This window comes from Crocodylus siamensis, chromosome 5, assembly GCF_052110815.1.
Source record: "Crocodylus siamensis isolate JL-2025a chromosome 5, ASM5211081v1, whole genome shotgun sequence".
In the NCBI taxonomy this organism is placed as follows: domain Eukaryota; kingdom Metazoa; phylum Chordata; order Crocodylia; family Crocodylidae; genus Crocodylus; species Crocodylus siamensis.
In genome coordinates, this window is record NC_143399.1 from 8,169,290 (window position 1) to 8,291,185 (window position 121,896).

The 121,896-nt window shown below is 42.9% G+C and overlaps 2 protein-coding genes across 4 annotated transcripts in view; both read left to right on the forward strand.

Annotated features, from left to right (window-relative positions):
• Nucleotides 1–48,943, forward strand: part of C5H1orf185 (chromosome 5 C1orf185 homolog) — a 77,238-nt gene extending 28,295 nt beyond the window's left edge. Inside the window, exons 1-6 of one of the 2 annotated variants that reach the window (XM_090049135.1) lie at nt 23,465–23,761; nt 26,566–28,437; nt 32,359–32,464; nt 37,962–38,088; nt 42,569–42,602; nt 48,225–48,943. In XM_090049135.1, the coding sequence (XP_089905261.1) occupies nt 23,659–23,761; nt 26,566–28,437; nt 32,359–32,464; nt 37,962–38,088; nt 42,569–42,602; nt 48,225–48,820 (2,838 nt within the window). In that variant the 5' untranslated portion in view covers nt 23,465–23,658 and the 3' untranslated portion in view covers nt 48,821–48,943. Of the gene's footprint in view, nt 1–23,464; nt 23,762–26,565; nt 28,438–32,358; nt 32,465–37,961; nt 38,089–42,568; nt 42,603–48,224 lie in introns of those variants that run through there. The other variant, XM_090049134.1, reaches the window with a different exon arrangement.
• An 11,761-nt stretch (nt 48,944–60,704) lies between these two features.
• Nucleotides 60,705–121,535, forward strand: RNF11 (ring finger protein 11). 2 transcript variants are annotated; one of them, XM_090048640.1, is made up of 3 exons: nt 60,705–61,022; nt 110,071–110,240; nt 113,788–121,535. In XM_090048640.1, exons 1-3 carry the CDS (start codon nt 60,900–60,902, stop codon nt 113,957–113,959), a joined length of 465 nt encoding a protein of 154 aa, XP_089904766.1. In that variant the 5' UTR covers nt 60,705–60,899; the 3' UTR covers nt 113,960–121,535. The 2 variants fall into 2 exon arrangements, with proteins under 2 accessions (XP_089904766.1, XP_089904767.1); XM_090048641.1 differs by having other exon boundaries at nt 114,737–121,535.
• Nucleotides 121,536–121,896: the final 361 nt, after the last annotated feature.

Consider the following 121,896-nt stretch of genomic DNA (forward strand, 5'->3'; position numbering starts at 1 on the left):
GGTTAGGATACAGAGGAGCCTTCTCGTCACTCTCTCCAAGATCCCTAGGGTAAAGACCAGATGTGAAGGGGAAAGAAAGATCCTGTTCTACTTCACTGAAGGAAACCACATTTTTGTCACTGATTGCAACAGGAGCAATGTTGGTCCCATCGTCAAACAATTAATTAGAATTTCCTTTAAAAATATCTCTGACAAATTCATTAAAAGCTGCCTGCCATGTTCAGTTTGGAATTTTCATTTATTTTGTAATTCCCTTCATATAAAGGGAGATGATTGAGAAATAAACAATTACACTGAGTTAAAGAAAAAACAATGATGAAGATGATGAAGGAGAAGCCAAGGGGATTAGATTTCAAACTTCATCTCCTCTTTAGTCATGTAATATTTATGCTGACAGAACACATTATTGTTTAATAAAACATTTTTGTAACTCTTATATATAAGCAAATGTAGTATAGTATAGAACAACTCATGTATGGTATAGAACAGCCATGGACACATGTTAAGTTTACTTCTTAACACATATTCTATTACTATTTTTTTCCTATTATGACTCATACAGATACAGACATGGTTAAGTATAATTACATTTAAAAACCTTACTCTTATACTCATTATTTTAGCTATTGGTTATTTAAGTAGATTTTAGTCCAGTGGTTTTTAACTTTTTGAGATTCAAGGTATATCTCCAAAACTTCTCAATTTAGCTGCTTCCCAGTTGGAAAACCCCTATTGTGCTGCCTCACTTTCCCTCAGTGGTTCTCTATCAGAGTGCTGCCACTGTCACCATGGCCAAGTGAAAGTGCCCTGGCTGCCTGGTATGGAATGTGACAAGAGTTTACCTGATAAGCCTAACGCAGGCAGGAGCACTTGCTCCTGGTACAGCCCTTCCTTGCCCACCCCTGCATGCTCCTCATGGAAATGGAGGCATGTGGGATAGTTCCACTTCCACCTGGTGGCCATGGCACTGCAGCAGCCCAGAGACACACAGGATATACATAGATAAATCTCCAGGATATCTCACTGCCACCACGTGAAACCTGGAATTGCGCAGTGCTACGTGGGAAGGGCTGCAGCAGGAGCAAGCACTCCTGCCTTCATTAGGCTCCTGATGCAGCCCGTCCTCGGCCTGCTTCACACGAGGCACATGAGATGTTTGCACCCAGTTACAGAAGCAGTGGGAACAGCAGTGAAGGGTCTTGCACCGCCTCGGCTAAGAACCACAGTCCTATGGTGTTCTTGGTAGAGATGAATATCTGTTCAGACTTTGAACCACAAAAACCATAAACATATGCATAATATCAGATACCATTAGTAGCACTGAAATAGTGAGAGTGAGGTAAACAGGACTACTTGTATGCTTCAACCAAGTTAGAATATCTCTCTGCTATCAGACTGGGTTGTGGTAAACATCTCCAACAAAGACCAAAGTATACATATATAGCTATTCTGGAAGCATGAAAATGAATCACTTTATCCATATTTTGCTGATATAAATGGCAGTTATGAATTTACAAAACTTTCAAAAATACACTCAATTTTTGTTTGACTGCTGGCAAGAAAATTTTAGCCCAAAGAGTAGTTTTCATAAAGCAGGAACTTCTGATAAATGTATTCTTAATCTAATTTATACAGAGAGAAATATTTTATAACACTATCACACAATTCTGGAGCTCTAACCCAGCCCTTAGGCTACTCCCTCCAAACCCATCTATACAATATTCAGTCTGAAACAATGTCAGAGGTCTCAAGACTCTAACCCAGAAAAATAATAAAAACTGACCTAGGTGACCTCATGAGGCCCCTTCTAACTACAGTATCAATGCAGCAGTACAAAACAAGAAAACTAATTAGAGAAATCTAGAACCCTTGGATACAGTTATAGTATTTAAGGGTTAAAAGTTAACCTTAAGTTTAAACTTTCTGTTCTTGTTAATTTGTTCTGGAGCTCTAAAATTCAAAACAAATTTATTTTATTTTGTATCTTAATAAAAAACTCTTATGGAAGTGTAAAAAATGTTTTGTTTAGCTGGAAGATATTGTGAAAAGATACCATAAACTACTCCCTATTTCATAGAAATCCAGAGAATTAAAGTTTGCTTTGGCTGTTTTCCCCCTTGCCTCTCCCAAACTTTCAGGACCAAGATTTGTTCTGTGTACTTGAGAAAGGGTACCAAGAAGCTGAGTAGCACCTGGTGCTTATAAGGAATTCTAATTAATTCATGGAAACTGGGTCCCTTACTGAATTGTGGGGGGAGGGGAGGGCAACCTAGTGAGAGATGTTGTGGCAAAGGCTGAATTACTTGTTGCCTTTTTTACTTGTCTTTACAGGCAAGGTCAGCTCCCAGACTAGTGCACCTGGCAGCACAATTTGCGGCGGGAGGGGTATGTGAGTAGTCAACAGTTGCAAAAGAACAGGTTAAGGACTATTTCAGGGGTGGGCAATTATTTCTGGTGGAGGGCCACTTATTGAGTTTTGGCAAGCCATCAAGGGCTGCATGATGGGCAGCCAGGGGCAAATAAATATTAATTTTTTAAATTTTTCAGGGGCCCCACAGGCCAGATAGAATGGCTTGGTGGGTTGCATTTTGCCCACCCCTGGACTATTTAGAAAAGCTGGATGTGTACAACTCCACGGGGTCGGATTCAATGCACCTGGGGGTGCTGAAGGAGTTGGCCAATGTGATCGTAGAGCCGCTGGCTACTATCTGTGAAAACTCATGGTGATTGGCAGAGGTTCTGGACATTTGAAAATGTTCCTCAAGGAATCCATTTCTAAGCACTTGGAGGAGAAGGTGGTGACTAGGAGCAGTCAGCGTGGAATCACCAAAAGCAAGTCATACCTGCCCAACCTGATTGCCTTCTATGATGAGCAGGGATCCAGGTTTTCCATTTGCTGATGGAAAATGTGAATTTTTCTCCTTTGAAGGAAAAAAACATGGATTTTCCTCTTTAAAGGAGAAAACTGAGGGATAACACAAGTTTCCCCTTGCAGGCTGGTAGCCTTCCAGTCTGCAAGGAGCTGCTTGGGGCTGGGGGGAGTCAGGGGAGGGTGACTGGAGGCAGGGGGCACCATATGTGTATGTGCGTGCATGCACACATGGCCAGCCCTCCACCAGGGCTGCAGGTTGGGAGTGAGGGGCAGTGGCAGGGCCGGGGGGGCAGAGGACTGTGGGTCAGGACTGAGGGGCACCAGTAAGGCTGGGGGGGCTGGGGCTTGGGAGTGAGGGGAAGAGCACTGGCATATCAGGGGTGCTCAGCACCACAAAGCAGTGTGGGACAGCCAGAGCTGGACTTGTGTGTGAAAGGGGCAGAGGGAAGCTCTGATTTTCCATGATAAAAAAACCAAATTCAAACGCCAAAATATATAGGTACTTAGAATAATAACTGAGGCACTGGTAGGCTTCCCAATTGCTTTAAAATTGTAACTGTATCAATAAAATGTTGTGTTAAATGGAGTAACAAAAGAAAGTGTTGTTTCATTTAAAATCACAGAAAAGCATGAATTTGGGGTTTTTAAAATCAGAGAATTTGAGATTTTTATCAGAGAATTTGCAATTTTAAACAGAGAAAACCAGGATCCTGGATAAGCTGACTGTCTCTGTGGACATGTGGAGATCAATGGATATGATATACCTGGATTTTAGCAAGGATTTTGATACGCTCTCTCTCCCACAACATTCTCGCAAGCAAGCTCAGGAAGTACGAGTTGGATGAATGGACTATAAAGTGGATAGAAAGCTGGCTGGATCATCAGACACAAAGGGCAGTAATCAATGGCTCAATGTCTAGTTGGCAGCCAGTCTCAAATGGAATGACCCAGGGGTCAATCCTGGGGCCAGTTTTGTTCAATATCTTCATCAGTTATCTAGAAGATGGGATGGAGTGCACCCTCAGCAAGCTTGCAGATGACACCAAGCTGGGGGACGAGGGAAGGAGTAGATATGCTGGAGGGTAGGGCAAGGATTCACACAAATTGGAGAATTGGACCAAGAGAAATCTCATGAAATTCAATAAGGACAAATGCAAAGTCCCATATCTGGGACAGAACAAATCCATACACTAGTACAGGGTGGGGACTGACTGGATAAACAGCAGCTCTGCAGAAAAGGACCTGGGGGTTACAGTGGACAATAAGCTGAATATGAGTCAACAGCACGCCCTTGTTGTGACTACATTGCAAAAGTGCTGCCAGCAGATTGAAGGAAGTGATTATCCCCCTCTGTTTGGCACTGGTAAGACCCGTTCTGAAGTCCTGTGTTCAGTTTTGGGCCCCCACTTCAGAAAGGATGTGGACAAATTGGAGAGCGTCCAGCAGAGGGCAACAAAAATGGTTAAAGGGCTGAGGCACATGACTTCTGAGGCGAGGCTGAGGGACCTGGGTTTATTTAGTGTGGATAAAAGATGACTGGGTTGGGAGGGGGGGATTTAACAGCAGCCTTTAATTACCTGAAGGGTGGTTACAAAGAGGATGGAGCTGGACTGTTCTCATTGGTGGCAGATAGCAGAAGAAGGAGCAATGGTCTCAAGTTGCAGCAAGAGAAGTTTGAGGTTAGCTATTAGGAAAATCTTTCTTAGTAGGAGGGTAGTAAAGCACTGGAACAGGCTACCCAGAGAGGCTGTGAAATCTCCATTCTTGGAGGTTTTTAAGATCTAGGCAGAAAAACCCTTTGCTGAGATGAAGTTTTTGGGTATGGTCCTGCTTTGATTAAGGGGTTGGACGAGATGACCTCCTGAGGTCCCTTCCAACCCTAATTTTCTATGAGTCTATGTCTCCTGCTATGGGTTCAAGAATTCACACTGGAAAGGTTGTTCTGCTATTCTTAGAATATGCAGAAGATGTTCACCCCCTGCCCACCTAGTCCCAGACACAATTATGATGGAGGGTCATGGAACACTCCACGGAAAAATTAAAATAGAAGACAGGCTACTCTGACAATGAGTATCTTTTGTAGAAGCAACTTTATTACTAGATGATAAAAAACCTCATATGTAAAATTTCTTGCTCTGATAGAAGATATGATTTAAATTTGTAAAAGTTAGAGGAGCTGTTGGCTCTTCCTGAAATGTCAAGATTTGTGTGCAGATGATCTAAAAGCCTTGTCTGGAGACAAAGCAGCTTTAAGCCAGACTGGCAGCACAAAACAGTCCCAAAGGCTGTAAAATGTGATAATTTGCCCACCCAGGGCAATCTTCTGGGGCATAGAGCGATAATAGTAGTCCAAGTACAAGTAACAGTAGCTCCTAGATAAACTATTATAGTGGTTAAGGTGAGGAACATCATCAGGAGACAGGGGGAATAGCTTGGGTATCCCTACGTATCTCTGGCTTCTGAAATAGCCTTGGGAACAATGTTCAGCATCAAAGACAAATTACAGCAATGGATGGCCTTTGCAACAGGAGAACATAAATTTGGCTTAAAGATACTTTTGTACACATACTGTACTACTTAAGTTGCATTGAGGGTTTGTCAGTCACAGCTCAGGATCTTGGATTTTGTCTTAAGTGAAAAATCACAAATAGTTTCATACAAGTGAATGTATGGGTGTGAGGGGAAAAGAGTGAGGCCAGACAAAAGCCCTGGGAAAGCCCAACAAGGGACACTCAGCTTAGGTGCAGCAAGAAGCCTGACCGGAGCAGGCAGCATGCTTCCACGTTTCCGCAGCATGTGCTCCCTGCAGGTAGGTGGAAGGAGCACACAAAAGGGTATTTCTGGCCCTGAAGAGGGGGAGTCAAGACAGGAGCACAGTTGGGAGACAAGAGAGATGCTGGAACCCTCCCCTGCTGATCATAAGAGAGGTGTAGAGGGGTATGAGGGGGCACATGCCCCCCCCCCCCCGAGATTGGCCACTGCTGATGCTGCCACCAGCATTTGCGGGCAGTCACAGTTCACCCCCACCCCCCACCACTCGACCTGCCCTCACCACTGACATCACCATGGGTGCCTGCAGGCAGTCCCCACTTGGCTCGTCCCCACCACTGACATCACAGTGGCTGCCTGCGGGTGGTTCCCACTCACAGCTGACTGTGGGCAGTTGCTGTGCCCCCCATGCCCTCAGGAGGTATGAGTTGTTCAAGCTGCCAATAGTGGGCAGTCACCAGCAGAGGAAGAGGAAAGAGAGAGTGTCCAGAGGCGGCCAGTCAAAAGAGCCCCATATTGCACCCTGGGGGCTCCCAGAGCAGGGACCAGACTGAAAGAAAAAAAAAAACATACAAGAGGAACACTTACCCACAACAAGGCCCATTGCGCCATGAGAGAGAGGAGAGGAACCCACGGGAGTTGTAAGCTGCACCTTTATACCGCTGAGGCTGGCCAGTGACGTCATCAGTAATCACTGGCCAGCAGGAACAAAAAGGATTGCCGGTGAAGGCAGGGGGAGGCAGGAAGAGAGAGAGCTGGCAGAAGCTCTCTATACCAGCAACGACTGGTGTGCCTGGGAGGAGGGAGAGCCAGCAGAGGCTTTCTACACCAGCAGAGACTGGTGGGTGCAGAAGAAAGGAAAGCCTGGCAGGGCAGCAGCAGACGTGGTTCAGCGCAGGCAGCAGGCAGCCAGAGCAGGAAGGACTGTGGAATGCTGGAAACGGAACGCCGCAGATAACGTTGGGGGACAGCGGCTTCACAAACCACATTCAGCGACATGAGGGGAGCAGTGGCCCAGAAAGAGGAGCCTTAACCGTCCCTGGCCAGATGACGGGTCATCGTCCAGAATGTTCTCAGGTACCAGGTGCAGAGTACTGATTGACAGGAAAGAGGGCGAAGATATTTAGAGGAGAGTGACAAGAAGGCAACAGTGTGTCCTAACAGTAGGGCCAGGGAGGGACCCAAGCAGATCCACCGCAACTTGTAGTTTCGTTTTGTTCCTTTTTTCCCCCCCTTTTGGAGGGGTTGTGGTCACGGTGTAGCCAAAACCAGGAACTAAGCCTTGAGGGAGGAAGACGTCTCAGTTAAGGGGAAGAAGTGCCAGCAGGGCAGCTTCCTTCCATCCCCCTTTTTTTTCTCTTTTTCTTGTTGTTGATTTTTCTGTTTTCGGTTCAAGGTAGCCTAAGGGCAGGTACAGGCCCAGCTTAGGCCAGATAGGGAATCAGTTGGATTGCTGTAAGTGAGAGTGTTCTGGACACAAGGCCCCAAAAAGCATCAGGGTCACAAGAATGACTGCATCGGAGGAATGGCCAACTCAAGATATGGTGACCTGTCGAAGGTTGGCGTGAGGCTGGGGTGTAGGGGAGGTGAAGCCACACGGACGGCCGCCTAGCGGACTACCTACTGCTGAGGAACCCCTGGTGGTTTGCCACCCCACTGAAATTACATTCAAAGTCGTGGCAGGGAAGTCTGGGGGCAGCCACCTAGGTGATAGGTATCTGCCTCAGGGTTTACAAGAAACCTCAGTATGCCCGCTACCGACTGGCCGGGCCAAGGCAGCACGCGAACAGCTGTTCAGGCCCAGGCGGTCACAGAGAGGAAAGCGGATTCTCTAGGCAGAGTGATCGGAGGACCACGAACAAACTTTTGAACATGCTGCGCCAGGAATCACTTGAAGATGGCTGGGTGAGGCTTAAAGTGGCAGTCTCCAAGCATTGGACCATGAGTTTTCAGGGGCACAGCTCTGTTGTTTCTTTTATGTTTTTTTCCTCTTCTGTTGTGCTTTGTGAGGATTGTCCTTCCCTTCCCCAGTGTCAGGTAAAGCAGCTGGAGGGAGAGCTCTCCTCACATAAAAGTGCCTAGAGGTCCTAGCCCTGAAGAGTCAAGCCAGGGAAAGGACCTGGTGGATCTTTTTATTTTGTTTTTGTTTCAGGGACAGAGTCACTCTTAAAGGAGACTGAGCTGAATTGATTGACCCAAGAACCTGGGAGGCATTTGACTTCATTTGTTTTGGATTACCTATTTTAATATTTGATCAGGACCTTTAAAGCACTAAGCTGAGCTGATTAACCCTGGAAATGGGAGATTCTTTGAGTTCCTTTTTTTTGTTACTCATCTGATTATTTGATTGGGGCCTTAAAGGACTAACCTGGACTAGTTGGCCCTGGAGTGTGGGAGGAACTGATAAGAAGTCATTTGGCCTGGTAGACTTTAGATGGACGGGTCTTAATTGATGGACCTATAAATCCAGAAGTGATTGATTAAATAAGAAAAAGGGCCTCTGGTGGGTTCGAGTGAATGAATCTAAACTCTTAGGTATTTCTCGGGTCGGCCAGCACTGAGCTGCCAGTGGTATTGGGCAATATAAGATTTGGGCCCAGCATGTGTCATCCAGGAAGCGTTGGGGTGGTAAGGTATGTGAGGGGAGGTGGAACCCCAAAAAGAAACCCTTCCAAGGGGACCCACCAGGATCCCCACAGACCTACACATCCAGCTCCCAAGAGTTACAGAACACCAAGACGTGACAGACAAGAAAAGAACAGTGGAGATTGCTGGTGGTAGTACGGGCCTGTGCCCTGATGGTATACATTGGTAAGATGTCAGGTTAGCACAGGCCACAGCCATACCATTTATCAATGACAATGGCATCCCTCTAACCTCCTGGCAGATTAAATTGCTAGAAGAAAAGTATTTTGATTGATAGGATTCAGAAGAAAATGCTCCTTTGGAAAGTTCCATCAGAGCAGTTAGGACCAGGCTAAAGTCACATGGATGACTGGTGGTCTAATTTTTGGCTTCAACTTCAGCTTCTCCATAGCTTTAAGGAATATGAACATAACTGGATGATAGCCAAGAGAAAAAAAATCCATATTTCCACAGCATGCAGTGACAGCTGCCAAATGCATATTAAGAGAACTGGCAGTTAGGCCCAAATCCAGGTCAACTTGTAAGAATTAAATGATATATGTAAGAGAGGAATGGAAGAATCTATATTTAGTTGTTCTCCTACATTAGAATGAAAATGTTTTTCATTCTGGAGTATGCCAATCAAGTAATTTATTCTCAAGAATGAAACAGAATGGATACTATTTTGCTAAACAATCCCATCTGTTTCAGAAATGCATACTCAGAAGCCAGAATGTAAGCTTGAACTGAGCCAGGTCCTCATGAAAAGAGGGGGGGTTTCTAATCAATTCCTCAATGACTGACAACTTCACAAACTTTTTTCATAAACATTATCTAATTTCAGATACTACAGTCTTTTTGACCAGTCATGGGTTATGAGACTGAACATTCTTGAAGACAGAATTCTCTTAGGAATCTTCATGGGGCATGGTGGTATTATGTACACACGATCACAGGTCCAAATATTGCTAGTACATCTCTACCACTTCCTTCTGGTTTCTTGAACATGAAGTATAATTCCATTTGCAGATCTGCTTGAATGTTCTGACGTCATTTGTGTCCTACCCTACTACTGAATTTGAAGGCATCAGCAATTCAGGGATATCAACTTCTGAAAGACTGTAGAAACTATACTTTTGGCATAACACTAAACACATGCCACTCTGTGAAGTTATGTATATTTACCTTGTTTTCACATTGAATTATATGGCCTCCTTTTGTACCTTGGTTCTGAAACTTGCACATTGAAACAAAGTTTCTGAGAAGTGCTTTGGGATAAAAGGTACTATATACATATCTGTGTGTGAAATTATTGTTAAATTATTTGTTACAAATTAGTGATTTACATTTTTATATTAATATTTCACTGTTTTCTAAACTAGTGCCAATCACTAATTAAAAGCTAATGTATTAATTTCTGAAAATTCCATCTTGTATAAAAATAGGTTTAAAAAGCAACATTAAAAACTGCTTTTTAAACTGGAAAGAATGTTTGTATTTCAAATATGCTTACACTTGTTTCCTGTGCTTAGATTTAGCACAGTAATAATAGTGACAGAATTGCCAAAATGTATACTGTAAAATACAGTTCTCTATAAATCAACATCTAGCTCAATGACTTACACACATCCTACAGGATACCACAACAGTTCTAAATTGTTTCCTGTTAACACTGTGCACATATACTATAAGTTTTTAAACTGTGCTCAGCCTTTAATGTGGCACCTAACTAAGAATTCTGAAAAACTATATCACTGTGCAACTATAAAATAGGGTATAAAGGTATAAATCATAAGTAAGTTTATTCAAAGAGTGCACAATGGGAATACTAGAACATTTCTATTGAAGATAAATATTTTAAACATGTTTATAGACTTCCAAAAAGAAATTTTTTTTTTTGCAAATGCATAAATGCTCATATATGTATACTAAGTCACTGAAAGAATCCATGATGGGCTTATAAATATGTGGAAATTGTATATACAATGTGAGATGAACTGTTCTGTTTAGTATCGGATATTGTGTTTTGTTTTTACATACACAATATGAATACTATCTGGTAAACACCTAATGACAGTGTTTTCAAAACTTATATTTGCATATAAATTTAAAAAGGAAGAGGAGTGTGAATCTCCTTTATATGAACAATACATCACTTAAAAAAGGTGCACGGTTAGACTAGACCACTTAAAAAAGGAAGAATTTAAGGAATCTCTTGATTAAATATAATTGCCATCTGAATATTTGAGTTAAAATTTACCTTCAATTCACCAAGTTCACCTATTCATTGAATATGCACATGCAAAGAATGCTTTATAGTTTTGAAAGTGGTTTTTTAGACTGTTAATATTTGCACTAATTTTGTATCATACTGTAAAGTACTTTAAAACATCCTCCTGAAAGAATGAAGGGAAAATGTTTTTACCTAATAATATGTTTTTCTGTGTTCATCAGCCCTCTAAATAGATCTCATTTAGCTTTCTAGTTGGAAGGCTGGTCCATATGGTCAATCATGGATATGTTTCAGGTCCACCTATTGAAGAAAACCATCATGATGATTATTTTCTGGACTGAAACATGTTTTCAAATAACAACATGCTGATTCTCTTTGTAAGGAAGCCAGACGCCTCCTATTTCACGGCCATCTCCACCAAAAAAGTCATGAGGTCTGCTAATCACCTGGATGCACCTTGAGCTCTCAGTCAACTACCCATTCAATAACTTTTCCCAAAAAGGGGAGGTTGAAGACAGTGCACTACGTGGCTGAGAACTCAAGAGATGTGTTTTAAATAAGGGCCAGACAATTGCAGACTTAAAAACATCTGGCACTCTACCCTCCCAAAGGGAAGCATTGATCAACCCTTGCCAGCAATGCCCCAATCTACCCCAGCTGGCTTTGGCATGGATCCAGTTCACAACTGGTTGCTTGCAGTCCCCCAAGCATATTCTCGGCATTGGTGAGTGACAACAGCTAAAACCAGTCCACGTAAATCAGACAAGGCTGAGCTTCCCCAACCTTGAACTCACACTTTGTAACTCAATTGGTGGTCCCCAAGTGGTGCAACTTTGTCTGCAAAGTAGGTGGCATATTCATCTCGGACTACGGATGACTGAATTTCTGGGTGGAGATAACCCGGATTTACCAGGCTATTTCAGCATCTGGAACAATTCTGTAGGACAACACTTTGCAGATGGAATGGCAGCAGAAAAGAAAAGCATGTTCACTACTGCCACTACCACACCAGAGTCCTTTAAAAGCTATCTATGATATAACTGTTCACTTCAGCATGGATCAAGAGCCACATGTGCTCTAACAGCCTGCCCTCTTGCTTCAGCCATCTCATCTCCCCTATATACCAGGAGATCTGTGTCACCACAGCAGTGGGAAAGGATGCCTTGGTATCACTCTGTCTATGGCAGGGGGCCATGTGCTATTCCACAGTTTGACCAGGTTATTGACAGAGTAGCTGTCAAGATCAGCAAGATCTAGTTTTTCAGGTAGTTTGAAATCCCACCAGCTCCACGAGTCTCTAGGGATGGACCAACCTGACTGATCCACCACCATAATAAGAGCGTTGGGAGGCAGCAACCTGCACCTTTAGTTGTTCAACATGACAAGCATCTCAGCACATCACATAATCAAAATCTCTGTTACCAGGAAGGTTCAAAACATTAAGCCTGATGCATGTCCCACCTCATGTTAGGCCAGTTATCTGAAATAGTCCAATCATTGTCATGGCCTCCCTTAAGTCCTATTCCATCCCTTATGAGCCAGGCTCAGCATGCATACTGAAGTCACTCAAAACATTAAGTCTAGATGTTCTCAACACCACTTCCAAGGCCAGCTCAGAGATGTAGAGGAGCGCTAAGCTATAAAAATTTGTTTGAAGGGGTTCTCCATATCAAGATGGGAAACATTTCTGGAAGGCATGCTTCAGTCAAACAAGTTACTAATCTGGAGTACTGTGTCCAGTTCTGGATACTGCACTTCAAGAAAGATGTAGATAAGCTCGAGAGGGTACAAAGAAGGGCCACGTGCATGATTAGGGGCATGAATGATAGGCCCTGTGAGAAGAGGCTCCGGGAACTGGGCTTGCTCAGTCTGAGTAAGAGAAGCCTGAGAGGTGACTTGATAGCCACCTACAAGTACGTCGGGGTGAGCATCAAGATCTAGGGGAGCAACTCTTCAGGAAGGGACTTCAAGGGAGGACGTGGACCAATAGGCACAAACTAATGGCGGGTAAATTCAGGCTGGACATAAACAAAAAACTTCTTCTCTGTAAGAGTCACCAGAATCTGGAACACACTCCCAGCAGCGGTGGTGCAGTCACCATCCTTGGAGGTATTCAAAAAGAGGCTGGACAAGCACCTTGTTGAGCTCGTCTGAAACCAATAACTTCCTGCCCATGGCAGGAGACCAGACTTGATGATCTTGTAGGTCCCTTCTGGTCCTTCGATTCTATGCTTTTATTTTGATATATGGAGACCACGGGGGGGGGGGGGGACTTTAGGACCAGATCCAATTCTACCAGTTATTGTAAGTGCCTATGTGGACTTAGCTGTCTAAGTCTGATTCAGTTCCAAGTCCCTAAAAGCTATGGACATTTATACATGTGCTCCAAGAGAGGTGGAGCTTTAATTAGAATGGCTCTGAGATCCACTTTAATTAAAGCGCCTGGAAGATTTCATGTATCAGCATCCCTGTGCTTAAAAATGGTAGTGGGGGTGCTTTATCTAAAGCTCAAATAAGCTTTAGTTAAAGTGCTCCAACTGCCATTTTTAAGTGTGAGGACGCTGATATACAAAATCCTGGAGTCTGCTGGAGTGCAGTAATTATGGATTAATCAAGTCTGCTCCAGCATGCTGTAATTACAGCACATCGGAGTAGCCTCACTGCTCAAGTATAGACACCCGATGGTATTTATTTGGCTTCCTTTGTAACTTGCCATTTTTTTAGGTTTAGAGAGATTCTCAAAAATGCACCAAAGAAGATGAGGATACATCCATCTTTTACATCAACAGTTTTTCAGGGATTTGAGTACAGGGTGGAATAGGATTATACTTAAAATAAGTTTACTTAGATGCTGAATAGTTGGAATAGGAGCTGGCCCACAATGTTTTGTATTTGATGATTTAACAGTTTCTTCTGGCCGTAAACTCTATGACTTTACTTTCTCCACAACCAACTCTTTGCTTTGTCCACAACTTCCACATGCAGAGAAGCATCTCCCAATTCCAGTCTAGCAAGCTGTTATCCTCATATCATTCAAAATTGTCCTCAGAAAAATTGATTTTGAGATGCCCCAAAGCAGCAAGCTAATTATAAGAAGTCAGCCACATAAAAGCATATGCATTTCAGCCAAATACAGTCTACTGTTGGAATAAATTTTAACTTATTTATATGTTGTTCCTAATATTTTATACCAAGGAAACTTGAAAACAAAATGAAATGTGGAGCCAAGTATTGGTATATAGTAGTTTTAAAATAACTATATTGCACAATAAGAAGGGTGTTGATAGCCCATTCTATTCCCATGTACTTAGCTATCACTTTAAGATGTGCTGAAATATCCATTATTATATGGTAATTCCAATGATTAAAATTAATGTAAATACGGTGTTTGCAGTTCAGAGATGAAACATACAATTATACTGAGGAAAAGAATAATTATTCATCTTCTAATGACATACATATATTTCTCAGTTATAATAAGCAGATATTATGGACCAAATGTATTCTTCTGATTTACCATTTTGGGTATTAACTTGTTAGCTGTGGCACCACCATGTGGACATTTACTAAAACATCTAAACAATGATATAATACCAGTAAAAGGTATCATAATTGTACAGCTATCGTCTTCGAAGAAACGTTCTAAGATTCAGACATATCTTGTTCAATTTGAGTACAACATTTAAGGAAAGTTGAATAAAATATCCATTTGTGAAAATAAAATAAATAAAATAAAAGAATTAAAATATAATAGCATTTCTCTATTCAGTGTTCTTTTGACTTTTTTTTTTATTATTTATTTACTTTTTTTTCCTGTCATATGGAAGATGAAGACAAACCTGGAAATCATCTTCTATGGATATGAACTCACCAAAAAAAGGCATTATCCAAACTAAATAATCCAAAGCTAATAAAAATTAGAAAAATATTAACGGACTGAAAACTTTGATAGTTAATTATGCTGCATGCTAAATCTATATCAAAGGAACATTGAAGTCACTAAACTGAGCACTCAAATTTTTAAAATGCCACAGTTAAGTTTAGCCTGGCATCTCTGCTGAATCTCTTTTAAGCCAGGGGTAGGCAAAATGCGGCCCACGGGCCAGATGAGGCCCGCCAAGCCATTCTATTTGGCCCGCGAAAAATGTAGAAAATTAATATATATCTGCCCCTAACTGCCTGTCATGTGGCCCTCGATGGCCTACCAAAACTCAGTAAGCTGCCTTCCACCCCAAATAATTGCCTGCTCCATTTAAACACACTCATTGCCCTATTGAACAGCACAAAAAACCCTGTAAAATAGTCAAAAACAGGCTGCGCAATTTTTAAGCCCTATATAAAGCTGTTTAGTAAAAAGACTTAATTTCCTCCAAAAAATTGCAACATTTTGAAATTGCTTTCATTCCAAAAAGTTGATCTTGCAAAGAAATGAATAAATAAATAAATAACATTTGCAAGCACTGAAGCATTTTGTTTAGGCAATTTTTAAATAGTTTTGTTCCTAAAATTATGGTAAAAAACACTTGACTTCAATAAAGTCAAAACACTTTATATTAAATAATTACTGTTGAAAATGTATCGTATATAAAAATATTTAAATTATAAAAATTGCAACAAGGCAAAATGTTTAAACAAAACATTTGATATTACTAAAATTAAGTACAGAGGTTGAAATGAATCATTCTGATTTTTTCCCATGGAATGTGTTGTTCAGGTCAACATGCTCATTTTGATTTTAACAGAACTTCATTTGCTATGGGAAAAATGTTTCATCATTTTTGTTCAAACAGCTCATCAGAGGTTTAAATAAAAGATCCTTTATTTAAAAAAACCCAAAAGCAAACAACTTTGCTTCATTTACTATCTATGTACCAAATGAGGCCAAAGTTCTGTATAACAGATGTATGCATCCATGTAATGCAGTGGTTGTCAACCAGAGGTATGCGTACCCCTCGGGGTGCTTAAAAAGGTCATAGGGGATACACAGAATGAATGAGAAAAAATTCCTGTTTTATAGAGGCGCACCAATGCATTGGTTCCATATTGGATCGGCACTGATATAAGGAAAATTAACTGTATCAACAATTGGGGTTTTTTTGGCTGATGTGCCCGATAAATGCCCTGTGCATGCACATAGCCGCAGCGCTGCATGCAGGTGGCCAGGATCACAACCTGGCAGTGTGAAGAGCAGTCAGTTCTGGCTGGTAAGCTGTTGTGAGGAAAAGGTCATGGGGGGGCCGACTGAGGCCCCAGTGGTGAGGGAGGGAGTAGGGCTGGGGCAGAGGCAGAAGCTGCACAGCTGGGATGGGGTGCGGGATGGAGCTACAGCTCATCCGGGGGGTGCAGGGAGGGGGGGATGGCTCCTGCTGCTGCATGTACCCCAGGAGGGACTGGGGGTATGTACCCCCATATCTGCACATGGGGAGACGGTGGGCTACCGCTGGGATCGGGGTGGTGCCGGGCTCTTCCCAGCAGGGGGGCTGAACCAGGGTTGTGCTCAGAGCAAGCAGCAGTGGCAGCGCTGGGAGTGGGGGCTATGGTGAATTTTGAGGTGGCTGCAGCCCTCCCCCCGTACACCCCTGTTACAGCGCTGCTGCCAGCCACCCCAAGTGCAGCCCAGCCCAGCCCCACACTGGGAAGAGCCCAGTGTTGCCCCGGCCCCAGCCCACAGTGCCAGCCCACCTTGCTCCACGCACAGATCCAGATGTCCCCCATACTGTCCCAGTGTGCGTGCAGCAGTGGGAGCCTCCCCCCCTGCGCCCACCAGACAAGTCACTCGCAGCTCCGTCCTGCGCCCCGTGCCAGCTGTGCAGCACCTATCCCTGCCCCAGGCCCAGCCCCACTCCCTCCCTCCCTGCTGGGGACTCGATCTGCCCTCCCTCCTGTTAATGGTAACATTAAAAACAAAAAAATATATAAAGGAGTACATGAGCTGCAACTCTGAGACTGAAGGGGGACACTTGTTAAAAAAAAGTTGAAAAACCCTGATGTAATGGAAAACTTTCACCATACAGACACACAGTATGACGGGAATGAGGATGCATGGATAATCTTAATTCTGGCATTTTCTAACTTTTGAATGCTTGACTTTACCACTTTAATGTTCTTTCTATTTTAGTTCTTTGTATCTATTTTAGTTCTTTTTAAAAGCAATCTCAACTAACAGGCTCCTTCACATGGAGTTATACTAATCTATAAAGATTCGATCTGCAGCACAGACCTCTACCACTCAGCGGCAATCCAACCAGTTGTTGCCGAGGGCAAACTGTGCAGGGGAAAGCCGGGTGTGAGAGCAGGGGAAGGGGCCCTGCAGGCTCTGGGAGCCGGGAGGCGGGGGCAGAGGTTCTGGGGGTGGGGAGAGGGACTGCGCAAGTTCTAAGAATGGGGGATGGGGGTCCTGAGAGATGGAGTTGGGGGGAGGCAGCACCCTTACCCATGCTGGGAACTTCTAAACAGTAGCAGCTAAGCTGCTGCCACCAAAAGTGCTCTGCCCACCTGGCTGTTGCTCTTAAAGCAACAGAACCTGGGAACTGCTTTGGAGTTCCTGGCACAGCAATGCTGCAGGAGCACAGACTCCCGGGGGGAGAAGGGGGGCAATCCAGCAGGTGCCCCTCTCGCCCACCCCTAGTTACACTACTGCTACCACTTGACCTAAAGAAATAACTAATATTTGTAGTTATGCGAGCAGGCCAATAGAGGGAACCCACACACTTTTTAGGTGGCTACACAAATCTTTTGCTAGACAGCAGAGGATAGTCAGCGGTCAGGCAACCTATGTTCAGCTTTGACTGGAGGGGAATGTAGTCTGTTACTTGTTCACAGCACAGTCAATCATGTATCTAATACATTCATCTAGAAAGGCTGCACTCTGAAATGGATGAGACTGGATCTGTTAAAACTTGGATTATATCCTATATCCTTCCAGCTGCCAGAAGGGACCTTTCTGGCAATCTACTAGTTATGCTACTGCAATATGAAGGAAAAAGGTTACAGCCTTGGCTGTTTTCATAAACTGCTATATTGGGCAGTCTTTGGATCCCATATGCATAAAGCTTGCTGGAATTGGACAGCATCCAGTCACTGTCTCAGGCACATTTTTGGAATCACATATATCTGGTTCCACATCAGAGAAAGCTGGACCAGTGATCCAACTGCTGCAAGACAAGTACTGAATCTCCATATCTCCCCAGTGGCTTATGCACACTATCCCAAGAACTCCACCCTCAGGGGCTCTCCAGTTTAAATTACCACTTTGGGGGTATGGTGTGACTGTTGAAGAAAAGACATTCAAATTTTGCAACAGAATTCCTGAGACATAAATAGCTTAAAAAACAGCTCAATTCATGCAATTGTCTTACCACTCTTGGGAATCTTTGGGGATTTCAGTATTCTAGGTGGTCCAGCCCCCTCGCTCCTGCTCAAAGCTTGCATTTTGGCAATAGTCTCTCTCCCCTTTGCTAGAAAACATCTCTTTTTAAAAACAGTTTACAACACCTTTCCCCTTTCTGTTAGGGTTTTTCCATTCTCTACATGAGTCATTCCAGTAATAAGAGTCATCAGCAAATCAATATTTTTTGCCCTGTGCTTCCTACTGTCCTATAAGGAAAGGGCTATTCAGATGCTCATGGCCCTCATTGCCCTGTTTCAGTTTCTTTGATACTGTGTTCCTGCCCATAAAATGGAGGATTTAGAGTAAAGAGAGACAATTCATGAACTCCAATGGAACTCTTAAGTTTACATCAGCAGATTCCCCAAACCTTCACAGAGGAAAATGACACTTACCTGCTGCGTAAAGTAGGAATATAAGGCCCAGATCAGTAATAAGGTTAACGAAGTGCAAAGAATTATCAGCATCTAACCATGAAAGAGCTGAGGCTTGACTTAAGTGCATGATTGAATTCACCCGGTTCTCCACCCACCTTTTTCCCTGCTAAAAGGCAAGTTACCCTTATCCACAATTATACCTTTGTGCATACCCCATAGGAGGTTTAGATCACAGTAAGATCGCTGTGGGGCAGGTGCACACCCAGTGTAGACTGAGTGTTAAGAAACTTTAGCAGTAACAGTTTTTACTTTAGCAAAATAGCTATTTTCAGGGACTTAAAAATCTGCAAAACTTGGCTATATCATGAATAAAGGTACACCCTAATAACAATAATTCTCAGAAACAGCTGACCTACTTTTGCTATAACTTGCAAAAACCATTAAGTCTGAGGAAGAAAACAAGAATGGAAATTTCAGACGAATTAAAATTGGAAGCTATATGCATATAAATTAATGATCTTATAACTGATAGCATTTGGTACACTTTATTGATCATTATTAATTTCAAGTAACATAAACTGTTAGGTCTGTTCTGGTCCACAAAAGTCTATAGATACAAATATCCCATCATAAGGAATCACTGAGAACAATGATAGAATTTATTTTTCCAACACTTGATCACAAGTGTAAGTCTACTACAAGTTAGAGGGCCTTGTCTCTCTGATTGGCACGTTCGGGATAACCAAGGAATTTGACTCCCTGGTCAAACTGGTATGGACAGTGAGGGGTTTTGCCTTCCTCTGTAGCAGGGCATGAGGGGATAGTCTTCTTCCTTGGATCTCTCAAATGAATTGTTAACAGACTTTACAACAGCAGGATACCGCTGCCATTTCCCCTTTATTTTACCTGCAGCAGGTTGTGGTGCTTTTGGTGTCTTTGTGCAATATGCTTTAAGGTTTGTAACTGGCTTGATTGTACAGTTTGAGGAATGGGTTAAATGAGCACTTGGATGGGATAACTGGAACAGGGATGATTTTGTCTTGAGCATGGGGTTGGACTCGACTACAAGGCTGCATCCAGACACACATGGATGTTTGGTTCCCTGGGGACAACCTGAAGCAACACATCTTGTGCCTCTGCTAGTTGTCCCGAGGGGACGCCTGTGCCACGTGTGCTTTGGTGCACAACAGTTTACCCCAGGTGGGGTAAGGGAGGCTGGGGCCAGCATTGGGCTGGCCCCAGCAGCCTTACCTGGGGCCCTCCCAGGGCTGCTGCAGTGGTGATCCTGCTGCACCGAGCCTGGCCGGCAGGAGAGTGCCGCTCCAGCTGGCAAGGCTCCAGCTTCAGGCAGTGCATGCTGCTGCCGCATGTGCCATTTCACTTTTTTTTCCATGGGTTTTTTGACCCCTGGATATCCAGGGATCAAAAAAACCCTCCCTTGCAGCATGGAGAACAACTGACTATGTGGTATGTGGCACCGCAGACATATCTGCGGCACCACATACCACACGACCACGCTTGTCTGGACACGGCCCAAGTGACTAGAGGGATGACACCTATGACTGTTTGCAGGATTGTGAACTTATTGTGTATATATTTACTTAATTATTAAAGCAAAGTCATGTTGCATCTGTATTAAAAAGGGGGATTTACTTGAGTTTATTACATTGGCTTATAAGTTGTCTAACTGTCTATTAATGAGGAAAACACTAATTATTACTAATTACTCTTTTGTATTTGGATGCAAAGTAAATGTAAAAAAATCAAGATATTGGTTTATTAAGTGAAAAAAATAGATTGCTATAATGTTAAGATTTGTGTTTTATGCTTCAAAGCGCCAGGGAACTCAGAGCTAAGGTTCCCATAGCAACCTTTATTGCCCTCTTGCCTGCATGCGCCAGCACTAGCATAGGTTTTGGAAAATTAGTAGATCACAGCTTTTGGAACATCAGATCATAACATGCCTGGCTGCCTCCATGTTCTCTGAATCCTAACAGTATCAAATTAATACCTATATGTGGACTAACCCAATTTTTAGAGTAGGAAGTATAACTTGCAACACAAATCAAACTGAGAAGTGCTGTAATAGCTGTTTTATCTCATAAAGAATGGCTGAAATTATTTCAAATAAAACAATGAAGTTTGTATAGGCACTCTAAAGAACTCTTGCCAAATTTTGGCCCGATGCCACTTAATACAGTCATATGAAAGAATTCCCTTAAAAATAATTTTTAACAAAGAAATGCTGACATTTATTGGATTCTAGAATCATAGAAAAGTAGGGCTGGAAGGGAGCTCCAGAGGTCGAGTCCAACCCCATGCTCAAGACAAAATCATCCCTATCCCAATTGTCCCATCCAAGTGCTCGTTTAACCCATTCCTCAAACTATACAATCAAGCCGGTTACAAAACTTAAAATATATTGCACAAAGACACCAAAGTACCACAACCTGCTGCCCGTAAAATAAGGGGGGGGAATGGCAGCAGTATTCTGCTGCTGTAAAGTCTGTTAACAATTCATCTGATAGATCCAAGGAAGAAGACTATCCCCTCATGCCCTGCTACAGAGGAAGGCAAAACCCCTCACTGTCCATACCAGTTTGACCAGGGGGTCAAATTCCTTTATTATCCCAAACGTGCCAATCAGAGAGACAAGGCCCTCTAACGAGGAACCTCCCAGTTTTAGTCACAGCAGGAACAGTGGCATACCTCAGTCAAAATCCCCAGCCTTGGCTGCAGCTAACATCCAATGCTTCCAAGGAACGCAAAAATCCCCAAGCACCTGTAGCAACAGGAAGGGGGAAAAATCCTTCTTGGTTCCATGTGGCAGCCAGCAAAGCCCAGAAGCATGGGAAAAACCAAACACACTCAATTCTGCTCTGCAACCCGGAGACAACAAGCATAATTCCAACACTGTACCCTCTTTCTGGACAGCCAGCACTCTCCTTTCTGTATCCCCTCCAAAAACGTATCCCAGCTCCTTTAACCTTCTTTCATAAACCAGTTGTGGAGCTCTGCTTCATTCTCCTGCTGCTGAATACGGTGCTCTCCACACCAGGAACAGATCATCCCTGACCAATGTTTATCCAACATTTTCTTGAAAACCTCCAATATAGGAGATTCTACAACTTTTCTAGGCAGTTTATTCCACTGCCTCGCTGTTCTAGCAGTGGAGAAGGGTTTTTTCCCCCCCCTAATATCCAATTTATACCTACAAATTGAACAGGACCTAATTCAACAAGCTACAGTATGCTAGATTTTGGTTTTTTTCTGAGTACAGTACAGCTCCCTTCACTAATTTTCTAAAGCCACATTCTGATCATCAGGAAAAATGGAAAAGCTTTCTAACTATGAGGACAGTTAAGTATTGGCACAAGCGACCTAGAGAAGTTGTGGAATCTCTATCCCTGGAAATTTTCAAGAGTAGATTTGACAGACACTTGGCTGGGATGTTAGTCAGGGCTGATCCTGTCTTGAGCACAGGCCTGGATTACGTGACCTAATGCGCTCCCATCCAGCCCTACGTTCCTATGAACCTACAAACAGGGAAAATTTGCAGGAGACAATTGCAAAGAAAGGTAGCCAAGGAATAGGAGAAATATGATATTTTAACATTTCCTTTTATTTTAGCAACATGTTCTGGATTTCAAGACACTTTTAATCATAATTATATTGTAAACCAAGGGGAAAACCTTCCTTTCTTTCCTCTCAGCGGAGGGGAGAACCAAAACAGTGGAACTTATCCAGGACATAGTAGGAGTGCTAGTTTCAGAACATGCTTTCCTTTCACTTGTCAAATCTTTTCTCCAGTTCATGTTAATTGCACATTACATTTTTTGAAACAGGGTCCAGGAGCCGTGCTGGTGCAAATTAATGACAACTGGATTAGTATGATAGTTCACTGCTTTCTCCACTACTCATGGATAATCCACCCCAGCAGACACAGGGGACCACCCATGCAGATTCAGCTACAGGATTTAGGCCTGAATGTTTATATAAATGAACTAAAATGGCTGGTAAGCCAAAACCAGTGGTCAAAAGAACAGCTGGGGCTCTGGAAATAGGAAAGGGAAGAAAGAGTGCAAAATCCAGGAAATTCACACATGAGTAACTAAGTTCAAGGGCATTAGGTCCACATTAATGAAACAACCTATATATTATCTGCTAATATGCGCCAGTCCTTCATGAATAATATCAAGCAAAGTTAAACACATGCTTCTTTATTCAGCCCAGAGGTGTTTCTGCTACTGGGGCTGTACCAGGTTGTAATTCAAATGTGGGACTCATTGCCACCAGATGTTGTGGACGCTGATAGTTTGGTCAGGTTCAGAAAGGGACTGGACTGGAGGAAAGGGGCATCCGAGCAGGGGGGTCGCAGTACGGCCTCTGAATCAGAGCTTCCAAGACCCTAAATCAGCGGTTCCCAATCTGTCTTACACGTACCACCAGTGGTACACAGACAACCTCCCAGTGGTATGTTAACAGTTGGATTATAATTACTTTATATGACAACAGTTGGCTGGTGGTACTTAAGGTCATGAACAACATGTGCCCCTGGAGGCTGGGGCGGCACGGCGACCACCCCCAGGGGTGGGCTGAGTGGCTAGCTGCCGCAGGCGGCCCTGGCGGTGTCAGCAGCAGGGACGTGGTGGTGGCGGCAAGCGGGAAGCTCCGGCAGGCAGTTGCGGCGGTGCTGGCGGCGGGCTGAGCAGGGAGTTCCCACAGGCGGTGGTGGCGGTGTCAGCGGTGGGGACACGGCAGTGGCGAGCGGGGAGCTCCCACAGGCCACGCTGGCCATGGCCGGGGGGGTGAGCGGACCACCTGCAGTGTTGGCAGTGTCCAGTGGCAATCAGCACCTGCCTGCAGACGCCGCCAGTGGCAAACAGTGACCACCTGTACTTTGCTGGGGGGGCACCGCCATCTCAGGGGACCCCCTACAGGTGGCCAACGATCCCTGTCACACGTCCCACCCGTGGCACGCAGACAACATGCCAGCATTAGAATACCAGACGTGTTCTAATTACTGTATCCGACAAATGTTTGGCCAGCGGTACTTAAGGGGCTGTCGTTTTCAATCCGCGGCGCGCAACGCGCCGTGCAGGGGTCCTGTTGCCTTCCCGCCGCGCCGGGCGAAAGGCACAGTGGCAGGACAGGTGAGTGCTCAGCCCAGGCCAAAGCCTGCCCAAGGCTCTTACCTGCCGCGGGGGAGCGCAGCCCCTTGCCTGCCGCCGCGCGGGTGTCTCCTCAGACACTGCGGGCACTGTGCGCGGGGGGCGCTCGCGGCCGGGCCCGAACCTCAAGCCCGTTGGGGGCGGGGGAGTCCGGACCTGGCCGGGCGGCAAGGGGCCCGGCCTCGTTCCCCCGGCGGCGGTTGGAGCCGGGCCGGCGCGGGGCCATGTCGAGGGCCGGGGAGCTGCTGCCCGCCCTCCTGGGCCTGCTGCTGGTGGCGAGGCCGCCCGCGCTGGGCCGCCCGCCCCGCCTGAGGGAGCCGGGGGCGGGTGAGGCCCGGGACTGGGCCGGGGATCCGGTGCGCGGTTCCCGGGTCCACTCTCCAGCCTCGCCGTGCAGTTCAAGGCAGGGTGGGGAGTTCAACTGCCATAAAAAAACAAACAAACCCCGGATATGACAAAGGAAAAATGGGAAAGAAGTCACAGAGAATATATCTGTATTATAGATTCATGGATATGGGAGATGTCTATCTGTATTTATAGGTGCACAGATAATATATGATGTATTACTACAGATATGGGAGATGTCTATATGTATTCATAGGTGCACAGATAATATATGTATTATTATAGATATGGGAGATGTCTATATGTATTCATAGATGCACAGATAATAGATGATGTATTATTATAGATATGGGAGATGTCTATATGTATTCATAGATGCACAGATAATAGATGATGTATTATTGTATCAGGTACAGGGTCTTCCTTAAGTCCTTGTGCACTTTTAAACTTTAACCACATAGATTGTAGGTACAATAGAAACAATCTGTTAACGGCATTTAAAAGCAAGTTTATTAAAGCTTTAGGACAGATAGACTTCAACATAACTGACATCCATCGTGGTACAGTCCTCAATGTGATCTTCCAGCTCCTTGAAAACATTTCCCAGTTGCTTTTGAGTTACTGCACTAATTGCAGTGGTGATATTGGCCCTAAGCTCCACCAAAGAACGTGGTTGTGACAAGTAAACTGCATGTCCCCATAAAAAGAAGTCCAGCAACGACAGGTCAGATGAACAAGGTGGCCAAGCAATTGGTCCACCTCCGCCTACCCATGTCTCTGAGAAAATGTCATTTAGGAACTGTTGTACATTCAGAGCATAGTGGCACGGAGCTCCATCTTATTTAAGAATAAATTAATTATTACTTGTGAAATTTAGCATTGTGTACTCCAGTTGTCCTAAAACTTTAATAAATTTGCTGTTAAATGCTGTTTACTGATTGTTTCTATCACACCTACAACCTAAGTTATTAAAGTTTAAAAGTGCACAAGTATTTTATGAAGACCCTGTATAATATCTTATATAGGATCGCTGATAATATCACACATCGAGTTCACACAGCGTTGTCCGCCCTCCAGGAGTCTCCAGGAATTGGAGGCTACTTAAGATAAATGAGATTCAAATAAACTTGGTCTGAGCCTTCAAGAGGCCAAGGAGTAATGGATCGTTGAATCCAATTTATACAATACTCCCGTGGGTGTTTTTTTTTAATGTAGTAGCCACGTGCATTTGCCTTCAGGAGATAAAGCCTGTGCACCATCATGAATGTTGTTGCATCGTGATGAAACCTCCCAGAATAGAGCTGGCAACCCAAAGTCCACAGCCTTGGATAAGGAGCTAAATGAGGTGGGACTGACAGAGCAGGACCCTGGAAGTGGAGAGAAGCTGGAATCAGACCATGTGCTGGGCCATTGAGCCACACAGTGGTCACTGAGACTGCTGTGTGCGTGGCAGACATGTAGGATGGCCATTCGTCTGGTTTTATAGAGGACAGTCCAGTTTTCTGCTAGTCTGTCCTCTATTGATACGAAACCAGATGCCTTTATGTCCTCTGTTTTTCTCTTGAGACACCAAACCTTTCAACCCACAATTGAACTTTAAATTGTTTGTCCTCATTGGTTAACATATTTGTCATTTAATTAATCCCATGTTTGTACTGGTCCCGTGAATGCCAACAAAGGTCCTATTTGTCATGATTCCTAATTATATCCTTCTATTATGGCTGTTGCTTGCCACCCTTAAACGTTTGTCTTCAAAATCAGTTTGACATCACCCTTAATTCAAAATGCCCAAACAAAAGACATCCTTCAACTCAGAATGGTCAAAAGAACATGATCACTATACACTAAATGCAGCTATCCTCTACTGAGGTACCTCGATGGCCACCCTACAGACATGCAAGGAGAAGTTTGCTATTGCAGGGTGTATTTTGGAAAGATAGCTGGATGTTAAAGCAAGTTAAACATATGGCTCGGAACAAAAGCTATGGGAGTTCCTACATCAACTGGAGAATCTTATACATACTCTAAATCAGCGGTTCTCAACTTTTTACACCTTATGTCCCACCAACCATTTTGTCAAAAAACCCTGGTCCCACCATGATAAAAACAAAAAGCCACAAAATTGCACTGTTCAAGATACCTGTTGATTCATTTATTTGAAGTGCAAATAACCAATTTTTTCCATTGGGCAGTGAGTTGAAGTCCCACCTACACAACCTTCGAGTCCCACCAGTGGGACATGTGCCACTGGTTGAGAAACACTGCACTAAATTACCTGGCAAGGGAAAATCCTGACATAGTGTATGTTTTTGAAGTATGAAATGGCAAAAACTAGTGAGATTCTGCAGTATTTTTCTGCTTATTGGGATTCTTCACTGTTTTTCTGCTTGCTGGGATTCTGGGATCCTGCAGTATTTCTTTGCTTGCTGGGATTCAGGGATACTGCAGTACTGGGATCAATGGGATCCTGCGGTATTTCTACACTTACTGGGATTTGGGGCTCCTGCAATATTGGGATCAGTAGGACCATATAGTGTTTCTTTGTTTGCTGGGATTTGGGGATACTGCAGTATTTCTCTGCTTACTGGGGTTCAGGGATCCTGCAGCACTGGGGTTAGTGGGATCCTACAGTATTTCTCCGCTTCCTGAGATTTGGGAATACTGCAGTATTTCTGCACCTATTTACTCAAGTCGAAGCCAATGTTCAATGGAAGTAAAAGTTCTGTTTTTCACAAGCATATTTTAGGAGCCATTTAAAAAAATATATTTTATTGTATGTTTTGCAGATCATGTAAAAGAACATCAACTAGGAACATTAGCAATAGCAAACAATTCTTCAAATAAGACATCACTACTTTTGAATTCAGCACAGTCAGCATGGAAAAAAACTTGTGAAAATCTTCATGGTGGTAAGCAGAACAATTCTATAATTGGTAGAAATTACAAAAATGTTAAAACTAAATCAAAAGCACCTAAACAAAAAGTTGGCAAGTACAAGCACCAACAAAAGCTGCTCAGTGATATTTTAAATGTTTTGATGAATCAACACAAACCATGTCTGATTGGCAATGAAAGCATGAAAGCACAGGTTTCCAGAAAATGGACAGGAAATGGAAAACTAACTGAAACAAACATGAAGCTAACAAAAAAACCAAGAAAAATCTTCACGCTTGGGAAGTTTGAAGACACTAAGACACTGAGTCAACATAAAATGAATTCAAATCTACTGAAAGAGTTCCAGATTATTGAAAAAGGGCCTACAAATAACATAAGAATGAAATTTCAAAGAGAACTGTTTGACAGTCTTGATACATGTATTAAATACTTAGGGACTAAACCATCATTAGTTATTGCAGCATTATCAAAGGCAGATTTATTGCCAACAGTTGAAAGAGCACTTTCCAGAACAAATATGAACAACTTAGAAAGCATTTTGGCATCAACTATAATAAAAAATCAGATGGTTCTTGAAAGAAAACACTATCATATTAAAACTCTGAAAAAGGAAAAAAATAAGCACACTAATGACAGATTTTTAACTTCTGCCAAACAAAAGGAATTAGCTGAAATGAGTTCTGGAACTTGGGCCCAGCAAAAAACAAATGCAATTAGAAGAAATCAGCATAAAAGACTAACAGATGCAAGAAAAATTTTAATAAGTGCAAACAAGAAAAGTCAACATATAGAACTTCAGAAATATGGACACTTCCTTAAAGGGTTTCAGGAAATCTCAGGCTCTCTAAACAGTAAACCAAGTGGAATAAGCTCTTGGGAAAGAAAATCAGGAAAAGCATCTGTGAGGCCTAATACTAAATTTCCTAACTTTTTAAACCTGAAACAAAGAGCCATAGTATTACAAAAAGGTCAACCAACTAAGAAAGAGATGGAAGATGCATACATAACAGGGAGTTCACAACACAGACCTAATGACAGTAAATATATATGGTATAAAAGCTTCCGTGAAGTGAGGAGCAAAGTAATGGTTCAGGTTAAAGATAAAAAAGCTAAAGCAATAGCTGCGATATCTGTTGAAGAAAATCAGAACTGTTTTACACAAGTGATGATCCCCCACAAAAGAAAAGACACTGTGCAGAAAAATTGGCTAGTATATAAAACCAAATCTGCCATTCATGAAAGAAAACAAGATGAGCCTTTTAAAATTAAAGCTTCCAGAAAACATAAATGGAGAGGAAATGCAGATGATGGTCATATATCTGAAAAAGAAAGAACAGCATTTGGAGTAGAAAGACTGGCATATTCCTCCAGAAATGATTGTACGAAGTCTGCAAAGTTTAATTTTCTCCTTCCAAGTACAGACTCTGTTGAAAATGTTAAACATACATTATTCACACCACTGATGGCACAAACAACGTTTCCAAATCAAGTGGAAAAAATTAAGAACCATAGCATACTACCTTTATGGAACATAAAACAGAAAAAAATCAGTTATGCTCAAGAGGATTTAAAAGTTAGAGACAGAAGAGCAGCTGTATCTCAAAGGCAAACTGTGAATACTGGTAGTAAGCATAAAAACCTTAAGAGAGGAGAGAATTCATCAACATCTGTGATACATCCTCCAAAACCCTCTACTCCAAGTGCATTAAATAGAGAAAGAAGGAAGCGGTCAGCAAATGGTGAAAGTGTAAAGGTACCTGTAGGTAAGCTGATTGATCTATATTTCATTTTACGATTATAAATTGTAAATTAAGCCAGTTAAGTTTGTTAGGAAGACTTTCAAAGATCTACTTTACATTTTAAAAAACATTTTCTCAGCCCTCTCAATATGATTATATAATACAAACAAAATGATGAATGGCTCTCCTGCAGCTAAGAAAGGATATTCTGTGTGAAGTATTTGGGCCTCCCATAATAGCACTGTTTGGGGTGTAAAGGGAATGCTTAATCCTTCTTTTCCCTCAGTGGTAATTATACATTTTCCATGTGTTCAGAGAAGTCTAGAAGGGATTGTGCCTTAGTCAGAATCTCCATAATCTTCTTGTAAGAGACTTGGGGCTGCACACCATCTTTTGCTTCTGTATACTTGTAATTATGACAGCTACATAAATAGCTATGTCATTAATTATATAGCTAATTCTAAGCATGGTAAATTATGCATATGCAAAGCTTGTGATGCATGACAAACACTCATATATAAAATATACTTATTATATTAATTATTTTATTAGGTGAAAAGAAACTCCTTTCATAGTATGAAAACCACCTCAGTGGAAAAGCCTATTTAAGAACCATTATGCCTTAACAGATTCATAATCATTAGACCCTTCTATGGGACCTGTTGCTGGCATGAAATTTCACCCGTATGTATAAAATACAAAATGTACTTCTAAAATAAAGTTTTAAAATTAAAGTTTTAAATTTAGCATTTGCCTGCTGAAACATGATCACCAATCCTCATTATACATTTTGTTCACAAGTTTCTATTTGTAAGCTGTTTTATAAATCACCTAATAGATATCTAAGAGCAAATATACATTTAAAAATCAGTATCAGTGGTAGAACTTATTGCCACAGAAACATTATTTCCCCACATCCCATCAATCTTTAGCTGTCTATACTAATTTACTTTCAGTGAAAAACCCAGCTTGAACACAGGAACCAAAATTTATTTTTAATTGTAAAGGCTGTTTAACTTGGGCTTTGGTAGACTGAGTGGAGGGTTCCCTCAGACAAAAATCATTACTATGTCTCTTGCCATCTGGAGTGCAACCCTAAGATCAGGTTATAGGAGGATTTGAGCTGTAGGGAGAGGAAGCAATCTCAGAGAGAGCTGGGTTCAGTGCCCTTTTGTTCTTTACAATTAATTGTCAACATGAATTGCACACATAAACTAACAGGAAACCAGTGAAAAATGTGGATAACTGCTTTTATGTATTTATCGTGTCCTGTCCCATTTAAGCAGTAAGTATATTGCATTCAGATTTGGAAACAAGGAATATAGGAATTTCCTGCCTGAACTGTCTAGTCCATGTCATCAAATCACAGAAAAGTAAGGCTGGAAGGGACCTCAGGATGTAATCTAGTCAACTCCCTGGTCAAGGCAAGATCATCCCTGGCTAAATCATCCAGTTCAAGTGTCTGTTTGGCCTTCTCTTATCCACCTTACAGTACTTTCATTTAGTCTGTATTTCCTTAGCTAATACTAAGAATTATCGTGGGAGACAGTGTCAGAAGCTGATGTCTTTCTGTCCTGTTACTGATGATGGACAGTGCCAAATGCTTCAAAGAAAGGGACAATGAGATTTTAATAAATAGTCTTTGAACAGCCTTCTCATAAGGGAAGAGTCTCCCTAAACCCCATTGCAGTAGCATAAACTTTTTAATAGGATATTTTATATCCTTTTCCACCCCCCTTGTAATATAATGGTTGGTGGTCTCAATCTCCGCATCTAAGTTTTAATGCCAACCATGCTTTTGGCCTCAATAGAAAATATTAACTGATGAAGAGCCCCATCATCAGATTTGCCATCAGCCAAAATGGAAGATGCTCTTTGAAGATGTTAAGGGCCTTGAAGGATTGATAAAGCAGTGGTGTTTAACCTTTTGGCCACACAGGCCAAATGAGTGGTGCAGGGCTCATCTGCAGGCCGGATTGAGCCATGAAATCCAGTACTGCCCTTTTGGTCCTCCTCCTACTGGGAGTGGGTTCCAGGGGCTTGGCAGTGCCCCCTCAGTGCCCCATGTGCTAGGATTGGGCCCTGGGGGCCTGGCACTGCCCCTTTCTGCCCCTATATACCAGGATTTGGCCCTGCTGGCCTGGCACCACCCCCTCCAGCCCCCTGTGCTCTAGGATTGGGTCCCAGAGATCCAATAACGCTGCCTCTTGCCCCTGCACCCTGGGCTTGGGTTCTGGGGGGCCAGGCCCCACCCCCTCCTACCACCTGTGCAACAGAATTGGGCCCCAGTAGTCTGGCAGTACTCCCTCCAACCATCTGCACGCTGTGATTCAGTCTTGGGGGCCCAGCACTCTTCCAGGTCCCCCACACCTGGATTGGGCCCTGGGGCCAGCACTGTCTCCACCCAGCCCTGTGTGCTCAGATTGGGCAATGGAATCAGTGCACAGGGCCTGGGGCTTCCCATGGGTCCAGAGATTTGGCAGTAGGGGAAGTGGTGGCACTGCTCCACTGCCACCAAATTTCTGGACCTGTGGGGAGCTGCAGGAGCTGGATGACACAGCGCTGTAGGACAGATCTGGCCTGTGGGCCAGAGTTTGACCCCCCCAGGACAGAGGAGAGATTTCAACTTTTTACCAAAGTATGAGCAAGGATATGTCCTGCTAGAGCTGAGCCATTTCAGTTCAGTAGCATCTGTTTTTACTCTTAATGCAGTGATGCCACAATACTTTATATTGCATGCTCAACGTCATGCCAACGTGGCTACCCTACTTTCAGTCTGGAGTTTGGATGATCAAGTGCATTGAGCAGTGGCATTGGTAACTTCATAAAAAAATGATATCAGATTAGTTTGACAGGTTCTAATTTCCGAAAGTGTCTGTTAATTGGCATTTTATTTCTGTAATTTAATTGTGCATTAATCAAGTCCTAGGAACATTATTTTTGCCCAGGATCAATGTCAGGCTGACAGATCTGGTTTTCCCACCTACCTTTTATAAGTAGTGGCTCAGCATTAGTTTTAATCTTTTGAAATTTATGAAGTGCTCCAAGAGTTATTTAAAATCAGCATTAAAGAGAGTTCCTAGGCTAGCGACTTTAAAACTGTTGCATACAAGTTATCTGTCTGTGAACAACAATGCTCAAAGAACCACAGTTTCTCTAAGGCAGGGTCAGCAACCTATGGCCCATGAGCCAGATCCAACCTACCACAGCTCAGGAAATCAACAGTATTTTGCAGCTGGAGCAGCAAAAGAGGCATCCCTAAGGTCCTACATCTGCTGATTACCAGGGGATGCAGAGATTTGCAGCCCACAGTGCAGGCTGAGTTGCAAGCAGTTGCCCATAGCAGCCAAAGGTTGCCAACACCTGCTCTAAGATAAAATATGCATTCTTTTTATATAACTATTAGATTATTAGAAGTTAACTGAAGAGTTGAAGTGCATGAGCAGGGGTAGAGGCAAAATATTACAGGGCTGAAACTACCATTGTTACAGTTGTGATTAGGAGTAAGGGGCAGTTTCCAGAACATAATGGTTGGTACTCAAGCTGTATATGAGATGAGACCAAAATATTCTTTGGCATATTTTAGAATATTTGCTTATAAAATCCTTCAGCATTGTTATAGATAGCATGTTATAGTGTTAACAATAGAAAAAGCTGTTTTAATTCAAATAAGGGGTTACTGAAAATTTTGTGCCGTGCAGATGATAATAATTAACCAGGGAAAATTAGAGCAGAAAAAACCACCACAAACATTTTAATATAACTGCTTATGATGTGATATGATATTATAGTTTGAAAACGCTAACTTTTTATGCCCTCTGAAATTTTAGATAAAAATTCCTTTGTAGTAAACCAATACACTAAATCCTAATCTGAAACATACAGGTTACTTTGTTACATAAAAATAATGCTATTTTGACAATGAATTTGTTTTTATTTATGTAGAGTTTTTGAGCCATTTATCATCCGTTTTAGTAGCAGGTGCTACTGTTGTTGGACTTGTCATCTTTGCTCTGGGATTAGCAGTGTTTTGCCTGTTTTACAAAAGGAGGTAGGGCATTAATCTTTTACTTTAAGCAATCAGCAAAATAAGTGTGTTTTTTTAAGCATGGCTGGGTTATAAAATAGCATAACACACAGTAAAAATTAGATCTAAAGATCAATAATGCAATAAATGATAAATAATAATACCAAAACATCTATCTATATACCTTATTGAAGATTTTCTTCTCTTTTTTTTAAGTATTAAAACAGACTCTTTGTTATTCCCTCTGTTCTTTACCTAAGCAAATAGTTTTTAAAGCTCAAATAAAATTTAACAACTTGTGAGGATGAAACTTGTTCTTTAGTACCCTCTGATAGTCAATATATTTACACTGCTGTTTTAACGATCAACAGTTTCCTAGTATAAGTTAATTATTTATAAAGTGATTCTTCTGAAATTAGTAAACTTGTGTTATGCTGAAAATCTATTTTAGAGAAAGAGTAAGGGGCAGGTTGCTATGCCTTATTCTTAATAGGTGCAGTGTGCACCTATTTTGAGAGCATATTAAAGGGAAGTGTAGTATCCAGCCATCTGCTTTCACTGGGCACTTGTACATGTGACGAAAATTGCCCTTTTTTCAATTTAACTGCATTACAGTTTTCACATACAAGTTTTTTGGCAATTTAAGTGTCTTCTTTGCAGTTAACTAAAACACATCCCAATGTATTTTAGTTGGGATCGCCACAAACTAAGCGGACACATCCATGGATCCACCACATGAAAACAAAAATTCATTCATTGACGTATAGTGAGCCCCTTTGTCCACCAGGTGGCACTGCAACTTTTTTGTAGCCACCCCCTTTGTCCACCAGATATCTCTTTGAATTGCAGATAGGAGAGGAAGAGGGTACCTGCAATTTTTAGGTACTTGGGTGTAATGTGTTTTTTCGGACGCCAGGTGTTACACGCCAGGTGTTGCAGTTCGCCCAGGCTGGCATGAATCAATTTTCTGTTCACCTGCATTGACACCTGCAGCCCTCCCCCCCAGCCATGTCCTGGCCAGGGTGACACTGGCACCATCACCCCATAATCTCCCCTTGCTTTCATACAGGAATGAAGAATCGCTTGGCCATCTAAAGCGGGGAGTGCTTTCATTTGCTTTCAAATAGTTTTAGAGATGCAAATCAATATAATATATTCAATTTGAGCAGTTTAATTAAAGCCTTTTATATACAACATCTTCCCCTAAAATCATGATACAAAATTGTGCTGATTTAATAATTTTTCTGGTTTTTTTAATGTTATTTCTTTTTCCTTTACACTTTATGACTAATCCCCCCAAACAGGACTCTAGCAGATACAATGCTTAGGAAACAGTGAAACTAACTGCACAAACAGCTATCAGTTTTTTTTCTCCAGCTTTCATATATCATGAGTAATAAATATTTTGCAATCGAAACTTAGATAATGATTCCATTTAGACTGTAAGCTTTTCAGAATGGAAATAATTTCTTATACATGTTTGCACAATGTCCAGCACTATTGGGTCCCACTCTAGTTCTGACCTGTAGGTAGTACCATAATTAAATAATTATATTGATGCATCATGGAAAAAATTGTGCTTATTCCTCCATAACTATACTGGGAAAAGTATAGGTTTCTTTGAATTAGCAAAATAAATAGATATGATTCTGAATAAACATCTGCTGAGTAAGAAAATGCAGTTTTTTAATAAACATATAGCTAGACTTTATTTTTGTGTCAACCTGAGCCATAAAAGTTAACTTTTTAAGTTAAAGATGAGTTTTATCAAATCCTGGGCCTCATTAGCTGAGTGAAGCAACTCTGACACCAAACTTCACAGGATTTCCGTTTGTCTGAAACATGATAGGTAACTTGTGATATCACCTCTTCTGATCAGTTCCAATTTTCTGAGAGTGTTTCAGTCACATATAGCCAGATCTCTTTTGATTTGGGTAAAAATAGAAAGAAAATCTGAACGTAGGATATAGGAGGCATACAGGACACCCCATGTCTCTTTAGCAGCAACAATTTTCTCATCCACCTCTGTAGATATCTATAAATCAAGAAACAAATTGATGACAGCCAATGAAACATTCCATCATAACATAATTTCCACACACCCCCAACTCTTACTTCTGCCCATATTCCCCAATACAGTTAACAATGTTGAAATCATGGTAGAAAGGCAAGAAATGAGATTAGCAGATGGGAATGGAAAAATCACACAGAGTGTGTGATATACACAGAAGAGGAGATGAGAGACAGAGGGGATACACAGAATTCTGGCAGAGAGAGACTGAGGGACAGTGGTATGAGCATCAGGGGCATACACAGCCCTTGTTAAGCAACAGAAGGCAAAATGGTGGAGGGAGGAGATAGAGAGAACACCTGCTATGATGAAGGAGCAGGAGGCACATAGAACTGGCAGAAGGGAGACTGGGGGGCACACAAGTTCCTTGGAGGCGGAGAAAATTAATGGAGAGGTATGTGGGATAAGAGACACGGGGTTTGGGGGCACATAACGGAGAAGTGAATGGCAGGACATACAGTCTCTGGTAGGGTGAAGGAAATAACAAGGGGTTGGAGATTCAGAGCACCTGGGATGCTAGCAGAATAGGGGACACCAAGAACCCCTGACATCTATTGGTAAGATTGCAAGGGATTCCTAGGAGCCCTGAGAGGTGGAACTATAAAAAGTGATGGAGGACTGCAAGGAGCCCCTTCTATATCCAAAACCCTCGGGCTGCAAAAGTAGCCAAGTACACAGCTCCTTAGTTATTGAAAGACAAAGTATATTATGAAATTATTCAATGTTTTGAAGCAAGTCATAAGATTCCTTAGGCTCTTAGGGTAATTAGGAAATCTAATTTTATTATTTTCTCTATTTATGAAGAACTGGGTGAAGGACAGCAAAATTTAGACAGGTACAAGGTAAACTGTGATAGATGCTGGTAAATGACAGCTGTCAGAGGAGCTAATTTAATAAAAAGAAAAGAAAGGCATAACCATTGGGAAGGTTATGATCAAAGTACATGCACTGTAGGAGAAATATGGCAGCGGAAATTGTGATGTTAAGATAGGCACTTAAGATAAAAAGGCAACAGAAGTTTTGGTGTACTTGAATTCATACAGTGAGAATCCAGAAAGAAGGCAGCAATGGGATGGGCAGAGCTAGAAAAAACAGTGTAGAGGAAGCACCAAGCAGAGTAGAGTATCCATAACTGTTGTTTTAAAAGGGAGAGAAAGAAAGAGGTCAGCAAAGATACACAGTGTTTCTCCTGGTTTTCTCTGATTTAAAAAAATCCCCAATTTTCGGTTAAAAAAAGTAACCCTAAATCCATATTTTTCCATGATTAAAATGAAACACAACTATGTATGTATCTATATATTAGTAGTGTTTCATTTAAGTCATAGAAAAATGTGGATTTGGTGTTACTGTTTATAAACTGAAAATTGGGGATTTTTTTAAATCAGAGAAAACCAGGATCCCTGATAACCAGGAATGCAAGTAAAAGAGGAAATTCCTTTATTGAAAAAGTTATATAAATGGTTATTCCCAGATAATTCAAATAATCATGAAGATGTTTCAGAATGCGTATCTGAGTTTCCACATAATTTAAGTTTGAGGACTTCATTTTTCAAACTCCAGTATCACTGTTTTTTAGTAGGTTTCTTAACAGTGATAAAATTGTGGTCACTGTATGTGATAAAATTCTATGTGATAGAAAATAATCTTTATTAATACAAATGGGGTCATTTAGATGACTCAAAATATGTATATTTGAGTTCCTATATATATAGTTTTAGCTTGAAACATTACTGCTTGTGAGTAGGTTCCTTATTAGAGATTAAATTCAGAATATTGCAGCTGTTGACACGGACCTCTGATTAAAGTGTTAATTGTGTTCATCAGAGTGCTGGAAAAGTGTGGGGGGGAATAGATTATTGGTTAGCCAAGATAAAACCAGTGTCTGGCTTGCTTCAGTCAGTGTATTGAATAACTAGTATGACAGGAACGGCAAGGAAGAAATGGAACAAGGACAACAATAATAACAAACAAACAGAATAGGGAGTCCGGATACAAAACGTACAACGCAGGGCGATACGTCACACCAGGGTCTGAAGCCACTAATGGAACGATCCAGCTGGCTCTGGGGAGGCATATGACTAGCCAATCACAGGTCAGCAGTGCCTGCCAATCACTCAGTTTGCAACAACCTTTCACTCATCTCTCACTTTTGGCCTCAGGCATGTCACCCCCTCGCCTGTCAGCCACTCTTGTTTTTCCTGCCACGGCTCACGTATCAAGCATGCATGCTCGCTAACAAATTGCTCAGGAGGTTGACAGTTTACTCCTTCCAGGCTTTTCCAAGCCTTGCCTCGACGGTGCATGCTTAACAGACCATCAAAACAGAACAGAAACCTGGGGTTTACATGGACAAGCATTATAGCTATCATTCTTGCTTGTTATTCACATCTGGTTTCTAAATGACTGTGCACCTTTCTATGTTAAAATGGCAATAGTATAAAAACAAACTTTTATTTTAGGTATCATTTCTTCTTTGAGTAATTATCCACCTAAATATGTTCACTTGTGGCTGCATTTCTTGCCCTAAGCTTCAACTAGAGGATTTATTCGTTTATCAGTATCCATAAAGTGAGCTTTGGTGAGGCCTAAAGAAACCTCTACCTCTCTTTGTTCTTCCACATGAATGGTTAAAGGGTGGTGCACCATTCCTGTCCTTAGGTCCTCTCAGCTGCCTGCCTAGAAACAGAGCACTGGTGGAGTTCTGACAGCGTTTAAGCTTCAGAGACAATCCTAAACTCTTGCATTTTGACAGCTTCCTCCCAGAAAATACCTTAGGAACTGTGCTAAGAGTTATTTTCTCTACTTTTTTTTTGTTTAAGGTAAGCTTACAACCCTTAAAAGTTTGATTCTGTGCCAGCCAGTGCCTGACTTTCTCTCCCTACACCCTTCAAATATGCAGCTCCATAAGGCAGAAGTGCTCAACCTCCGGCCTGCGAGCCAGATATGGCCAGTGAAGCCATAGCATTCGGCCCAAGGACTGCTCACAGGTCAGGAAATTTGGTGGTGGCAGTTAATACCACTATCCTCACCTGCTGCCAAATTCCCATGCCCCACAGTGGGTTGTGGCTGGGCCCTGCCCCCTCTCTCACACAGGCTGGGCCCACGAGCCAGATCTGGCCCATGGACAGACCAGGCATGGCCCATCTGGCTCACTGGGCAAATGAGCTGCAATGTATATCTTTCATGTATTATCCTTGAAGCACTGAAGATTAACACATACTCTGCTGATACTGCTAAGAAAAAAGTCTCCAATCAAAACACAAGGTAAGAAACACCTACAAGTAAACCTTGGAAACCCACAAGTGTATATGGGAACAATACTTCTTGAAGAACTTCAGTTACTGATAAGTATCTTTGCTATTTATTAGTTTACTGTGAATTCAGAAATTTCCATAAACCTGCATACTATATAATGTCATATGTAATCTAACTCTGTCATGTATCTTTCAGAAAAATTTGTCAGTTTCTTGGAAGCATTGCAAAAGATGAGGAGCTCCCAAACGGATTTGTATCAACAGATGCTCAATATTATAAACCTGTTTCTCTTTCTCAGTATTTTCATGCTGGAAAATCGCAGGTAAAACTTAACACATCTATTTTAAAGGTAAAATGTAACCCTAACAGTCCTTGAATACTTTTCTTGTTTTCGTATAGGTGGTATTGTGAGAATAATTAAAAGCTAAATGTTACCTCTTGTATGCAATAAAGTGTTTAGACTTTATCCTTCCCAAACTGTGAGTAAAGCACCTTCCAGTTCTTTGGATGCAGTATGCCTAGAATGGAGCATTATGGCAAATAATTCTGTAACAAGTTAGTAGGGATACTGCTCAGAAATTAGACATATGTAACAAACCAACTAATTCAGCAATGTGAGGTATTTAATTCAAAAGGAAAGTATTTTATATCTTAAAATAAGATTATGCCCATCACCTAATTAGAGGATGTAAACAAGGAAGGGAGAGTGCCAGGTTGAATGCAAGTAGTGTCCCAGTTGGAGTCAATAGGTGTGGTGGATAGGCAGTGTTTCTAAAGATTAGACCCCAAGTTACTTGCATCTTTATTTGTTAGATCAAAGTTATATTTCTGATGATGAAAGTGAGGCAGCCAAAATATTTAAAGTAGTCCTTATGGGGCCTTGACCACTTGGTTTTATTTCTAGTTAAAGCTCTTGCTTTGTTTAGGGCTCCCACAAAGTCAGACTCCATTTAACATGCTGATGAGAGCCTTTCTGTGTACCAGCAAGCTGTTTCCAATATTCCAGTATAAATATTTCCAGGTGTATTAGTGCTATCAGAGAACTTTTCAGTGTTATATTTAATAGGCATATCACATATCAGGGAAGTACAGACTGCACTGAACTAGTATCTTCTTTAAGTTAATAGCAAGAAGTGCCTTGATGGTCTTGAGTAGATATATCTCCCAAACAAATGGTCCTGTAATAATAGTAATCTGAATCTAATATACAGTGTCCTGTAAATCCATCCCTAAAAGTTATGGTTCTGAAGATAGCATTGAAAACATGAATGAAGTATAAATCTGTATATTGTTATCTTCACAAGAACACATACCTCTTGGACATGCCTGGAAAGATAAACAACCCTAATTCATTTTAAGCTATTGTGTGAAAGCTAAAAAGGACAGTTTAAATGCCAGCATGCTTAACTATTTCACAAGTAATTTAGCAGTAATTTGCACCTCGTATGATTTTCCACAATTTAATAAAAAAGCCCTCCTTACTGCCTCAGGGGCCAAAAGCCCAACTATCTCTTTACCTCTGAGGGCAGGGCAGTGGGAGGGGTGGCTACAAGGAATTTAGGGGTGGCTATAGCCCACCCTGTAGCCGCCCCTCCCAGTGGTGCCCGATTCTGCAGCAGGCAGCTTGCCTTCACCCCACACAAAAATCTAGGGGCCCACATGCCCCCCATCACTTCCCTGGAAGTGCATGCAGCAGCTGGGAGCCACTGCCCCCCCCAACTCGCCTGCACCTCTCGGACATGCTACCCCTGTCCCTGCCCCACTCCCTCCCTCCCTCACCTTGGGGGGCCTCAATCTGCTCTCCTCCTTTATCCCTTCCCCCCCATAGACTTACCAGTTGGACACATGTTACAATGCCCTGGACAAATCTCTGTACCCTTAATATCGTTGGAAAATCAGGAGTGGAAAAGGCCAACAAAGGAACCAAAACAACCAAGACAGTGCTGACAGCTTTCTCCTTTACTTGAGAATAGAATAATTGCTGCCTGGACCATTTTCCTACCCTGATTTTTACTGCTTCTTAACCTCAGAGCTGGTGGAGACCAGATATTTAACTGAATTCCATTGTGGCAAGGAAGGCTCCAAAGGGGTATTGCTTATATGCAAGGGTCTATACAAGAACTAGAAGGCTCCAAAGGGGTATTGCTTATATGCAAGGGTCTATAAAAGAACTAGAAGGCTCCAAAAGGGTATTGCTTATATGCAAGGGTCTATAAAAGAACTAGAAAAACATCCAAACTCTGGATGTTTTCTCTGCTTTCCAAACCAATGGTAAAGAAGGAAAAGCATGCATGTGGGGGACAGTATTTCTTCTTAGAAAACCTGAGTCAGTGCATGCGTCTACATGAGACTGTGCAGCGGTTACTTCGCATTTATTTAGTACTTGTATAATCAAGTACTTGTACTTGAGTACTAAATAAACAAGTACTAAATAAATGCACAGTAGTTGGAATTACTGTGCAGTAGCACCAGTGAACACCTTTTTAGTGATGCTACTGTGCAGTAGTCTAATAATACTGTGCAGTAGTGTATTAGCACTGTTTGTGTTACAAGTTAGCATCTTGTGTAGATGCGCCCACTTAGTCTCAGATTTTATCTCTGCAGTCCAAAGATAAAGCTTGTGTATCAGGAAATCACCTTTTAAAGGAACAAGCAGTTCCTCCACCCTCTAGTTCTTCCCTTTCTCTACTTCTAAGTTCATAGATGGTAGCCAACCTGATCTCATGGCATACAGAATAAGAGGACTACAAGTAGATTTTGACAAATCCTTTCCTTTAAAATGCTCTTTCTCCTCTTTTGCCAGTCCAATCCAAGTTAGTCTGAATTTGCTGAATTACATGCACACTTCAAAGCTATTTCTATTTGATGAGATACTGATGGAGAGGTAGGGCAGTTGAGGGTCTTGTGGAAATGTGTGTGGCTCAAACCTTAATGTAAAAACCTGCTAACATATTTGAACAACAGAACTGGTTTCATGTTAAGAAGAACAGGCAGGTGTACTAATTATATAGCCAAACAACAACTGCTGACAAAGAATAAATTTCAAAGTTGTAGTTTGCCTTCACGTTCAAGGAAAATAAAAACCATTGTGCCTCAACACTATATTTGAAGCACCCTCTTCCAAAATGTATTTCATTCTCTTGTCCATTTGAATTTAGTACAAATACATTTCATTATAGAGGATTTGTCCTGGCCAGTTTAAACATGTAGGACAGACTCTTGAAACCCTAAAATAATATAAGGTAAGGGGAAAAGAATAAACAATTTCACCTGGTCTGTGGCAAAAAAGTGGAAGTCCTTTTATGAGGATAAAGCAGTCAGCATTCTAAGCTCTCCATGTTTCTTGGTCAGGTCTTGGTTTACAAGTCTCTTGGCTTCATCTCCTATATTAGGAAGAGAAGGAAAAGTAAAGTACACTGATACAATTAATTTTCTAGGCTCTTCAAGACTTCCACACTTCCTTTGAGAGCCTGTAAGATGTACCTTATTTTTAAATACCCTTCTTGATAAACCTAAGTCAGGGGTGGCCAATCTGTAGCACACGTGCCATGAGTGCCACGGGCAGCTGTTATGCAGAACACATAAACCCTGGGTATTCAGTAAAGGTGGGCACTGGGATGGAGGCAGTGGGTAGGAAAGGAGAAGGGGCTTGTGCCCCTGGCTGTGTTGAGTGGAGCAGGGGCAGGATGTGGCTGTAAGAGGTGGTGTCACATCATCACCAAGAGCTAGGTTAACTCTCCCCTGGTCCTCCAGCCACCAACACGATAAGTGGTTTAGAACTTTCCTTACCGTCTAAAACTGCAGCAGTTGTTGCTCCAGGGAAGACAGAACCTGGCTCTTGGCAGTGACATCTCATCTCGCAGCAGCATGCTGCACCCATGCTGCTCTGCTCCGGACAGGTGAGGACCCAAGTTCCACTTGCCTCTATACTGGAACCTAAGGGCACAAACTCTAGTCAGGTATGCCTCTAGACTAGAGGACAGGAAACAGGGGCACTTGAGTAGAGGCCAGGGTTTAATTTGTGGTATGCCTGCCAGAAAGGTTGGCCACCGCTGACATAAGTGGAAATCCTGTCTGAAATGACACATTGTAAACCTGGTTCTCTTTGAATAAAATTTAAACTTTCTCTGCCTAACAGTGGGATAGGTATGCTTTATCGCAACCCCATTAACCAAGCTAATTTAATTAAAAGAGATGTCACCTAAAATTAACTTGAAGTGTAACATATTGTGAGTATCCCTTCTTGCATCTCTGCGATAGTAGTGTAGGGAATTGTAGGCTTGGGCTTGACTGTATGTTGTACAATAATGAACACTGGTCTGTTTATTAACTCTAACAAAATTAAGCATAAACTGGAATTAATTATTTTAATTTCAGCACTTAATCATTTCATTGGTTCACTTTTTTTTATTAATTACTATGACATTTTATCCTGTCAATCTGGAGATCTGTTAAGTGAAAATCTATTCTGTGTAGTCTTGTATACAAACCAGAACTTTGAAGAAGCAAATTCAGCCGACCCAAACTACTATTCCTGCTTTTTAAGAATGGTTTGTGCCTTGTTCAAAAATGTTTAAATCCAAATGTTCCATTTAAATCATGTAACTAAAAGTCTGTTTGTAAGTAGTGACTGAGTCCTGGAATACATCTAAAAAGAAATCACTTTTAGGAAAGCATTAAAGGTGGCTTTGTTAATCATATTTTTCTGTATGGTAATTTTACATAATTAGCAAATCAAATAAAATAAAACTTACTTTTTAACATGCTAATGATTTGGTAACATTCTGTTTTATGTATGACAGGAAGCAAGCAAAAATCAAGCAGCAGCAGCAACAGGTACTATAACTTCTAAAGAGTCCAGGCTGCAATAGTCTATGCTGTTGAAAGCTAAAATAAAATAAAGAAAAATAAAATCTCCAAAGTAAATACCAAACCTGGTTAGAAAACACCATTGCAAAGTCATAGAAAATGAAATAGTAACAGAAGGCCTTCAAATGTTATTACTAAACAATTTAAAAGTCCAAGGAAAATATATTCTCAGCCATGTAGTAACTTTATACATCAAGCTTTATCCTCAGCTAGCATACTTTGCCATAAATTTATTACAGATCTGACCCTTTATATTTTGTTGTCGAACTTCTTTATATAAAATTACTATTAGGTCTCATAAGATTGTAGTGGCAGTAAGAATATTACATGAAAAATTGTGATTTTAAAACAATAAAAAGAACAGAGGCTAGTAAAGAAAACTGCATTTTACTGAAATGTTTCCACCAAAGTAAAGAGATGAAGATGAAGATTTATTTTCTTTAACATGACCTTCTTGTTGATTCTCTACATTTTTAATTTTGGCCCATCCTTAAATACTAGTGGTTTGCCTATAAGCCTCATTCTTAACTTCCCCATAGTTACATAATTTACATATTACATAACTTTTTTTACCCATGTAATATTGTTTCTTCAGTGGAGTTAGTTCATCTTTACACAGCCGTTAGCTTTCTGGTTTTACAAAACAAGGCTGGCGCAACTACATATTATTTTGCAGCATTAATAACTAAACACCTGTATACTTTATAATTCAGCTTTGGAGATGATGTGCTATTGCAGATTACTGAAGTATACATATTGACAAAAGAGCATACAATAAGTGAATTTAAAGTTAATCTAAAGCATTCCTTTAAGGGCAGTTTACGCTCTGGTGTCCTGATGCAGCCACTTTCTCAGTTTCTTTTATGGGTTTGGTGTAAGTGTGTACAAATAATTATAGTTTAAAATATAAAACTATATGTCTTCTCTCTTTCTGGGTCTGGTATGGTGACATTAAAACTATGTCCTAACAACTGTACAAGAAACCACTGACACAGCATGCATTCCTTTCCAGAGCACTCTTTCTAGATCAATAAACAGTCTTGTTCCTCAACCTGAAGTTCACAAATCCTAGCCCTAGTAGGCTACTGTGGATTCACCCGTTACTTTAGAGTTCTAGACAATCATTATCTCTTCCCCCTTCCCCAGCCAGTGCCTTCCCTGATTTTAGAGCCCTCTGATTAGAAGCTTAACATAATCATTCACAGCTTCCTTTCTAGGTCCCACAGCTTTCTTACTAACATTTATATCAACTCTTCCCATGATATTAGGATTTGGAAACCTTACCTAAAGGTTACATGGCTTCATCTCCTGGCATATAGATTTCCAGGGAGTTTTTATCTCTTCCTGGGCTCTTCTCTTAAGAGACCAACCAGCCTGTGCTATTAAGAACATAAGAAGTGCCATACTGGGGGAAGCCCAATGATCCATCTAACCCAGTATCTTCCTCCTACAGTGGCAATAATACATGCTTTAGAGAGCATATGACCGGGACATATCAAAAGTGATCCATCCCATTATACCCTCCATGGCATCCACCATCATTGATTTAGGGACATCAGAGGAGAATCTCTGACTGTTCTGTTTAATAGCTATGAATGGGTCTATCATCCATGAATTTGTCTTATCCCTTTTTAAAACTGGCTATAATATCTTCCTCTACATCATCCTGTGGCAACAAGTTCTGTAACTTAACTATGTGCTGCCTGCAAAAATACTTCTTATTGTTTGTTTTAAACTTGTCTACTGCCAATTTCAGTGGGTGTCCCCTAGTTCTAGTATTCTGGGATGTAGTCAATAACTGTTCACTTTCTCTACAACCTTCATGATTTTATAGACATCTGTGATATCTCGCCTTTCCAAACGGGAGTCCTGGCATTTTTAGTCTCTCCTGGTATGGCATCTGCTTCATAGCCCTGATCATCTTGACTGCCTTTCTCTGTACCCTTTCTGATTCTACTATATACTTCTTGAGATGGAAAGACCAGAACCATAGGCGACGTGTAGGAGGGCCACGGGGAGGCATGTGCCCCCCCACAAGATTGGCCGCCACCAGAGTCACAGTTGGCTTCAGTCGATGCTCGCCCCCCCAGTCCCAGGAGGCACCAGTCATTCATGACCAGAACTGCCGTTCTCTTTCACTCTTTTAATGATGAGGTAGCATGCATTCCATAGAGGTATCTTCCTACATCAAGAAATATATTTTTTTAATTGCAAACCTTCCAGCCTCAGGTGGCCTTCCTCTCAGCCTACCATTCTTACCTTGGATGATTGACAACCTCAAAATCTCCTTCATCTGGGTCTTTGTTGGAATTGTGAATCTGAACCCTTCTTAGAACTTCTGTTACTTTCTCTGACCCCTTGAAGATATTCCATCTCTTAAATCAAGGGTTGTCAACTGGAGGTACATGTACCCCTGGGGGTACTTTGAAAGGTCCCAGGGGTATGTGGGGATGGCGCACTGTCACTCCGCACTGCTGCCTCACAGGAACTGGGCTGGGGCAGGGTGAGAGCGCTTGCCTCCCCACCAGCCCTGCATGCCACATCCAGCCGCTTGCCACTCCTCCTCTCCCTCCGTTCCATGTCCAGCTGCTCGCCACCCCCTGCCCCCCAGAGTACACTTAAACCCCTGCCTTAAATGATACAGGAGTCTAGTTGGGTGAGGCTTCCGCTTCAAGTAGGAAATAAAAGAGCGAGTTAGGTGGCACATCAACAGATATGTTTAAGATTAAAATCAGATATCTCTAATTTATCTCTTTATAGTGTGTCTATGTCATTAAAATAACTCTTAGTTTTAGCCAATGTTCTCATTATTTGATTGAGAATGTTATCTTTAAGTGCGACTATTTTTGTCTATTTATGTTATCAACTAGTGGTCTGGAGGAAATGCCTGAATGGAGTACTGAGGGATGAAAATCTTACTTTAGCCATGGTTAGAAAACAATAAAATATAACTTCAGAATTTATAAGAAATTGCCTCAAATTAATTTCTAAAATGACAGGAAGTAACATTTATTTGTAAAATACAGTTTAGACCTATAATAGATATAGAATCTAACATAAATATATAAAAGTCAAATTTTGCTCATAGCCCCCTCAGTTCGAACTACTGGGTTGTTCCTGTGGCTTGTGATCGCCGTCAAACAAATCCAGTCAAACTGTTGTAATATATAGAGCATTTTACTAGATTCCTGTGAGCCTCTTTTACTTCTCAGACAGCTTAGTCACACAGTCCCCTGCTAGCATGGCAACATCTGTTCTCCTTTGCTGACTTAAGAGGATTTACTGGTACATGATGCCTAGCTCAAGCTTTTTTCCTCCCTCGTATGCTTGTCCCACCATTTCCAGGGATGCAAGCAGCCTCCACTGGCAAACTTTCCTTTCTTAGGAAATAAAGAAGATCCTGGCTATATGCACAGAGGAGAAAGAGTAACATATAAAAAAAAAATGGAGGTAAAAGTGGCTTTTCTGGAACCTAGGGTTGTATCCATAAATTCTGATGAAGCACAGTGCTTCTTTGAAAAGTAAATTGTGCACTTACATTTGAGATAATTCAGACATTTTAATTTGGGGAACTCAAATGGTATTTCTGCTTTGGACCTCTGCAAACAGATTTGGAAATAAAAGGTTCAAGAAAAGGCCTTTTCAAATCCCAATAAAAGCTATAAATCCACTTCCCTTTCAAAGGACATTCTGGGAATGAGCAAGAATTCTGTGATAATGTCCTGTCCTAAGGCAGTTGTCCACAAGATGGGGCTTCTACAACAGAGAGCTTAGTATCCAAAACTGCAGTGGTCTGATTCAAGAACTAACTGATGATGTCACGGTTCATAAAAGCAATTTATTAGTCTGCATTTCTAAAATATAATTCGCAACACAAACTACAATTATATTTTTTATCAAGCAAAAGCCATATTTCTTCATTACATCACAGACCACAAAAATGATTTTACTGTGCTATTAATGCCTACATTGTGCTGATGCACACTTTGTAATTTTGTTAGATCCCCTACCTGGTGGGTCTTCAAGAGGAGGTTGGATAGATATCTGGCTGGGGTATTATGATCCCAGCACTCATTCCTGCCCAGGGCAGGGGGTCGGACTTGATGATCTGTTCAGGTCCCTTCCGACCCTAGAAACTATGAAATACCAAGTATTATGTATAACATAAAAATCTGGAAAGGTAAGCATATATCATAGTTTAAATGCTGTTTAAACTCACTTTCTTTTCAGTAGTAACTGATATATAACCATTCTGTCCAATTTAATTACTTTTGTGGGTTTGCCCCTTTATATCATTTCAAGGAAGAATTGTGGCCTTTAATTTCCTTTATTTTGGTGGAGGCATTTAACAGTACAGTAGTAATTTTTACTGAATTTTCAGTAGTAACAGACACTCTCTCTCTCTCTCTCTCTCTATATATATATATATAGTTTTGGAAGTCCCATTGATAACATAATTCAATAACATAATGAATCACAAATGTTAGGGGAAGCAAAAGTACTTCTATTCTGCCAGTTTGAGAATTAAGTTGGTAACAGCTCCAAAATGATTCTATGCTAATAATATGCACCGAGTTATGAATTCCATTCTAAGAAGATTTGGTAAACCAATCTATGACTTAATAAGGATTTCAAGAAAAAGTATACTGCCCCAGGTCTGTAAAGCCGTATATTTTGTGTTGTGTCTTCTAAATCAATCAACCATCTTCTGTACGACTCTTTAAAACACTCTTCAGACTGGTCTTATTTCTGTGAAGGAGGCCACCATTGCCAAAGAGGCAAAACAAAATGGCTTTCAGAATTGGAGGATGGAAATTTTATCCCTATATAAGACTTTATGAAGCAATGAATCAACCTGCGTCATAGTTTATCATACACTCAAAATCTGTTGCACAATGTATAAGCCTTATGAAGAGTTCTTAGGCTGCAAAGGTACTCAGGTAGTTTATTTTCAGTGGGAGTTGTGTAATATTTCTTCATCTTCTTCCTGGCACCCAGTACTGCTTTGATTCTCTTATAATGCATTTATGCCTCTCCAAATACATGTTAACTCTCCAGATTCTTATTCTCAGTCCCCCAAAATTACATTTTTGGAGACATTACATTCTGTAGGTTGTTGCTAAAAACTTGAATGAAGAATCTGGTAATATACTGGACTTATATGTTCTAATACCAAAATATAGTTTTGATAAAATACACTAAAATGTATTTTCATTTTTTGTTGTTAATATGCCACATTTCAGTATGATACATGGTAAAGCCAGGATATTAGACTTCATTCCACTCCCATTTATAAAAAAATTGTAACAGAATGCAGACAATTTTATAATCTTGTGAATTATGGGGGAAGTTCTCAAAAGCATCAATGGTATTGAAAGTTCCTGGAAATTATGTTATTTTGAAACTTACCTCCTTAACAACTACATAATTAGTACAACTAGAACATAGCAAGAAGTAAAAGTGAACAGACAGATATGATAATTTTCGAATATTATTACTATACTTCAAAATCTTGCACTGAAAATAATAAATATAATTTAATTCACAACAAAATAATGAATGACAATATAAAATACATTTTTGTTACAGCTCCTGATGTTTGTACTACTGGTGAATTTAGTCCTGTTATAAAAACAGTCATGTGTGACAGCTCAGATTCAGAAAGCAGCCTGAATATGCCAAACAGCAGTTTGACTGCAAGTTCCAGGTCATCTTCATTTACATCGTGGCACAGCAGTACAGAAGCAACTTGTGACTGTTTATCGGACGATTCCTCCTCCCATGTTTCCTTATCAAAAAAAAGTTTAATGGAAAATCAGAATTCGCACTTACCAAACACTAACAAAACAGAAAAAAATACAGCTCCTGCTTTATTTATCTCAAATGACTTATCCAGTGATGATCAAGATGATGAAAATACTACTAAAAAATCATTCTCAGAAGTAGAAAAAGCAAGGATTCCTAAGTCAAGAATTGAAAACAATACTGCCATATTATCTCCCTTTAATGAAACATTGAGTTCTCTACAGTCAAGTAAAGACATAATCCATTTACCCAATTCTAAATCAGCACAAAGATCCATGAGTAATATTTGCATGTCTCATCCATTAGATTGCACTAGTCTCACTAAATTTGATGACTGTAATTTCCCAGAACCCATTAATGATTTGAATAAGTTTATGTAAAATAAGAAGATTGACAAGCTTGCTAGAATAATAGAAGTCAATAATAGAAATATATCTCAATAGAAAATTCTTTTTAAAAATATACTTTTAAATTCTGAAGTTTAAAAAAAATAAAGTTGACTAACATTATCTTTTTCTGTCATGTTTTAATTCTGGGGGAGGGTAATTATTTCACGAATCTCTGACTGGTTCTGATCAAATAGGCTCCTTCCCTCTTCCTTTTACAGAAAAGCAAGATAAATGAACAATCAAGATTTTCATATGCTCTAACAATCTTCACTATGTTTGTGGTCTGCTTTCCACCTGAAAGAAGTTCAGAAGCAAGGTGACCTGTGACTGAGCAGCCAGCAACTTGGACCCCTTCTAATGAATTCTGAGCCAGAAAAAACTTGGGCAAGGATTCCTCTATTTCTTGCAGCACCTGCAACTGCTCTTTATTGGCCTCTGAAGATAGCACAGCCATATTTACCCAAATCCGAAATGAGTGAATTTAAGACAACCCTCAATAATTATATTCTACACATGGCAAATTTATAAATTTATTATAATTTTCCATGTCAAGAATCTAATTTTTGAAGAAACATTTTAAATTGGTTCCTCCCCCTACCACTGCAGTGGAGCAAGCAGTAGCAAGGAGGCAGGTGGTGGTACGCCAGGTGGTCAAGTGACCTGATTCCCGCCCCTTGCTGCCTGTCCCTGCCACTTGACTCCTCTAGTTGCCTGCCCCACCACCAGTTCCTGCAAGCCCCATGCCTGCCCCCATGGCACCTGTACTCCCTGCTGTCCCCTCCTGTATCCTTCCCACCTGCTTCTCCAGTGCCTGTGCCCCCTGCTCAGCCTCCCATGACTTGTCCCTCCCCTCCACTGCCAGTTACCTTCCCATTGCAACTCTGGCTCCTGCTGGGGTGCCCCTCTAGCCTAAGAGTGGTGAGAGCCCCAATTGCAACGAGCCCGAGTCAGGCACAGGATCCGAAAAGGGATCTGGGGGCCAGGTAAGGCTGAGGCCGCCTAAGCCCCAATTATGGGAAGCCCGAGTCAGGCATAGTAGGCCCCAGTGCAGGTGGAGAGCATGAGAAGCGCGGAGGGACAGGCCCCAGTGCGGGCAGAGAGCGCAAGAAGCGCAGCGGGACAGGCCTCAGTGGGATGCTGTCTGTAAGGGACAAGCCCCAGGCAGGGGCGAGCCTATTGAGAGGCCCCAGGAGAGGGGGAGCTTACTGCAAGGCAGAGGCCACGGGAGGGGGCGAGCGTATCGAGCAGGCCCCGGGAGGGGGCGGCAGGCAATTGGACCGAGCCTGGTACAGCAAGGCAGGCACCGTGTCAGCACAGATAGAAAAGGCAGCCTCCCCTAAACATTTAAAAGATCAAAGATGTGGCAGGCGAGATTGGTGAGGGTGCACTTGACACCGGCGTGACACGGTAGCCAGGGGGCACTAGGGGAGGTCACAGCACCCCTAGAGGTCGTGCTGCCACAGTCCCCCATGTCAAATGTGGGGTGGGAAATGTGTCTTAGATTCAGGTAAATATTTGTAATATGCAAGCCCTGTCTGTTCCTGTTATTGAGAGGTTAATTGGAAAGCCTGGTGCAGGCTAAAGGAGACATTGGGACACATTTCCAGTCAGCTTTTCTACAGCAAGAAAAAGAAATACTCATGCATTGGAGCAAAGATATCTTAAGAATGTAGTATAGAGTTTTAAGGGGAAGAAGCAGGTTTTGGCCAGGAGGGAAATAAATGTTTCGGTGTGGCTCTATTTGTGGAACAATAGTGGTTACCACATAGTTAACATTGCAAAGAACTTTCCCTTTCACAGAAAAATTTGACCTGTCTCTAAAGTCCACAGATGCGTTCATATTAGCCTCAACAATGACTATGGTAGCCTTGTGCAGAAAGCAAAACTTTTGAAGAAATTTAAAATGAATTGTGCAAGAGATTCCTGAACTATAATCCTGAAAAGAAGTGCTCATATTTGAGTTTAAGACTTCTTCATACTTTCCCCCTATAATTAGTTGCATTAACAAATTTTAAAAAGTAGAAAAAAGATAGTTTACTGAAAATATCTATCTGAAGTCTATTGTATAGCGACAACAGATTGTAAAAGTCTTTCTTTAACAGTTAAGTCCTGGACATCTAAGATTTCATTTTAAAATATACTCAATCTCTAAATAGTTTATTTGCAGAGATAGATCAAACAATGTGACCTAAAATGTAGGGGAGCCTTGTTAATTGTGAAAAAGACCCTTTCCTCACCCCTCCAAAAAAAGGCTATTAATGGGACCATATAGCTTCCCAAGCCTTGTTGGGGTATTTCTCCTCCTGCAGAAAATCCAGAGGAAAGTAGTAATTCATATTCTGATAGCATTCCCTTCAAGCCCTTTTCTCATCTAAACTGTCATGACACTAGACTTCCTAAAATCTAAGGAGAGAGATCTTTTAATTTTTAGACTGGAGGAGAACCGGAGGGAGTGGTGTTGAAACTTGTGGAGAGAAGAATGGGGACATTTGGGAGCATGTAAATCTATTGAGGTCTGAATGTGGAGGCACTCCAGTAAGCCCTGGAAAATCTCCCTCTCTTTCTGTGAGCCTCTGTAGTTTCATTGAGCCTATTCTTTCTGCAAGACTGAGGATGATTAGAGCTTATCACTATTTCTGAACCTTAAGAAGATAATTGGGTGTTACCCCTATCCACTCTGCTTGTTAGTCCTTATAGAGCCTATTTTGTTCTGGTTGCATGTTGTGGATTCCCTTCTGGGGCTGAGGAATTTACTACAGTTATGGGAGAAGTTCTCTGGGACTTAGCCTTAAACCCCAGTTCCTCTAGGCTTTAAGGCTAGGGACAGACATTACACATAAACCAGTTTAAGTGATCAGAAACTGGTTTAAACCTGTAACAGAATGTAAGATCAGTGCACATAAACCAGTTTCAAAATGGCTGACACTGATTTAAGATAAACATGTTTCAAAATGGCTACAACTGGTGTAAGATAAAGCTGGTTGAATGTAGTATCAGACTTAACTGATTTGGGTCAAACCAGTTTATGCAATGTCTGTCCCAGACCCCTTCCTGGTTTAAGTTAAACCAGACTCCCCCAGCATCCCAGCATGCTCTCTGGGCTAGGCTCTCTGTTCCAGACAGCAGAGCTTGCCCTGCCCCCCTCTCCCTGGCCAGAGCTCCAGCAGAGAATGCAGGTACAGCAGGGTCTGCCTGGCTTCCCCGCCTCAACCCTACTCACTGCTCAAGCAGGAACCGCCCCCCAGCCCCTAGGCACATGGTATGCTAGCTAATACTGAGAGGTGTCTGTGTGTCCCCAGTTTCACTGGGACAGGCAGACAGAATGCTTAGGGCTTTTGGGAGCTAATCAACAGGTCAGCTGGTAATCCTTCCTTGGAAAAAGCTGTTTAAGAAGAGCTTGAACTAACAGAGAGAGGCTATTGTTTTTCTGATGGGGTGATAAACACTGTTATCATCCCCCTGCTGGCTTGCTTGGCTGGCTGGCAGTTTGCTGCAGACAATATAAAGAAGCAGGGAGGGAGACTGAAAAGCTTGGTATCATCAACAGATGCATACACTGTACACACCCCCCAACCTTGCCTCAGAGTGCTAGCCTGGGGCTGGCAACATTCCCACCCCTTGAGCAGCCAGCGGGGAAAAGCCTAGGATGATACAGGCAGACCTTCCTAATCAGAGTTCTTGCAGGGGCTGGCCATGCCCCCCTCAGCTCAGCACTATGGAAGGGAAGAGAGGGCTGCTGTAGTGTCCCCCATTTTCTAGCCTGAGCCACTGCAGGCATGTCCCTGTATTTCCTCAATCCAGAGAGAATGCTTGTGTGATTACAAACTGGTTTATCCTAGCCAGGTTAGACTAATGTTGACTCAGCCCCAACCCACAGGAGCAGCCTGCATTCACCCTGCACACAGATCCAGGGGTGCGTGCAGTGGTGGGAGCCACCCTCCCAGCTCCACATCCTCCCAGAAAAGCTGCTGGCAGCTCTGTCCAGAGCTCCGCCTCCTCTCCCCCAGGTGGGCAGCTCCTGCCTCAACCCCACTTCCTCTCTCCTTCACTGCAGGGGCCTCAATCTGCTCCCCTCACACCCCTTCCCTCCCCTGTCCTTTCCCTCGCAACAGACTTACCAACTGGATGCTGCTGTCCAAGCTGCTGGGCAGGTCATGTGCATGCTGCAGCTATACACATGCATGCAGCATTTATCAGCAAGATTATCAGCCACACCATCCAAAAAAAGCCAATTGCTGATCATGTAAATTTTTCTTTTATTGGTGCCGATATAATATGGACTCTAGGAAGTTCATCTGTAAGGTGTTTCCTTACAGAATTCCACCTGAACCAGTTGATTAACTTATCCAACTGCTCTACAAAAGTGCACTCAGTGCCATGAGTAACTGGTGCCTCCTTACTCTGGCAGGGTACCCGCAGAAGCCACTGACCTTGTCGGGGGGAGCACCAGCCCTACTGACAGTATCAGTGTCAGCCATCAGGGGGGTACCAGCCCTATCGCGGGGAGGTACGTGAACCCCCATGCACCCCCTACCAGTTGTCTATGGTTAGTGCAAAGAGAAAAAAGAAGAATCTTAGTTTGGACAGAGCTTAATTCTATTACATTGACAAAACAAAGTCTTTTTGGTTCTCTTTTCACCTTTTTGTGACCATATTCAGGCTTTTGAAAGATTAGGTCATCTCATTGCAGGCAGTTTAAGTAAAGCAAGCACCAAATTTCTATCGATAATTAGATGGCTTGTAAGCCGCCTCTGTCAGGGCACAGGCAACATTTTCAGCCTACTTCAGATATGTGTGAAGAACTTAAATATGGAATACAGCTATGTGGAACAACACAGCACTTTTGTCCAACTTCATGATATGCTGTCACATTATACTAGATCAAATAAAAAGTTTGAGAGAGAAATATTGCAAATATTACTGAACTAATGCAACTGAAATACTTCCTTTCCATCTTTTAGTGAGGATATTGTTTGCCAGTTACCTGCGCTGGGATCTACCTTCTCTAAACAGAAAGGACATTTGATAGATTGCAGTAAGCGTGATTCTTTAAATATTGTTAGGGGGGATCCCACAACCTGCCCTATATCTCCACATTTTTGTAATCTTTAGCAACCCTAGGTTCAAATTTTGAGGGAAATGAAAGATAATTATGTTTGCCCCATCATTTATACCCTTATTTTGGGGTATAGGAAGGCTTAAGTTATATGTGTAGCTCAACAAGCTCCAGCCATATAAAAAAACTGATTCTACATGCATGAGATGCACGTGGACCTACAGTGATTGGGCACATGCATTAAAGCATTAAACTTTAGTTAATGCACATTAAATCAAGTACCTCTTAAGAGGTACTAGGAAAATGTGCATTAGCCTGTCTTAATGCACATTAACTAAGAAGCACAGCCCTTATACACATGCAGAGAGCCTGCTCGGACACACTGTTGGAGAAGACTCAGCATGTCAGAGAAAACTCAGTTAATCAAGTCTACTGGAGCATGTAAATTGATGCGCTCTGGCAGCTTCGAGCATCATGTGTATCAACAGTGTAGCTTGTCCCTGAGCTGAGAAAATGTTGGTGCTGTGCTTTGAAATAAAACACGTTCAATGCACTTTTCAGTGATGCTTTCATGTGCATTAAAATAAGCTAATCTGCATTTAAAGCACATGTGTAGACATTCCCATTGTTACCAAAACCAGGGGAAAAAATTTAACTTGAAATGGATATGTTGGTATTTTGTCACCATATTTTTATTCTAGCAAATTAAAATATTGTTTCATGCAAATACTTCCTTTCTGCTTCCAGTAGAAAAATTGTCACACGCTTATGCAAAGGAACACAGAACGTCCCATCTTCCAACACATCCTTCCCACAGTTTATAAGTTCAGTGTTTCACAAAAGTTTTTGCTTTTGTAAATTGCAGAAGCTTACATTTAAGTAGATTTGTAAATATAAATGTGTATTTCCCCATAAAAACAATCACAACATGCAAACCAAAATTTTTGCACAGCTATAATTTGCACAGCCACTGCTTGCTACAGTAACCTCATACATACTATTTTCCTGAGAACGCCAGTGAGAGAAAACAAGTATACAAAAGAATACTTCCATAGCATTTCAACATTAAAAAAAAAAATCAGTCTCAAATAACACTTTACCTTTCTGTAGCTTTCATGTGCCAGACTATATCAACATCAAAGTACAAACTTGGTATTTAATAGAGATTCGATTTTACTTAATCCGAAATACACTGGGCCAAATTCTGCCCTTATATGTAAGTCTGTTTAAGGACAAGAAGCAATATAAATGGTATTAGTAATGTGTATGCTTTAAAGTATACTGGTATTTTGCATCGGTTCTGCCATCATCTTTGTATTACCAGTATTCCTTTTGAGATCAGCCTATTAGTAAAGTCTGTGATATCTGAAGGATGTATTTAGATCCACATGCCATCATGTTTTTCCAGCGATTGTTTTTGAAACCAGAAGTAGAAGTTAAAGCAACACAATGGTAATATATCTGCTATAAATCATTTGTACATAGATGTTGGTAAAATGTATTACATGGAGCAAATGGACTGCTACAGAGATTCACCATGTAAAGCTGGCTGAGAAGAGTGTGTGTTTATGGCTAAAAGGAGTATATGGTGAACATGTACTATAGTGGCTGTCCTTTTTTTTTTCCCTGTCTTGCAGCACGTTGTCTTTATCTCAATACACCCTGGTAATATAACATTTTTGGTTTGGGAGTAACAACTATTACAGAAAGCAGAAGCTCTATAACAATCACAAGACATCTGCTGGCTAAGATTTCACAGGAGAATGAACTAATGTAAATTCTATATGCGATACTGAGCAAATTAACACCAGAGTTGCAGTTAATTCCAGCAACATGAGCAAAATATTGCATAATAAAATACACACAAAATAAAGACATTAGTTCCATGATTGCTGTATTGGTTGACTAGAGTACTTCTTACCTAGGTTAGTAAGGACACTTCTGCTGGTCACTTCATTATCTCTTGGGTAACAGCATAATGCTTAAGATACCATTTGCATTCAAGAAATATCTAATTTGGTTAAAGAGCTGGCAAACCTAGCTAGGAAGTCATACCCATTTGAGGAGATGCTCTATTCTTTATAACCAAATTAAAAAAAAAAAATTCTCATGGTCACGTATACATGGACGACTACTGGTATATGCTACACTAACAAAAATAATCTTATTTATGATTCTACAGACAGAGGACAAAGCTAAGGCCTAGATTATATTTTTCACAGGCCATGAGAATCCTTTTAAAAGGGTTCCTCCAGGGGGATCTCAAGTAGCTCATTTGAAATCATATTTCTATTTTCTTTATTCTGCCTTACACCTCTCCCACGTGGTTGTCCCTGACATCATCCATAAAGGCATAGCTCCACAGGATTGAGGGACTCCACTTAGTACTGAATATGGCCTCAGGCCTTATCACCCTTATATATGGATTTGGGAACACTACCTTCCGAAGGTAAGAAGGTATAATAGGAGATGCCAAAAAGGCATGGTGGGCATGTATACCATGTAATACCATTACACAACTCCTGTTGTTAGTGATATACACATAGTATTGAAGAGGACTTTCAAACTAACTAATGTTTTGGAAGGGGGAAAAAACCTGTACTCCAGCTATGAATGAATCAGTGAACCCCAAGAACAGGATGTCAGGTAAAAGAAATAACTTGTCGCCTGTTGTCCTTGCAGCTCCCCTAAACGGTCCCTACATATAAGCAGTGGCTACTTTTTGTGGGTTTCTATTTATTTAATTAAAGTTCCAGAAGACATTCACTGTCAAATGATAGCTATAAAAATTTATTTAAATGTGTGTTTATAGAAAATTTGAAAGTACAGTATATAGGTTGCCAATGCCACTTTAATATTTTCATATCTATATCTACCTTTCCTACAAAGAAACAACTTTATTTCTAAAGACACTTCATCCTGGATGAGGAGCTGGTCAAAGGAATCCATGCATTTATCACCTCCAGGTGATAACTCAAAATATCTGGAAGTGAATATGAAGGCAAGGAGAGGCTACAGCTGGTATGTAATGCCACATTATGTCTGCTCCCCCCCTCCGGCGCCCACTGGATCCAAGTGAGCTTCTGATGCCAGTTTATGGTCATGGTGCTAATTTCCAAAACAATTCATGGCTCAAGTCCCAACTGCATCAAAGATCAAATTTCAGTTTCTGAGATACTGAGCTATACTCATCTGGGACATGGCAGCTTAGAAAACTCAGGACAAAGCATACAAGAGCTGGGGATAAAGCATTCACTGTCAAGGGGATCTTCATACAGAACAGACTTCCAGAGATCAAGTGAGTCCCGAGTCTGACCAGCATTGGGAAATTTTGCAAAACTTTTCCCTCTGAAGCTTGTCACTTGCAGGTGTGCACCTTCTGGTTCCTTTCTGGTCCCTCTGAGTTTATCCCTTATGCCTCACCAAGTGCAGGTTTCATGCTTTTACCTCTCCTGCAGTGGTATTCTACAGTTCTCCCATTCTTAAACTGGGCCTCCTGCTACAGATTTTCTTTCGACCGTGCTTATCCAACATGGTTTGGTATAGTTCAACCAACTGGGTATGGCACCTGGAGCTTTTTGCCTCCAGGAGACCATGGCAAGTGGTGAATATAATGACTGCACCGGCCTTCTTAAACCAAAACAATTGAATCTTAATAAAGCATTTAAGAAAACTATTATAAAACAAGAGTCACTTGCTCTTTCTTGTATCTTGAGTCCTATCATCTTGTGATGTGGGGCCAGGCAGGCCTCATTTTTTTAAGTTCCCCAGCAGATCTTGTTAGTTAGCCTGAACTGCTTAGTAACAGCTCACTAACCTCTGGAAAGAAAGGTAGGAGGCAGGATAGATTCACACCTTAAAAACTAACTACCAGATATGCATAGGCTTTCATAAGCAGCACCATATTTTATCAGAAGCTATGGAAGAACTCGTATCCAGATCCTAGCATTGAACCCACGTGGCAAAACAATATTTTTAACTTGCCTGGAAACACAAGGAAGCATCTTTAGAGCTATTAGGTCAAACATTGTCTTAATCACTCTGGGATGCTAAATGAGTGCAGCAGGGTAGACAGGGATGGCTTATCTCCAGCCATGGTTTCACTTCCTGCTTTTATTTCTTACAACTTCCTATTAAACTAAACCAGCGGTGACCGAACTGCAGCTTGAGCTGCCTGTGGTTTCTAGGCGGTTTAAATGCAGCTCCTGAAGAAAGAGTCAAAATAAAAATATTCTTTTTCTATCTGTCCAATTATTTCTGTTTTTGCTTTTCTTTAGATCTTGTTTATTGGTTATTCTAAGCAGTCATTTAACAGCACATATTTAAGCTGGAACACTTTGCACAGATAGCTGACTGAGGTATGTACATCCTGAAAGTTTGTGCCCTGCAGTTCCCAGTCATGTCAAGGTTTGTGGGTAGAAGAGTTAGGAAGTTGAGTCACCCCTGAATTAAACCAATATACCCATGCAGTAAACATCCCAATATCTAGGTCACATCAGAATTAATAATTACTGTATGCCACGGCAGCTCAACATTATCACAAAGCCTTTCTATTGTAAGTGATAATTGCATTTTAAACATATTTATTCCCAACCTGACCATCCACACCATAAAACCTACTGGAAGCAGAACTGCAGAAGGGAGAAGTACTAGAGATCCCATGAAGTCCTCTAAGGACTTTGCGGTTGCTACTGGTTTCAGATGGAAAGGACTAGGGAGACCAACCAGGCAAACTCCCATTGCTCCAAAAAACAAATGTTTTCCTCCACCTGGGCCTGTAGCCTTGCATATTTAAGGTAAAATAAAGAGGAAAGACGAACTCTTTTATTCCACTAAAACTTATGTTCATTCATATTCATGTCCTAAATTTGGGGTTTAAATATTCATGACCGTTCATGGGATAGCCAGAAACATTAAATTGTATGTTTTACTTTGCAAGGGGAAAAAAAGGTACAGTTGTTAACTACAGGGCTGGCCATACTGCATGCCTTCAAGTTAATGGTAAATAAAGCAAGCTTGAAAGTTTGATTTACAAATATAAAAACAGCAGGAGAGGGATCCTGCTTATTGTTCCCATATGGGATGCACTTCTTGTCTGTCCTAGAACACCTTATGTGGGTCTCTGCATTAGACTGTTTTCTCTTATGTTACCAGTTGTGGGGCACTTGTAGACCAAATACTTAACTGTCCTACCACTTAACTGTTCAAAGCTAAAATGGTGGTTAAAATATTGGTTACACGATCACTCCTCCCTTGGGAACCTCACCTGGAGATGCACGGCTGGTGCGGTGGCAATTTTACAAATGCCAGAGCAAAGGGGTCAGGTCCTGACTTCCTCATAATTGTTACTAAATCTGTTTGGTCCAAGATTTTATACAAGAACATCAATAGCTCAAGAAATTGTGGATTTCACATGCATGGCGATGAGTATTTATTCATGAATATTTAAAACCCAAATTTAGGACTTGAATATTAACAAACATAAGTTTCAGTGGAATCAAAGATTTTGTCTTTCCTTTTTCCTCTACCTTAAACATGTAAGGCTACAGGCCCAGGTGGGGGAAAACATTTTTTTTTTTTGAGAAATGGGGGTTGTCCCCCCAATCATTTTTATATGAAATCAGCAGCAATAGCAAAGTCCTTAGAGGACTTCACAGCATGAAAGGATGTCAGCCAGATTACTTAGAAGTCCTCCAGGTCTTGGATGTTACAGGTTGGAGCTGTGCTGATCAAATGAGGTTCTTTGGGTAAATCTGGCTAATTTGGGTCTAATAAAAGACATCAGATTTACCTAAAGGATCTTCTTAGATGCTTTTTGAATGCCACGGTGATGAATATACTGGATCAAGGAGGTCATCAAAACATTGAAACCCCTTTGACATGAAGACATCTCAATGAAGAGGCTTATTTAAAACCCAAATTGTGAATATTAATGAACATAAGTTTCAGTGGAATAAAAGATTTCATCCTTCCTTTTTCCTCTACTTTAAACATGCAAGGCTACAGGCCATTTTTATTTTTTTTTCTGGAGAAATGGGGGTTGTCTCCCCAATTCTTTTTATATGAAATCAGCAGCAATAGCAAAGTCCTTAGCGGCAGGGTGGCCCTCATAGAGGACAGTCCGGTTTTCTGCTAGTCTGTCCTCTACAGATACGAAACCGGACGCCTTTATGGCCTCTGTTTTTCTTTGGAAGAAACCCAAATTTAGGACATAAATATTAACGAACATAAGCGAAGAGAAAAATATAGGGCATAGAGGCACTGGGTTTCATATCCATTGAGGAAAACCGGACTGACCCCTACGACGGCCACCCGACCTAGAGGCCTTCACGGTGTGAAAGGATGCCGGCCAGATGACTTGGAAGTCTTGGATGGTACAGGCCATAGCCGCATCGATCGAACGAGGCGTTTTGCGTACATCTGGCAGACACGGGTCCAATAAAAGATTTACCTAAAGAACCTTCCCGGATGCTTTTTGAACGCCACTGTGGTCGCCTTTGATGGGAAAGACACCTCACCATGAAGAGGCTTTACCCGCCCCAGGTTTTCCCTCAGAGGTGGCCAAGAGGACGAGGAGATCATGGAAAGCCCTTTGAAAGGCAGAGGAAGGGGCTTTGTCCGCCTCATCGCACACAACGAGAAGGCAGAGAGCGATGAGAAACAACCCTCCTCCTCGCTGTGGGGGAGGCGGCAGCGAGGGCGAGGCCCAGCCTGCCCCGCACCGCGCCGCAGGCCGCGCCGGGCCGGGCCCCGATGGCGCACGGAGCCGGCGGCGGGGGGCGGGGGGAGGGGGCAGGGGGCGGGGCGGGGCGGGGCGGATGACCGGGAAGCAGAAGTGCCGCCAACCGCCGGGCGGGCGGGCCGTACCTGGCCCCGCCGCTGCCCTCCCGGGGGCGGGGAAGCGAGTCCCGGCCCGGAGCGCAGCGGAGCCGCGCAGGCAGGGGCGGGCATGAGCGCCGGGCCTTGACCGGAGCGGAGACGAGAGCCGCCGCCGCCGCCCGGGGCGGGGGAAAGATGGGGAACTGCCTCAAGTCCCCCACTTCGGACGACATCTCCCTGCTGCACGAGTCGCAGTCGGACCGGGCCAGCTACGGCGACGGCGCCGAGCCGGACCAGGAGCCGCCGCCGCCATATCAGGTACCGGGGCTGCGGGCCGTGACTCGGCAAAACCGGCCGGGCCGAGCGGGGCTGCGCTGGGCCGGGCCGGGCCGGGGGGCTCGGAGAAGCCTGCCGCCGCCTTTGTTGTCTCGGCGCGGAGACGGGGCGGGGGCTGGTGTGGGCCCCTCAGGCGACAGGAGCTGGGGGCTCCCCTGGGGGGTGCGCGCCCGCGAAGGCCCGTGTGGGATGGGTGAGCCTGCTCCAGCTTCGCCAGCGCAACGTGGGATCCCCCCACCAGCTGCGCGGGGTCAGCGCCTGCCAGCCGGTGAGCACCATTCAAAAAGTCACCGATTGCCAACCCGCAAGAGCCGTGCGGGGTCGCCGACTGTCAACCGGTGAACACCGTTCAAAAAGTTGCCGACTGTCAACCGGTGAGAGCCGCGGAGAGTCGCCAACTGTCAACTGGCGAGAGCCGTTCAAAAAGTCACCAATTGTCAACTGGCGAGAGCCGCTTAGGGTTGCCGATTGGAAAACAGTCAGAGCAGTTCAAAGCACCAATTATAAAACAGTAAAAGCCATTCAAAAAGTTGCAGGTTATAAAATGGTAAGAGCTGCTCAGAGTCGCCAGTTATAAAACGGTAAAAGTGAAAATGGCGAAGAGGATTTAAGACCTGGGTTGACAAAGCCTTGGCTGATCTGCTTGGCAGTGGTCTTGCTCGGAGCAGGCGGTTGGACTAGGGCTGACCTCCCTGAGGTCCTTTGCAGCCTCATTTTCTGTGACTGTATTCTAAGGAGAAATACATCATTGAAGCGGATGTGATGGCATGTTTTTTCATGGAGAAAAATAACTTCATTACATCTTCAAACTAGTGGGGCGTTGTTGTTGTTGTTTTTTTTTTTCTTACACCAGGTTTGATATAATAACATATCTTGCTGAGAAATCTACTGTGTGATGTGTTTGAGATGTCAAGTCTTGAAGGGAGATCTGATAGCTCTTTATTTGATCAGATAGGAGTCATTCAGCACTTGCAGAATTGGCATATAATTAACCAAATTGCAGGAAGTATTTAACGGGATAGACCTGTCATCTGCAAATGCTTTATGAAGTCAAGAATGATAGATCGGATAGTATTTTTTTTTCTTTTTGGTGCTCAAGAGCAGGAAGTGTCTCACTGCATCCATCAGTGACAAGTACAACAGTGCTATTACCTGGCAGGCAGGAGTTGTTTATATTTTCTACGCGTACGAAAGATACTGAATAACTGTTGTAATATGAAATCCTTCTATGAGGAACTCTTCCTAGTTCTCAGTTGCACCTACTCGAGTCCAGTGAATTTAAAGGAAGCACAATGACGTTATTTAAAGGACAAATCACCCTAAATGAACCCTGCACCATCTGTTCGGATTAAGAATGCAAGCATTTTTTCTGTAAATTGACACATAATATGTGAATAAAATCTGGCGGTCTATCTTATGCATTACAAATACAACGTGCGTGTGTAATCTTCAGGCACTATGTTTTTTTTTTTAATAGCCTCTGAGCATTATTCTGATTTCTTCTTCAGAATGGTGAAGAATATATTATGTAAAACATTGCAGGCCTTTCCAGGTTGATTAGAGAAACAAATTAATTTGCCATTCAAACTTTCTGGGAGATTTTTTTTCCCCCTTCTAATGAACATGACTTAGGAACCAGGACGGGGTAGGTAGGTAGGTTGGTTGGCTTTGCTGTCTATTCTTTTTTGTCAGTTATTTAAAAGTACTCTTATTGAGTCATGGCAGTGAGTTTATGTCAAAGTCAGCTCACTTTGTTAACTATATTCACAATCCTGCGTATCGGCTGCCTTGTTCTCCTGTTTTGATATGCTTTGGTTACCTGTACGTTTTATATTTTAAAATTTCTATGCAAGTCAGGAGAGTGGGGGGGAAATGGTTACTTTAACGCACCATTACTTTTTTGGTATTTCTGAACTGTACGTTTGAAAGTCAGAGGCATGGCCCCCACAGCTCCAGCTGAGTCGCAGTACCTTAAGGAGCATGTGTGTGTGTATATGTATATTGCTATATACAGTAATACAATAGATGCTGAAGGAGACTACATTTAAAATTGAGGGAATCAATTTTGAATGATTTGATCTTCCATGCATTTACATTCCCAGTCACGAGTCTGAATTCGAATTGTCACTGAACAGCTTAATTTAAAATTAACACTGCTTAACACTATTACAGTGAAATATAAGGAATTCCATATACTTAGTGTTAATCTTTTTGTGGGGGGAGGGGGAGGGGACATCATGTTTGGGCTACAAAATTGCTTGAACAGTATCAGGTTCTATAATGTAAAAGTGGTGAGGGAAACAGGGAAGAGTACAAAACCAAGTTGAAAACTCATGATTTTGTTTTGTTTTGTTGTTTTTAGCAACTGACCTCCAGTGGACACTGTAGGACAATGACCATAAAAATTACTTATTGGAGTTTCAGCCGTAAAAATAGACGCACACGATTTAGAACTGGGAACAGTCTGTTTTTGCTTGCTTGGTGTTCCAGTGAGGATTCATGCACTTTCAAAACAGAGCTTAAAAACTGCAGACGAGCAAGGCAGAAGCAAGCAATGGAATAGTTGTTCGTGGAGGCACATGTTTATAGGAGTCTGCCTTCCTAAAAGTTCAGAAGTTGTTAAACTACTGTCTTTTTTTTCTGTATCTCAGTTGAGTAGGCTACTTTTATTTTCAGGTTTTAGGGTTTTTTCCCCCCTCATAATCACCTGCAATGTGTGTATATGTCTTATTAATCACAGTAATCACCTATCATTTGCTACTTAAATATTTAGTATTCTCAGATATGTGGATGCCTGTCAACATAGTCAGAATCAAGCTAGGCCATTCTTTTCATAATTATTTTTCCATGTTCTTGTAAGATATCCTCCTGAGAGTCCTTTACCTGTTGCATAATACATTATTCTCTTAACTGTTGTCTATGTGCGTAGTGCTGTATAAAACTTAGAAAATGCAGTTTCTGCCACCAGAAGGTAGACTTAAAATTGGACATTACAGAGACACAGGATATCAGGAATTAGGAGTTTCACTCAAAGGGGTTATGCAGATACCTGGCTCTTTATTTTTTTTAATTATGTATGTTTGAGCCATAGCTGAAAGGCATCAAGTAAGAAATATGGTTTTTAAGTAGGGGTTTTTAAGGAATCAAAGTGTGCCCCATTGACAGGCTAGCAAACTAAGATTGGAGGGGTCATCCAATCCAAGCCCTGTTCATGACTGGATCAGCCCAGAAAATTTTTTTCTCTCTCATTCAGTTAAAAATATGCAATTATGGAGAGCCCACAACCTGTCTAGATTATCTGCACCAGTGAGGGATTACCTCACTGTTACCAAGTTAATACCTAACCTAAATCTCCCTTATTGCAGTATATGCCCATCACTTCTTGTCCTGTCTCCTTTGGACATGGAGAATAATGGAAAGTGGAGTGTTTCAGAGTTAAGGGCATTACGGAAGATGGCACCAAGACAAGACTAAAAGAATAGGAAAAAAGGAAGACGTGACTAATATCTGTTCTCCTTGTGTGGGGATATTTTCACAAACCAAGGGCCAACGCTTTTAGAAATGTCCATTAATTCTGGATGTGTCCATTTGAGAGTGCGCCAGTTAGGACTCCATGTTCTAAGGCACTGCACATATGTAGCACCACTTGAAGTCAGTGAGAACTGTGTGTGGCTTTTTATTGTGTCCACAAAACTAATGTATTTGTTTAAAAATTGCTTTCATTTCTTCTGCATGTCTCCTCCACCATCTGTTGGCAATATAACTTTGCATCATCTCAGGCATGTTCATTACTTTTTTTCCCTTCCCGTTTCTGTCATTTGTAGCAATTCTAATTCAAAGGCTTTGCAAAACAGAAGGTTCACATGTGCCATCATTTGCTTTGCTTCTTTTTAAACATCCTCATTCCATCAAACTACTCACTTTCTTGCCACCATCTTCCCATTCCTGAATAGTTGCACAAATATTTTTCATCTGATAAATATTTGGAAACTCATACACTAATATTACGCAATTAATTAAAAACATAGGGAGCAAAAATGAGGAAAAAACCCCAAGCAGACAAAAGAACCAGGATCTTTAACTTTCAAATAGAATTGTTCATAACGTTCAAAATGAAGGCATAAAACATTAGTAAGTAATGAAGTAAGTTAAAGAAACAGGTGAAATACATGCAGGTTCTCAATATTCATATTGACCTCTGAAAAGCATATGTGAAATGTTGTTATAGAAAAAATATTTACAAAATACTTGATTAAAGTAACAATATATTTGCATATTGGTTCAAAGCTTCCTGTAATACCCTACCCATGATCATACAGGATGCATTACAGCAGAGGTTGCCAAACTTTTTCTTATTGCATACCTCCTTCCAGATTTACCAGCTACTCCAACCGGCGTGCATTTCAAATTTTAACCCCTTAAATGCTATGCAAATTAAATATGCCATTACACAATTTCTCCTGCATACCCCTCAGAGATGTCTTGTGTACCCCCAGGGGTATTCATACCACTATTTGGGAACCTCTGTATTAGAGGATCTTATGTTTCATTTTTGGTTTTATTTTGATGATTTGTAAACTCCTTAGACTAGAACTGCAGCATAGAACGGGAGCAGGAAAGTACACAAAGGTAGTTTAAATTGTGTGCTCCCATAATTCTTGTGGCAGCTGCTTGGGACAGGAGGTGTTAAAGTGCCCCATAACAGAATTTAGGACAGACTGAAGGCTTCTCTTTTCTTGTACCAGTTTAGGAGTAGGCAGTATGATTTGATCATGTCTCCCCCTCTCCTCCCCAGCATGCTTCTTCCAACTGCAAAGGCAGGGAGGTGAGGTGGTATGGGAGCTATGTACTTTATTTATTCTAAGGCAGTTTTTTTCTCTGTTTAACATGGAGGGAGGCCCCTCACCTTCTGAATCAAGTACAAGGGTGGGAGGGGGGAAGCAGCTGCTGCCTGTTTTCCCATGCAGCCTCTGCTTCCCTGCCTGCCCATCTCCCTCCCCTTACCTTTGCTCTGTGCGGGCAGGCTCTATGCACATTGCGTCCTGAAGAACTGAGCACGGCCCCAGCCTGGCCTGTAGCAGTGGTGCACAGCCTGCCCTGCTGCTACGGGGCTTGGGCTGGAGCCGTGCTCTGTGCTCCAGGCTAGAATGGGGATGGAGCCTGTCGGCACAGAGCAGGGAGCAGGGGGACAGGGTTGGCAGGCGAGGGACAGAGGTAGCAGGGGGTAGGCACAAGTTGTTTGACCTCACCGCACCATCTGCCTCTTTACTGCTTGCCCCCTGCAGTGGTGGTAGAGGAGATAAATTAACATTATAGATGACCCTACAATAATTAGATTCTGTGTATGGAAAATTACAATATAATTAGGGGGGAAATTTTAAATTCAAGTAAATTCCGTAAATTCCCAGCTGCTTTAGAAGGGCAGCTTCTGTCCCCTTTGTGCCATCAGAGCAGTGCTGAGGATGAGGTCTTTAATTTGTTTTTTCCAAGGTACCTGCAGGCTTCCCAATCTGAACAGTCAAAAGAACATTAGTTGGAAAGTCCACCATTTTTCTCTCTAAAACTAGTAGCCCTGAATGAATGTTGACTTTGTTATGGCTTCATGATGCAACAAAGCATTTGTTATATTCTCAGCAGTACTTCTTAGGTGTTGCACGTAGATGAGTCACTGCCTTGCATTGGTTCTCTCCTCTCTCTCTGTCAAAAAAACCCCAAAACAACAAAAAACCAAAAAGCAGTAGCTGATGCTGTTAAACATGGCAACCAAATTATGAACCTCTGATGCAAGTGGATGCAAATCCCATAAAAACACTTGTGCCAGATGCTTTGAAGCCTCAAATGATTGTGTGAGTTATATGCAGACTTCAGTTATTAATGAAGCAAGTTGGAATGATTAAGTAGTATAACTTGTTCTAATTTACCTTTTGAGTGGGTGTACAAAACCAGGTGGCCTACACATGCTGGAGGGATATAAGAAGAGGCTAGAACTGAAAAGCAGCACATTGGAAGATGTTTATATACAGCTACTGTCTTCATCTTATAGAGAAACAGAGCTGAAAAAGAATTGGTAGGAAAGAGGCTTGAAATGAAGATGTCTTTTAGACAAAATCTATGTGAGGAAAAATTGAAATAATTTTAATAGAAGTTAACCTAAATTAAATTTATGGTGAATACTTTTTACCACCCTTTGATCATTTCCTGGGATGGTACAACTTATAAACATGTATGTGACACACAGTACAAAATGTGGTAGCTTGTTCTTCAGGAACATGTGCAAGATTACGGTGAGTGGGTACCTGAACTCAAGATTCCCATGACAAATATTAACTGTCATTTAAGCAAATCTGATATTCTAAGTTTGGGGGGAAAAAAGGAAGCATGATCTTCTCTATGAAAATGTGGATTATGGACTGGGATCCCTTCTAGCAAAGGAGTTTTGCATGTGTTAGAATTAACAGACTCTACCAGCTAAACCAGGGGTGTCAAAGATGTGACCACAGGTCTTCACTGGGATGAATTTGGGGGGCAGCAGGGTGAGAGATGGCTGTGTTAATCCCTGTAGGTCCCTGAGCTGGCACAGTGCCCACTCAACCCCACTGCTGCTTGCACAGTGATACTGCCCCACTGCCAGAGGCGAATCTAGATCCAACCTGCCAAGAGCCCCATAGTCTGGATCCAGCCAGGGGAGCCAAGTGAGTTTGACATCCCTGAGCTTGACAAATATAGAACAGTTCCAGTGAGGGGGGAAAAAAAAACAGCAGAAGAGATGGGGAGGTTTATAACTTGCTGCAGGGAGAGAAATGGTAGAATGAGCTAGTGATGTTCTGGTGAAAGAATGTGGTGACTTAAGCCACCTTGTGTAGCTTGTTTTCAGAACTGAACATGTCTTGTGACAACATGCTGTAGTTTTAATTGAGATGGATCAAGCAGCAAATGAAAGTATAAAGCCAAGAGAAGTTCCCAATAGAAGGAGCTATGTTATTTACAGATGCAGCATTTGGTTTTCTTTCTTTTTTCTGGAGTGGGGGGAGGCGTTTACACAGTTATGCCAATTTGAATAAGGGTTCTTGTATGTATTGTGAGCACAAAGGACTTGGAATGATCTTTTTTTTTTAATTTATTTAGATTTGCTTGGTGTATCGTTACATTCTTCAGTGAGTGATAAAATGTATTCAGAAGATGTGAGGGCTTTATTTAAAAAAAAGGCTCAAATTGCTTGGCTAGTAAGTAAGGATTATTTATGTTATGGACTCCTAAGTAGATAGATCTCTGGAAGATTTTGTTGGAAATGAGCTATTCTAAATAGAAGGGTTTTGTGATGTGTGTGGTGGTGTTGTTGTTGTTCACAGTACAGTTTTTTTTGGCTAGCTTGCAACAAAAATTCTATGTTTCCTGTCTTGGTGCATACTAGTTTGATTTAGGGTATGGTAGACTAGCTGGCTGGTATCATCTTAACTTTTTCTGTTGACTAAGATAAGGATGGGGGAGAATGATATCAGGAAACTGTGTGGGATCACAACAGACCTTTTTGGCATAACAACATTGAAAATAGCCTTATGATGAACTCTTTAATTAGTATGCTTGGTGAATGATTGAGTCCTATGCTTTTCCAGTTTAAAAAAAAGTAAATTTTTTTTTTTAAAGTTGTTGGGTTTTTTTTAACCCCAATGTCACTTGGTGTAAATACTGCCTTAAGACCCAAGTTTGAGCAAGTGCCAGTATGTCTGCTAATATCTGGGTTCTGTGTGTGTTTCTGTAGTGAAGACTAGAAACAATTTCTTAGAATGATTGTTCCTGGGTTTGCAATCAGAAAAGGGCCTATTCCCAGGTATTCCTGCAAGGGTGGTCTGTAGTAACTGCACTGTGGGGAAAAGAGGGAACATGCTTATAATCTTGTGTGATGGAGATCTTTTGTCCATTTTATATACAGTTCTTTAAGCTGGATGGAGACTTTGCACATGATGTAAAGTCCCTCTCCTTCACTGCTTCTCACCCCCTTTGCTAAAAGTCATAGGTTAATAGACACTGTTGAAGGTCTTGCTAGTCAAATTGTTTGCAGAGGTTTTACCTCCCTCTCCCCAGTGACTGGAAGAGATTTGCATTGTGATAAATGAAAATGTAGTTCATGTTTTCCTAATAATGTTTTTTTCAAGATGGCACTGATTATAGTGCCCCAGGGTTTTTGTTTGTTTGAAATAAGGATGCAGATCTTGTGTCAGTTAGTTTGTTATACTGACTGCTCTCTTGTATCCTAACTTTGTATCTAAGGCCATTATGCATTAATTTCACTAGGACCCACCATGCTACTCCTATGCTTCAAAAAAAAAAAAAAAAAAAGAAAAGAAAAATCCCCCCCACAGAACTACCGTGAATGTGCCTCTAATTGCTGAGGAAAAGAAATATAGTCTAAACTACATAGAGGTTTTGTGTTTCTGAGGACTGTTTTCCTTAGATTCAGAGCCTCCTTTCCCAGAAAGATCGTTTACATCCATTCTAAACAAGGTGTTTTAAAGCAAAAATAAATCTTATCAAAATCTTGAGGATTCAGTCAGAACAGGAGAAGCTATCATGGAAATTTCACATTATCTAAAGAAAAAGAAAAAAAAAATCCTCCCAGACAGAAGCATAACTATGCAAATCTAAGTGGGCCAGTTGCATCCTTAATGCAAAACTTTGATAACACGGAATAGATAGATTGAAAAGTGTAGATTCAGAGGAGAATTTTTTTTATATGTACAGTTGTCAGTACAGATAAGTGTAGCAGTGTCCCTCTGACCTTCGTACTAAAGTCTTGATAATGGGATTATGTAGAGGTTGGTGGAATCTTACATGAAAATAGAGTGGGTATTGAGGAAGAAAAACAAAGCTTCATCTATTTTCTTGCAAAAAGTTACATGAAAGTATTGTAAAGAAAGCTTTTCAGGGCTGTAGTAGCCGAAAGGATTAATTGATTTCTTGAAACCAGACCTCTCTGTACTGTTTGTTTTGGGGGGGGGTTTCACTTCTTTTTGTAATGGATACATCTTAAGTACATTGTAGATGTTTTTAAATGATTATTTTGTATGATTGCACATAATGCTGTATGCGTGAAACATATCCGTTTGAGGCCTTAAAGGACTGATAGACAAATCAAGAAACTTTTCATTTCCATCAAGTTTTATAGGGAAAACATCGTTTTAAAAAATGCTAAAGTAGCAGCAGATGTAGAACAAAGTTTATTCCTACTTTCTGCAAAAAAAAGTGCCAGTGTGATCCAAGGGATTTTCAAGGGATTTTAGTTTTCCCTTTTAGCTCTGTCCAGAAATCTAAAAAGATGGAGCCAGGAAAAATAAGATTCTACCAGAGCACCTTTTAAAAGCAAGATAGACAGGAGAAATCTTATCAGATAATGCTTATCAAGTCAGTCTCCTTGCAGCCAGCAAGTAACTGGCAAACTACCATATTTACCTGAATACACAATGACCCTGAATGTAAAATGACCACCCAATAATTTAGTTTCTACATACAGAAAATTTATAAATTTATTATAATTTTCCATGTTTTAAATCTAATTATTGGAGGATCATCTTAAATTCCTTTCTCCCCTTCCCCCTATACTACTGCAGGTGGCGGGGGGAGAGGTGGTAAGGGGGGTAGTAATGGGGTATGTGGTAGGGGACATACAGTGAGGGAGCCAGTAGTGAGGGAGGCAGTGAGAGAGACTGACAGCTTGCCCCCAGCTGCTAGTCACCCTCCGCCAAGTTACCCCTCCTTGTACCTGCCTACCCACAGCCTTAGGCTGCCATGATTTTTTTCCCCCCTTCCCCTATTCCTTCACTTTTCCTCCTCTTCACACTGTTTCTGCCCCCACTGTAGCCTGAGGTCCTGCCCCCCTTCCTCTCATCTGGTCTTCTAGTCTTCTACCTGTTCCCCCCAACTTTATATGCTGGCAGGCTCCCTAATGCAGTCTGGGTTAGAGAGCATGGCTCCAGCCTGGGCCTATAGCTTTTTTTGGTATCTAGCTTTGCAACAGTACCAACTGACTTTTAGCAGTAACAAATGTACATGTTGCTAAAATCCTGTTTCAAGAACTGTGATATCATCACTGATTTTAATATTCTTAATAAGCAAAATGTTTCAGGGTCATGTGGGCTTATAATTTACAAAAAAAGATGATTGAAAGAAAACCAGTGAAATCCAAGAGATCTGGGAGGAAAAAATATTTCAAATATGTAAGAGGTTATTACTAATAATGTCACCCAGGAAACAAATATCTTTATAAATTAACCTACTAAACTGTTCTTGTGCATTTTCCACAATATTTTAATGATAAATTACTTTCTTAATTTAATGGATTCTCTCCATAATATTACATAAATTGTCTGGTGTCTAGAAACACTGCCTAATTTGACTATAAAGCATCCATCATTTTTCATTAGAAGCAATTTTTATTCGAATTAAAAGTGGAACAGGAATTAATGTAATATCAAGGATGCTAGACTGTGGAACAAGAAAGAACCAGTAAAATGTGTGCATGATATAGACATATCTGACACTCGTTATCCTTGTTTTCACTTGCTCTCTGCACCCGTTGGGCTTCGATCATCCGGTCACGTGCTGCCCGGCTTTGGATGTATATGGCTGTCCGTCGCTCCGTCCCTGTGGTCTTGTTGAATGGATGTCCCTCCCCGGGGTAGTCTCTTTTCCAATCCTTCCTGCCACGACTTCGGTTATCCTTTCAATGGTGGGGTCCAACTACTGGGGCTTGCATACGTCTGGGACCTCTAAGCGGCAGTCTTCTTCGAGGCTCCAACCTCCCCTATACCTCGCTCTGAACCCAGCCACAACGGGTCGTTGATGTCTCTCTCGGCCTGACCCCTGCTTGCAGGTATTCTGGGCCCTCCCAAAAGTACGTATTAGGCATAACCCAATTACTCAAATCAGAATTATGCTTTATGGGTCTGCACGGTCGTCTCGATTCTTTACATGACAAAACCCTTCTTCTGACCGAACCAACTCTATGGCTCTATGCCACAAACATCCCAACCCCTCCAAATGTGGGAAACAGAAAAACACAAAAGAAAGAATACTATCAATGCCCGTGGCTTCCTGACTACACCAAAATGGGTCAGCCTAGCCCGGGAGTTTCTAGCTGGCCCTGTCCTATGTATGCCCACACCTAGCAGCTACCACCTTCTCCCTTCCTTATGGTGGGTCATCTGCGAGTTTGCTGGACCCTCGATGATCCCTCTAGTTCCGCCTACTTTGTGTTCCCCATCAGGCAACTTTATGCCGCTGGAGCTTGTCTCCTGCAGCCCCTTCTGCTGTTTATGCTCTTCGTTACCTGCCTGGGGCTGCTCCTGGAGCCTGGCCGACCTGCGCCGATCCCACCTGGCTCGACGTCTCGGGTTCTGTTGTTCTCCCTTCTTCCTCGGGACCAACCCTGGTTGCCCCCTTTGTCCTTCTGAAATCTTGGATTGCCTCCCTTGAGTCCTCTGTCGGGATGCGATGTGTCGGCTTCCCGTCCCCCTGGACCGCCGCTGGCGTCTTCCTCACGATGTAGTTCAAGGCAGCCTTCTGTCCTGCGAGAGGCGGTCCTGTCTTCTCTAACCCCTAAAAGGGGTCCCGGGAATACCTCCCCTGCTGACCCGCTTCCCGGTCTCTCCCGCTGCCTCACTCGCAATGCCTTTTATCTCCCTGTGCCAGCTCCTCCCATGCCTCTCCCGCCGCCGCTTCCGGTTTCACCACGGCTCTGGCTGCAGGTAAGAGATTCTTCATTGATATATTCCCCCCCCCCTTGTCTTTCCTGGGGCGTTCCAGCCCCCAGGGGTCCCCCTTGACCCCTCAGGGTCCATCCCCTGTGTCTTCCCTGTGACATTCTCATTATATCCTGATTCATGGGCACCCTTTTTGCATCATGTCCAACTTGTCTGAAGGGTAGCAATATTGGTTAGTGGCACTAAAAAGCATCAGTCATCTTTGCTGCAAAGAGTTTTCTACCTGCATGAAATTTATATTGAATTTTGAGATCAAGATGGTGGATTAAAAGAATCAGGAGGTTGCGTAATTGTAACGGGGCCTTCTCAGGGCTGATTTACCTTTGCTCCGCCCACCTGTTTCTGGGCTAACCGCCTGCCTTCTTGCCCACCTTTCACCGCGGTGGTAACTGGCCTGGCATTTCCTGGGGGCTCCCACACCACTGAGAGCCCCACCAGGCCACCCACTCCTGGCATGGTGCAGTTTTAGGTCATGCCCAGGACCGGGAGCCTTCAGACCATCCCCTACAGCTCATCCCTTACCTCCAGGGTGTTCCATGAAGCCCCGCAGCCAGGTGGTGTTTCTATGCCTCCAGCCAGCAGCAAAATGCCCTGTTTATATGGGCAGCCAGAGCTCTAAAATGCTCTAAAATTTTAGGTCCATGGACCTAAAATTGTAGCTGCGATTTAAGCACCTGCTGGCTGCTTGGCTTCAGTCCTTAAAGTGGCAGGCACAAACAGTGCCCTGCAAGAGTAATCATTAGGAGAAACCTTAGCTAATCGTATTACTCCCCCAGATGATGAAGATTTACTGTTCTGGGAGATTTCAACATCTATGGAGGTATCTCTACCCATCAGTAATCCAAGACTGTCTTGTTGTGAAGTAGTCAATGGCTTCCAACAGATATCACCAGTCCATTTACATGGCTGAAGGCAGTTGACCTTATTTTAGTTTAGATTTGAAAGTATAAAATTACAATATTTCTTATAAACCGCTAGAATCTGAAAGTATACAGTAAAAGATAGAACCTTCATGTGTTTAACAAGTGGTTGATTCCAGAAAGTCTTTGGCCTGCAATAGCATCTAAGGGTCCAAAGCAGTGATGGACCATCTGCTATAGCCAACAGATGATCAACACCCCGCCCTGGCAGAACCGCTGCAGGCCAGTGTGGTTTTCAACAATCAGCATAATGTGAAAGAAGAAAGCAAGAATTGAGACTGCCAGTGGCCAAAACCTGCTCAACCACAGTCCATGGACAGACAATGAACATGTGGCAACTGCCTCGGACGATAAGTAAACTTTCCATTCAGTCACTGTTACTTAAACCAGCTAGTTACAAGCTGACTAATCTCACTGGACACTTCTGCTGGTGCAGCAAAATAGTTATAAATGCACACAAGCAAAATCAGACCTACAACTAGTCTAATTTCAAGACCTAAATCAAGAGTAGCCCTAATTTAATGTGACAGTGATGTGCAGGAACAATAGCTGGGATTTACTGAGAGGAACTATGACTCAAGAGTAATTCCTCCCCATCTTCACAGTGCAATTACTGAGAGTGCAGACTCTTATCTGCCCTTCGGACAATAAAGCCTTCTTGTACTCACATGCTTGGCCTTATCCTTACTACAGAGGACAGTCCATGGCTTTATCCCTTGCCTTCATTTTTTACTTCTGAGCTTTGGGGCAGTTTGTGTTGCTGAGGGCACACACGGTGTACTCCACCGAGCTTGAGAACTGATAGTCTCTTTGGCCTCTGCGCGGACAAGGAAGGTGGGGTCAAGGTTGGGACAGTCTAGTCTAAGGTTAGCAAAATCACAGTGGGTTAAACCTTTTACTTTATCTGCTTAAGTGTATGTAGTTGCAGAGCTACAGTTCTTGGCACTTGCACACAGTTTGTGATTCTGTTTCCTCCTGTGGCAAAATATATTTGCCCTGTGTGCAGCTGTCAGAAGTAACCAGTGGGAAGAGAGAGCCTAACCTGATAACTTAGCGTACAGGGGACTTGCCTAGGGAGCAGAAGACCTAGGTTCCACCCCCTCCCCGCCTCACTCAAAGATATTTGAACCCGCATTGCCTACTTCCCAGAAAAATGCTCTAAACACCAGGCCATGAGCCAGGTATTGCCCAGACCCCTTCCTTTGAAGTTTCCCACTATACCTTACATTTAATATTTGCTGGATAGAAACCAGTGAGAAAGTTTCAGCCCCACTGGGAGCAGGATAGACTCTGGGGTCCCCTCCCTTCCGGCACAGCATCTGTCTCATTGAACTTCATTAGGAACTGCCTGTCTTGTAACAGTGACACCTCCCCTCATGGCTGGTAAAAATGTAATGAAAAGATGCCTCTCCCCTCAGTAGATCTGTAATGCTCCTTCAATATACCAGGCACCCTTTAGCAGCCCATGCTTTAAAGTCACTGACCTACCCAGCTACTGCGTAGTTTCCAGACTGCTGCCTGTGGGCAAGGTTATTTGAGAAGGTGATGACAGATCAGGACATAGCACAGAAATAGCCATGCTACTGACTAGGCAGGAAGCAGATCTCTATGTACATACTATTAGGTTTCTCTTTAGTCTTCAGCGCTACTGAGTATATGGGCCTGACGACTTGCGTACAAGGCCTTAGAAAAGTAAATGGAATAATGTTGAAATCCACTCATTTCTGTAAGACATCTCAGTTGTTAAGGGTACCCGTTCCTCATCACCCCTCTGATAGTGTGCAGAATTTAGAGGTGTGTGAAAATAATCGAAGAAATAATAGCCCATCACAAAATCTATTGTCTGTTAACATCTGTACGTCATTATAATGCAGGAAGTTTTCCTTGGTGCCAACATTTAATCCGCTAATAATTAAACCCAGATAGCACAATCTACACTGAGCACTAACCACGTCTGGCATTGTGTCCATTAACACACTTGTTGACAGTCACTTGTGAATTTGTAGTATAGACCAGTCTTAAGATTTCAGTTGCTTGATTAGATTATTTTTTCTTCATAGGATAGGCCACGGAATGCTGACAAATAGGTACGAACAGGAATCGTTTTCTGTATAATAACATGCTTAGCAGTTTGGTAGAACAATACAAAACAGTTTATTCCATGGAGCACAACTACTGTAGCCAGCTCAAACTACGCAGGGAGGTCAGATTAGTCAACAGTTATCATCTAAATGCAAATATGGTTAAGATGGTTTATTTAATGGCACAATTTGCAGATGTTATGATAATTAGCTAAGAGATCTAGACCATTCCCTATTCTGTATTGTCTAAAATGCTTACCTATAATGAAGTCAGATAAATTTCCAGCACTAATTCCCAAAGCTATTGGGTTTTCCTTTGGAAGCACTCTACCCAAGTATTATTTGTATTGTAGCAGAGACTATGCCTTATCCTTTTTAGCTTATGAGATTTGATTGTAAATCATAACAAGACATTGTTCTAGTCTCTCACTCAAAATCACCTGTAGGCTTGCATTGATTCTTGAGACTGCAAAGCAGTTATGAAGTGCCTTGTGGCAACTGATACTCTTTCAGGCTCTTATGCTTCCTTGGAAAGAAACAATATAATGTTTATTTTTCTCCCCCTCTTGAACCTAATGTTTAAACAAAAATGTTTACTGTAGATTGGCTTTTTTAAAAAATTGATCTTGATACTTGAGGTAAATCCTTGACATAATTGATCATTTTGGCATTTAAAGTCCAAATGTTCTAAAGAACACCTATTCAAGTCAATCTTCTATAAGATGTAAGACTGTAAAAGGGATTATTTCATTGTGGTAACCATTCAAGCAATCAGTTTTTTTTATTTTGAAAGTGTTGGAAGAAATAAAAGAAATAGCTACATCGTTTATCTGTACATTATCAAAACTTGCATTGGTAAAGAATGGGTCACTCAATGTCATTCTCTTAAAGCAATTTCACTTTGTAAACACATCATGCTGAATTGTATTGATTCATATAGGACTGTTTCTGTAGCCAACATCCCAAAGAAAAACAGCTTACTTGTGTTCTCTTTGTTTAAAAAGTCTAAAGCTAATTTCTCCAGGAGTGCAAATAGCCTATTATCTTTCTGAGTTGCCTTCATTTTCCTATTTGTGGGTCAGATTTTTTTGTTTCTTCATCTTATTTCAGCTCCCCCCAAGACCTGATAGATGTCCTACATTTAGAACTTCCTAGAGAAGGTACAATTCAGTCTCTTCTAAAATTCCTTTTTATTGTGCTACACTTGTATCTAGTCCAGGGGTAGGCAACCCCTGGCACGGGTGCCAGAGTGTGGCACGCAAAGGCATTTTGCTTGGCATGTGCACCTTGGGGTGGATGGCAGAGAAGGGGCTGGTGCTGTGCTGCCACAACAAGGATCAGGCCCCTTGCAGTGCCCCTGCCATCTACCCTGGCATGCTGACATCTTACAAGTTGAGGTTCCAGGTGTTTTTGGCGCTTGGCCCAAAAACGTTGCTGACCCCTGAGACTGATTTGATAAACTGTGACTTGAAGAGGTCTGGTTTGTTTTGGTTTTAATTTTTCCCCTTCTCTCTTGCCTGTTAAGCAGACCAGAATTTATTTTTGTATAACATTGTCTAAATCTGGCCTTGCTGAAATACCACTTCTTTCTCATAGTTAATTCTTGTAAAAGCATTATAATGGTACTACAGTGTTTTTATTGAAAGCCAAAGACTATGGAAAGTATCTTGGCATAGAAGCAGTAGTAAAAGATGGTATTAAAAAAGGTTATTAGTGTTGATAAGTCAGGCTAATGCTTTTTGCTATAGAGTAAATATGGACTTCTGGCAGCTGGTAATAAGAAAGATTGGAAAGACTGTTTATCCCTGTGCCACTGCAGAAATTGTTCCTGTGGAGTTTGTCAAGCTCACTGCTAAACAGCTTGAGCTGTTGTAGGAGCCTCATTGTTCACAGGGACAGAAAGGTTTCCCAGTCTTTTAAAAAATAGTTCCAGACTAGTTAGCCCAAGTGTCCCATTCCTCAGGCTTGCCGACACAGGCAACCTATGACAGCTAAATCTGTCACTGACCAGCCATCAGGGTCTGTGCTGTGCAGATATCTAGGGCTTGATTCTAGTCTACCTATTGGGCATATAAATGGATTTAAGTGCCTAAATACAGTTCTGTTTCATCCTGAAAACGGGTAATAAAAAAGTGAGTGGCCCCCCCACCTTTTTTGCAACGCATTGTTCAGGTGAAGATGACGCTGTATTACAAAAATGGATGTGTTAATGGATATTCAGGACTTGAATAGGCTGAACTGAATCACACATATGGCACCTACATCCACTTAGGTGGAATATAATCTGGCCTAGTAGAGCATACAGGGTAAAATGTAGCCTGGCAAAATTGTACTTTGTACCGTTTCAAGCAGAAGCAAACTCCATCCAGTGAAAAAGTGCTTTGCTCGACTACAGTAAAAATCCTGACCCCTTTGAAGTCAAAGACTATTACTGACTTAAGTGAGATCAGGATGTTTTCTAAAGAGCTTGCAATGAATGCAGAAGAAATCTCTAGCACAGAGCAGACCGCAGTGTCATCTTATCGTTCATAGTTGTAATCTTTCTGTAAAACATCAGCATGACAGGATGTAAACCTAGCTACGTCAGAAGCCACTGGAGCAGCTTGAATGTTTGAATGTTTCCCTTGCTTTTTTTGTAAATGATTTTTATTAAATTGCTTAACAGTTCATAAGTGGGGTTCTTTTTTGGTTTGGTTTTGTTTAAAAATATAGCGGGAGTCTGCAGAGGCTTTCACAGCCTGTTGGTGTGATGCAGCAGACTGATATCCCTTGGGCCATTGATTACAGTAGGATCATTCATTTGCATGGTAGGGTGTTGCCATGCCTCTTTCCCTCGCGTAAGACTGCCGGTTATTACTTTTGTGGATTGTTTCCAGAAGTCTGAATATGGCCTGGCAAGCTTCCACAATACCGTTAAGAGTTTGATTACCTTTGTTCTTGTGTGTGGGGGCTGCCTCTGTGTATGTATGTGTGTGTGAGAGAGGGTGTTTAAGAGATCTAGAACATTAACTGTTCTCATGTCTAAAATGCTTAGCTTTGCTGGGATTGCTGCTATTTATATCACACTTTTCTAATTCTAAACCCTTCACTTTCATTTAAATTTTTCTGTGTTATCCTTAGAGGCTTCCTGCTTTAGTTTAGAATTTGTCAGTGGATTTTATCCGCTTCCTCTCTTGAAGTCCGTTGTTTAATGTGAGTTACAGGATTAAATCCGGTCTCTTGATACAAAGTCCAGAGACCCATTTCACAAAGAAAATGCTGCTTGTTATTTAAACGTTTGCATGTGCAGCAGTCCCAAGTACTGTATGATATCTGTAGTCCCAGATTTCTTATACAGTCTTTAGCCTCATCTTTTTGTCTAATCTTTTATTTCTTTATTCATAGTTTCATAGTTTGTAGGGTCAGAAAGGACCTGAGCAGATGGAGTCTGACCCCCTGCCATGGCAGGAAAGAGTACTGGGGTCAAATGACCCCAGCAGGGTGTTCATCCAGCCTCCTCTTAAAGACCCCCAGGGTAGGAGCCAGCACCACTTCTCTTAGAAGTTGGTTCCAGATCCTAGCCGCCCTGACAGTGAAGTAGCGCCTCCTGATATCTAGCATAAACCTACCCTCTGCCAGCTTGCGACCGTTGTTCCTGGTCACTCCTGGTTGTGCTCAGGGGAACAGGGACTCCCCCAATGCCTGCTGGTCCCCTCTCCCTGTTTGTAACAGGCCACTAGATCCCCCCCTCAGCCTTCTCTTGTGGAGGTTGAACAGGTTCAGGTCCCATAGCCTGTCCTTGTAGGACCTACCTTGCTGCCCCCTGACCACGTGAGTGGCCCTCCTCTGGACCCCCTCCATGTTGTCCACATCCCTCCTGAAGTGCGGCGCCCAGAACTGGACGCAGTACTCCGGCTGCAGCCTGATCAGTGCCGCATAGAGGCAAGGATCACCTCCTTGTATCTGGTTGAGATGCATCTGTGGTTGGCCTTCCTGACCGCGTCCCCACACTGCTGGCCGATGTTCATCTTGGCATCAGTGATAACTCCAAGATCCTTTTCTGCCTCTGCACTGACGAGAAGGGAGTTCCCCAGCCTGTAGGTATGGTGCCGGTTGTTCCTCCGCAGGTGCATCACTTTGCACTTGTTGGTGTTGAATCCCATCCTGTTCTCATCTGCCCACCCCTGTAACCTGTCCAGATCCAGTTGCAGCCTATTCCTCCCTTCTAATGTGCCCACATTCCCCCACATCTTAGTGTCATCAGCAAATTTGAACAGGGTGCTTTTACCCCCTCATCCAAATCACTGATGAAGATGTTGAACAGTGCAGGCCCAAGGACCGAGCCCTGCGGGACCCCACTGCCCACATCCCTCCAGGTCAAAAATAACCCGTCCACCGCCACTCTCTGGGTGCGGCCCTCCCGCCAGTTAGTGACCCATTTGACTGTGTAGGTGTCGACACCACAGTCTCCCAGTTTCTTAATGAGAACGGGGTGAGAGACAGTGTCGAATGCCTTCTGGAAGTCCAGGAAAACTGTGTCCACTGCTACCCCTGCATCTAAGGATTTGGTGACCTGGTCGTAGAAGGCCACCAGGTTGGTCTGACAGGACCTGCCTCTAATGTACCTGTGTTGGTTGCCCCTAAGCATAATCTCCCCTGCTGGCCCCTCATGGACATATGCCAGAATAATTATTCTTTCTTATTTCATAATTAGTAACACTGAATACAAGCTGGCAGCAAATAGCACTTTTGTCTGAGGTGGCCCTTTTAAATTTCATGACATTAGCAAGGTCTGGATTGGAGATTTACAAGGAAAGACCAAATTATACAGGAAATTGTTGCTAATCAGTGGCATGTTTCCCTGTCCATCATTGAGGTGATAGCCTGGCTGTTGGGGTTGGGGCACTGCACAGCCAGAGGAATTGTCTTCCAAGTCAGACATAAGTGACACCTAACCAATGTTGCCAAAGTTTCTTTTCCCCTTTTCACAAATGTGTTTATTGAAATTCCTGCTTATTGAAATTCCTGCTTGAGTATAGTAGTTATTTTCTGCCCCAGTATAATTTGCCTGTAGTTTTGAGGTTAGACCAATAGTTACTCTTTTTTCGTTTGTGTAAGAAATTAACCACAAAAAAAATGTCATACACAGCACAGAAGTGGCTGTATTTAGTCTAAGCTCTAATTCAGCAGAATGGAAAGTGCTCCATTGGATGCTGTGGGCCAGATTCTGGCCTGTGATATAACTCCTTTGCGTCACTCAAGTAGCACAGACGTGCTTGTGAAGTGGAGTGTCACAGGGAGCTGTCTTGGGGCTGCGTCTCAACATCAGCCCACCCACCTGTGTGAATAGGGCATGTCACTTGTAGGTGTTATTGGGCTTTGGCCCCTCTTTGGTCGGTGCCTTGCCCCCCCAGCGATGTTGGAGTGAGATCGGGTTTCGGTGCCACCTAGATGGTTTGGGTGTGGCTCCTTCTCGCCTGCCACATCTTTGTTTGTTGTTTGGGATGACAGTTCCCTGTAGGTGGCCTGAGGGGGGGGGGTCTCAACCCTGGCTTTCTTTGTGGGGCTCCAACCTCCCCTTTATCCCACCTTACCATGTCCACGGCCTGGGCAGATCCTGCTCACTGCAGGTCTTCCCCTGGATGATCTTGCCTTATCCACACTGCCCTCCTCGAAAGGGTCAGGTCTTCCTGGCTGTCAGTCCTTCTGAGTCTGTCCCTTGTCTTCGGGCCAGCCCACAGGCAACTAAACCTGCCCCATCTGGGGCTAACTGTAACTGAGGAAAACTTAATTGAAAAATGGCCAGCGTCTGCTGATGGGCTCCTAAGATTCCATCTCCCTGGGCCCTTGGTCACTTGGGGCACTTGTCTGTCCTGTCTATCCTAGTAGGCATGAGGACAGGCAGCCACCCTGTACCCAGCCTCTGTTTGCTCTCCCGGTGTGACCTCTGTGGGACCTGGCTGACCTGTAGTCGAGTTATCCTGGTTCCACCAGCTGGCATTGTTTACTCCCCCCCCCCCCGGGGGTGTGTGATTCCCCCACACTCTGCTTGCTGCAGGGCTGCCCAGGGGTGCCCGCAGTCCTGCGGGGCTGTCCCCTGCTGCGGTGTCTGAGCTCCCAGTCAGAGCCCTGCTGTTCCTCTGCAGCGCCCCGTGAGGCTGCTGTTCCCAGTGGGGCTCCCTTGCCCCTGTCGGCTGCCCGGGCTTACGCTCTCTGCCTTGCCCATTTGAGTCCTCTGGCAAGCACCCGACCACTTCCTCCTGCATCCAGAGTTTGAACTTTCCAGCTCTGCAGCCAGTGTCTCCTGGCTGGCATTCCTCTCCCCGCCACCAGTACACCTGGATTTCTGGTTGCCTTTTGAGCATCCTGTGCTTTTTGGGAACCACACCCCCAGTGTTCACCAGTTCATAGGCTCGGGCAGCTTCGGAACTGCCGAGCCTGCACCGGAGTTTTCTCCCAGCTGCCGCTTGTCTTGGCTCCTATGGTGAGTATCAGGGTATGTCAGGCAAGGGTTTGGGACGCACTGTGGGGCTTTTGCCTCCCCTCTCATAGGGCAGTTTGCCCAGTCTCACTTGCCACAACTTGCTGTTCCTTAATACCAGTGTAGAATGTGGGAGGCTGCCCATTTTACTGCCCCAATGCCAGGAGGCACTATACACGGCTCCGTACCATCCCTACACTGTATCTGATGCCTCGCAGGTGGCATCCAGTTTATTATTGCACCCTGGCTCCAGGCCAGGCCAGACTCAGTCTACTGTTGGGCCTCTTACACACTGCCCCTTTCAGGGCCACATTCATACCACCCCCTCTCACTGGGGCCTCTTCCACTCCACCCTTTCTCACTGCGGCAGTGTGCAAGAGGCCCTCACTGGGCCACTCACAGCCTGCCTGCTCCCTTGAGCGACCCCGTTGAGCCATCAAGATTGACTACTCTCATGCTGGCACTGTGCATGCAGCCCTTTGGATGGCTTGTGCTCCCCTACTCTACATGGCATAGTCCTTGTGTCTAACACTAGGCTGATTCTTACCTAGCCCCTCGCTGGGCAACTTTCCACATTCACATGCTCATGGGGGTTAGCCCGTGTGCTGCCCTTCATGCTATCCTTCAGCCCTACTCAACACACCCCCTGGTACAGCCCTTCAGACCGGCCTTCGGTCCTACTCTACACCTTGCTTATGCACAGTCCTTCAGATTGTAACAATGCCCCCTACTCTGTGCGGGCCCACCATACCTTACTGCCTGACCCTGGGGCCACCGACCTGCTCTCTCCGGGTCATATTACTGCCCCCTCACTGGGGCCTCCAAGGTCTTGCAACCCTGTGGAGCTCAGGTGTCTGAAGACGTGCCTGGACGAGACTGGGTAACCCACCAGCATGTGGGGGCTGGGATTTCAAGGCACCCCTCCGCCATGGGAAGCCCCACCAGGCCATTCTGCCCCAGCAGAGTGCAGTTTTCAGTCATACCCAGGACCAGGAGCCTTCTGCCCTTACCTCCAAGATGTTCTGATCAGCAGCTCGGCTGGGTAACGTTCCTTCGGCTGCTAGCAGCAGACTGCAGCCTCTGCTCTGTGGGCCTAGATCTAAAATGGCCACTTCATCAGGGCTGGCCCACACCTGTCCGCTGCCTGCTCCCAGCCTTAAAGTGGCAGGCACCCAAAAGTGCCCTGCCACACTGAGGATTTAAAATGAGCCTCTCCCACCCACACGTTCATACACACGTCTGTTACTTGAGGGCCATTGATAGAGAGAGGTTGATCAGAGCACAAAGCGTTATTACAAATCCGAAGTAAATGAGAGTAGCTCCAGCTCTGTTTTTACATTGTTGGCTGAGCCAGCCTAGCCTTAGGTGTCTTGGGAATGAGCATGAGAGTTTTATGCAGCTATCTTAGTGTGCTAAAGATCTCTCAAAATCTGTCATGTTTGACCTTTTCATGGTGGGCTCTGAAGATGATGGAGGACTAATGCTGAGTAAGATATAACAGGTCTTAATGTGCGTTAATAGCAGTTAGGGAAACCTACTTTGAATTAGGGACTTGGGCCTCTTTAGCCTAAAGAAGAGAAGGTTGAGAGGGGACTTGATAGCGGCTTACTGCTATATCAGAGGAGTGCACCAGGAGCTTGGTGAACGATTGTTCACTAGGGCACCCCTGGGGAAGACCTGGACCAGTGTATACAAACTCTTGGAAGGCCGCTTCAGGCTTAATACCAGGAAAACCTCCTTCACAGTCAGGATGTCCAAACTGTGGAATAAACTCCCTCCAGAGGTGGTGCAGTCACTTACCCTGGAGGTTTTCAAGAGGAGACTGGACAGTCACCTCCACTGGGATCATCTAACCCCAGTTGTCTTCCTGCCTAGAGCTGGGGTGGGGTTGGATCCAATGATCTGCAAGGTCCCTTCCAGCCCCTAACAATCTATGAAGAGAGGGAGACAAATTTTGAGAGGCCAGTGACATCTAGGGTCCATCGAGGCAGGAAATAGCAGTCATAGCAAGTACAACACTAATACAGATTTTCTAGAATAGCCTCAGTCTTTGATGAAATGCTTCTTAACTTTAATTAAACTTCTATATTTATTGCATGCATCTTATCTTCTATACAATTTGAGTTTTTGTAAAATATTGCATAAGCTTCTATTAAACTTCTGATAAATTCAGGTAATTCATGAGTTTGTGTTTAAAACAGATGAAACTTTATAAAGATGTGAACCTCTAAAACAAATGTACTTTCTGGCTGTTTTTTCCCCAGCTAAGTGACCTACTTCAGCAAAGTTTCTTTTTCTCAGTGACAATCAGAACTGGTGAATCTGTAAAGTTCCAAGTTAATTTAGTAGAATTAGGCCTTGTTTAAACACATAAGTTGGTCTCATTTAAATAAAATCTGCTTTAGATTAATTTTTTTAAACTAATGTAAACTTATCCTTGGTTTATGTGGTCACGGGGACACTTGTAGTGGTTTAACTAAATTGATGTAAGAACAGATGTTTGTTAAACCCGAGTAACGTTTTGCGTGGATAAGATCTGCATTAAAAATGAGAAACGCTTCTTCTATCTTGACACCAGGCATCCTACTGCTTCCTAGTGAATGTCAGTTCTGGTAATAGTTCTCGTTCAAGATAGTACTTAGATTTGTGTAGAGCTTTAAGCACATGAATAACTACCATATTTCTCTGACACTAGGAAGTAGACCAAGAAGCTGTTTGCATAGTTTGTGCCTAAGAACCTTCCTGAATAAAGGCCACTAAAAATATTGAACAGTGTACAGCATAACAGAAAAGAACCCTGGGGTCCCTGATTCTAGCCCCTGTGGTCCAAGAAAGCATGTCAGAATCCCTTTCGCAGACCATTCAAATTTAATCTTAAATTAGGGGTTTTTATCCCCGTGCTACTATTGGGAAGTTGTTTCAGAACCTCAATACTCTGATTAGAAACCATCCAGCCTAATTTTATTCAAGGCCAGTTTATGGCCATCTGCTCTTATACCAATGTTGTCCTTTAGCTTAAATATTTATTTTCCTTCTTTGGTGTTTATTCCCCCTGCAGTATTCATAGAGAGCAATCAGGTCTTCTGTTAGCATTTATTTTGTTAGACAAGGACATCTATTTTTCCCTTTTCATGTCTTAGAAGAAAGACTCATTTTAGTATTTAAAAAATAATGGGTATTTGGAGGGGAGCAGGGAAACTTGGTGTTTCTGCTTTCTGTAATCAATGGGACTAAGCACAAGCTTCATGTTAAGCATATTTTAAGTGCATTGGTGGATAAGGTACCTTTATCTCAAAGTGCTCGGCATGTTGCAGGATTGACTTGTGTACTGGTACACCCATGGTTTGCCATAATGAAAATGACTTGTATTTCATTTGCCATAGATGGGCTGCATATGATGTTTGACTTCTGAGCTGCATATATCTTTCTCAGGTTAGCCTGCAGGTCTCCTTTCCAATTTGTGAAAAGGATTAGAAAATGCTCTGAGGATCCAACAAGGAACAAAAAGTATTTTCTGCATTCTAGAAGAGAGTAAATGGAAACAGGATCAGGTTATAGAAATTATTTTAAGCTGCTTTCAACTTCAGAATAAAATTTCTGTTAAGATTTTGGCAAGGACATGTATGCAGTCTGACAAATCAGTCTGGAAATGCTACATAAAGTGTATATATAATAAGGATTTACTATGACTATATATTTGCTTATCTCAAGTGAGTGGCAGGTAGGAGAACTACTCAAATCTTAATCAGTAGTATTGACGAGTTAGCTGCTGAAATCTTGGCAGCCTGCCTTTTCCCAGTTTTCCCACTTCTCTCTTAGAGGTGGTTTAAAAAAATCTTTCCATGTTTAATTTAAGAGGTGTCTCTCCCCCACGCCCCAAATCAGTTTATTGGAAATAAAATTATTGGCCCCTTAAATTCTGACTTGTGTCTTTCTGGCCTTAGTCTTTCCTCCTGTAAAATGGAGATATCTGAATCACTGGTCTAACCCATGGCTTGATTTTTTTCTAGTTGCTAAAAAACCACAACTCCAGTGACTTTATAAAAGGCCACTGATCTATAGATGAAGTACATTGATGCCCTGTTTTCCTATGCAATTTGCTGTCCCGATGCTTTTTATTGGTAGCCAGGCTATTATGATCTCCTGGACCATTGTGACGGATGACATATGCACAAAAACACAAATAAAAACTTCTAGTGATGGTTGCATTGGGACATACCCCTCCATCTAAAACCTTAGGATGTAGATTTAAGGGAAAAGTATTTAAATTCCTTTCTGTCTTTGTTGCCTGTAATATCATCAAACACATGCTACGATTTTTTCATTTACAACAAGTACTAAGAAGCAATATGTACCCCACCAAATTTAAATTTTCATTTTAGACAAAAACTTAATAGTGACCCCATATACTTTTTTTTAGACCTGCCAGTAAATCTGATCATTATTGATTCGGTACATTTGGAAAGTTATTTTGCTTCAACACTACTCAAGTTACCTTTTTATATGAATAAATTTAATTTTAATTTAATTTGTAACTCCTAATATTTCTTGATGTGTATCAATCTGTAGCTTGTGACCAGTGTCCTTGTTAAACATAGCATTGTATTTTTCATGTTTCAGCTCTGGTGTGATATACTGCCACGTCGCTTGGAAAATTCCTCACTGTCTCTATGAGTTAGTGGGGTGGTGGATATCTTCAAGGTTCGCAGCTGTTCACACATGGGTGTTGGAGCAGAATAGTCCTTTGTCTTCAAATCATTCTCCCCATATCCAGAAAAATGGCCTCTCTGTATTCATGGTTCTCTTTTTAAACAGTTTTCCCTTCTTCCTTAGTAGCAATATAAACCCTGTTTCAGCAAAGTACTTAGCGTGTTCTTAAATCCTACTTATACATGTACTTAAGTCAATGGGACTTAAGCTTGTACTTTGCTGAATCAACGATATGATTGTCTGTCTGGTTTTTGTTCCTGATGGCCTCCTTTATTTTAGTGTTTAGATTATGTTTATCTAAACTACACTTAACTATTTGCAGTTGCATATATGTATTTTGGAGTTTGAGTGTTTCCTTAGGGTTTAATACATCATTGGAACTATTTAAAAACACATCTTGTGGTAAGTTAGAGAAAGTTCCAGCGATGACATAACCATTATCTTGTAGTAAAGTAGCACCTAGAGTGCTAAAAAAGTTCTCAGCCTTTTTAGACTAGAGGCACTGCTGCATAACTTCACTGAATTTATCAAGGCCCCATTTCAGAAAACTAATTTACTTATTACAGTGCATGGGAAAAAAAATAAATAATACAACTGGAAATGCTTTTTAAACAAAATGGAAAACAAGGCAGTAACTGTAATGATTATAATTAATGAGATTCACTCATCATTACAATTTCACTACATGGCTCATCAGCTTTTCCCTTTTTAATAACAAACTTGTCTGTTATGTTGGCTGTATTTTATTACTAAATAAGTTAACCTTCTTTAACACCACCAATGACATGAATGGATACTAGGCGCTAATGCAAAATGGTGGCCTGACATCTCATTGTGTGAGAAGAGCTGAGGTCAGCTCAGCAGCCCTGTAGGTTATTTGAAGATGTATAAGCAACTCGTTAGTGCTACTGCCTTCACTCACTAAAGTGGGAAATTCCTCCTTTTAGTTTTCGCCCAGTTTTTGATCAGAGGAAAGTACTGGTGTCAGTGTGAGTGCTTGCACACGTAACAGTGCTCATATTGTACAGCAGCCCACGGCGCCCTTAAAAGGATTTTGCAGCATGCCAGGAGACTTTAGCACCTCTGCTGAAACCCCTGCCATGGAGACCTCAGTGGCTTAAACCTAGTCTAAGTGCCATTGTTCCAGGTGTTATATGGACATATGGTAAAAGACCTCGTCACAAAACAGACAGTAGTGCCATTAAAGACAGTTGTGCATAATTTACAGTTAAGCCAATTGTGGTGGGATAAGGCAGATTTTGCTATTAGGTATTTGATCATGGAGGATGATTTCAGCATAAAAATCCTAATAATTGTCTTGAAAGACCAGATTTATTAAAATTAAAAAGGGGTACAGGCCTTGGAAAAAACAAGGACTGCACCCAAGCTTTCATAGTACAGAAGCTGGGCATAAGTGTTGTCCGGCAAAAATAGATGGTGAGACCATTGTGTGGGATTTACTTAACTCCAGTTTTAAATGGCAGATTTCATGCTGCCAAATACAAGGTGGCCTGGCAGTCTGGAATGAGCTGCATGCAGGGGGAGTCAGTGTCACCAACATGTGAAAATATTGGGCCTGATTCTGTTCTCTCTCAACAGTATACATTTGGAAGTAATTCTGCTAACGTTAATGCAAATACATTGCTATAAAACCAGCATAAGCGGGATGGGAATTGGGGCGTTTGTTTATACGTTTTGATTATTTCAAGAAATACCACAAATTTAAACATTTTGATTAGGCAGACATAAATAGCTTTAGTGGTGAATGACATGCCACGTTCAGCAAACAAATAGACTTGCTCAGTGAAGCTGAATGTACTTAATTTGTCCTGATAGTATGATTGTTTAGATGTACGTTACATACCAATCTGCGGGTTGAAGATGTGCCTTCTGGCAGCAGCTAGATGGTTAACCAGATGTTCACTTTGATCTGGGACAGCTACAAAGGCTTTTTAAAAAAAACAGAAAAAAATGTTTTCTGGAAGGGCTCCACTTGCACTGTACCCAAAGACTCTCTTTCTGCTTCCTCTACCTGTTCTTAGCACAGGTCTCGCCCCGATCTGAGAAGTGGTTTGCAATTTGGATGAGATCACTCTTGGATTTATGCCCCACAAACCAAAAATGCAGAGTCACTGCCTGTGAGGACAGGACTTAGCTGAACAAAATTAGAAATCCTGCTCGTGCACATGCATTATACTCTTCTTTCCTGTACCGCAGTACTACCAGCAATGCCTCAGAAGCCCTTGGTATCGGTGTCTTTCTTCTCTTGTTTGTAGTTACAACACCGTCTTGTTCTGAACATGTTCAGCAATAATAATAAAGACATCGGGCAATTCCACAGAGATCAATACAGGCTGGCTGGAACGAATTGATGGCCTGAACCTGCACATCTCTGCATGTTTACTATGGCTGCTTATTAATCCTGTGTTGAAATGATTAGTGCTGTTAGATACCTTAAACAAAAGTGTAATAGCCTTCTTAAAAAAATTCGTCTCTTATTTCTGTGAGCGGTGATTGTGTGGGTGAGAGAGAGAAGGATCCATGGGACAGAACTGCAGTGCAGCCAGGAGGCTGCACACTGGTAGCTTAAAGGGCTATAGCTACATTTGACCATGCAAGTGGCTAGTGTCCAGGTTGTGTAATGCAAGGATGTCAAATGTGCAGCAAAGCAAGCTGGATCCAGCTCATGGAGCCATGTCATCTGGCCTATGGGGCTGCCAGAGCAGCTGGGAATGAGAGTGCAGGGCCCACCACCAGAACCTGGGCTATGAAGCCCTTCTGTGGAGGTGTGTCAGTGGGGGACAAGTGACAGCTGTGTTAACCCCCATGGCCACCACTCGTGATCTCACCATCACTGTTTCTGGATCTGGCCCACAAGGAGCCCCACAATCCAAATCCATCCTGGAAGTGGCTGAGTTTGACATCCCAGGTCCAAGGTATGATGGGGCAAAGAGAAGATCATGCAGGTGAATGAAGTGCTATAAGTCTGGCAAAGCAGCACCAACAATAGGGAAGCTTTCTGCTTCCTACAGTGATTTTTGCAGTCATATAAAATGAAAGGGTTAAATCAATCAAGAAATAATGTAGCAGACCTTACCTTTCATAAAGCCCCTTGCTGCTTATGAAGTCAGATTCACAGTTGGAAGTCCTGGAATGAGTTTTCAGATCTTGCCTCTTGATTTCTGGGATGTCCACATTATGTAGGAAAATGTAGTATCATTGCTTATATCGGCACATTTGGAGGCTGGTAGAAATTAGGGCTTCTGTGACTGACTGCATCCTCAAACTGTTAAGCTGGCAGTTTCTGGGTTGAGTAATGATTTTTGTTGAACATGTTTTTGCTGAAAAGAGAATATTTTAAATTGAGCATTTGGGGAATTTAAGATCAAATAACCTCAGCTATTTGATTCATGAGTTGTTAAAGTCCCTTTTAAAAAAGTCTCAAATGTAATGCTATTATCACACTACCATCACACTTTGCTTCCCTTTGCTTTATAAGCAGTATCATTCTTGATCACCTACTTGTCACCTTCTCCTACAAGTACTTTCTTCTGTGGTGTCCCATATGAACACCTTCTCTAAAATAATCAACAAATCTCTGATACTTTATGCTCCTTTGAAGCATGAACTCTTTAAAGTTCATTTCTATCACAGTGCCTGTCTACTTGAGGGGCTGAGATGATTGCTTTTAATCTACCTGTTTGCTTCCATTACCTACATTTCTTTTAGTCTTAAAATAGATTTGTCACAATCCCAGAGAGCTTACCAAGTGGGAGAGATCTATATCCAGTTCCAGACTCTGTTTTATATTGTGACCTCCCACTTCAGGAGCTTCCTGTATTAGCACTGCCATTCGGTATCATGTACTGAACGTGAGACGTGTACTGAGCACGTGTCTACGGCAATGGATACATGAACAGAGATGCAGAGCTCAGCAAATATAAACCTGGAATGAACTGCACTGTAGCAGCCAGAAAATGACCAGGCAGTAAATTTGGAAGCTTGAAAACAAGCTTTGAAAGATGGGCTATTGAAGGTATAACAACTTTATCCCCAATTCAGCTAAAGATAATTTTCTTCTTTGGGGCAGGGCTAAACTGCTTTCAGGGCTATGTTGTGTATTTGCAGGGGTCTTGTTTTTTAAATCAGGAAGGACTGACTTGCTGTAGGTAAAATGGATCCCTGTTTTTGGACTTGCTTGCTCCATTGTGTACTGTGTTCAGTAAGGGTACACCAGTAAAGATTTTCTTGGCCAGTACTGATGCTGTTAATTAACCATCCATATCAGCCAATCCTGATCCAATAGCTGATGTACAGGAATGCAGCTAGGCAGCTTGGAGAGCAGCGTCCTACTGGTAAGTTGATGGGGGGAGGGTGAAGGGGCATGGGGGGGGGAAGGAAGGACCGTGGGGGCAGATCAAGGTTCCCGTGGTGAGGGAGGGGGTGGTGCAGGGGCAGAGGCAGGCACCATCCAGGCAGGGCGGTGAATGGGACCCTGGGGCCAGGGCAGGGAGTGGGACAGAGCCATGAGCGGCTCATTCAGGAGGTGCAAGGAGCAGCTCCCTGCCACTGAGCATGCTCCCAGGGGAGGTATGGGGAGTATGTGCCCTCTGGATTTGTGCATGGGGTGGAGATAGGCTGCCCGCTGTGGGCTCAGGGCCAGGGGCGGCACCAGCCTCTTCCCGGTGGGGGGGGGCTGGGCTAGGAGTGGGCAGGAGCAGGGTGGGCAGTGCTGGGAGGGGTGGATACAGGGGTACAAAGGTGAATTTTGGTGTGCCTGTAGCCCCCCCAGCACTGCCCCTACTCCGGGCACTTCACCTTACTGTCTTTTCCTCTGGAGCCCTGCCCTGGCCACACGTCCTGTGCCCACCCCACAGCAGAGCGGATTGCCTGAGTAAGGGCAGTGCTAGGGTGGGCTTGGGGGGGCTATAGCTACCCCCAAATTACCCGTAGGCCCCCCACCCTGTAGCCATTCCTCCCAGTGCTGCCACTGCTGTCTGCCCCGCACAGCTGAGCCCAGCCCCCCCCCAACCAGGAAGAGGCTGGCACAGTCCCAGGTCCCCTGGATGAGCTGCCCACAGCTCCCTCCTGCTCCTATCTCCAAGGTCCCATTCACTGTCCTGGTTGGGCAGCACCTACCCCTGCCCCACTTCCTCGATCTGCCCCCTCCCCCTCGAGACCCTTCCCTCCCCCACATCCTTTCCCCCCACAGACTTACCAGCAGGACACTGCTCTCCAAGCTGCCAGGCTGCATTCCTGGCTGCGTACATGGCAGCTGGTGGCATTTATCAGTGACATTATTGGCTACACCAGCCAGAAAAAGCCAATTGCTAATGATGTTAATTTTCCTTTTATCAGGGCTGATCCAATATGTGACCCATATATTGGTGCATCTCTATTGTTCAGGTAACCACCCTGCCCAAAAAGGCACGTATGCATTGACAAGGTGTCAAGCAGGAGGCGCCATCCAGCTGGCAAGCCCATCACTTTTGATCTATTTCTCAGCTGCCAACCTGTGCCCCAGAACAGTGTTCTACACACAGGCTCACAGGGACAGGCTAAGCTTTTCAGTTGATCCCATGGCAAAAAGGAGACAGACTGAATTTAAGAAGGGGTGTTTCTCTGAGTGGAGGGGCCAGCTACCACTGCATATAAGAAGGACTGAACGGTGAGAAAAGGCAGGAGAGACTTGGAACTGCTAAGGAATCCTAGCCCATGGAAGAGGAGAGGTTGGACAAGGGGTGTGGAGATGTATGTCAAGATTCTTGGCATTTGGAAAAAGTCTGTAATATTCTGGTGCTTGTCAGCTAGAAGCTAAAGGGTCCACAATGAATGTGAGAGAACTGAGGGAGCATATGTGAAAAATAAGGAGACTTGGGAGGCCTGAGGCACTAGTTTGGAGGAGTAGGGCAGCTGATTTGTATGCATTCATGCCCCAAAGAAGGGCTTGAACAAGAGGTGTTAGCCAGGGAGTAGCTTTTTGCTGAACAGTGGATTGGTGACAATGCAGAGGGGGACTAGGCCAGGCAGTGGCAGGAACCTTTTGTTTCTAGGTCTCTACAGAAAGTGGCCTGCAGAGCCCCCAGTCTGAGTAAGGCTTTGAGACACCAGTTGTTTTAGTCATTATAATGTATATTTTTAACTTACACTAGAAGCAGAGCGTAGTGGTAGAGGCCTTGTGCGTCCATGTACATCTGACGGGAGAGCTGAACGAATCTGCCCTCGCTGTAGCAACTGGCCCGCATTACCCCAGCTTGTGATTTCTCCTTGATGCAGTCTCCAAAGGTATTTCACTGAGGCTGTAGTCAGATGTTGTGTCTATCCCAGGAGTAAACCGTTTATCCCAGGATCCTATAGATGTACAAGTCTGCTGTCCTGCTTAAAGTCCCTGCAAAGCATGCTGGATAAAATATACTAGCACCTTTTTCCCGGGACATTGCTGTGTGCATCTGTATCGTTATTGTGGGTCATTCCTGGAACAAGCCTAGCAGGCTGTGCGTTGTTGCTGGGGGAGGAGCGGGAGTAGCTTGGAAGGGTGACGTGTGAACATGCTACCCCTGTTTGGATCAGAATCCAACCATGGGACAAACAGGGCCACATCAAATGAGACACTTTTTTAACATCCTGAATGTTTGTGGGTGCTTCAGGTTGCTGCCAGGCCTTTGTTTGCTGTTTGATAGCTGACAGCTCTGCAGCGATGGGTGGCAGGCTCAGTGGATGCCAGGTTCCACCTTCTGCCTCCTCCAGCACAGAAGGAAATATTTGACGTAACCCTTGGTCTGCCACACCTCTGCAGGGGGCTGTTCACAGATATTACAAGTACGAGGTAGGAGAGAGCATGCAGAGACCGGGGGAAATAGTAGCGTTTATGTTCCTCTCTTCTACTCTGCTACGTCCAGCTGCAGGGCTGATGGTTTGCTTTAGCTGCTCCCTTTATGCAGCTGGCTCATCTTGTAGCCTTTGAGGGTGTGGAAGCCCCATAAGGCTGCATTTTGTGTGCTCGTCTCAGAGCAGATGCTGCATCTGTAAGTCGCAGTGCACAAGGGGCCTGCTCTTCTTCTTTGGCATCGCTCACCAGAGCCGCTTAGCAAGACGTGGATTTTTTTTTTTTTGTAAGTTCTTTATGGATCCCTCCCTTCTCTGTTTTTAAAAAATAAATCTCTTTAAATAGTGTGCTGCAGTTTTGGTGAAGAAAGCTCTGTTAGAATCCAGTGTCTGATCCCAGAAAGATCCTTCAGCGGGATCCAGCAGAGGTTACAGTCGGTCCCTGTGGCCCAGCCGTCAGACTTATGGCTAAAGCAGCCCATGTCTGTGAATGTGTTGTTCTGTTGAACCTTGTGTCTTAGGACACTCTCAAAATTAACATTGTTCTTTCCGATAGGATCAGCGGGGAGAAAAGCAGGAGGTAAAGGTGGACAGCTGGTGGTTGAAAACTTGTCTGGCTGAAATATACCCCAGGATATGGTTTGGGAGCCGGCCAGGGAGACATGTGGTACAATAACTGAACTGTAAAAGTTGGTTGATTATGATGAGGAGACTTCATTGAGATTGATTATTATTGTTTTCATTTGACTCCTTCCCCATTCATCTTTCACATGCACACTTGCATTAATGGTTTCTCAGATTTCAGAGTAGGTGGCTTAATAGTCCAGGTTGTTTGCATCCAAAATAGAAAAAATCAGAATTTGCAGCAGGCCCTGAACCACTGGAAGGGGCCTTACAACTACTTACCTTAACTGGGTGGAAACATTTTCATTTGTATGTAACAGTCCCCTCAGGAGTGTGAAGGCCAAGTCATTTTCTGTAATTGCTCTGATGTGTGCCTTCCTTCTTTCGTCGCCGATCTTCCTCTCCGCAGCATTGCTCGCTGCTCTGAGGATGGAGCGTGAGAAACAGCAGTGGAAATTTACCTTTTCTGCCATGATGCTCACCAGTCCTGTACTCTCTGGAAGGGTTTTCTCAGCTGTGAAGACAGATGAATGGGGTAGACATGTGCAACTCTGGTCTGCCTTTTGGTAATGACGGTTCAGAAGTTGGTCATGTTAATTCAGACTATGAAGGAATGAAAAACACTATGCTTGATACTCGGTAATGAATTCATGGATTTAGTATTTTTAGGAAAAAAGCATACTTGATAAGGATGCTCAGAGAAAGAGGAAGGATAACTGGTGGGGAAGAAAACATGGGCAAAAAGACCAAAACCAGAAGGCAGAATGAGAACATTTGGGAACTGGAAAGAGAACATAAAGGAACGTAAAAATAGAATCCCAGGAAAAAATAGATAGGGGTGAAATCACTGCCCCAATGAAGTCAGCGGCAGGCTTCCCAATAACTTTGGGGTGGCCAGCGTTTCTTCTTAGGAGGATTGTTTCAGAGCAAAAGATAACAAAAACATAGAAAAAGAACAGGAGCCACAGGTTTCCTGTAAGTTTTTTCTATTAGTTTCACGTAAGCAACACATGCAAACCTGAGAACACCTGTTCCAGCTTTCAGACACAGTCATTTTGCAATTAGTTACTCATTTAGGTAGCTTACAGACATCAGAAAACAAAATCAAGCCACGCTTTACTTTCAGCTCGGCACGTCCCCCACTGAGCAGAGCGCATGTCCAGAAGAGGCAGCACCTTAGTTGGACTCAGCTTGCCCAGTGTCTGTGTGGCTCGGGCACTTCAGTGGTGGTTTTTGCTAATAACTGATTGAATCGGCTTTAGATAAAAGCACCAAAAAGCCCCGCTGCAGCGCCCGATCTATACAGACGCTGGGAAGCTGGGTCACACTAAAGTGCTTCCTCTTCCAGTAAAGTGTGTGTGTGTCGTCGTTCCCCCCTCTACCCCGTCTGTCACTGGCCTTAATTCTGTGTGGATTTTTCTTTTCAACACATTAATAAAACTTGTCCCTCACATGTTTAAAGTTCTGAAACCACTGAGGCTTCCACCAGTGTCTGGGGGAATCTATTCCCTCTTGTTTAAAATGGGACTTCCCATGACAAAAATGTCATTGTCTCTTGTAGTGAACGTGCACAAAAGTAGGCATCATTCTGTCCGCTATCCAAATACTGTGTCTTTTGCTTCCCTACTCCCTGGGCAAAATGCTTACAGTGGAAAAAGCTAATTCACAAAGAAATTTCCACAAGAAAAGACTTCTGTGCTTTTTTGATCAAACACCATTGTTAGCCTTCCCCAAAAGATCTTAAACAAGAGAGAATAAAAAGTGTCCTATTAAAATTACTGTGAATGGCTGAAGTGTAACCCTAGAAGACCCTGGAGTGTTACCAGGACAACCCTGTAGGTAATATATATTGACATTTTTACATTATATTGTTCTGAAGGTTAAAAAATCAAGACAACCTGCCACAGACTTGCAATTATTTTAAAGTGGCAAGTTCTTTAAAACTATAATATGTCTCTTGGTGGGGAAATGAAAGCACAGATCATTTGGGTTTTGCACACATTTTACTCCTATAAGTGAGGCTTTAGGTTACATTCATTGTGGAGTGGCCTACTGATATTTTTTATATCATTATACACCTACCATGTGAATTCGTTCCGAGAGAATTACAGGGGATTCATCCACATCATAGTATTAAGCAATCTTTTGTAGATTTTGTAGATGCAGTAGGTCATAAAACCAATTACCATTTTAAGTAACAAGATGTCAGTTTAGTATTTTCTTTAGACATTCCCAGCAGTATTATTATTAAAGAATTGCATTTGCTAAACGGTCATTATTTGTTGGCTTGTACAGTGATTGTTCTCTGGGCATAGGCAGATATAACAGTTGTCCTGCTGTCAAAGAATATGATATATAAGCTGTTAGGTTGTAACTGTTATGTCTACATAATTCTGTAGTGATACAAGCATAGAAAAACTGCTCCAGGTCTAATTCTGTCTTATTCCTGCGAAGTTGGGTCATTAAGGCTGTAAACAGATGCCACATTTCTTCCAGAAAAGTGTTTTGTCTCGTAGTCCTACAGATGTACAAGTCCACTATCCTTCTTCAAGTCCCTCTGAAGCATGCTGGATAAAATGTGCTGTCGCTGTTTCCTGGGACATTGCTGTGTTCATCTGTAAGGTTATTGCAGGTCATTCAGAGGACGTGTGGTCTCACCAGCTACCTACTGGGGGAGGAACAGGAATGCAATTAGAAAGGGTGACACTGAGACAATCGGGCCAGTGTCAAATGCAATGTCTGTTTACAGCTGCCGGATCATGCAGACATAACAGTTGCATCTCTTAACAGCTGTCGCGCACTCCTGAGGAGCAGCAGCTCCTGCTTCCTTTGTAAAGCAGCTAAAATGTACGTTGGTGCATATCCTCTGTCTCAGTGGGAGCCAGCCTTTTTGGCAGGCGTGCCAGAAACTAGCCCTACACCCTCCTCAGTGCTACTGTGATCCCTTTTCTTACACAGGCTTCTGCTCAGCTTTCTGCTCCCTGATCAAGCTGCTGCTCTGCTTCCTGTTCTGTGCTTCCTGCCTTTTCTGGGGCTCTGCTTTCTGCTCTCTGCCTTATTCTGCCTGTCTTCTCCCAGACTGATGTGTGCCAGAGACACCCATATCATTTGTGGCACCCATGTCACGGGTTGGCCACTCCTGCTCTATCTGATTTGGCTCTCTGTCTACGTCTCTTTTACAAACGGAGTGAGAAAAAGTTTCTTTCAGGTTTTGAATCCTCCAGCGTAATTCTTCAGGAATGGTGCCCAATTCCTTACAGTTTGGTTGGCTATTAGGAAGCAGAAATATAAAGGATAATGGATTAATAAGAAAAATAGGTACTAAACTTGTTAAATTATAGCTTAACAGCAGTGACTGTAAAATGCATAAATGAACTCTTTTATATGCCAAGAAAAGGTTATAATAAAGTTGTTAGATTTCTCAATCTTCTAAAGGTTATTAAAGTAATCTACAGCAAGAGTATTATAATTCACACAGTAATGGTGCGTGGTTTTAAAATAATATGAATTGAAGGAGGAGAAGTAAACTGCTTTACAATAAGTACTAACATAAGGATAGCATGTGAGAGAGCTTCTCTCTTCTAACCTGAATGACATGTGCCAAACAGCCCCCCACTCTGCACCTTTTGCCCCAGTAGGGATTCTTATGACTGTAAAGTGAGAAGAACAGAAGACTCCCTGACATTTGCTAGGGCTGTAGCAGAAAATAGCCAAATGACATTCACAGCTGGAAAAATACTGTAAGATCATATAATGGGAAAATAATCTAAAATGCACTCTCAGTGAGGGCTTGACCCAAAGTCCTTAACAGTTAGTGGGAGTCTGTCCCTTGATATCATTGGCTTTGGATTGGACTGCTGAAAGAGACCCAAAAAAGGAAAAGACATCCCAGTTTTCAGAGTACTGTGGCTGCAGAAAGACGCATATATTAGGGAAGAACCTGTGAAGGCATCAACTCAGTGAGCAAGGTGGTAATTGGGAAAATAAAAGGTTAAATAAGTAACCATTTAACCAATAAGGCCATCAGGGATCCTGGTTTTCCATTTCCCACAGAAAAACAGAGAAAACCATGGATTTCCCATTTTTATCAGAGAAAACACAGATTTTCCCTTTTAGAAGAGACACCCATGGATTTCTTCCTTTTGCAAAGAGCTCTGCAGGCTGGCAGAGTTCCAGCCTACAAGAGCGGTTTGCAAAAGGGGCAGGGAAACCCTCAACCCTGCTGGGACGGGAAGGGAGGGGGGGAAGGGCAGGGCCCAACACTCACACTTACTGGAGGCTGCTTCAGGCTCACTCTTCTTGCTGGAGGTAAGTGGGGCTTGAGGGCTGCAGGGCAGGGCTTGGGAAGCTGGCTAGGGGCTGAGGAAGCAGGGAGGTGTGCATCCAGGCCAGGCACTCCAGCCGGGATGGGGTTTGCAGCCTCCCCGCTCCCAGCCAGAGTGCTTGGCTGGCTGGAAACCCCCGCCACTCCCAGCTGGCTGCAAACTTCCCTACTCCCTCAGCCCCCAGCCAGCTTGGGCACTCCCCGGCCAGACACTCTGGCTGAGAGGGGGTGGTTTGCAGCTGGCTGGGAGTGACAGGGGTTTGCAGCCGACTGAGCACTCTAGCCAGGAGCAGGCAGGATGCAAACTCCCTCCAGGCTGGAGTGCCTGGCCAGCTGCAGACTCTGGGTCACATATGCTGTGCTCCCTGCCCTGCTGCCCTCCTCCAAGCTCTCCAGAGCTCAGAGTGTGCGACTGGCACAGCAGGGCGCAGCAGAGCCATGCATGAAAGCTGCCTGCCGCTGCAAGCTCCATGGTGCCCAGGCCACACTTCCTCTATGTGCACAGGGGCATTGCACATCTGCCTGCCCCCACCCCCCCCCACAGTTCTGGAGGGCACGAGTCCCCCCCTGCCCCTCAGGAGTGCATGCTGCCAATGGGAGCCTGCCCCACCTGAGCCTGCAGCAGGCAGGCAGCAGTGGGGGAGCCGGCTCATGCTCCTGCTGTAGCAGCCACTGCCTTCCGTTGGGGGCAAGGGGCTGTGGACCTGGGCCCCAGAGCCCTGGTGGCTGGGGGGCAGCAGCTGTGGGTGGGGGGCAGGGGGCACAAGCAGGGCTGGGGGCCTGTGAGGGGGGAACAAGGGACACAAGCAGAGCTGTGGAGGGCATTTAATTTTAACCATGGATTTGGGGATTTTTATAGGAGAATTTGGAATTTTTTATCAGAGAATTTGTGATTATTTATTTTTATTTTTATCATGGAAAACCATGATCCCTGGTTACCATTTTATGTGTGGGGTGGGGCACAATCTGGCAAGAATAGGGGCAAAGGGAAGCCTTGCAGTGCCCCAGCAGGAACCGGAAGGCAGTAGGGCAGGCAGGGAGGAGGGTGAGGGGGGGACTAATACCCCCCTCACCTGTGAAGTTAAAGATGAAAACAGGGGGCAGCCTAATGATTTGTCAGTTAAATAATTAGCTGCTTGTTCACAGGGGCCCCCTCCCCCAGCTCTGTGCTTCAGATAGGCTGTATTGTCTGGTGGAGCTTGCCCCTGCTGCAGTCCCCCTAGTGGCACCCGTGCTTGAGCTGCTGTGTTGTTGGTTAACTGTTTAAACGATATACTTAGAGTAGGTTAATTGGATTATTTTTAAACAATATTTACATCCCTAGTGGTAATAGAGCATGTGGCTCAATTGGAGCTCTAACTGAACTACCAGGACTTCCTCTAGACAGGACAGATCAAGACAGATGTTGACAAGTTGGAGGGAATGGCTTGTAAAGATTGTGATATTTATAGCAGCTGCCTAGCCAGATGGTAAGAGGAGTATGGAAATACCAGGGAAAATATGCCAGTCTGCAGGCACCTGAAGAAGGTGGATCAAAGAGCTAGAAGAATTTTGTGTAGCACTGAGATGGAACCTGGGTATGGCTAGACTTGCACTGTAATGGTATGTTCCCATGTGGCATGGCAACTAGCTAAAATGTTGTATTGACACAAACGTGTGTTGTGTCTAACTGGACTTGGGACAGATATTTTTGTGTCCTTTTTTTGCACACTGGAACTGACCACAGAGGTAGTCGAATGGCAGTAAAATGCGACTAAGTATGCAAATACGACAGGTACTAGGAGAAATAGCATTATATGAAGAGGAGAAAATGGAGGCTAAATGTGGTGTGGAATTGTATCTTGCTGTGGAATAGATTCCCCAGGGCAGTGTTGGAAACCTCAGTGGTTTTGGATCTTTACACCAGACTGCTCAAAATTGACTGTAGAAGATTGGTGCATGGAAGGGGGACATTAGCTTGATGATCTAACAGAGTCAGTGATTTGGTTCAGTTTTTCCCTGCTGGCTGGTGAAGTTAGCTAGAGCTGCATGAAAACAAATACTCAGTTTTGTCTGTATATTTGTATAGTCCCTGCCTTTTCCCAGCTTTTCTCCCCTCCCCCCCCCTCAAATAAGTGAGTCAAGTAAGAGCATGCAAATTAGAAAAGGTCCCAGCAGTCCAGGAGCTTTCAGCGAAATACTTGTTCATAGAATGACAAACAAGCTGACTTCTCTGAAAGAATGTGGATGGCTAAATAGAGGGGTATGAATCATACTTGTCCTGTCATGGTTCTGGCTATGAGGCAGATCAGGGCTGTGCAGCTTGTATGCAGCTGGGGCCTGCACCCTGCACAGGATGCAGTAACATGAGCTGCAGACCCCCAATGCACTGCTCCGTGCCATGCCATGCTGTCCCCTGGAAGCCCAGAGCCCTGGACAGCTGGAGTGATAGGGGAGTGTCAGCTGGGTGAGAGTTTGGAGGCCACAGATTAACCCCTGGTGCGGCTCACCGGATCTGGAGCCTGAGCTACACAGTCCTAATAGCACTTTGCAAGCACAAAGAGGTGGTGTAGAGCAGCCTTGCCTGGGAAACCTCCAGAGAGACAGGTTGCTAGAGCCTCTGTGTGTATGTATGGGGCAGCAGTCAGAGTACTGTGTCACAGTGAGGCTTGTGTCCTGTTCACTCCCACTCTCACACAGTAAACTTGTTACAGTCACTACCTAATGTACTACTAGGTCTTCAAATCCTAGAGCAATGAGAATGGTAGAAAAATGTATGTACATGCAAGAATTCCAGTTTAGTTAATGTCATGCTGTCTGAGGGACACATCTCGGTAGTATCTCTGCTCCCGCAAAGGCTCTGATTTTGATTATGCTTTAAATGGGCCACCAGAGATGAGGGTCTTTGCATCGGCCAAAGGCCAGGCCCTGTTCAAATTCAGAATCCTGCAAACTGTAGTAGGCATCTCCGACACTCGATTCTGTTTAAAAAGTCATGTGGCAAAGCTAAAAATGTACGTTGTCCTCTCTGGGCAAAGCTGTCTGAGGAGAATCTGTGCTTTTGATTAAAATTAATGGAGATGCTAAATGGCTTTAAGCTTCATAGCTCTTTTGATAGTGTCGTTAATTCAGCCCGTAATCACATGGATCTTTGACTTGCTAAAGAAAATATGCTGCTAATATTCCAGAAAAATATTTCTCATCTAGATCATACAGGGGAAAACTTGGGAGTTGGGTATGTGACAGGAGGTGTCCTGCTGGGCATTAGCATCACCCAGCAACTGGCCAGCCTGCTTCAGCTCCAGCTTTTTTGTACTGCCAGCCAGGGTCTTGCCTGCCATGCCTTAATGGAATGACTACATCCATGGGGGCATCCCAAGTCTTAGAGTGGTGTTTTCCTTCTGCAACCACTTTGCTCCACCCTTTTTATTTGTCTGGACCTTGACCCTCTTGGTCTTGGTCTACTCATTCTGGCTACTACTTTCAGCCCAGGGCCTCCTTATTTTGGCCTCAGCATCTCAGCAGCAAACTGCGTGGCTGGGGCTTTAAGCCCCATAGTCTGGGTTCTGCATCCCTTGGCTTCAAAGGGGTTAAACTCGTTCCCTTTTCCCATCTCTGGGCCCTCTTAGCCCTCACCCTGCTCACCTCTCCCTCTTTCTTTCACTGGCCCCCAGGTTTAAAGATCTTGATGAATGCCTTAAGGCACCTACAACGTGGCCTCCAAAACCTCCCCTCACAGCTACTCCTGGTCCTCCAGTTCTTACTAGCCTGACTCCAATGAAAACACTGCCCCTCCAGGTACTCACAATGCCAAAAAAAATAACATGAACTTACACCTCCACTCCCCTCCCCACGTCCAAAGCTCTCGGTGAAAAAAAATTCTCTGCCCTCATGCACCAGCGTTTCCCTTACTGTACCTCCAGTACAGCCATGGCCGGACTGGGAACTCTGCCTTCCTTGTGGCCTGGGCTAGAGGCCCTTTCTGGCTTGTGGGCAAGGCTTTTCCTTCTGCAAGCCCAGCCAGCCAGACCCATCGCCCAGCCCGCGCACAGGGGCTGTTCCTTAGTCCTTGCAGCTCTGCCAGCTGCATGCCCTCTGGCTGCAACCCCTTCTTAGTCCAGTCCCCCTGGGGCATGGCTGCTGGTGACTATGGGCCCTCTTCTTCCTTTTGCTGCTTGCCACCCAGGGCTTCTCCTTCACTGCTCTCTCTTTCTCCCTTGAGCGCTCATTTCTCTGAGCCACAAAAACCCTGTTCTTAAAGGGCTCTTGCCTGTCCTGCTTGCTCCACAGCCTTCTCCCAGCTACAGGGCAGCTCAGACGTTTGGTGGTTTTAATGAGAGATCTGTGTTTAAACAAAGGAACCCGCTGTTCATCGCTGTGTACTTCGTAGGATACTTAGCGTAAGCTCTATAGAGACTCGTCCCCCTGCATCCAGTGGAGTGTTGGCTGCTGCACATCTTCCCGATTCCGAAAGGTCCACGTCAAATTAAATCTGAAACGTCAGCATCGTTCTAGGAGAAAATTTAAAAAATGCATGTTTTAAAACAAAATGCATCCTGCCCTTCTTAACTCCTCATCCTCCTGTTGTGTTCTGTTCCCTCTGTCTTCACTCTCCCAAGTTTTCTCTGGGGCAAAATGGGAAGACAGTCTTGGGTTGGCAACACTGCTGTACTACATCAGTGGTTTTGCATTGTGCTGCCCCCACCCCAGGGGTTCTCTATGCACCTCTACACCCTGATGCCTCCCTACAGCACCCCACACCATGCTGCCTTCCCCCAGCCTTGCTCCCCAAGAAGCCTCCCTGTAACCCAGCCATATTATAGAACTGGACACAGCAGCAGCAGCGCCACATTGCTGGACAGGCTAAGGGGAAGGGTCTACAAAGCCCTGAGAGATGACTTCCTGCAGCATGGTGTGCTCCTGCTCGGACATCAGGTGGTGGGTGCTGTTCTGCTCTGTCCTTCAATTAAGCGACAGCTGTTCAGCTTTCCAAGAGGGAGCTTTACAAAGCAGCCAGAACTTGATTGTTTTTACTGATTGCTGAAATTTTTCTGTACCTCTTTATGGACTGGCATTTTTAACCTGAATCTTTACTGACTGCCTGTAAATTTACACACAGTTGGTATCTGTTTGCAGAGAAAACAGTTATGCAGCGGCAAACTAAACGCTGATTCAAATTCACTAATCCACTAATTCAAATATGTTACACCTTCAATATCGTGTTTCTAAATGCAGATAAAATAATTGGGGGTCTTCTGCTTGGTCATTCAGCTGTGTGATTTCTTGACAGACATTGGCCCAGAATTAAGATTTTTTTTTTTTAATTCTTAGACAAAGCAAATATTCCATTTTATCTATTTTAAAACCTCAGTGGGGAACTTATTTTTAAGCAAAAATTCCCCCATGTTGTCTGGAACCCAACCACTGCAGCAAGGTGAACCAAAAAAGGGAAACAGTTAACTGATGTTTATCAACTAAGTCAAGGAAACTGCAGAAAGTAACAAGCAGGACACATAATAAAAATATAGGGAGTTGTATATGTTTGTGTCATAAATTAAAATGGCATTAATAATATGCTGATTGTTCCATTAAATGCCCTTATACTCACTATGTGTGCTTCTCTCATATGCAGGTACTCCTCACTTAATGTTATCCCAGTTAATGTTGTTTCATTATTATGTTGCTGATCTATTAGTGAACATATTTGTTTAAAGTCGCGCAATGTTCTGTTATAACGTTGTTTGGCTGCCGCCTGCTAGCAGGTAACTACTGTGATGTAATTGGATTTGCTTAACAACGTTTTACTTAGTCACATTTTTCAAGAACGTAACTATGATGTTAAGCGAGTAGCTGTACTGATAAATATTTCTTTTAAAAAAGAGGGCGATTCAGAGTTACACAAATATATTTCTCCCAAGCTGAATGTATAACATGTATATGTTATGAATAAGCTACCTTTTGCTGCGAGCAGGAAGGACAAAGGGCAAAATATGCATGTTGATGCTACCATATATATTAAAACAAACTGATATATATACTTCTCGTATATTGAGTAATCTTAAAATACTCTTTATCCAAGGATTACGAATTTCTGATCTACCATTGACCTGTTTTCAAGTGGTACAAAACATTATGCATACAAGAGCAAGTGAGAATATGAGACGGTATAAGGGTAGAGAGAAGCATTTTATAGTGATATAAGCAATCAGTAGGATTGGAGCAAAATATATGGCAGTATTTTAAGGTAAAATCACCAGACCAGAACTTGGATGTAATGAAATCACCCTTTTGTGGGAGAAAACACTTGGCATATGCTTAGGCTTTCTGTGATATACTGGGGTAAACATTTGCGAGAGAAAATCACTTCTTATGTTAGATGTGTAAACTCCTGACTTCATCCTTTGGTTGCAGGTTTAAAGCTACATTTGGAAGGGTTGAATGACCCGGCAGGGGGGTGATACTCGAGCTGAAACTTTCCCAGGGCCACTTGAGGGGGAGGAGGGGGAATGATACTGACCACTGCCCAGGACTGGATGTGCAGAGACTGAATTCTTCTTTCATCGCTAAAGGTGCCATGCCCGATAAGAGGTAAAGGCAGTGGCCTACTGATGGGGCACGGGAGGGGACCGTGGCCCCTGGGTGCTGGCCAGGCCAGGAGGCTGCTGTGCCTCCTGCGTTTGGTGTGTGGCCACCCTCCGACCTGGCGTTTTGTATGGTTCTTTACCTGTTACGGCCAGAAATTCTGCCCAGAGTGGGTAGAGATCTGTATCTGTCATATGTATATCAAAGCCTTCTGGTTTTTCTTATGTAACAAAGCAAAACCCTCACTTATCTCCCATTCAGCTCTTGTTTTTAAAATCTGCTTCTTCATCAAACATTTTAATTCCCTCCATAGAAGTAAATTATGCTCTGCTTGCCTGAAAGAACCGGGTCAGAGGAGTATGGAGTCTCATGTTCTAATTAATAAATATCTTGAAACATGTTCATCATAGTACTCACAAATATATACAAGCTCTTAATCACTATTAAAAGAATGAATTGGAAAGGTCTGTCCGTGCAAGCTGGAATTCAGCTCTGTGTAGTGCATGTCACTTCTGTTGTACTGAAATGCTTTTACATAATGGGCTGGGTTTGATGGTCAAGCTTTTAATAGTAATTAGAAGGGAGATTAACAGTAGTCTCAGGCACTATGCTATGAGGAGGTGCACTCTCAATCACCAGTATCATGGTAGCACCTATTTTTACTTCCAGTAATATTGTCTTATGCATTTTCATGGCAGCCTGTCAGTGTCTTAAAAAAAAAAAAATCATTGGTATAATGCCTTAACAGTGAGACAGCACCATTTGCCCTCTTTCTCCAAGGCAAGTCGTCTGAGAAGAGTTGCTTGTGTAGTACGTCAGATTGTAGAAGGTCCTTGCTGGCAACTACAAATTCCTGACATAATTTTTTTGTGTGTCAGATGGGTGTACAAAGTACAGTATCTCTCTTGAAGAAGACAGGGGAAGCCAGAAAGATTAGTGTTTGCAGATCTGTGTAAGTACAGACACTTCAGAGCATTCAGAAAGTAGGGATTGCAAACTTCATAGAATCATAGAAGTCGGGTCGGAAGGGACCTTGTAGATCTTCAAGTCTGACCCCCTGCCTGGGCAGGAGAAGAAACTGGGCTCAAATGATCCCAGCTAGGTAAGCATCAAGCCTCCTCTTAAAGACCCCCAGGGTAGGAGCCAGCACCACTTCCCTTGGAAGTTGGTTCCAGATCCTAGCCGCCCTGACTGTGAAGTAGTTCTTACGGATGTCTAATCTAAACCTCCTCTCCAACAATTTGTGGCCGTTATTCCTTGTTATGCCAGGGGGTGCTAGGGGAAACAAGGTCTCTCCCAAAACCTTCTGGTCCCCCCCAGTGAGTTTATAGATGGTCACCAGGTCCCCCCTCAGCCTTCAGCTGAACAGTCCCGCAGTCTCCCATTGTAGGGGCTGCCTTGTTGTCCCCGGATCATGTGGGTGGCCTCCTCTGGACCCTCTCAGTGTTGTCCACATCCCTCCTGAGGTGGGGCGCACAGAACTGGACGCAGTACTCCAGCTGTGGCCTGACCAGTGTTGCACAGAGGGGGAGGATCACTTCCTTGGCCCTACTTGAGATGCACCTGTGGATGCATGACAAAGTCTGGTTAGCCCTGCCAACCGTGACCTTGCATTGTCAGCCCATGTTAATCTTGGAGTCAATAATGACTCCAAGATCCCTTTCTGCCTCCGTGCTCTCAAGAAGGGCGTTTCCCATCTTATAAGTGTGCTGCTGGTTACTACTGCCCAAGTGCAGCACCCTGCACTTGTCAGTATTGAAGTGCATCCTGTTTTTGTTAGCCCACCCCTGTAACCTATCCAGGTCTTGCTGCAGTCTTTCCCTCCCTACTAGTGTGCTCACCTCACCCCAAATTTTGGTATCATCAGCAAATTTAAACAGGTTGGTTTTCACCCTGTCGTCCAAATCACTGATGAAGAAATTGAACAGCGCAGGCCCGAGGACCGAGCCCTGGGAGACTCCGCTGCCCACTTCCCCCCAGGTCGAATATGACCCGTCCACCACCGCCCTCTGAGTACAACCCTTCAGCCAATCTGCAATCCATCTGACTGTGTAGGCATCAGTGCCACAGTCACCCAATTTTTTAATGAGGATGGGGTGGGAGACGGTGTCAAAGGCCTTGCTGAAGTCTAGAAAGACTCTGTCCATGGTGACACTTGCATCCAATGTTTTTGTGACCTGATCATAAAAGGCAATCAGGTTGGTCTGCCATGACCTGCCCCTAATGAAACCGTGCTGGTTGCCCTTGAGCATCATCTCTGAGGCCAGCCCATCTCAGATGTGCTCCATGATGATCTTCTCAAAGAGTTTCCCTAGGATTGAGGTAAGACTGACGGGCCTATAGTTGTCTGGGTCCTCCCTCCTCCCCTTTTTAAAGATGGGGACCACGTTGGCTATCTTCCAATCATCTGGCACCTGGCCTGAGCACCACGAGCACTCCTAAAGCCATGTCAAGGGCCCTGCAATAACTCCAGCTAGCTCCCTCAACACCCTGGGGTGGAGAGCATCTGGACCTGCTGATTTGAACACATCCAGCCCCTCCAGAAGCTAACCCGGTCCTCCCCAGCCTGAGGTCTGGAGGTGTTCCCCTCGAGTCTGTCTTGCGTCACGGTGGGGAAGTCCCAGTCTCTGCACAAGAAAACGGAGGTGAAGAATTGGTTAAAGAGGTTTGCTTTCTTCTCTGGGGCAACCACCAGATTGCGCAGAGGATCTTGCAGGGGCCCCACATTTGCCGGTGCTTTCTTTGTAAATTGATAAATCCTACCTTTGATCGTGTCAGTGGCTCCCCCTCCTGTGTAGGAGAAACAAGGGGAGGCTGGAGTACTATAAGACTGTGCTTGTTAAACAAATAAGATATGGCAGCATGTGTTTATATCTATCTACCAAAGACTAAAATAAATGTCCTTTTTGACTTTTTTGGTACATTTAATTTTTTTAACTTGTATTAGTCTGTCAGTTTTGTATATATTAATAATACTTATGACTCAGTGTACCCTATCTTCACGTAACTGCCATAGTGAATTTCCCTTTTTTGAACCATCCTGACACAACAGAATCCTACTGAATGAACCAGGTTCCCAGTTCTGACCCACTAATAACGAGATGATCAATTTCTAACTTCCTAATTGACAAGGTATATTGATCTGAACACTGAATCTTCTTTAGAACATTTTCAAAGATAACTTGTTCCCTGTTACGGATTGTTCGTTTTGGCTTTTAGTCATCATATAATACGTTTGATAATCATGTGATTAGTTGCTAAGCACTGTGTATTTTCGCTGAATAAAGGAGAGAATCGACATTCCCCTTTTCACTTTCACATATAACATTGGTTTTCATGTAAAAATAGGGTCAAACTTCATGAAACAAGAGATAACGTGTTTCTCTAACATGTAACTATTGAGTAAAGGCAGCTTCACGAAACGTGAAACCTAACAAAACCGGCCTGGTGCCAAGTCCTCGTCCATGCACCTACCTCCAGCAGAAGTGCTCAGCATCCTGGGCTCAGCACCACCGGGGAGGGGACAACGTTGTTCTCTTACCCAGATTGCAGTGGTCACACAGGCTCATACTGTATCTGAAGGTCACTTGCAGTGGAGGGGATTAATTAGTGAAAACTACAACATGATGTTTCACGTTGAGCTTGAGGCCTAGCTGAGTTTGAGGACGCTAGTCCAGTCAAGACAGGGAAATTGGACAGAGACAGACCAAGGGAAACCAGGCTGAAAATTATTACAGGAGAGTGACTGAGAAAAGCAGAGAAGGCAGTAATCTGGGACTCCCCGGACTCTGCAAAGGGAGAAGCTTTGGAAGTGCATTTAAGAGGGGTCTCATTGACGGTAATGGGGCGTATGGGAGGACAAGGAGTTCACAGTGGGTATGTACAGTGGGCACTTGTGACGCATGCAGAGTTGTCACATCCCAGAACAGTATTCCCTGACCTATGATGGATTCTGCTTTCAGAAACTCTTTTAATTCTAAGCAGATGCATTTGTTCCCCCAAATAATTAAAATTCAGTTTTTGAGAACATACGAAGGACGAGATTGTGTAATACCACAATCTTGCTTATTTTGTCTAGGTTGTGTAGTTTGAATACATGGCACCGAGTCCAATGTCAGACAACTGATAAAAAGCATAAAATGGACTAGAGCGGTTCTAAAATTTCAGCTGTTTATTTGGACAGTTCTTTCCGCTGTCCAGCTGGCATATTTAAACATTTAAGAAGAAAAAAGTCTGCATTTCTGAATTACTGGTTAGATCGAGCATTACTATTAACATCCATTTTTTGTCATTATGGAACCAAGAAAGCATCTTTAAAAATCATCTAGTCCCATCTGTACAAATGATTCTCCATAAATATAGAGAATGAAATTACATCAGCTTATATTTGTAACTGTTCCCCAAACGTTACATGGTTGGAATGAATATCAATCAATTAGCTAAATTCATGCAAGTTTTATTTGCCTGTTTTCACATGGAGCCTGTGCATCTGTTTAACTAATTTATGACTAACTCCTGGAGACTATATTAAATACTCTTTATAAAGACCAGTGTTGCCAGTTTCCCCATTGTTCTTTATCCTATTCTTCACTTTTTAATTAAGCAGACAAAGTACAGAGCCGGGGGAGGGTATTTTGGGCAAACATTTTTTCAGTGGGTAAGGAGGAGAATGGAGAAACAGTAAGGTTACTATGTTGCAAAATCCACCAGCATCAGGAGACACCTGAAAATAAACTTTGTTTTTTTTGTTTGAATCTCTTTAAATATAGGAGCAGGTCCCAGTTCCTGTTTACCATCCAACTCCTAGCCAGACCCGGCTAGCAACGCAGCTGACAGAAGAGGAACAAATAAGAATAGCGCAAAGGATAGGCCTTATCCAGCACCTGCCTAAGGGAGTCTATGATCCTGGAAGAGATGGCTCTGAAAAAAAGATCAGAGAGTAAGTCTTACCCGTCAGCTGTTTGAAGGGGGAGGGTCGGTTGGCCTTTGGTTTGGTTTACATTACATTTACATTAAACTTCTGCAGCAGAAGTAGTTGGGCAAAATGATTTCCCCCTCCCCTTTCCTATCTCATTGCATTCTTCACCTCATTTCCTTTGACTAGGGTCGGGTCTCTATATCCGATGGTGAAGCGAGGGCCAAAATGTCACTCGGAAGCTGTCTTTCCTCCCACTGACTGCCTGGAGCAGCCCACAGCTCCTCTTCCTCACCTGTATACATAACGGTGTCCCCTGCATCTCTTCCATTTTTCTTTCTACCGTTGCCTCTTCTCAGTCCTTTTAGCCTGACTGACCCTTCTGTCTCCTTTATTACCCCATTTCTGATTTTGTCTGTCACAGAGCCTAGAGCTGGCCCTGTCCTCCATTTCTTCTCTCGCTTGTAAGCTCGCTTCCCCTCCCTAGAGCCATTCCTGAACACAGTGTTGATCCTCCCGTATTCTCCTCAGCAGAAGTCTTCATAAGCAATCTCTCTCTCTCTCTCTCTCTCTCATTTTGTCCTGTGTTTTAAGATCACAAGCCCTTCAGGGCAGGGCTGTCTTGGCTCTGCTTTTAAGGCATAGTGCCAATGTGTTGGTTCCATAAAGTTTTTTAAACAATATATAATATGTAGGCCAAACCATTTTCATTCTTTGTAATGGGAGTTGCAAATGGTCTCTTGAGTTACACAGAAGTAAGGGTCTGCCCCTGCTCTCTGCTATATCTGACTGACTGCACGAGGGAGTGCAGTTTCCTGTGCCACAGAACCGGGTGGTGATTTCAATGGATTTACAGCTTTAGCGGCCATGTCCCACGGTCACTAAAGTTCTACTAAACCATGTCCAAGCCCTCTGATTTGTTCGACTTTTTTTAATACTCAGTTCACGAGGGTCTGGCTTGTTGTGCTACAGTCTGCTTCCTATAAAAGGTAGGTTCACGTGGACATGTATGGGTCCCATGACCTCGTGGCCATGCTGTGTGCTCCTGCACAATTGCATGTGGATGTGTTTGTGACTTAAACTTGGTCCTTTGTCCCTCATGTGATAGAGACTGAGGGCATGGCCAACATGCCACCACCACTCCTGGTACTATAGAAGATAATCTGGTGCCTTGTTGGACCCCCAACCCCTACACAGGGATATGAAATTGAGCTCCTATTCTCCATGCGTGGGGCATGTGGCCAGAGACTTCTGTTGGTGAACTAGAACAGCAAGCATCCTGAACAGGACAAAAGTGCGTCGCAGGGATCAGGCCCACATACTTACACTGGGCCCAGATAGAGAGTGCTGAATTAAAGGGAGTGCAACCAGCATTTGAGCTATTGTATCTGGTGGTTAGGTCACATGAGGCAGAGACAACCTGCTGTAGACACCAAGCTGCAATTCATAACAAAAGGTATAATTTTTAATCTGATTTATGGAAGCCTCTGCAACATTGTGTAGACATAATCACGCAGGTTTAGCGAGCTCACTTTCAGTTGATTAGAATTATTGTGGCACGGGTGTTGTGCTTTTCCTGGACCAGCACAGCTACAACAGCACTCCAGCCCTGTAAATAGTATGGAGTTTTGAATAAATGTACTTTCTTTACTAAGTGGGGCCAGAGGAGTGTCAGGCAACTGAATTTAGCCCCTTTCTGTATATTTTTCAACAGTGCTGACTGCAGCCACTAGGCAGCCTAGGGCCTATAACTCAGCCTCACCATCCCTGAGTGGGAGGAATGGTGCAGGATTATCGTTCAGACTGTGTCTGGTGAACTAGCATCAGGACACTTCACAAAATAAGACCATTAAGAAAAGTTCTACAAGTTTACCTTCATTTTGTTTTGGCCGAGAAACCGAGGTCTGTAGAGAGATGTAGGTTCAGTCAAACAGAGTGCCTGGCCTCCACCTTGCCAGCCTCGCACAGGAAGCGACAGATGCTGTAAATACACTTCAGCAGGACAGCATGAGATGGGAATATGGCAGAGGAGAACAAAAGTTACCACTTTGGTGTCTCTCCACTGCTTCTCTGACCTGTAACATTTTTTTTACCATTTTTTGACCACAAAGTTTGCTGTCAGCTTTTCCATAGCACATTTACTATTGAAAACTTCTGTTGGGGAAAAATGTTATAATGCCAAATAATAGGAGTTGATATTAATACACTCATTACATATTGGCACAGAATAATGGACACGGAGCTTTTGGACTGGGTAAAATGACAGCTGCACAGATGGTACAAGTGGACTTTCCTGGGTCACCTACAGGAGAGGCCAGACAACAGGCTCTTGAACCAAGCCTGGTTTTGGCAGCCTGATGGCAAAAGGAAGGAGAGTCTGTCCAGAGGGATAGACACACTATTCAGTCCCAAAGCAGCAGGAACTTTAGAGGTTAACAACCTGAGCAGATTAAAGGACCTGGCTCAGGAAAACTGACTTGTGATGTCCGTGATGGTACACAAAGCAGATTCGCTTCACCTTCACATACTGGCTTTTGATTGAAATTTTAAAGTTTCTCCATCCATTCCCAAGCTAAAAAATGAGCTGTGTTTCATCTTCATGGATTCACAGAAGTTTTTAGGGCTGGAAGGGACCTCCTGAGATCATTGGGTCCAGCCCCCCTGCTCTGTGCAGGAAAGACTGCTGGGGTTAAATAACCCCAGCAACGTGTGGGTCCAGTCTCCTCTTGGAAGCTCTCCAGGGTAGGTGCCTGCACCGCCCTCGCTGGGAATCTAGTCCAGGGTGCGGTCACACGAACTGTGAAGATGTTTTTTCTGATATCTAGTCTGAAATCTTCTAGGAGTTTATGACCGTTGCTCCTGGTTTTCCCTTGGGGTGCTTTGGTGAATAGTTGTTCATCTAGTCCCTGATGCTCATATTTGTAAGCTGCTGCTACCAAATTCCCCCAAAATCTTTTCTAAGCTAAACAGTCCCAGATCTGTCAACCTTTTCTTGTATGGCTTGCTCTTCAAGCCTCTAATCATGAGTGGCTCTTCTCTGGACTCTCTCAAGCTTCTCCACATGCTTCTTGAAGTGCGGTGCCCAGAGCCGGGTGCAGTATTTCAGCTGTGGGCTCACCAGTGATGAGTAGAGCAGGAGAACAACCTCCTTGGTTTTGCTTGAGATGCATCAGTTGATACATGCCAGCGCATTGTTTGCTCTGCCAACTGTAGCATCACACTGGTGGCTCATATTCATTTTATGGTCAATTATGACCCCCAGGTCCCTTTTGGACATGGTGCTAGCAAGCCTGTAACTTTGTTGCAGATTTTTCCTCAAACTACTCTCTATTTAGACTATGGAAATAGTCCGTTTGCCTTTCAAAGTTCACCTTTATTTGAATTCTTGATGACATAAATGGTGTTGGGATCTTGGAAGATGGGAGTATATACTGCATTCAGATGTTGGTATATGAATAATCCTGCCCTGGTCTTCTCCTTCAGCAAACATATTTCTTTGGCAGGGTGGGTAACGCTTCTCTTTGCCTAACAGTTAAGCATCTTACTACTTCTCTGGCCTCTCTTTCCCCAGGTGTGTGATCTGTATGATGGACTTTGTTTATGGGGACCCTATCCGATTCCTGCCATGCATGCACATTTACCACCTGGACTGTATAGATGACTGGTTGATGAGATCCTTTACGTGCCCCTCCTGCATGGAGCCAGTGGATGCAGCACTGCTTTCGTCATATGAGACTAACTGAGCCAGGGTTTATCCTCTGACCCATCAAGGAAACCATCCATTTTAATGGGTTTGATCCTTTGTCATTCAGCCCCAAAGAGCCAGGGATTAGGAATTAAGATCATGCACAAAAAAAGTACATTTCCTAAAAATTCCTGAAAGGCTGCAAACATTGGAGAAATGCATAATATTTTAGAAACTATAGAAAAAGTAGGAAATTATTTTTATGTAAAGCCTTGACCCACTCCTAAAAAAATATAATGATCCTCTAACGCCTGTTCTTACACCCATATATAGGAATTGTGTAAAGTGTTACAGCAGCTGAAAGTGTTTAAATTGCCTGTATCAGATTTTAGTAGAAGCAAGGTAAGGGGTGGTTTTTTTCCCCTTAAATAAAGTAATAGTTTTTGCTGTCATTCTGTTCACAATCTCCAGGCATCTGGGTCAAGGCTTTATTAAAAACTACATTTTATAACACTGGCACAAAGAAATAGTTTTAAGCTTGTTTGCACAGTTCTTTTTTTTCCATTGGAAATGGAATCCATTGCCTTAGGTCTTTTTAATAGTGTATTGTTATTGTTGGGCTGGCTCTACGCTTGAAAACCAGTTTATTTATAACCTGTTAAAAGTGCTATATTTTGTTTGCAGTTAGGATTATGCAGAATTCAAAGTGATCTCCTAGCTTGTAAGCAAACTGAGATGCACTATCCATTTTCTATAAAAGTGATGATTTCACGTGAGGATGCTAAACCAGTCTGATAGTATTTTTTTTTTTCTGTTTTTCCTTAATTTGCTTCAGGTTCGATCAGACAATGATCCTTAAACTTAAGTATACTTCGAGTATCTACATTTTGATTTACCAACTTGAAGGTGGACACCTGTGCTTAAAGACATGATGATGATGTAGCTATAAAGTAATCCAGAACACTATGTCCCATTTTCAAAATATAATGTCACTGTTGAATATCACCACCCCTCTTTCCCTTCATTCCCCTAAAAAATACTTGTCTTGGATGATAGCAAAAGGATACTGCATCTCTTATTCCTGTAGTACTTCTTAGGTCATCAAAATTAAGAATAAACATACTGTATCTTGGTCTCTGTATGAAATGCATCTGTTAAGTCCTGCTGGCTGACATTTGTCTACCAAGCAGATATGAAACCAGATATAAGAAAACTGTATTTTGTTTTGCACATGGATACAAAATTCATATAGACACAGAAGTTCGTAGCAGTGATCAAGGAGAAAAAGTACAGCTGAAGTAAGAGTGATACAAATATCTACATTTCTGAAGCAAAAAGGTATGTGGTTAGTAGAGACAGTCTAGCAAAGATTGTAGCTGTAAATGTTTTTATCCATTTAGCATGCGTTTATTTTTCTTAAATGTACTCCACTGTGACTTTTATACATTCGATGTAAAGCTGATACATGGAGAAGTCTCAGTCCTGTAAAATGAGATGCAGCCTCAAGTTAACCGCAAAAAATCAGGGAACGTTCTTGATTATTTTGCATATACCATTTTGAGCACTCGATCTAACCATTTGTATTTAAACACACAAATACTTGGAAGATTCTGTGTACTTAAAAGAGAGAGGAATTCTGTCTGTCATGAATCATCTTAAAAGATCAGTCAGTAAAATACAGAATCAGCATATTGGTTTATTTATTAGCCCTGCTGCTAAAATGTACACCTTACTACACTGTAGATGTAGTCGATACGGTATCCAAAAGGTGTTTAAACCAATCTATAGTACCAGGTTCATTGAAATAGTTACACAGTGAACTTGCCAGAAGTTTTTACTTAATTCATGTATACTTAATTACATGAAGCAAATCGGAGAGGAAAGACCTGAAGTTGTGCAATATTCTCAGTGGTAAACCATTGTTCCTTTTTTATCATTCCATGTGTGTTCTTTCTGTGCGTTTTTTACATAAAACGTAATGTCCATGTTGTCAAGTATTATAATCCGATTTTTTTTCTTGTTAAAATTGGCAAATGAACAATTTTTAAACATTTTTCATGTTTGGTATTAGTCTTTATTTATTATAAGACTTGATTATGAAAGATTTGGAAGTAGAATTGAAGTGACTGGTTATTGAGCTGAATGCTTTTCTAGGCACTTTGTATATAGTTGAACTTTTAACACTGATATACTTACCATGTTAAGAGAAACTTAAACCTATGCTTTTATTAAAATACTTGTTAAATAAACTAATAACAAAAAGGTGTCAAGGGCTAAAGTTAGAATTGATTCTACAAGAACATTCCAAAAAACCCAAACTCCAGCCTAGAGCAGGTATGTGCAATTATAATAAATGCATTAATTGGTTTCACAGTTTTAGGCACAATGCTGATGCATAAGAGATTTGCGGTTCCATAACTGAAGTCCCTTAATCCAAATTCTGGATTTATATTAATATTTTTGATTTATAATTCAGAGCTCCAAAGTGAATCTTGTGCTAGAAATAATTTACATCAGCCTAGGACCAAATGGTGTCACGGGAAGTGGTAGACTGCACTGTTAAGATCACCGAGGGCCTAGCCCCAGCTCTGAAAATGATTTCCATTGGGCTTCAGTTCCTCCAGCTGTAAAATGAAGATAATGCTTGCTTCCTACTTGGTAATGTCATTTTGAATTAAATATAATGATCTCAAACTATGTTAGGCAACCTGACGGCAACAGTCATTTCCTAATCTACATACACTGTGGCCCATAAGTGGCATACGACTTGGATTCTTTCAGCCTAGACGTATTTTGCATTTTTAATGTAACCTCCCATCATATATGGCATGGTTGTATTCTTGTTATAGGTGGCCCTTAGTTTAATGTTTACAAAGTATTTTGAAGACAAGGTGTTATATAATACTAGATGTCATAATGATGTTTAATTTTAAAGTTCCTTGAGAATCCACGTACAGAATATTGTGGAACCAACCTCCCTTACCAGCCACACGGCGGCACGATGCTTAGAAACAGTACAAGCTTTAGAAAACTTCGTTGCACAAGCCATGTATAACACCATAAAGCATTTTATAAACTGTTGGGCACTCGGTTCTGTATTTATGTTAAGACTTAGAACTGTCTCAGCATTATTGGGACTGAGATGTCACTTTTTATTTTATAAAACCAGACTTCCTTGGGACTGTTGGTCTTGTTACATAGGCTTCAAAGAGGAAAAAATAACTTTTAGAAGCTTCTTAAAATTTCCTAATTTTTGTATACAGGAAGAGCTGTGAATTTAAAAACCCTAATTTGTTGCAACCTCCCTGCATTAGAAGCAGCTGCCCCTTCTGGAAAGCTGACAATCCCTCCCATAGTATAAAGCACACCTTTCTAGCTCGAGGGATTTTAAAATACCAGAGCTTACACTCATCACTTATTCAAGGACTGGATGTTTCCTGTTCTTGGCCTGGTGCAGTGCAATCTTTGGGGCAAAAATTGAAATATGTTTTTGGTGCATAGTTTTTTATTTTTTAATGACAGGTATTTGACTCTAATGATCGAGGCCTATGTACATCAAGATGTACTTCTGGCTAGCATATATGTTACATGATTAGAAATGCATGATAAATACCACCCGCCTCTCACCAGCACTTCCATACACCCACTTGTGTCTGACTAATTCTTTGCAGTGTTTTCAACAATTAAGTTTCAGAAGCTGATGCATGAGAATGTTTATTAAACTTGTAAATTGTCCAGAAGTTCATAAGACGCCCTGATTTAATATCCCAAATAAATTTGCTTTAAAGGATTACATTTTCCTTTATATAGAAGTTTAGCCTTTGGGGGGACGTATGAATTGGCTGTGTGCCGGTCACCTTTTAACTGTCTAAACCCATTTCAGGATGCGAACGTGGAGCTGAGCATTTCATAAAGAGGAAAACCCAAGTTTGTCTTTTGACAGAGTAACTGCAAATTTTCCATAAGGTACATTTCTGATTTAAGGAAGAAGAGTTCTCTTTACACCGGTAGCAAATTTCTTGTGATTTCTCCTTTGAATATTGTATGAAACGTGTTTGTGAAAATTATTGTCCATCTCTCTAGCAGCGCAAGGTTGCAAGGGCAACACACTTCAGGAAGCGAGCATTGTAATTTCCTCATGTGTTAAGGCTCCTTTGCAAAGGGACACTGACACCAGCAGTGTTCTTGGTTGAAAAGCTGAAGTGGAAATGAAAAAGCTACCTTGTCTTCTGTATATCATGAAACTAGCAGGCGTCTCCCAAATAGAACTGTGTGCACAAGAGGACCTGGACTAAATGACCCTTGAGGGCACTTTCCAATTCTAGGAGTCTCTTGTAGATATCTAAAACTTATTTTGAAATCCTTCTGAAGTTGATTCCTATAATGGAAGTTAGTTTTACAATTTGCTTTGTGATTTAATAGCACCCTGGATCCGGATCACTAGATCAACACATCCTGGTGCACAGAACTGAGACGCTTCAGCAGTTTTTCAAGATGTTGAAGTAGGGGCCGTCTGTTTGGCCTGGTTTAATGCTGGGTAAAAAGAGGAAGGCAGGAAGGCCAGGTAGAAATCAGACACAGATGAGATGAAGCTCAGGATGGGGTTTGCTTTTCTCTGTGAGCACCAAGGTCTTGGGAACTCTTCAATCAGCAAGGGGCATAGATTGGTCTTCAATAACCCATGCTAGTCAAGAAGCCAGGACTCACCGGATAAAAGGTGCAGATGGCCTTAGCCTCCCATGAATCCAGCACATTCGGCAGATGAAGGAGCAGGACCTGTAGCCTTGTACTTCCTCCCCCAAATCCCACTGACTCACGGAAGGAGCTCCTACAGAGCTTGTTGCCCAGAGACTCTCTCTGAGTTTCCAGAGGGGATGGGGAGATCTTTCTTACTTATTTTTACTTCCTCAAATGCATGGTTTTGTTTTTTTAAATGTTCAACTTAGAATCTTTGGGCTGGGAGGTTGGGAAGTGAACAACGGAAAACCCTATCAACATGCAGAAAGTTGGCAGTAAGTAAATTCCCTTCGTCCTTCTGCAACAAGTTGAGCAGTGCGGAGCTACAGATTCTTGGTGCACATGTGCTTTATATTGCGTCCTTTCAAAAAGCAGTGCCCACTGGGCTGTGCACATGCAGTGTGCACGGTAGAGTGTAAAAAAAAAAAAAAAAAAAAAAAAAAAAATTAAGCTCAACTCCTTATTGCCCACAGCATCAAGAAACCAGGAATGTAGCATCTGCATTGCTTGTTCCACACCTTGCTTTAGGATTGAAGTCTTTAAAGCTTTTAGTTATTGCCTTCTGATGAACTCAGTCTGCCCCTCAGCTGTTTTCATCATAGATAGGAGTAGAGTGAGGTCTTCCTGCTGCATTCAGGGTGTCCTCAGAAAGGCAGTGCTTGATTTGCTAACCTGCCTGCCCATCTGCTGGTGCTGTGCTGATCAGTGATGGCCATGGTTCCTCTTCGCTGTGCCTTAGCAAAGGGCATACACTAGTGGGCTGCAGCATCTGCAAGTCCTTTCCCAAGAGGATGAACAAGGCTAGAGAGGTGAAGGTGGAGCCCTTTGTGCCGCAACATTCCCATGCGAGTAACCTCTGACCCAGGCAGACTCCGTGAGGAACTTCAGACATCTGGCCAGCACATCGACTGGCTGAGAGGCTACCTTTCCCCTGTCACTTCTCTCAAGACCTAGGTGTCAACTATGCCAGCAATGGTCTCTTAGGCTCTCGGATTCAGGAACAGCACTAGCACCAATCCCCCTTCAAGGAGTGGGAACGGAAGTCTTCCCCAAGACCCAGACATCCAGAACGTTGAAACCCGAGTCCTATACAAAAGGAAAGCTAAAGCCAGCCCTGACAACCACTTCTAAACATGATGCAGGCTGCCAAAGCCCACATTCATGTCACCATCTGCTTCGGTACCAAACACTATAGCCCTAAATGAAGACGCCAGACAGTTACGACATCCAAGTCTTCTGCATCAGAAGAGCTCAGTGGACACACAGGAAACAGCATAAACTGGTAGATATGCTGCAACTTTCTTCAGGACAGCAGGTGATACAAATAAACCTGTACCATGTGAGCCAGTACAGATCCCATGGCACCAGCAGCTGTTGCAGTTCCATGCTAAATGGAGAGGTCCAAATATTTCTACCAACCTCCCTCTTCCAGTACTGGCATAGCTTAAAGTCCTCCCTTAGGACACCAAAACCCGTTTCTGAAGGAAAGGCTCCTCCATGACAAGCCTCTGCATGAGAAAAACAAATTGTCAGGTATATTTTCCTGAGACCTCTTGTGTTGGAGGGGGTTTTCTAGCTTGGTGTTCATACTTTCTGAGGTCCCTGGAAGGCCTTTTAAGGCAGAGGGCCAGCTTACAGCCCTACAGGCTTTTTAATTAGCCCTCTGTGCACTGGCTACCTGAGCTAGAACGATGGTCACCACTTTCCAGCCACAGGCTCCAGGAATCCTACCTGGAGTACTTGTTACCACTGAGAACCTTCCTTCTGAATGCTGCAGTATTTTCAATGAGACAGAAGGAGCTTTTATATGCATAAAATCATCTAAATACCAGTCTGCAGTTGCTGAATCTTAGGAGGAAATTTTTGAGGCAACAGAACAGATGGAGGAAATAGCCATCATTGTGCACTGCCATGAGCCTCAGCACCCCCAGGAAGAGGCTGCTCACGTAGGAGGCATTGTCACCTGCCTCTTCCTTGACTGTTGCCTCAGTCCGCAGTCTGGGAAGCATCACTTTCGACCTGCAGGCTGGGAAACAAGGTGGACCTACCGGGGAGTCCCAATTTTAGCAACCTATTAGAAATCTCTTCCATTTCTAGGAATTTGGTTGGGATTAAGCCTTATGTTATTGAAAGGAGTTACCCTGTGTCTGAGGTGGTGTTTAGACGTGGTACACCCTTGTCAATGAGAGACTGATCTAGCCAGGTAGCGTCATTCTGCCCTCTGTGGCCTGGCAAATTGTTCCCATATCAGAAATGGGCAGAGTAGCAACATGGCGCTCATTATTCCCTTGTGTAGGCTTCCAGGCTGGAATGCAAGACTGGCAGGTGATCCTGCAATCGCTCCTTCGATAGGCCTCTGCTCACCTGGAACTAAACATAGCAGGTGAGGGCCTGGCACTATTTCCATACCGCAGGAAGTGAAGGACACGTAAAGCACAGTAGCAGTAGCAACAGAATCTGATCACGTAAGCATGGAGCGTGTGTATAGCAGGAGTGAAATCTGTGTGGACAAGTCATCTCCCATTCCTGTGGGGTAAGTAACCCTTAGCCCAAAGCCCTCTCGCTGTAAGCATGAAGTGGTATTAAGATGACTGTTCTTCAGTGACTTGCCTGTACAGAAGTTTGAGATATTTAGCAATTACTCTAGGCATCAAATCTCTGTCATCACTGTGGTCTCTGAAACGGTACTTTCACAATAACCTTCATTTTATTTTCCTTACAGAAAGTTGTGGGTTGTCCCGCGGTGTTTTCCTATCATTTGTTTCCAGTAGTTTTGTCATCCATTTCCCAAAGTCATGATCTCTGATGTGAAAAGGCATGTTGTATCATGTGGGTATTTACTTGTACCCTGTTTCTCTCTAATAAAAAGCGTATCTTATGAAAGAAGAAAAAGTCAACTTTTAAGGCACGACTCATTTTTTTGGCATGATTCTATTAACTGGAATTAAGTAGTAACGGTTAACTTTAATATAATTAGATAGAACAACAGACATTCCAGAATGTGAAAATAAATCTTGCCCCAAATTATGCTGTACTCCCTATAACAAGAATTTTGGCTTAGTGAAAAGTATGAGAAGTTCATATTGCTCCACAATTGTATGTCTCTAGACAATGGAACAAGCCACTCCTCTGTCAAAACAAACCGGCTGGGCTAGCAGCTTCATTTACATGTGGGTGGTAAACCTGAATGCTACCATCAACGATTTCACAAGTGCTCATAGTAGCAGATTCTGCCAATAAGTATGCTTAACTAATGCA

What these genes read in the sequence shown, in the direction of transcription:
- RNF11 (XM_090048640.1), top strand. Translation starts at nt 60,900, where the DNA reads ATGGGGAACTGCCTCAAGTCCCCCACTTCGGACGACATCTCCCTGCTG. An exon ending in AGCCGCCGCCGCCATATCAG is followed by an intron (nt 61,023 to 110,070) that starts GTACCGGGGCTG and finishes CTTTAAATATAG; the next exon opens with GAGCAGGTCCCAGTTCCTGT. An exon ending in TCTGAAAAAAAGATCAGAGA is followed by an intron (nt 110,241 to 113,787) that starts GTAAGTCTTACC and finishes CTCTTTCCCCAG; the next exon opens with GTGTGTGATCTGTATGATGG.